A 144,179-nucleotide genomic window follows, 5' to 3' on the forward strand; every position below is an offset into this window, starting at 1 on the left:
AAAAGATATACCCTATCAAAAAAACCCAGCAGTTAACACCTGAATTTGTTGTATGATTATGTCCTGTATTCTTAAATAACATAGGAAAATGGTGATACCTATTTTTGTGGATACATGTGAACTTAATTTTGGATGCAACTTAATGCTAGTACTGACTTGTTTCTTGTTTAGAAACAAACCATACAGAGCGGTAGGAAATGTAGAAGTTGAAAATAAGCCTGTCTTATTTTTTTCTATATGTCTTTATTTATTTATTTGTTTGTTTATTTTTCCTAGGGAGACAAAGCATCTTGTAGCCAACTGCATGTTAGTTTTTATTTTTATTATGTGACTATTTTGCATAATTACTTGATTTTTTTTTTCCTTTAATGCAACCTCCTTCCATCTTACCATACTTGAAGAAGACACACAGTATTCACTGCTGGCAAAGTAATTAAAAGTCTCAATGAGACGTGAAAATCATAGAATCATTGAATGGGTTGGGTTGGAAGGGATCTTAAAGAATTCTTTTTTTTTTTTTACCTTACAGGACAGCTGAGAGAGAAGAAAGGAAACAAATGAGACAGTCTTTTTTAAGTTTATAAGGAGTTCATGTTTATTCGTTGTAATTCTGTAAGACTTCTCTTTGCATGTGAAAACACACTGGTTCAATGATCACATGACTTTAGGAAGATGATGTGTATTGATAAGGATCATGGCTGAAAACATTGTGGTGAAACTAGTTCAGTCAGGAGATGACACATTCAGAGCAGGGGAAACTGTGATCTACATATCAAAGAGGAGCTAATGAGCCACAGACCAGGCCAGCTGACTGACCAGAGATGGAAGATGTGCTGGAGGGCACATAGCCCCATCTCCTGATATGCCCAGCTCGGTAAACAAAGGGGAAAAGTGGAGACCCTTTAACATGGCCCCGGACTTGTCCAAACTTGTTGATCTTTTGCAATCACCACTTTCCCCCCCAGACTTTCCTCTACTCTGGGAACTATAAAAGCTCACCTAAATCAGCACCGGTTAGGGCCTACCAGTCTCACTGAAGGGAATACCAGCTCAGCCTCACCAAGGGAATCCAGCACCCTGAGGACCCTCACTCTGAACCAGACTTCGGAGGATGCTGCGCTCCTGACCCCAGCATCCTCGCCATGTGACATCATTGTACAAGTCCTGTCATGCACACTGTGGGGCCGTAAGAGACTGGATCCCTCACTCTTTTCTTTCTTCCTTTCTCTCTGCTCTTTCCTTCTCTCCTTTTTTCTATACTCCCATTTCTTTGTCTCTCCTTCTGTATATATATTACTCTCTTTCTCTCTCCCTTGTACCTTAGTTTCCCTTCCCTCTCTACCACTCTCTTTCTCTCTTTCCCTTTTGAACACATAAGGATAACAACATCTTTAAGCTCTGCTGTTGATTTCTGGTTAAATTTCATATTATAGCTACTGATGGTTGCCAATATATCGCTCGTAGTAGGATTTTCTCTGTTAATGTGTTGATAAGTTCTGTTATACTTTTGCCAAGTCACCATTCGCTGTAACCAATATTCCAACGAATAATTTTAGTAAAATTCACAATTGAATTGGACCCCAGAGGTGATTGTCTGTCATTCACTTCACATAACCGTGCAGAATTAACCCAGAGTTAACTCACACCTGGTCTCATCTGTTGAGTCAGGGTGCATGTCACGTCTAGAGTTAACTCATCCCTCATCCCATCTGTTGCAATGGGACAGAAGACCTTCTGCTTGACTTTATTGTCTTTGATCCTTGTTGCCTCTGATCTTTTATTGTCTCTGATCTTTAGTGCTCCAACTGCTGATTCTTGATAAATAACATCCCTCTTAAAAATGTGTGTGTGTGAAATAAAAAAGATTGTTTACTCCTGTTTATATATTTATTGTTTACTGACCATTAGCAGTTTGGAGACTATGCGATTTAGAAAGAACACTTCATGATATACCTCTCCTAATGGTAACAAAATAAAATATTTTTTTATAGATGTGTTATACTCACATATTTTGATTTTCTGCTTCTTTTTCAGAATGAATCAATCCTTCTGTGGAGTCTAAGATCCTTTGCAGAAGGAAATATAAATGTATATCAGTTTTTCTCTGAGATTTTCCAATTTTATCCCATTGTTCTCATGATCCACATTATTGCACCTATTCAGGTTTCCATTACATTAAGCTTCTAGAGTTTTTATAAGGTAAGTATAACAATATTTTTCAAATCATACTTGTTCTTGAAGAAACAAAGACTATTCAGTGGAAAGATTCCCACTCTTAAGGAACTAAACATGATTCAACTGTTCTAGCACACCATGAAGAAAACTCGCATTTGGAGAATCCTATGAACAATCAAGAACAACACAGTATGTCAGGATGTTTATATTTAAACAATTATTTATATCTATAATATATTACATATTTTTATACTTTATGAATGTTAAAAATGTAAACATACATAAATTACCAAGAGTTGTTACAAAGGTACTTATATATACTTGTTGATGCTTTAAACATAGAGGTTTCAAAATTGTTATCTCCTTTAAATAATCAAAATAAGCTGAAGCACATAAAGCAGACTTCATAAAATGACACTCAGGTTAGTGAAGGTCCGATTTCACTCCATCTTCTTTTATTGGATAATTTTTTACAACTGAATGATATATCACCCTTTTCCCATCACACTACCCTACTGTATGTGTCTGAACAAGTAATTGTTTTTATATCTTATTGGTCTAACAGCAGTGTAGAGGTAAGATCTAAATCTGACAGTAGTAAAAGATGCAGCTTTTAATGATTAATTGTGAGAAGACAGTGAGCATTATCTGTGTATCAGTTTCTGTGTAATATACTGAAGGTTACAAATGATTCCAGAAATGTTGCTTTGCACTGAATTTTCTATGTGATGCCTAAAGTATAGATAATACAGATATTAAATTGGTGAAGTAGCATAAGGAATATTAGATCTGGGATATTTTTTCATGCAATTGACAACAACTAGTGTCATCTTCAACAGTGACTGAATTACTTTACAGAGTTACATTACAAATGTACATTAAAGATGACTGTGAGAATTCCATGTAATTTCTAAAGGTTGTTCAGCTCAAAATCTCATTTCTACATGTTTTTATTGACAATACTCTAAGATGCTGAAAACACAAAGTCGGTTTGTTCTCTGTTATTCCTTCTGTTCTTACTGCTTATTCCCACCTGAAGTCAGAATCTCAGATTGTGGCATCAATCATAGAACAACAAAGAGTGATGTCACAAAGAAGTATTATTTCAGGTGAGAGAAAGCAGCTATAGCATATTAATTTTTTCAGAAACAAAGAAATTTCATACAAATGCTCTTTGTAATATAAAATAATGGAAATGAAAACCAGTCAATATGTATTGTGACTGGAAGTAGATTTTTTTCTTAAAGAGAGGCTTTTCAAAGCTTTACCCTAAAAAGACAGTGATCTTAAAAATGACTCAAACAGAAATAGACAAATGATGAGTGGAATTACATCTCAATGGCATGAAAAACAAAGAAGCTTGAAAGTTCTCTTTCTTTTTCTGTTTCCACTTTAATCCTTTTATTGTTTTCTTTCTTTATCTTTTTTTTTTCTTTTTAATGATACATGCCTTGTATCTATGAGCAACTGAAAAAGTAACTGAATGATGATGTTAACAATTGAGAAAAAAATGAAAACACACCAAGTTAAAAGGTTTTTTTACTATGCTGAAATTCTTTGTTAGTATTTGATTAATTTCATTGGCAGAATGAACAAAAGTATGCATCTGAGACTTAAAAGTATAGCAGTGAAATCAGAAAGGTTGAAAGATAGCATTATCCATTTGTAGTAGAAGCAAAAATAAATAGAAACACATGCTTATTAAAAACAAACACTTTTTCTTTTAAAATCAGACATATATTTCTCTTTTAGATTTGCTAATGTTTTAAATTTAATATCTCAGATGCTTTATAACATATTTAGAAAAATAAGTAGTCAGTTGTATGTTCATATATTTTTACAAACAATATAGTTACAGATTTTAATATCCTGAAATTAAAATATATCTTCCAAGAAAAACACTGGAATTTATTTTTCTCTGACAAAAATTCTACAGTTTTTGTTTTCATACTTAGAGATTTTGACTCCAAAAATCTTTAAAAAATGAAATCCTGTACCCACTAAAATTACTGACAAATCTTTCATTTATTTTTTCAGGCAGTTATTCTTTGATTGACAGTACCTTAAGTTTTGGTTGAATTGCTCAAAGAGGTATCTGCTCATGTTCCTTTTACAAGAAGGGTTGTTATAAAAGTAGTTAAGAAGTAATAACCATACACTGTGGGGAAAGAAAAAAAAAAAAAAAAAAAAAGCTGTCCTGGAAGAAAAAAATATTTTCAAACAAAACTTAAAAAAACTACTATTAAATATTTTAAAGGGCATATGATGAATTTCAGCTAAATTAATTAATTATAGACATATTTATTTTCCCTCCTTTACTGTAGACTGTTTGGGACCCAGCAATTGCATGCAATGTGGAGTAGGATCTGTGTTAAGGACCAGAAATCATTCTTAGTTAACAAAGAGGTTCTAGGTGAAGGAATAGAACACCAGACATAAAGCAGGAAAAGTCAGCTTTCAGACTTTTTTTGTTATATTTTGAAAGACTTACCTAGAAAGAATTAATTTATCCAAAAATAAAGTAATTTATTTTGAAAAAAAAGCCCTTACATGTGCAATATCAACCGTTGCTGAATGCAAAACCTCAGTATTTTGTTTATTTAGACAAAAATGTTCTGCGACTTAGCCTTCTATATGAAACTAGCAAAGGTGGTGATAGCAGTATCAATGAATAGAGCAAAAGAGATTTCAAGAAATGTGAGAGAAAAAAAAAATCCAGATTTCAGAATTTCTCTTAATTGTTATCAGAAACCCAGCATGGAGAGGAAAGAAGAAATCTTGAAACACCAGGAAGAGGAGCAGAGTGTGACCTTATCAAGAAAGGATGTACTTAATTAAAAATCAATAATGTTATTGTCTCTGGGTTTCACATTTTCCTTCTGCTCTCACAAATCTTCAAACTGGCATACAAGTGGATAATGAGAACATGTAAGCTAAGACACTTTTTCCACTCTTCTCGTATCTATTATCAAAATTTTAGTTAATGTATTATGCATCTGTTTAATCAGGTTGGTTTGTTCAGTCAAGCTACTTTGTTTATGAATCTGCATCTTCTATTTCCTGGGGTTTTTTTTGTTGTACCATGTCTATTTTCAAAGTGCATTTGCTTTGGATAATAAAAAGCCATGACCTCTGCTGGTCCACTTAATAGATGTTTGGTTGTTCTCTTTGAAAGAATGATATTTTGGGCCTCTCAAATACAGTAAATTAAATTAATAGAGGTGATGTATCGGTTAATGCTGATGAATATAGAAATAGATTTCAGCACCTAGCCCTAAAGAAGGCATAGCTAGCGGTGGACAGAACTCCCAGCCAGAAGCTGCCTGGCCAAGCTGTTTGGGTCTCTGTGAAAGGTACTGAACATAAAGGTAAAGCCCTGGAATTGTCTTCTGTCTCTACACAGAACCAGAAAAATGACTGCAATATTAGGAGCCTGTTTCAGTACAAGACAGGATGAAGTGGTGTAGCTTGGCCAATATACATTTATGTAAGCTGCACACTTAGCTTCCATTTTTAACTCTGAAAGTCTCCCCATGCGTATCTCAGTACAACATGAGCAGTCCATTGTGGGGGAGATTTAGCAGTGTTTCGTTTTTCTTGCAAAGGATGCCTTTAAATCTTCCACTAAGGAAAAATAAATGGGTGTCAAGGAGCAGCAAGAGGAGGATGGGTTCCTGGGGACCAGGGCATCAGGGGCAGCAGGAGCTCCCCATGGGTGTCTCAGTGCAGGTTCTGGCAGACTGGGTCCATTCCACCACTCCAGCCAGGAGCATAGCAGCTGAGGGGCACCAGTGACAGCCCAGATCCAAGCCACTGGGCAGCTCCCCAGGGACTGGGATGTGATAAGGCCAGGCTGGGATATGGCCCTGTGGATGAGCCCGTGATTGGGCAGGTCAAGGCTGCGGGGAGCTGGATACTGGCCCAGCTGGGACGTTGCTGGAGCAGGAGCTGACAAGCCCTGGGGAGCTGCAATGGGGTCCTGGGCTGTGGGCAGGGTGGGGTGAGCTCTGGGAGGTGGGCAGGGACAGGCAGGGCTGGCAGTGCCTCAGGGCCATGACAGTGGGTTGTTTATATGACATGGTAAAATAGTGAAAATAAACAATGTATTAACATTACTGAAATACCACCAAAAAAGGCAGTGTTAGAGAACAGGGTAGATGCAATTTGATAGTCTTTTGAGATGAGTCTTCATCAAACTCTTTGGTGGAAGGGACTCAACATTACTTCTGTTTTGCCTACAGCAGTCTCCCTCATCCATCCTTGATGTTTCATTTTTCACAGTCTTGCTCCCCAGGGTTCATTTTCAGATTTGAGCTAGAAAGAATGCAAGGTTTCAAAAAAAATCGTTATTAAAACCTACAAATCTTCTGGTACACAATTGTAGAAACTGACACTGGATAGATTTTCTGTCTGACGCCATAAGTATCTTTTGAGCCTTACCTCCTGGTTTCTCAGGGACTTCTTCCCCAAATCAGACAAATCACAAAAGATCCTCTTTACTGTCCAATTACTGTAGAACATTTCAAGGGAATTGTAGAGCCCCCAATGAACACAGTAATTCATATTAACTGAGTTGCAGTCCCAGAGAAAGGAGAATGCTTCAAAGTTTGATTGAAAAGAGCTGAGCCAGTGGGAAAGCCATTAATGATAAATACTATTTATATATATTGTACACATGTAAAACAATCACGGACAGTCTACCAAACACACAGTCAAGGATATTAGGAGCAAAAACCATTTTCATTTCTACTTCCATGCCTACAGCATTGCACAAGCATAGACAATGTAAAGAAAATGTCCAGGCACAATCATTGATGAAAGTGCTAGCATTTGCAGGCAGAATTACATGTCATGTAACAACTACTGTCACCTTATGTTCAGAAAACAAAAGTTGTCTGAACTTATTTGTAGGCACGCAATCTGAGATGAGCTTAGAGTTATTATCAATATATGGCATGTGGTGCATGGTTTTATTCTGTCATAATATGGCTTTTAAATTCCCAGAAGTAATTTCCACAAGTCTCAATAGAGTCTTAGATTTCAGCGTTGCCAGGAAACCATAACCAATATTTGACTGTTCTTCCTTCTTGATCTATTTACCGGAAAGAGTCACACATATTCTTTAAAAAGCCCAGTCTAACTTGGTCAATATTTCAGAAATTCAAGTGTTCAGAATCTTCAAACACTGTTCCCTGAAGATTTGTTTCTGTTTCAGATTAATGAAAATACACAGCTAAAAGATTAATTAGTATAGTAATCTTTGCTGCAATGCTGAAAATGTCACTAAATGAGATTGCATTTGTTATTTTGCATTTGAGATACAACATTAACATTTTAATTTGGGCTATTCATTTTTTGCTTAGGCTATCTCTGACCTTCACTTTGAAACAGGCTTGTTTATAAATGGTCCTGTGTTTTAATCAACAATATGATGAGTTCCTGCCTCTAGAAATGAACATTATATTAACCTTCCTAGTGTTGTGTTTGTTGTGTTTTGGTTGTGGGTTTTTTTGTTTTTTTTTTTTGGTTGGTTGGGGTTTTTTGTGGTTTTTGGTTGTTGTTTTGGTTTTGTCCTTGGTTGGTTTGCTGTTTTTTGTTAGTTTTGGCAGGAGTTTTGTTTGTTTTGTTTTTTGTTTTTCGTTTTTCCTCCAAATACCTGATATTCCATTTGTTATTTCAGTTCTGAGTTCAGCCATAATTTGTTTATGTGTATTGAATCTACTGGACAAAAAGGAACAGAAATTTGCTGCAGCTTGGCAAAGTGGTTGCTTCAGATTCAGTCTCCCTGAAAGACCTCATTTCAGGTTTTTTTTACGCTAGTAGACTTCTGACCTCACTTAACTTTTAATAATATTTTCACTTTACATGGTGGTTTTTATGTGTTGCACTAAGGGACTTTCTGAACTTTCCCTTCTACAAGCAAAATACTTCATGACTATATGGAGAGGTTGAACTGACAGAGAAACAAAAGAGTGACTTATTTGTTGAGAATTTCTTATTCAAGGTAAATGTATTTTGCTTCCTGTGTGGAAAGATAAACCAAGTCTGGAAGAAGTGGTGGCTCTAGCTGTGTAGAATATTTCAAGTGAAATTGTTCCGGGTAGAGAACAGCTCTTTTGTAGAACTGAAGCTTTCTAGCTGGAAAGTTGAAATTATAATTTCATGCTTGCTTTCTAGTAACTCATTTCCATATAAGACATATGTAGGCAAGGGATAGAGGTAAAGCCATATAATAGCCACTTGTATTCTTCAGTGCCTAGACGCACCCTGACCCAAAACCCTAAGGAATACAAGGAACTGAGGCATTCACCTCTTTCATTTACTACACAGTGCCAGGGTTGGTGGAAAAGTTGGTGGATGGCTGAACACTTCAGCATTTGTCTTCCTGATGCTTACTTATTTTTGCATAATACAGAAAAACTGAAAGAAACCTTCCAGATAAGCAAGTGACAGCTCAAAGAATTCCATTTCAGATTTCGAAGGGTTTCATATTTTTTCGCCATGCAAGATTTAATAATATTTCATACAGTATTTAGTGGGAAGAAATTTCCTTTATTCAGAAAGCTCTAGCTTGAACTTTACAAAAAGCAGACAAAATTAGAGAAGTAGCCTACCTTGAAATTAGAGTCACCCACAGTAGTTACTGGAACTACTCGTTCACTTACTGCTTGTTTGTCATGTTTTTACATCTCTACATGAGGACAGACTGAGATTTTTTTTATAATAGGCAATTATGAAGCTTTCTTCCTGCCCTATATACTTTCTTTTGATCTTGGAAATTCATTCTATTGATTTTTAATTAGAAAGATTTTTTATTTCCACAACTCATAAGACTCAGTTTTAAAATGTTTTCAGTTGCTGCAATTTCTGGATTAAACAGCTCTGCCTTCAGTTGTGCTCTCAACTATATCCTGTTTGCCACTAAAAATATAGTATTTCCATTCAAACAACAGTTTTGAATGAGGGAAATATAAACATTACTCGATGATACCTGAAACTAGCACTTTAATCTATAAATGTCTTTTCAAGCTTTTCCCATGCAACTGGTACACCACCAGCCATTATGTTTACCTTACTACTGATGCTTTCAGTACAGTTCTGCATCTTTTTTTCCCAACCATACAAGGAAGATCTTTTACCTGAAAAAAATTTTAAAAATCTCTTTCTCATTGTATTTTGTGTTTCTTTTCCCCATTCAGAACCTTTAGTAAGACATGAAAGCCAAAGTACCTATAAATTTAAAACCACGTCTTTTGTTTACTACAGTATAGTTACCTTTATTGGCAAACTAGTAAAGCTTACTCTACAGCATTTTTGCCTTAATGAAATTCAGTTTTCAGAAAGAAAAAGAAAAATGTCCTAAAAGCAAAAATGGACACTCATCTCTCTTATAACATTAGAATTACAAAGTAACCATAATACTACTTGGATAAAATTAAAATTCATTCAAGCATGGCAGTGCTTGACAATTGAAAATGTTGGGCTGAAGGCCACTTTGTGGTGCCTTAGAGGAAAGCATAAATACTGTAAATGTGGTACCTATAATTCTTTATAGACCCATAGAAGAATCTTGCAGTTCTCTATGAATGCAGTATGATCAGCTAGATGATTTTACTCTGCTATTGAGGAGTGATAGTCTTTTTTTTTCTTTTTTTTTTCAGATAGTCATCTTAATTTCAACAGTATTTCAGAAGTTCTTTTACAGGAATTAATATTCAGAAAAAAACAGAATGCATTAGAAAGAATAGAAAATTCTTTTTAAAGGTGTTGTACAATAACGTGTTATCTAATAGCTAGAGCTTCTTTTGAATGCTATAAAGAGCAGCATAACTAAGCCAGTGGTTTAATTCAGGGTTATAAACTCTTCTGAAGTAAGAATAACTATTCCGCACTCTGAGGTAATTTACTGTTTTAATTTTGTCATTTCAGTATATAGAGAAATGTCTCTAGCTCAGGAGAATTTATTTTTCTATCCATAGTATGTACAATCAAGGTGGAAATGAAGAATGGGAGAAGGGATTATTGATGATACAGAGAGATTGTAACCGCTCCAAACTCAATAATTGTCTATAATTTGAAAACATCTTGGCCCTTTTTCTTCAGATATCAGGTTCTTCACTTAGGAAATTTTCAGGTGGAATACATTTCATAAGAAGTCTAGGAAAATGTTGAATCATGACTTCAGCATAAAGTTAATAGCAACTGTCATGACACTCACTCTGAATGTAACTTTGAATTATGATTTTAAAACAGAAAAAATTTCATGTTACAGCTGAAACACTATTTTTTTACTCATTTCTAAAGTGGGCTGTCCTAAAGCACCAAGCTATTTAGCATGATGAAAATTAAATAGCCAAACTATGTGAACTTGTTGCCAGCTGTGGCATCACTTATGTTTCATACTAACATATTAAAATTTACTGCCACATTTGAAACATGGAATCAAGTTGTAGCCAGATGGAGAAGCTGTTTTAAAGTAGATGAAGTTGCAAACATAATTTCTTCATGTTTTTGAAATAACCATGTTAAATATTCTGGAAGATAGAAACCACAGTCCTCACTGTCATGTATCTATCAATTTGTCTGGTACAACAATAATTTTCAGCTACACTTCTAGGCCATCTTCTACAACTGGCAATAAAGGATGTGGTTTATATTTGCAACATGAACTAGTGTCGTAATGAAACACTATAGTTTGGGATTCTGTTGTAAAAGCTACATGAAATGAATTTTGCTGTGTTTGTTGAGTAGGTGTAGGAATACTCACAAATAACATATTTTTCTTCTTTAATAGTCTGAAGAGATTATATGAAAGTGCAAGATGAAAAACATGTAGACCATTCTACAAAGTGAGATGATGCAAAGGTTGAAAGATTTTCTGAAATCAGAAAAAAAAAAAAAAGAGTATATATATATATATATATATATGTAAACCATTATGTATAAGTAATCCTGTAATACACTATTACTGACAGTTCGTATCATATAAATTTGGAACTTTATTGCCTTTAAGTTTCACATGCATTGCTAATATACATACGATTAGACACCTGAATTTCTCTTGCCTGTTTTTGAAGTCTGTATTGACAATTATTTGCTGTCAGAATGAGTAAGCAATGGGATATAATAATGAAGATTCAAATACTGCTATGAAGACTCCATAGTAACAGTACACTCAGAGTACATATATTCTTAGTATAAACTTGTAACCAGACACTGTAAAGGAGAAGAACAGAAAGTATGTTTCTAGACTGTTAATTTTCATCTTCGGAAGCCATGGGCAAATGAAAATAAAGTTTTCTCCTGCTATATATGGAATTCTTATGAGATGGCAAGTTCTCTTTTACTATTCTTATCCATGCAGTTTCTGAGCACTTTTCAAGAGAACATTCAGAAAACACAACTGATGCTAGTCTACAAACAGCAAACAAGTCACGGTGAAACACAAAGAAAAATGTAGGTTCATTCACCAACAGAAAATGAGATTTACCAAAATAAATGTAGTCTCTAGCCTTCAGATCCTGGGATATTTTCTTTCTTTGCATCAAGACAAAATGGACTTGTCTTCAGCACAAAGGAGATTCATCTTTTTCATTATTTCCATCTCAAAACTAGGCTCAGGACACTAAACACTGAACACACTGAGATCTATCAACAGAGTATTATCCTTCACTGACTACCATTTTCCTTTCCTCTTTCAGTGCAGGTTAGTCATAAAAGACTCTGAGCTCTGTGGAATAAACAAACATAAACATTTAAAGCTGACAGTTTTGTGGATGTATCTGCCTATTCATAATAACAGAAGTCTGTATTAAGGATGTTTGTTTTCTTTTTTTTTTTTCCTATGACTTCAGTGTAGATATTTGCTAAAAAGAGGTAAAGGTATTATAATACAGATGGGTGTAATCTAAGCTTAATTAGACCCACCAGCTTATCAGCCACTGAGAAATAAGACTTGTGATGAAAAGAACTGAACTCTAGTGCCCTGATTATAGCCATGGTGTTAGAAATGCAATTTATTGTATGGTAGAGAAGTATACATAATTTACCGCTGGAGACAAGTTACTGAAGAACTTCCATTGCAGACATTAATACCTATGTGTGTGGAATAAAAGGCTACTACCTATTTCAGAATTTTATACACCATTTCCTGCTTTTATCCCTCCTGGACAGCAGGAAATGACTTCCAGATGCAATAGAGACTAGCAGCTTGAAAATGATTGTGTCAATCTAAACCAGGTTTAAAATAACCTCCCAACCAAAAAAACAACTGAATATCTATGCCCATACTGGTAAGAAAATTAAATTGGTGATTTAGGTTTGAATTCAAGTTCTTCGTTTGTAGTTAGTCACAATAAAAGCTGAGTTTAATAGTGCAGACTAATTTTTTTCTTCCTTTAGTGGAAGTTTGAATGTGGTGTTCAGAATTTAAATTTCACTCATTAATCACAGAAACTAAAAGTTACTGTTTCTAAGTAAATTATTTCTGCACATCACAACTAAACCTGTGTGAAATTTTGCTTTTGTGGGCAAACCACTAATACATAGTCTTGCTACTTATATGTTGTGTCCTTTTCAAACGGTGGGTCCCTGTTGAAAGAAAATATTTTCATAAAACACACACACAAACATAATCAAGAGGTTGAGTGAAATGTAGATTACCAACAAAAAGAATCTTCTACAAATATTCAACAAAAAGAACTAACCATTCAAAGGAAGTAAAAGAAAAGAAAGAACAAAAAAGCAGCTTGTTATACTGGGTGGCTCATAAGACAACTAAAGTTTTTGAATTTTCCAGCTCTTAACTAGTGTAATTTTAAACTTGAATCTGATTATTATTAATAAAAACATTATTATAATTTCATTACTTCCTCAAAGAGATTAAATGGGTTTACTTCCAGTAAAATTCACTGGGCTTCCAGTAAACACATAGTCTTCAGAATAAGTATTCTTCCTGGCAGGCTTAATAGATAGATTTATGAATGCATAAACCTAGGTTTCACTGTTAGTACCTCAATTAGTTCTTGAATCACAGTCAGGAATACTGGTGAAACAAAGTTAAAAAAACCCTTAAATTGGAGACATTTGTAGAACACAGTTTTCTTGGATTATCAGTCTGAAACATTTCATTATCAGATTCATCCAAACACCATAACACAAAATCATTAAAAAACTCAAACCTTCACTAAAACTTATGGTCTAGATAAAACTAAGGTATCATATTTCAACAAATAGAAACTGAAAAATGAAGGAAAATCAATCCCGTAGAGAGTTTGTGGCCCAAAGAAAAGGAAATATTCACGAAACTGTTTAACCCAACTTCACATTTGTATGTTCCTTACCACACTAAGAGAACTGTCTTGTAAGCTAGACTGAGATGCACATCAGGTACCCTTCTACAAAGGGGTCTGGATGTCTTTATCCCTGCCTTCAATGTTGTTTTTCAGTCTGGGTATCTTTATTTTCATCCCACAGAACAGAGGGCAGGTGAGGGAGAAGTTATTATAGGCCGACATAAGCGAGGCGTGTGCCAGGATATTAATGAGATCTAGATTTAGGATCTAGGAGGTATTTCTAAATCACAGCACTGTCTCTGGAAAAAGCCTCAGAAATACTTACGAATGAATTAAGAGAGCTGAGTTTATAAAATGAAGCAGAAAAAGTTCAGGCGTTCAGACTCATAATTCTGGAAAATCCATGACATGTAGCAGTAACAGTAGTTTTCATCAGTAGTACCACGCTACGACAGAAAAGCAGGCAGAAGGTCAGAAAATGTGCAAATTAAGATATCAGATGAAAATACTAATAGAGTTAGTCCACCAATAAATATGGCTCAATTTTAATAGTTATTAGGGGCTAAGAAGGTAATTTTAAGAATTTTAACTCAGACTAGGGTTCATTTGAATGCAGGAAGAACATCTCTAAAAAATATGTGTATGAGGTGTTCATATATAAGGATGTTAATCTCAAAGAAACAGTTGATATTCAAAGCAGGGAATGGACATTCATTAGTAAATCCTTATAAATTACAGTGATTACAGGGAAAACAAGGTAGAGCAGAGACAGACAACATTCTGCATGCTTTTACCTTTTTTTCACACCAAATTCAGAAAAAAAACCTAAGCACAAACATTTGTAACTCACTTTCTCAGGGTGGCTGTCTTTAAATCACAGTGAATAACCAAACAGACCTTACTGCTTTGGAACTCTGCACTGCTGGGTAGCAGGAGCTAAAAATCTTCCTCCTTTACCTGAGTTTCATGGTACCTGTAGCAGTGTACTTCTGAATTTGATCAGTTATTTCCTGGACTGTCCTTGTTTTAGTTAAACTGGAAAGTAATAATTGTTCCCAAAGCCTTTATTAATGGTAATGTAATTGCTCAAGATTATTTATTTATTGAGCTGTAGCTGATTCTGACCTTGAAATAGTGTTGTCTGAAGGAGATACCATGAAATACACACATATTCTTTTAACATAATATTCTCCTAATGCATGGATTTAAGCCCTGACAGCAGATTCTCTCAAGCCATTTCAAAGTTTTTGTGGTCTTGCCAGCTGTATCAATCCTATTCCAGTTATGTCATTGAAATACATGTCATTTTAAGCTCACATCTTCATTGTAAATTAGCTCAAGAATGTGATTAACAAATCACTTTCTGTACCAATATATTTGCCTGTTACAAAACAGAAAGCTCAAGTTAAATCTTCCCTTTATTACCACTGTAACGATATCATGTGTCCCCATTGGATTTATAGCTATCATACTGGTTTTCCAATACACTTGTTCTGGTTTAAGAAACATTGTTTCTTATTCTCTAGTCTTCTGAAGAACAGAACAAAACATTCTTTTGAAGAACTAGGTGAATTGTTTAAGACAGAATCTTAAAAGTTGGGAAACTAAGGCTTAGAAACTTCAGTAAAGCAATTTCCGTGTGCCTGTTACGTACATTGTAAAAGAAAGCAGCCACTTCAGAACATGTTAATAGAGTCTTTTATTTATTTCTTGTTAGGTTAGTTTTCATTACACTTGAGTTGTAAGTGAGCAATCCTAAATGTAATATAACATTGAGAGGCTTTTTTTTTTTTATTATAAGGGAGAGATTTGGTGAGAGGATGCATACAGTATGGAAGATCATTTTTCTGAATCTCTGTAATGCAAAACTAAATTTTGACTACATAGTAGAAAGACTACTGTAGAAATACTTGTCTGTTCTAGCCAAAGATTGATTTTGCAAACTCTGACTCTGAATCAGTCCTAGGATCAAGGTCTCCCTTTCCCATTTTTTAATGTTGTTATCTGAAATCCAGCATTTGAGACAGATTCATATTTCTTTGTGAGAAAGCATAATTGTGCTGCTCAGCTGTCTTTTTTTCGGCTTCAACATTATTAACTTGATCAGTTATATAATGAATTGACCCTCAGTTACTATAGCATGTATATATTAAAATCAGTCAACATATGCAACACTCTCTATGGAAACATTCAAAATACATTAGCTCAAATAAATTAAATAGAAACATCAAGACTAATACCCTGCACTTTTTAGTAACACTACTACTATTCTGCAGATTGGCAAAATGAAAAGCAGAAGCAATGATTTGGCCACAGTTACCTAGGAACTTATGGCAGAGATAGTAATAAAATACACTTTGGAATTCCCTAGACAGCTAATGCATGGAGAACTGCATAGGAGAAGAGGTAAAAATGAGATGATATTGTGATTATACCCATTTCAGTGAAGCAGCCTCATTAGTAATAGTTCATAGCTTTTTATCTGTGTCACTACTAAATACATGGAATCATTATTAGTTTTTCTTTTCCTCTTTCTTTTTTTATTTTTTTTAACCTGTTTTGATTTTCAATCTTCCCAGTAAAGTCAAATCACCAATATATAAAAATGTTTTCTAGAATAAATTCAAATTTTGGTATTTAAATTTATATTTGAATATTAATTTCTAGCAATAATTCCCAAGAAAGCTGTACAGGCAATACACAAAGCTTCATGCTTTTATTTATTTATCTGAAACAGGATTCAGAACGTATGAAAATTCCATTCCAATTCAGGAATAAAATAAAAAATGTAATTACAACAGAAATTTTCATTACCTTGAAATACAGTTCTTTTAAAGTGTGAATACAGTGACCACGCAGCAAGCAAAGTACTGACTTCTACTGAAATCAACAGTAATCTTCTGCATAAGTCAATGTGTGTATGACAAACTGAGCATCAAATTATTTTAGGCTTGTGCCCAATACTCACACTTTAAAGTGCCATCAAAACTAATGGTGAAGGTTCATTGAAGCAATAGCTGGAGAATACAGTACTGAATCTTTGATAAAAGATAGTGAACCATTCCAGCTATGTGAATTAATGATTTATCATCACTGTATTTATTACTGTAGACTTTACAAAGAAAAGCTGTTGATCATTTCTGGGTTTTTTTTGTCCATAAAACACTAAGAAACCAGAAGTCTAGATGTTCCTTCATGTTCTTTTTCCAACCATTTTTCCTATTTTTACTTCCTCTTAATTACCTACTAAGAAATGGAGAAAAAAAAAAAAAAAAAGGCATACCCTTTTGCATTCTTAGAATAACCTTTTCTGCTTGAAAGTCTCCTGAAAGACACAACCTCCTCTGCAGCAGGTGTAGTTTTAATGATGCTTTGATGCCATATGTCAAATTTCATCACTTGCTGTGAAGAGTGACATTTCTTTTGATAGCTCCTAGCAACAGCAATACCAGTTGTTGGTGGTCACCTCACACTAGACAAATAATTCCTGCAGCAAGAACACTTAATTTCAGTTTCATGCCAGGCTGCACAGAATCTTTGCTGTTGTCCTCTGTCTGTAATTCTTTTTAAAGTAAAATAAATCTATTTTGTTAAGTTGACGTACACTGTATTTGTTGTCACCCGCACACTCACAAAAGTACCACTACATTCTGCACAGGAGTGTTTCAATGCAGCCTTCAGAACTGGATTTCCTGTCAGTATAGACAGTGAATATGTAAGAATGGTCCAAGCTGCAGCTAGGGATGACTTTCAAGAACGTGTTTGCCAACAAGCGTCAAGCAGTGAGAGTGCATCATTTCTGTAGCATTAAACTTACCGGTACGTCAGCAGACATTCAGGTATGGGTGATCTGCAGGTTTTCTGAGAGGTCTTTACAGGCACAGGGTGTTGGGAATATGACATTCCCCTTTGCTGCTGTCATAATCATTCTCTCAAGAGTCATATAGATATTTGACACCCTTGATACCTAAAGATAAAGGAATCACTTGACAAGTCAGCTTGATTTTCAAGTGGTACTTCACGTTTCTTTTTCTTCTAGCATTGCTCTTATATCAGAAGCATATAATGAACTGTGCAAATCCAACACAACTGGTTATTGCTAACCAGTGATACCTTTAACATTTGTAAGTAAATAAATAAAGCAATAACTCCAAACCCTGTTATTAGAGGTAGACCAAAAAATGAAATGTCTCACTGGTGGGAAGAGGAGAAAGGGAAGTATAGAGTATCAACAAATTACTTTGGGAAGTGAAGCAATTTGATACCTTTTCCAATTCAGTCTTCATTTAAAAAGTCACTGACATCTTTAATAGAGCAATATGAACTCAGGTTACAACAGGGAGTGGAAACATTAGGCAACGTATTTACATGTTACTTCCCCTTTAAATTAGTGGCATCTGATAGAATAATAGAATAATTTTATTTGGAGGAGACCATCAAGATCATTGAGTGCAACTATTAACCTAACTCTGGCACTAAATCATGTCCCTAAGAACTTCATGTAGACATCTTTTAAACACCTCCAGGAACGATGGCAATCACTTCCCTGGGCAGCCTGTTCCAGTACTTGACAACCTTTTAGAGAAAGAAATTTTTTCCTAATATCCAATCTAAACCTACCTAGTGCAGCTTGAGGCCATTTGCTCTTGTCCTAACACTTGCTACTTGGGAGATGAACCCAACACTCACTGTGGTACAACCCCATTTCAGGTAGCTGTAGAGTCATAAGGTCTCCCCTCAGCCTCCTTTTCTCCAGGCTAAACAGCCCCAGTTCCCTCAGCTGCTCCTCCTGAAACTTTGTCTCTAGGCTGAATGCTCTAGGATTTATGCTAAGATACATTGTTAATGAAATCTCAAAACTGTCAGCAAGTATCTTTAGCTACTGAAGAATTCTGGAGGACTGGAAAAACACAAAGACAAATTGCTTTTAAAAATAAGAAAGACAGGGAGTCATAAAAATATAGGCCTTTCAGGTTAACTTTAGTCCTAGAGAAATAGTTGAATACAGAGTCTAAAATAACTTGCAAATTTATCTACCTGGTAGATAAAAGAAGAGTAACAGCCAACATGAATTTGTCAAGAAGAGATCATATCAAACCAAACTAATTTCCTTCTATGACAGGCTAATAGACTTTGTGAATAGAAAGGAAGTGCTAGATATCATGTATCTTCATTGCAGCAGGATTTGCCACTCTTACATGGGATTCTCATAAGAAAGCTAGGAAAACGGCACTGTTATCAAGTGAACACCTAAGTGACAAGACAGTTTTCCAGATAGTCGCACTCTCTTAAACTAGAATATATCAAAGACGCTTCTGTAAGTCTAGTACCACTGGATAACTGGAGTAGAAAAATAAGGACCCTAATGATTAAAATCATGACTGAAACTAAATTCTGATAAATTACAAAAATATGGGAAGGCAGAAGTGTATATCTAAATAATCTTCAAAAATCCGAGAAACTGTGTGGAAAAATAAGATGTAATCTACCAGGGAAAAATGCAAAGTATTACACAAAACTATATGTAAGTGACTGCACAGACACAGGCTGTGGAAAATGTGTTAAGGCAGCAGCATTTCCAAAGTTGCTAAAAGGGTGTCGAACGGAGTTACAATTACAGCACACATCAATCAACAATATCACACTAATGATGAAAACTCATTTAACTTAATAAGAACTGGACTATTACCTGCAAAAAACCCAAAGTCACAATTTTCTCTTCTAAGTGCCAGCAATGTCTCAGCTGGAATGCTATCTCCACTTTTAAGTATCTTAGTTTGATTCAAGTGATGATAGCCCATGAAATAGTAACAAGACAGAAAACACAACTGGAAACACAACTATATGTTAATGTTGAAGAAAATAGGTTTATTAAGTTTAGAAACATGATGACGGTCTTTGAGTATATAAAAGGTGTTGTGAAAGATAAGGAATAATTAGATTAAATGACAAAAAGGCAGAGTTTGACAAATTGTGGGGAAAAAAGTCTAAACTAACAGTAAAAAAGTTGAAATAGATCACTAGAATTGCTATCATTTGAAATCTTTTAAATTCTGGATGGCCTAGTAAATGTCAGAATTTTGGGAGTGACATAGATATAGTTGATCCAGTATCTGTATGTATTTGTTTATGAGACAATAACTATTATACCCTGTTGTTTAGCCCTGGAGACTGACCACAGGGAGATGTAACTTAGAAAAATTCATGTTGGAATTATCATGGATTCATGGGAAATCTTTTATCTGCTTAATTGTGTGAATTTCTCACATACCAAAGTTTAAGATTACAAATAAAATTAAAGCAGGGTCTCCATCAGTTAGACTGTCAGATTTTGCATGTCCCTGTGGAATTATGCACATAGTTGATTCCTAGGATGATCTAAGTTTGTGCAGATATCAGAATCCCTATTGTCTTCCCAAAGTGTGTTATAGGGGTTTTTTTCCTGTTTTATATGTGTATGATAGTTGCCTGTCACACAATGTGGAGAAATATTCACTGATTTGTGGAATACAAAAAATACTGACTTCCAGACTGTGTGTTACATGGCTGTTTGTCATCATTGACTGAATTTGGTGACCAAAATGACCCTTTGTATATCTGAATGTCTCAGCCTTTCCAACGTCTTTCAAACATTTTTACACACATCATCGAATTCATTGCACAATACTATTGTATTACTTATATTTTTGTAATTGTAAATTGGCCAATTAATATTTCTTCTATCTTTTCTTGAGAGAACTGGAAATATGGACAAGGCTCCATGAAACTCAGTGGCAAATTCAAGGTTTAAAAATTGCTTACTTCTTCTAGTATTCCTTTGTCTTGATTATTCTGTCTCTCAACCTCTTAGTGTTCTTGTAAAGCTGCTATGGTCAGTCCATCTTCATTCTCCAGGTTGATGCCTCCATTAGATGCATTGTTGTACAGCCTGAAGGCAACATGTACTGTGACTAAAGAAAGAACAATAAAAGCACATGTAAGAGAACAGTTGAGGCAAAAAAAAAAAAAATATACAGGGTGTTTCAAAAACATGGACCCAATTTCAAACTGAAGTGATTTCAAATTGGGTCCATCTTTTTGAAACACCTTGTAATTTGGAAAGATTCCTTCTGTGTAACAGATACTTTGTTTTCCATGTTAAAGCAAAAATGCCCCTGTAAGTGTATTATTGTACTTTAAAAAATAATATTCACTAGTCTAACATCTATGCCTTAGAAAATATTTGAAACACTATATTTTATTACTAAGACCAAGAGAATTCTTCAAGAAACTTCAATAGCTAAGTGGTGTGATATATCTAAATTTCAAAATTAGTTATGATTTCATTTGAATTTTTTAAGATATCCAGCATTAAAAAAAAAAAAAAAAGACCAAATAATAAAATAAAAAAGGATTCTTATAATTTAAGGTTCAGTAATTATTACATGTTATGAGGTATTCTGAGACCCAAGAACCCACAAGAACCCATGTAGTCTGAATAGACAAGAGAAGAAAGAAGATGGGAACCCGACACACAGAAAGAAGGACATCAAATTTTCAATTTGAAAAATGAGTCCAGCTTTTCAAAAGCTGCAAGTATGCAGAATGTGCTGCAACTTCTGTGTTCTAAAGTCTAGCTGAAAATCTCTTAGGAAGGTTGTATTAAAGCAAATGGAAATAAACCAAATCCAATCAGATGGAGCAACTTCCCTTTGATTTTGTAAAACTTAAAGACATTATTGATAAATATTCGGTAGTATATGTACCAGAGGTTTGTTAGTCCTCATTTTACGGCAATGACAATCAGGATTTACATATGAAACTTTGGATTTATATCTTAAAATAGTATATTTTATTTAAGAAATTAATATATATATATAAAAAAAAGTGTTGCTATTGTGATTGTTTGGGGTTTTTTTGTTTGTTTTGCTTGTTTGATTGTTTTTCTGCAAAGAAGGCCTTGTCTTACAACTATAACAAATTATAAAAGATCTCTTTTTGGTTGTTGTTTTTGTTGTTTTTTGGGGGAGTGCATCTTTTGTTATTTCCTTTAGTTGTTATGAGTACAACATCAATCTCTGTCCACCAAGTAAAGTACTTCAAATGACCAGCAATGTTCACTTTTTTTTTTAAAGTTACTATCTACTGCTCCATTATTCTTGAACACTTTAGAGCAAACAGAGCAAAAACATATCTGGGACTTCTGCAGAGACCTAGAAAAAGGAGCAGGAGTTGTGCCTCAGGCATTCCTTGGAGAAAATTGGGAGAGATAACGACAGCCACCTCTGGTGAACTCTTTTGAGCCAGTACACATCCATAATTTATACCTTCTTTCTTTTTTAGTAAAACCTTGAGTAGAACATGCTTATTTATTTATTTATTTATTTATTTATTTATTTATTTATTTATATGTCTATGGTATTTGGTGGAAAGGATGTGGGGAAATCTGTGAGCTCAAATAAGTCTTCTGACAAGTTAGGATGTTGTTGTTAAAAAAGAAAACAAAACCCAAAACACCAAGCCACCACAAAATCCTCCAGAAAATTGGTTTAATCTTCAAATTATCTTTATTCATAATACACTTTAAAATAATCTTTACAGAGACTGTAGAAACACAATTTTGACTGAAAGACCAACAGTAGCTCAAGGCTGTCTGCATTGGTCTCAATTTTGTTGTAATTTAAAACTCCAAAATTCAATTATGAAGGACTTAAAAATTAAAAATTTAGAAAGTACTCAGTGTTGTGCACTGTTTGATTAAAAAAATGATAAGTTAAATGGTTTCTCAAAATATTTGTATGAAATAATATTTTAGGTTTGTATGTTGGCTCTCATCCATATTTATCTTTCTCTCTGTTAAAAGGAGATTGTAAATAAATCTATTTTACTGACAGCCGGAGGGATTAAATAACAAACATAATGCACTTCTGAACTAAAAATATCATAGAGACCAGTAAGAGAAAAAAGGAGCATATACTATTATACCAAGAAGTATAAGTCATTATTAGTGCATGCCTCTGTAAAACAAGTAATTGCTTTAGAAAGTATTGAGGGTGCAAGTACAGTTACTTCAATTTATGATGCAGTATTGGTAAAGCTGACTTCTGGAGCAGGACAGATCAGCCTAAAGCATCAGTCCAAAGCATCACCCCTATTTCGTGGTCCAGTTTCAAGAGGTGGTGTATAGTTCAGGGAGGTGCTGGTTGCCCTTAACTCCCACCAATTTGAGTTCTTCAATACCTAATAGTTTTAATCTCTTTAATCCTAATGCCTACAATTAAACTGCACAATATTTTGCCCCTGAGCCACATTGTCTTATTCCATTTGGCATTCATTGATTTCCCAGCCAGCTACTATTTTCCCAATTTCTAACTGAATTAAAACACAGGGAAAATCGTGTTATTTTTATTTCCATGTTGGCGTTTTGTGCTAGCATCATTGAGAACATCAGTGCAGCTCTGGGAATAGTTAACAGGTTTTGCTAAAGACAGCAGTGAACACTGAGTAAAGAAAACAAATAATAAAGGTAGTATATTCAGGACTGTTCACAACTGTTCACAACAGTTTACTGATCCATTGCCAGTGAGCTACTTCAGTAAACTTCATGCAAACATACTTGGTTGAATGATATTGACAGTTACTAACTTGTAAATGCTCTTTCTGCCTACGCTTAAGGTGCCTATGTAAAGCTATAACCTTTACTTGGAAACAAAACACTGAACTTTACACAAGGTTATTTGGACCCAAAGCCCTTTTAGTGGAATCCATGGTATTATGGTGGCAAAATATACAGTTCCATCAATACATGACAGTTACAGGCATTTACACATTTTGCAAGAGGACAGACATGAAGATTAGTCCATTGAAGATGGACTCGAGAGCCCAATAGCCCTGGCCTAGAGAACCATGGCTGCGAGAACAATAAACTTCCAATCAATCCAGAACTTGTATGCGATTTGTTACTCCAGCTAGATCCCTATAAGTCAATGGGGCCTGATAGCATTCATCTGAGGGTATTTAAAGAGCTAGCTGATGTCATAGTGAGACCTCTCTCTGATTTTTCAACAGTCCTAGGAATTTGGAGAGGTCCTAGTTCACAGGAGGCTGTCAAACGTTGTCCCAGTGTACAAGAAGAGCAACAGGGATAACCCCAACAAGTACAAGCCTATCAGCCTCACTTCTGTGCCTGGTGAAATTATGAAGATTATTCTGGTAGTTATTGAAACACACCTGAATGACAATGCTGTCATTGGCCCCAGACAGCATGGGTTCACAAGGGGAAAGTCTTTCTTGACCAACTTAATTTATTTCTACAACAAGGTTACCCACTTAGCTGACCAAGGGAAGATTGTCAATGTGATCTTTTTGGATTTTGGTAAAGTCTTTGATACTCTCTCTCACAGTATTCTCCTTGAGAAGATGACCAGCATAGAGCTGGATAAAAATATAATGGAGTGGGTAAGCCATTGGCTGACAGGCCAGACTCAAAGGGTTCTAATAAATGGGGTTATGCTGGGCTGGTGCCCAGTCATTAGCGGGGTTCCACAAGGATCCATCTTGGGGCCAGCACTCTTCAATGGCTTTATAAATGACTTGGACAAAGTACTTGAGGGAATACTAAGTAAGTTTGATATTGATACAAAATTGAGAGTAGCTGTTGACACTCTCAAGGATAGAGAGGCCCTGCAGAGAGATCTGGACAAATTGGAGAACTGGGCAACCGCAAACCACATGAAATTGAACAAGGGCAAGTGCCGGATTTTGCACCTGGGACATGGCAACCCTGGCTGTACATGTAGACTGGGGGACAAGATGCTGGAAAGCAGCTTTGCGGAGTGGGGTCTGTGGCTTCTGTTTGACGGCAAGTTGAACATGAACCAGCATTGTGCCCTGGCAGCCAAGAGGGTCAGCTGTGTCCTGGGGTGCATCAAGAACAGCATGGCCAGCTGGGTGAGGGATCTGATTGTCCCTCTCTGTTCTCCACTGGTGTGGCCTCACCTGGAGCACTGTGTGCAGTTCTGGGCACCACACAGTAAAAAAGATATAAAACTAATAGAAGAGTGGTCAGAAGAGGGCTACAAAGTTGGTGAAGGGTTTGGAGGGGAAGTCATATGAGAAGTGGCTAAAGTCAAGAGGTCTGTTCAGCCTAGAGAAGAGGAAACTGAGGGGAGGCCTCATAATTGCTATAGTTTCCTCACAAGGGGAGGAGGAGGGGCAGGTGCTGATCTTTCTGGCAACCAATTATAGAACCCGAGAGAATGGCGGGAAGACGTGCTAGAGGAGGTTTAGGCTAGACACTAGGAAAAGGTTCTTCGCCCTGAGGGTAGTGGAGCACCGGAACAGGCTCCCCAGGGAGGTGTCACAGCCCCAAGCCTGACAGTGTTCAAGAAGAGACTGGATGCCCTCAGACACATGGTGAGAATTGTGAGGTTGTCATATACAGGGACAGGAGTTGGACTCGATGATCCTTGTGGATGTCTTCCAACTCAGGACATTCTATGAGATTAGCTAGTTAGTAGTTGCATATTGAACTCAAATAAACTAAGAAGGGAGAACTGCTTTGTCTAAACTTACATCACAGGTAGCTTTCAGCTTTTGCTAATACTGTCTGCTGAGCCCAAACACATTTGCACTGCTGTGTGCCAGTCTGTGTGGGTACCTTTGTGTCTCCTTACATGGTCTTCTTTCTTATTCTGCTGTCAGTACCCCTTTGTTCTGTTATTGGATTTTTTTTTTTTTTTTCTATAAGGGAGTGTGGGGAAAGTGTATGCACAGTATTTACACAGGAGTATTATTATCTCTTCTATATTCTGTTTTTCTCCCTGTTTTGGGTTTGAGGGGTTTCTTTCCTTTTCAGTTTGGTTATTGTAATCAGTCTCACATTCACAGTTCTCATTTCCTCTTTAAATTCTCCTTCAAACATTTAACTGAAAAGGTGCTCATTATTTTTTATTTCAAGGTCTAGTCAAGTGTCAGAAATAAAGGGGAGATATCTACCAGCTCTGCAGCAGCAGATGCCAATTTACTCCTAAGAATATGATTCTCAATCTCTATTTTCTCTTTTCAAGGTATTGAGACATCTATGCCACACAAATCCATCTTACTTCCACCAAGATTTTCTTATCAGGGCAAAGTTGCTGACTGCATGAATAAAATGAGGGACATATGTGGTCCGAAATACATGAAGTATCTTGATCAAAAACATATAAGTTTTTAAGACTTCAAAATTACCAAAGGAATCTGGCAGAGAATAAACTGGATAGGTAGGTACAAGCATAAGTTATTATATTATTTTTAAATTATTATGAAGTGATGCAAGTGTGTGATGGCTGTGCTCACCCCCATGCAACCAAACCAGCTGCAGTTTGGTATAGGCTCTAAAGGAGATAAAGGCCTGAGGTGCAGCTGGGCCAAGAACTCCTTTGAGGAAACTCACAAGCAAGCAGAAGGACATAGAACACAGATAAGTTGTGAGTGCAAGGAGTCTCATGTATACTTTTCCCACTGTATGCAGTTTGACTTTATTACACTCTATTCCATAAATATGATAGCCTGGGTGAGCCAACTTTGAGCTCTCTCTGCTAAACAAGTGTGGCTGTAAGGCAATGACTTTTACTACTCGCAGCTCACTGGATTAGCCCAATTTCAGTTTTACATCAATCCTTTAGTTTAAGTAAGTATATTTTAAATAGAATTAACCACTTCAAATTATAAAGTAATGTGATTTTTAATATATTGTCTGATTCACGTTGCTTAGTAAGCTAAATTTGCTTACTACATATTGTAAAGTTCTGCTTATATTTACAAAACTTGTATCTACTTAATGAAAACAAAGCAGCTACAAACCATCAACAACACCTGCAAGATAAGACATGTTTTGTACCTTATGCTTATTGAGAAAAACAGAATTTACTTGGGCAAAAAAATGCCTTCAAGGCCATGAAGCCACAGACCATTAGCAAGACCTGCAAGGTAAGGCCTGTTTTGTACAGGATCCATTCAGACAGAATAACACCTTCAAGGCCAGCATGAAGCAGATATAAACTGTCAACAATGTCTACAACTAAACAAGATAAGGGCTGGTTTGAAGACAGTGAAATAATCCAATGAAAAACAAGAAGACCCCAAACTCAGATATTACTGTTTGACTGAATCATTGCCTGAGGGGTGGGTAAACAGTCTGTAAGGGTATAATTACACAGGTTTTTCCATGCTCAGTTCAGCACCTCTGCGAAGGCACCCAGTTCGAGCTCATCCTGCTGCTGTACAACTGCATTAATTGATATGTTTCTACACACTCAGATGCCTGAGAGCTTGCTTTTAGAGATCTAGGATCCAGACTTGGGAACAACCTGACACTAGAATCATAGAGGGAAGGAAAGCAGGTTGAGATTAAGTGGGATGAAACTTTGAAATCCTAGAAAAACAATATAAATTATTGGGTACTCACATATAATGCTTTGGCCATAAATACACATAATCCCTTACCTGTTTTCCTTTATCCTTTATGTCTCTTAGACATAAATCATTGACCAAATCTGGGACTAAGTTTGGATCCAGCTGCACCTAGACTTGTCTCTTGACAACAGGGAAAATGACACATGAAGGAAACCTAATGAGGAACCAAAGACAGAGAAGCCAAGTACCTCTGGATAGACCATTTCCACTATTCCTTTCACTGGTTCAGGAAAAGATGGAATAGCACTGAAAAAGACTTATCAGCTTGTACTATGAAAGATCAGCAAAGGAAAAATACATTTTGAGATAATTCAGATATAAAAGACAAAGACTACTACTGTCATCAGTTTCCAAAATTCCACTTCAGATTCAATTCAGTTTTCTCAATTTAGTGTCTGAAGTCCTCAAATCACAATATTCTCCATTCAATTAATATTTTTAACTGATTCAGTACTTTGTTAAGCCATTGCCTTAGGAACACTGAAACTTTACAGATGTATACTGTCTCTTCATTACTTTGCTTTGGTTACCTAGCAATCTTCTTGATTTATTTATCTATTTCAGCCTCTACAACGTGAATATGAAATAAAACCCCAAATATAGTAATAATTTATTATAATAATAATTGATGATGATGACAATAAGAATAATAATTGTAGAATGAGGATTGTAACATGTTTAAACTTGTGTTGCTTTATATTTCTTTCTATTCAACCTGTCTACTACAGAAGTATTGTTTGGCTGTTTTCCCCAGTGAGCAGGTAAGTGGGCAGATGATCACTCAGAAATTTCTTTTAGGCAGCACAACAGAAGTCTTCTGAATGACTTCAAGATTCACTCCACCTCTGCCAGTATCCCATGGCTGGTGAGTGCTGATGCTGACAGTCATTTTGTTTCTGAAAGTAGCATCCCCACACAGAAGCTGCAGCTGAAGCTGCCACTAACTTAATTGAAATCCACTGTGGCCAGGTCCATTTTTTATGTTGAGTACAGTAAACTTTAAAAATCCTTTATATAGTCCCTGTAGTTTCTATTTTCATGTTAAATATCATTAGCACTGCCCTTTTTGCATTATCCATAAAAGCTCAAGAAGTCACAAATGTCTTTTACTTAGGTTTCTCAGTAACTTTGTATTAAGGATAGAAAAAGAGTAACCATGGTTAATACACCAGGATTAGCTTGTATGGTTGATAAATCCCCTTCGCAGCTTTGTTTCCTGACCTTTTGAAAAGATTCCTTTGGATTACTTATCTTTTTCCCTTTCTGCTTTCTGAATCTCCTTCTTTAAATCTAAAATTTCTGTCCTTGGGGTCTCTCATTGTTCCTAGAAACAGATCAGATACATTTCACATGAATTAGCCTAAACCTTCATTCAGTTGACTACCAGCCTTTTCTTAGGAAGTATCCCTAGCTTTTTTCCTTCTTTTTTTTTTTAATTTTTTTAAAGTCTGTTCTGATAAAACAGTATTTTAAAAAGACTTCACAGTGTTCTGTTAAGATAAAATGTACTTAGAACGGTCTTTAAAACATACAGATTGTTTTCAAGATGTAACTATATATAGTAATATATACTTGCATATAATTTGATAAAATTTTTGAAATATAGTTTCTACTTTCATTTTTATCCAAACTACACTTTTCAGAATGTAACCTGTCTATAGCATGGACCACATATTTAGCTTTTTCAGCTCTGAGGGCACTCAAGGTTTTACAAAATCCAGCCTACAAGGAAATATATGATGAAAGTAAATTACTATAAATAACACAAAATGTTGATTTTTTTTAATGCATGTACACATATATATTAAAAAGTGGTGAAATTAGTTTTATTCAGTCTAAAATACTACAAAATACTGTTCTTGCATTTTAAATATCTTCCCTACTAATTCCTCACATTACTCTGCAGTTTACTAAATTTTCAGACAAATTCTTCTACTTACATACACAGATGCATTCACACGTTACATCAACTCACACTATGTAAGAGAGGTCAGTAACATGGCATACATGAATATGAGCTTTATCTTTCCTGTTCCTTTGCAATAGTTATGAAACTTGCTTAATAAACTTGCTACATTTTCGTATTGAAAATGGATGTGCAATTCATATACTTGGCCATTTTACCTGTTACTTCATAAGTAAAAAGAATGAAGGTTCTTTTTGTATCTGCTTTTAGATTCAGTGGTTCATACAGAAAAGAACTGAAATTCTCTAAGTAGCTGCTAGCACTGTAACTTTTCCCTTTTTGTGGTTCAAATTTGCATCAGCGCTGCTGCCATACACAAATGTTCTGCTGCCTTTCAGCAGCAATTTTTTCTTGGTGTTCTGCCATCTAAACAGTGGAGCAGAAAAATGAGAGCCATTTCTACATTATGAATGAAAGTAGTAACTTCTGTTGCAAACAGTCTGTACTTTCAGTCAGCCTTTGACCACTTCCAGGGAGGAAATAAAGCACTGCAGAAAATACATGAAGATAATGTAAAAAAGTGTGTTGTTACAAATAGCATGTGTGATATTCCCTCAGATAGCATTTTCAGAGTGCTTAATTGGCTTGAGAGTTTGACCTTAAAAAATATTGTAGTTGATGTCTATTTTACCTTTTTATTTCTCTCTCTTTTTTTTTTTTTTTTTTTTTAATCTATACATATCCTGTCTAACTTTATCATAAGGAGAGCTGTAGAAATGCTAAGGTACTGGATCCAGCAATCTTTCAACTTTTGCTCTAATTTGAAGCAACCTAGCAGTTCTAGAGAAGACAACTTGGTCACTTATTCTATTTACCAACAATTTCATGTACTGAAAGAACTGTCTACATACAATTGCCCTTAAGGTCCTAAAACCTATTCATAGATCACCAGAGAGTGTGTTGGATTTTGGTTTTCTTCACATTTTCTAACTACACACACAGCATATATCTGGCAATGACCTTTATTCTTTAAACGTGAAAGTTGTATTAGTGCGAATAGCTGATTTTTACATGCATAACGTGAATAACTGAAATGCTGAGAAAGTTGGAACATACAGCAGTAAAATGGAGCTATCTTTTTCCTACATTCCATTCTTGTTCAGGTAATGTTCTATTACAGGAAATCTTTTAATTAATTGGTAATGCTTTTGAAGGAATGAGTGACACCCATATGTATTATTATCACTACAAATAGAAGCTTAAAGTCAGATGTACAAACATACACATATCAAAATAAATGTCAGTTTTATTATTCTTCATATGATGAATCTTCAAAGTCAACCCACTTGTGAATGCATGCGTTTCCCACCATATATATACTTGAAAAAAAAAAAAATCCAAAATTTGACTACTAGAAATAATGATGTCACCTTGAAAGCTTTACTCTTAAGAATGTTTTGCTCAGTTGTCATCTGACAACACATCTGATTGTCACCTCCTAACACTCTGCATATTCACCATGTTTCACACCCTGTTAATGACATGATTCAAATGAACAACTTGGTAGGCATCAGTGAGATACCTTTTCATTATGTGTTTAAAAATGAGTTATGTTTACTAGGCTTTAACCTAGAGTTTATTAACATTTTTTTCTTTTGCATGCTATGTATGACAAAAATAATGAAACAAGCCTTCAAAACCTTTGTGTGTATGATTTTCTTTTTCCTTTTTTTCTTAAATTATTTTTTTGAAACAAAAAACTAGCTTGTCTTCAGTGGGTTTCAAAATGTTGAATTTTATGCCAAGTCTTCATGCCTGAAGTATAGCTACTGAGTTCTTAAAAAGAGAAAGATCTTACTTGTCATAAGGCATTTGTCATTCTTTTGCTTATTTGCTGAAGTTGAAGTTCTGTTAGTGTTTTTCCTGATCTTTTTATTTTCTTCGGGGCTGAAAATGACAGGAATGCAACAAAGGGGAAAAAAAGTCATATCTGTAGCCAAGATGCTCAGATGAATGCCCAAGGATGGGTCAGCTGTGAGCAGTACAAATAAAAACCAGCCAACCAACCAAACAACCTATTTTTTTTTAAGGAAACAGTTATAACATACATAACATGGACCATTTCAGATTCTCCTGCAAAATTTCGGTTACTCTTGAATACCTGTTAGAGCTAAATAAAAGAATCCCATGGAGTAGAAGGCAGCAGTGATTTATTATTAAATCTTATAACTGAAAAAGGCATGAGGAAAATATACTTCTACTCCATATTTCTAATTCATGTTATTGCCACCATCTAACAGAAAGGAGAAGAATGACAGAAGCCATGCTTTCGGCAGCCTCCTCCTTGCTGCCCAGACTTGTAAATCATTTCAACTTCTCCTACACTTCCCTCTTATCTTCTAGGTGCCACGTGACATGAATCTAATTCACTTTTGTCTGTATCTGGCTAAGAAAAGTTGTCATTCCCAACAACCAGAAGACTAGTTCCTACCAGTATGAACAGTAATCTAGCCACCTACACTGAAACCTGTTGCATGCAAACTACATAAAAGAGCTGACACATACAGTAACAGAAAGTGCATAGTCTATCAGGAAAATTAACTTTGCTGAAATCTTTATCTCTGCTGAAAACAGTTTGGCAGCATAAGGGATCTCATTTTGAACAGGAAGTTTGCAAAGATATACAAAGGGGAGTTCTAGAGATTTTTGGACATAAGATTTTGTGCTTATGAAAAGCATAACCTCAAGAGTACGGTTAATTGGCCTTTTAAATAATCATCAAGCATCATAAGACACTTTAATTGGATTGTAAGAAGCAATTCACAGTAGAAAACTGTTGCCTTTTTTTTTTTTTATAATTAATGATTTTTAAAACAGACTGCAGCTTCTCTCTATTTATTTGTTATTCAGCAATCTACTTTGTCAATACTTCTTGGTCCTGCTTTTTCCATGCCTCAAGCTTGTGCAAATATTTAGTGCTTTAAACTCTAGATGTTTTGTGTGAACATACACAACAGAATTATATATTCTGAATGAATGAATCTGACTCATACAAACAGGTTTTCAGTACAAATACTGTTGAATTTAAATTAAAAAATATTTTCCCTGAGTATTGTACACCATTTCTCTTGTAATTGTCATTCACAGTAGTGGTCTTCATTGGGTGACCTAATATTTAGACAGATATTTTCTGTTTTGCTTTCAAGCCAGTGTCCCAGAAATAGTGAGTTTCCTTCTCCTGGCTCAGGGTCCACAACTTCCAGCTAGTACAGAGAAAAATAAACAGGCAGCATTGGATTTTTGCCTTCTATAAGATTTAAAAATATGCCCCTTCTTTCATTTAGTCTAAATCTATCTTCTTCAGACTTAGCAAGTCATGTACCATAATGATAATTAGCTCTACAGAGTTTCTCTATTTACTTATCCCTCCTAGTGTTTGGAGCAGTCCCTACTTAGTGTGAAAGGATTATTTTCTTAGATACATGCATGTGTCAATTTTTGGATGACAAAAAGACAAAATTAAGATATTTCTTTTTTAATACTGCAGATATAGTGGGTTGCATGAAGATAGGTGAGCAGAGCAGTTTGCACAAGAAAACATACTGCTGTATTTGATCCCCTTCACACACCCACAGAAAGATAGCAATTGTGTGTGTAAAGAAAAATCTACAAATATGTCTTATGAAGACATCAGAGGTGAAAGCAGAGGAGGAGAAATAGTTAATTGTCTGATGAAGAATTGAAAATATCAAGACAGTATGGGGCAGAAAGAGAAAGTGTAGAGGCGTAAAGAAGACAATAGAGAAAGCCAAGATTCAGCTACTTAGGAACAGAAAAATCACCACAGAATTTCAACAGAGGAAATACAAAAGTAACCTAGGAAATAAGAATTCATTTACTACAGAATACCTAATTCTGTATCGGTATGTAATCCAAAAAAGCACTACTAAACATATTGATGGGATATATGTGGAGCCAGCAATACCTTGCTTCATTACGTTCATATGGCACCTGTCAGTAGAACTGTACGTGTGTGACTGCTGACAAAATAAGAACACATTTTGGCCATATGGCTTGCATTTCATCACAGCATTGCTTTTGATCAACCTACATGGGATAAATTTGTGATTGTATCCTCTTGTTCATCCGCTTGACAACACTAGTCGCCTGTCATTCAAATCTTCTTGTCCCTGGCCCAAACTCCCAGCTGCTGCTGCCACACTACTCACATTACTTATGATGCTGCTCTTCCTGGTGATGGCTGATCCCTGCTGGCCTGCCTTAGACTTTGTGCTGCTTCACCAGCAGCTCCAGTTGCCTCTTCTTGTCCTCCTGTGACTTGTTCCCTTTAGCTATATTCTGTTCATGCTGTTTGCCCCTCTATGGACTGTTACACTGGTGAGCACAGGATTCATGCGAAACTGATTTAGTCTTCTGTAGGTTGGCTCCCAAAATGTTTAAATGTTTATTTACATCTGCTTAAGATATAATGCACCTCCTCCAGTTCAATCATTTCGTAACCCCAGCAATTCCAAGATTCAGACACAGGCACAGGGAAAGATGAGGGCAGTGGGCTTTTAAATTACATTGTTCAGGACTGCTTAGCAGAGAAGCAGTTTAACTGTATTTTGTGAAACTGCCAGCCATTTTCCAAGCTGTCTTTAATTAAAGGAAGAGTTTCGACTAAAGCAAGTCTGGCAGTTAGTATTTTTCTTTTTTCTTTTTTTTTTTAACTCTTCCAAGCAGAATTTTATTTTGATGTTGTGGATGTATCATTCAAAACCTACATCACATGGATTATGTACAAATATGAAACAAGAACCAATTTTAAACATCAACAAAACATGGCATTTCGCACATTGTGACCTGACAGACCACAAGCACCTCCTAGCTCACATCAAAGATAACTTTAAATATTGCTCAGATGATAAGGCCAATCTTTTTGCTACATTCCCTAGGACTAAACAAACCTACTTCCATCAGGATTAATCAGTATTAAAAATGCTGTTTGGTTTAATCTATCTTGTGTGCTCCTGGCAAAGATAACCATATCCACAATCAGCCTAAAGGTCAAACCATGGAACAGGCAGCATTCATTTACCTTTAGGGCACTGACAACATCACTTATCTCATTTTCTCTACCTTCAGTAGTGGGTTTGTCTTTTCAGTCACTAAACGAGAGCTATTAGTAGCATTAGAGCACTATGCTTCATTTACAGAAAACAAAAGATGCTTGTATAATGTCAGATGGTGGTATAATATATGTTAAGTTGAAATGCATTTGCTAACTAAATTTCAATAATTTATTTACTTCACAGAGTTGCCAGAAAATCTGAGAACGCAACTCACTACAGAACTAAAGCATGTCATACAGCAACACAGAACAGTCTCTCAAAATATGTTGACTCACACTCTCCTCAAAAGATCTAATTTTCCTTTGAAACAGTATTTCTGAATTTTTGAGCCAATAAATATCAATGGAATATCCTGACTGAGGAATACACGTGTCCTCTGTTTTGAATCTGATAGTACAGTAGCCTTATATAGATATACAGGATGTCTATAGACAAAAATAGATCTAGAAATATTTGAACAGATCCAAATCATTAACAGATCTAAATAACTATGCGGAGAAATGACTGGAAAATTATTTATAAATGCACATAGTTAATTGCTACAAATGACATAAGTCTCTGGTGAGTCCTTTCATTGTCTACCATTTGGATTTAATTTAATATTTAAGAGGAGACAGAGAATACTGACTGTAATAACACAATGGTATCATCAGTCTTTTGTGACCCTGATTTTTCTAAGGTAATTGAGTTAGATTTAGTTAGATCATTTGTTTTTCTAATGTGAAAACTTAGTTGGTCAGGTAAGCCACATCTTTTTACCACTTAGATACATCAAGTTCTGTAAACATTTCTGAGTAAAATTTCACATAAAGAAATAGCATATTTTGAAAAATGTGGATTACTCATTACTTAGTGCAAACATGTCTTTACCTTCAAATAATTATTGATAGAAGAAAGAATTAATACTTTATAGCTGACAGTTCAGGGTTTATTGTCTTCTTTCACTGAAGTCCTAGAGTGCAAATTTTCAAGTATTTTTCCTGCATTTATGAACAAAAGACACCACAGTTTTTGTAAGCGAAGACATGTTTTCTTTTGATCCTGCATCTCCAGAAACAGCACTCATGCTACACCATCAAAACTGATGATACATGGTTCATGCTGGACTTGTGAACATAAATCATTTAGCCTAAATTTTCAGTGAAACTGAGGTTAAAAAAATGAGTTTAAATGGCATATAACTGAGCAAGTAGATTTCTTATTTCTGAAAGGAAGTAGTAAGAGTAGTGGAAGAGATAGCCGAAGCACTTTTAAATTTTCTTCAAAGTCTGGAGCTATGGAGGTACTTGAATTTATAAAGTCCTGTATATTTTGGCGGATCCATAGCCACTAGACATCTGTATTATATTTCAGTGGGAGTACAAAATAATACAATAAATTGCTATATCATCTTTCCTCTTAAACACTGAATTTACTCTGATTTCCAGCAGTCATTTGTCCAAACCAGGGGGAACACAGCCTGTTAAAGTATGTCTGTTTGCTATGAAGATGCCATAATTTTTAGTACTTGGAAGGTCTTAACATTTTATGTCGTAGGGCAAAGGAAACAGCAGAATCCAAATGAGACAGAAAAGTAGCAAATTATACAGCTTATCAAAACAGATGTGGAAGGGACTGGCCAGAGTGATGAGGTTTCTGGTCATGCTGTTATCAGGGGTCCGGAATTCAGGGACTGAGGGCAGGTGACACAAGGGAGGAGCCACCTCCCTCCACCTAGTGCCACCACTAGCCTTATTTTCATAGCCTTATTTTTCATAGCCTTATTTTCGCCCTCAGAACTAGCTATGCAAGTGTCTGATCCCACTTTTCTGGGATCTGATGTAGGTCCCCCAGGCATGCCTGCTTAATTCCTATTGGATGTGTTTTCATGTGACTGGCAAAGAGCTGACCTGAGCAAGCAGTTACCCATCAGATGTTACCACTCTGGGTGAGAAGGGTGAGAAAATTACAGCAGTATGTGAGAAACACTTACAGTTTTACTCCAGTGGGTACAGAAAAAACTCTGCCCCTGTTGTGTTCTACTACAGACTAAGCAGTAGTATCTCTGTGTATCATTCCACAATGAGTGAATCTCATACTTTAAAGTGAGCTTCATATCCTGTAACAGGGGTTTAGAACTGACTTAAGGTACTGACTTCAGAGGTCAGACCCTGATCCAGTGCCCAGCTCTACCAGCATATGACCTATAGCAGTGCATCACCAGTTGAAGATGCACCTTTTAGCTCCTGACAGAGAAAGGCAGCCTTGGGTTTATTCATGACTGTTTAATAAAGTCTCAGAAGGCTGGTTCTGCAAAGTGTAATTTCACTGCTGTTTAATATTCATTAATGCTTAAAGCAGTGACAAGAACTATGTACATATTATAAATATATAGATTAAGATAGAGAATCTTTTATGTCCATTAATTTTCTTCCCCAAGGGCATACAACTCAATTCTGTAATGCCTAATGTTCCTGAATATGTGGAAACCACATTAATGATTTTCAGAAGGGCTTCGATGTTAAACAAGTTTAAAGAATTTTTAGTTTTCCTGTATTGCCATAAGTCCTTGTTAACAAAAACATAAAACCAGAAGAGTAAGCTCATTTCAATTTGTTTTCCCAATGAACATTTATTTTCTTATGTAAGAATGTATTTGTTCTTCTTTTATCATGCTGATTAGAAGGCCACAATAATAATCATACGGTAATTTTTTTTTTTCAGTAAATGCATTTTTATATTATTAGAATTTCACTATCTATATATACACACATATAAGCTCCAATATTTACCAGAATATAGTGGACAACAGTGACAGGTACATGTGAAAACACTAAGCTGTTCTACACTAATTGTATTAAAGGTAATTCTGCTTCACCCTTGCACTACATGTTTTAAGAATAAGGAGAACAACTTGGCAAACTAATTAACTTGTCTGCTTATGTATTACTACATATTGTTATATAGGTCTTCCTGATCAAACCTGAATCTTTGCTAAAATACTCCCAGTGAATAAACAGACTGTCCTAGAAAAACTTGAAGCTTTATTTGCTTGAGTTTTTGTTGAATGAGATGGCTCAAGAATGCTACCTGGAAATCAAAAGCAAACTTCTGTTAGATAAAGAAGGCTATGTATATCAGCACCACCACATGAGGAGGTCCCAAAGAAGGGTTACCTGTATAATATTGAAGTATTATATAACTTTCCCTTTCTCAACGCAAGAGTTGAGGAATCTAACAGTCTTTCCTGTCTAGCACAACTCATGATATACACTAGATCATAAAATATTCATTTGGAAAGACTGGACAGCCACACTATGTTGTGTGGTTACAGGAAATAAGTAGGATAAGAAGCCTGACAAAGGAATTGTAAACTACTGCCCATAATTTTTATGGCTGTTACTTGCCAAAACAAGTGCTGAAATAATAGTGTTATGCCATTATAGGGTCCATTTCAAGACCAGGACAATTTAATAAACTATGTAACAGTGGTCATAACTTGGTAGAGATGTTACTTGGTTAATTAACCAACAATTAACTGAATTTTATTCAATATTGTGAGCAACCATTGACAATATTTTGAGTTCTCATGTGCTGCATCAAGAATAACCATTGTGTCTAATCCCTGTACAGCTGTCTAATAATTTCAAATAAATGTTCCTCAGATGCTTCTCTAAATGAAGATACTATTGATTACAGAGTACAGCTAGCTAAACTGAACAGTGAAAACATGTCAAAGCAAGAGAAAGAAACAAAGAAGGCTGCTTATCATGCAGCGCTCAATTTGTGCTGAGGTTATCTATCCTCTTTTCAATTGTTCAAATAATATAATAGAGAGCAAACACTACACCTCTGACCACAGACATTTAAGAGAGGTCAGCAGCACCTTCTATCTCTAGCTAACAGGATTATCTCACCTTTCCTGATCACGAACATGGTCATATAGCTCAGTTTTGTCATGTCTAGGCTGGTTAGGCAAACTACTCTTTATCCTTATCTGCAGTAGTTCCATGGCATTCCAACTGACTACATAACCTCTGGTATGGTAGGAGCATTTGAAGAGAAGCAGAGCATTGCTGGAAAGTGCATGTTGGTACCTGCAGTCCTCAGTTCATTGGTATCCTGTCAGACCTGACCCACTGAGCTGATAGTGTAGAATGTATTATAATGGTTGGCTGGTTGATTGATCTATTTCTTTACTGCATGGTGTCCATTGTCACATAAAATGTTAACTAGTATAACTCAAGTACAAACTTGGTAGAGGTAGAAAACCAGATGCGAAACCTGAGCTCACACCCTAAAGATATGGGATGGTCTTCAAGGATATCATTGGTCCCAAGGAGAAAATTCCTCTTCTTAGATCAGTAGTGAAATAATAGGTGTATTACTTCTTCAGAGTTTATCAACAACAGTGTATATAATGATTTTTCATGACATGTTTGAAAGCTTGCATCTGGACCTTGGCTATCATTAGAAAAGCTGTCTTATGGTTCTATTTTCATTCTATGTTTGCAAGAATCACCATTGTCACACAGAATAAAGTTCACAGGTTTTGAGGTGGACATTTACAAATAGAATTCTTTCACAAAAACCAAAACAAAATAAAACAAACAAAAACAAACAAACAAACAAAAAACAGAAAACCAAACCAAACCCAGATGGTTTCATGTCTAAATAAATCAGCATTCTAATGCAATAAAGATTTTAACAAAATACTTTAACATTTCTGTGTGACCTACAGCATCACAAGCATCTTCTGAGTTACTGACAACTGAACAAGACCACGAACACAGTGTTTTGCTAATGTATATTTTCTTTCCTTTACCTGGATATGTATTGATTGTACTCTAAAAGAAAGCTAGATAACTGCAAAAACTGGATGTATCCATCTGCAGTAGATGTGTGTGCTTTACATGCTACTGTACCTGAGATGAAGAAAGAAAATTCAAATATTCCAATAAATGTTTCCCAGAATAGTGGTGCTGTGTTGAAGTGTAGTTTTTATGCATTATAATGTTGTTAGAATCCTGGAAAATGAGAGGAAAACAAAGCATGTTTTGATTCAGAAGATATTTTGGCATACTCTGGAAAAAAAAAGTAGTAGTATGCTATAGCAAACCCAAGCATTTTCTGCAATAAAAGTGTCTACTGAAAGTGTGTCGATTTACCATTGTTTGTAAATAATAGCAGAAACTCCAGTGTAAGGCGTTTGCTGTATAGGATATAGAATTACTTCAATATATCAAGTACTTTGTGTTAACTGTTGGAGCTAACAACCATTATTTTGTTACTAATTATAATCTAGGACTAGTTCTAGAATTAACTTTGTAGTGAACCTAGTTTTGGGGCTGCCACAATCAAGAAGAGGTCATGTCTGAAATGCTTTGTGTGAACTACACTGTTCTACATCTGCTGTCATTTATCACAATTATACATTTTATTAAATCTTAACAACATCTTAACAGCACTGAGTCTTTTCAAACAATAAACAAAGTCTCTCAGAAATTACTTGTAGATATAGAAAGATGAAATGGCATTTTAGCTTCTCCTTTCTTTCAAAGAAAGATCATGTTTCAATAATCTTATCTCAAGATAAAGGTATTAAACCCAGAATATTCGATCTATATGCCTTCCAATACAAAGTAAAAATTCCAAATTGTTGTTGTGAAATAGGAATCTGTCCTTTTAATTAAAAAAAGAATAAAAGAATTACTGCTAAAAAAAAGACAAACATAACAATAGATAAGATTGAACAGGGAACAGTTAAGCCCTTTCCAGCAACAAAAGAGTTGCAATAACAAAATTGGAAAAAATTCTTGCAAAAGTTTAAATTAATCTTTTTTAAAAATTTATTTTAGTGAATAAATAGATGAAAATCAAACTGGGTTCCCCTTTACCTGAGGCATGGAATTTTACAGATTTCTTCTCTAAATAACAACCTGCCAATATAACTGCTAGATTGAAAATCAGTTTTTACCCACATCCTTGTAAAGTGATATTTTTAATTAAAGAATAAATCAGAGGCATTTGGGACATAAAAATATCAATAAACTCTGTTGGAAGTAAAAATGCTTTCTATAAATAATCTTGTAAGTTCTCTGAAGTGACAAAAGCATTTAAGTGCTATATATTGTCATTAACTTCAGTTATCTTTGTCCTTTATTACAGTATTAGAAGATCGAACAATAAAACTCCTTTTTTATATGAAGATCACTTACCCTCTAGGATGGCTGGGAGCTATTGTTTTAAATGTGTCAAATAAAAGAATTTCTGCAAATCCCTTGGGAACTGCTCCCAGCTTGGGAATCCTTATTTCTATTGCCTAGCATATTTTTTCCTTCATAATTGATCCACACTATCATCAATACAGTGAAAGAAAAGTGTTTCTCTATATGGCTAACAATCAAGTAATTAATACATTTTTTTAATGACAACATGGATGTTCAGGCATATACTGCTTCCTGGCATTGTAATATAACCTGTTCAATTGATACTAAGAATAAAATTTTTAAACGATAAAAAGGTCAAGAAAAGTTGCATGAAAAAGTCACCTCTTGATAGCCAGACATCAAAAGTAAAAATCACACTAGAATTCTAAGTTTGCCCTATGGGGATCATCTGATCCTTAATGATGTTAAACACTTTTAATCAGATAGCCCTGTCTATCTCAAACTTGAATCTCTTCAAACTTCCCAAGATCCATAAATTGCCTACTTATAGATCTCAGGTATCCACTCAGGTGAGCTTGAATGAGTTTTACAATATTTCAAGGTTTATCCATGAGAAAATAAAAGACTGAAAGCAAAATCACCAAGAGTTCAACTCCGTTCTCTTTTCTTTCCATTCACAGCCTCCCTATGTTCATATTCTTCCTCCAGATTCATGGTACCCTCCTAAGCCCCTTGTATACAGCATAGTAAAGGTTACCTCTGGAAAAAATCTGATGGTGCAGAAAGATGAGGAAGAAGCCAGAAGGGTGCTGGAGGGTGAAGACTACTTCCCCTTCAACTGTGTGAAGGTACTTACCTTCTCTGGCTGGTCTCCAATGGCTGTAAGAACAGCCTCTTTATGATAACAAGACTATTTTCAGTGCTCTTTAGCAAAAGTTCAGCCTTTTGTTGACCACTTGAAGTTAATCACTTGGACTTCATTTTATGCACCTGCTTTCTTATTACAAATGCATTATTTCCTCAAATAGTGTAACAGTCATGCTACAGAAATTTTACTCTCATTTTTTCCAAGTCGCTTGGCTTCCTGTTGAGGTAATCCCTGATTTCTGTGAATACCACTTTTCCATTCAGTGAAAAACAAATTGTTTTGCTAAAACAAGCACATTCTTCATAGATTAGTACAATAGTTGGCACAAGCAATAGAGAAAAGTAAACTAAAATATGAATAACTAAGACTTAGTTTGTTACAAAGTAATTCCTCAGTTGGAAAGGTACAGTACAATACAGATCATAAATACTGTCAGGACAGCTATGAACACATCAGGTACACTTTGGTTGCATTTTTTTTCACAAGAGAGCTCATTGTCTGTGTATGTAACCCAAAGGAGAAATATTCTTCAAAAAATAAAATGTTTCTCTTCCTTGTTATCAGGAAAGGAGAGCAAGTAGAAAGGTCCTTTGGCATTTTCTACCTACCAGTGGGAGATGTTTTATATAAAATATAAAAGACAATACAAAAGTCCTCAGTAACTTTACAGAGTCTCTTGCTCTTTTCTCCAAGACCACCAAGAGACAGAGACAAGAAAAAAATTTAAAAGTCCATAAAGTCCATAATTCTGGAATTTTCATTGCATTTTGCATAAAACTCACTAAATCATATTTCAAAATCTTCATTTTTCAAGTTTTTAGAACTATACTCTTGGGATACTATTATTTGCAACAAGAAACATTATTTTCACCTGCTGTAACCATTAACTGGTGTTCTCTCTGTAATCTATTCCCTCTCTATCTACCTGTCATAATACATGATTCTAACCCTGTTCCATTGTCAAGGCTGTCAAGTTTTCCTTTTTTCTAGTACAATTCTAATCCATGCGTTTACAGTAGATTTCCGCAGTTGCTCTAGCTTTGTTTTTCTGATTGTGAATTTTATTTCTGTATCTGATGTATTCTATGGAGTTTTTGTTTTATTTCAAGATTTATAAAAGGTTATTTAAATTAGTGGTTACTTAACTCTAGAGGAACAATACTGTCATATACAGACAGCTAGAAAATGTCATTGTTCAGCAATGATCAGATGACTCATAGCTATTTTTATATTATTCCATGCTATGCAGTAGGGGAAAGAAAAAAAAAAAAAAAAGTAAAATTAAAAAAAAAGGTATTTCTGTTATCTTAGCCTGAAAAAAGACGTCTGTTATTTACAGAAAACACATGTTCCGATCTCATACTAAACTGTAAACAACATCACCAGAAGATAGCACCTCTTTATTGCAACACTAGCGCCATGAATGAGAAAGAAAGCTACTCAAAAATCCACAGAAATTCAAGTTAACAAGCAAATTACATACAGTATGATAGATCCAGTCTACACATATTCAGTAATCAGTGAATATATATATATAAATGTCACACTAGTTTTAGTCTTAAAAGAGGCATGAACGCATCTGATAGGGCTGTTAAGTCTACCTATAGCATATGTAGTTTTAAATGGTCATGACAATAACACATCTAGAGATATGAAATTACTGAGTGAAATTTTGTGACCCACATTATGCAGGAAATCAGACTAGATGATCATAATTCTTGCTCTGAGACCAAAATTTACAAATCTAAGAAAAAAAAAATGGTTTGACCATCAAAGGGGAATCAACAAATAAAAATCTAGAACAGCTAAACGAATTTCAAAAGCAATAGGGTCCTAAATCTTTTAAACTCATTTGGAAATCTCAACTAATGCTCCATGTCAAATCAAATCACCATCATTGATTTTATTATCTTGCCATAGAGAAAACAGCTACTATTAAAGACAGGTTCAGAGAGGTTTTTGGGGAACTATTTGTAACCTTCCACCTCTAAATATGTTCACTGCATGAGGATAAAAAAGGAAAATATATGAGAACAAAAACATGTGAACAAAAATTTGCAGTCTTTGGCTGATACTGAAATATAAACACACTGTCTTCCAACATTTTACTGCTAGAGGTGAATAACACACATTCTCTTGAAAATAAGCCTTTTCTGTTAGTTGTTTTTGATGTTTAATATTCTTACATTGGTTTAGAAGTGTACCCTGAAACACAGATAAGTTTTCTTCAGTTGTTAATGATTCCTTACTTGGAAGCTAGGGGTTGCCTGAAATACAAAGAAAAACAAATTAAATAGATTAATGGTTGTTCAAAGCTGTTCAGAGCTTTGCAATACTGAAATCAGATCTAATTTTTATGATTTGAAGTATGTTTCAGTGTAACTACATTCAGAACCAAAGCTATAAAACTTGGCTTATTTTCCACACTCTTTTCCAAAACATACCTTCCTGCCCTGTAGTTACATATCACGCTTAGCACAAGTTTCTGTTATGTAGCCACCTATGTGCCAACAGCTTCAGAGCTCTAATTTCTGTTTATAAATTTGTGTTACAGCTAAGTAATCATTAAAGTTTTTTAAATACAAGGCAAAGGGGCCCAACTGCAGATGTTGAGATACTGTCAAAAGAAGTAGCCAAATGTGACAGTTCCGATTTTAAAAAACAACAACTGTTTTATTAATTCATTTACGCTGAAGTATTATCCGGGAGTGATACGGAATTCCTAGAAATACATTAGCGTGTTAAGCAACCAAATGAGTTCTGATTGCCAAATATTGGGAAAAATTAGAGCTCTTTATCTCAAAAGATGCTATTCATATAAGTCTGTGACATATCAGAGAGAAAAAGATGGCACATTCTTAAATAAAAACATTTACACAAGTCTTTAATAAAATTCATTTTTAAAGAGCTGAGTGAATTTGCTTTTACTGTAGGAAGGCTCTGGATATTGTCTCGGTGTTTCAATTTGTTAGCTACAGCTCTCTGCCTTCTGCAACCCAAAGAGATTTGGTTCCTTGATATCAAGTGTACACATACTTTAAATCCAAAAACTTTCATATCTTTTTTACTGTTCACTCCATTTTCTCCATGGAAACAGGCATGCCCACACAAACAACAACAACAACAACAACAACAACAACAACAACAAACCACAACAACAATGAAAAAAAAAAAACAAAAACAAAAAACAAACAAACAAACAATCCCACAAACACCTGAGGAATAATGTTCAAAATACATGGGTATTCCATGCCTACATCATACACCATATAAAACTGGGACATCAAGAGGGTCTCTCATTCTTCATCCGTAACTACCACCTGAAGTGGACCCTGCCAGTTATTGTCTGCCATCCTAGACCTGGCTCCTGGCCATGCATCCCTGAATCAATCCAGTTCTGGTTTACTGCTGAGTTCAGCCCAGGACTTCCAGGTGCCTGTCCTGCAGGCACTGGAGCAACGCCAGCTCTGTTGCAGGCAGCTACTGTGCTACGCCAGGAAATTCAACATCGGTTTTCTATACTTTGTATTATTTTTCTCTTATTTTTAGTATTATTAGTAAAGTATTTTTAACTTTCCAACTTGGCTCTCTCCTTTTTCTTTCCATTTATTTTCCTTAGTGGGGAGGGCAAGGGGTTAACACGAAAGCATCTGCCAGGGTTTATTGTTACCCTGCTATAAACGGTGACACTATTTTTTTCTTATCCTTTAGCATTCTACATTTTAGGACCTATGGATCCCATCAAAGGAGTTTACATAGATTTCTAAAGCTGGTAGAGTATGCACCTATTAGAAAAGTGGTAATACTCCTAATGCCCAGTTATGGCATACAAGTATAAATCAGAGGTACTGAGAATAAAGAAGCAGAAACATACAGTGCTTTTGGCAGATTTCTTAGCACAAAACTTATATTAGAGTAAAACAAGTTAATAAATGTTCCACAGTATGTAAGGAATTCATATATCTGAGTGAGTTTGCCCAACCACTTAATGATCATATACAAATAATGAAGCAACATAGAAATGTCATATGCAGATTAAGAAAGGTTTTGCAAATTGAATATACTTTAAGAATTTTTACGGGACCTCTGTATATTAAACCTTTCCTTTTTGCCTGGACTGCACAGTATGCTGACAAAGCTGCAAACACAAACCAGACTATGGTCTGAAAGCAGTCATCTCAAAGGTGAAAGGGCTTTTCCTCCAGAGTTGCACTAAATCAGAAATGAGAGATGTAACTTCAGCAAAAAATGTCAGTAGAATATTAATATGTCTTTTCTGGAGACTAATATTTTTATTCTCTGTAGACTTGAACCTTTAATAAAATGGAGAAAATAATTGCAACCATGACTCTCAGCTGTTTTACCAAAAAATGCTTCATTCATGCATTCATTCAAAGAATGCTCACTTGCCCTATTTTAGCAACTGACCTGCTGGAAATAAAACCCCCACCCACCACTTCATGTTTTAGAAAATGTAATTGATCATGCTTAACGTATTTAGAAATTTATTAATTGTCATGAATTAATTAATTCTTTTTCTTTCCTAAAAATGCAAGATTACTAAGTATCGCTATAGAAACTGTAAAAACTTATTTGAAAACCTCTCAAAGGTATCTTAAGTAGTTCAGAAAATTAAGCAACATGGCCTATATTTTATTTGAGTGAAAGACTTTTCAATGCAAATGAAGCTTGTATTGGGAAATAACTTTGGGGACAAAAAATATTTTATTCCAAAAAGTTTATTTGAATTCCTTTGGAAAATTCTTTTCTTGCATAACATGAGCTCATTTTAAAATAATTTATTTTTAATATGGATAGTTTGACATACATATGTTTTTAATAGACATATTGATAAAATTACTTCAGTTTTCACTCTGCAGTGAAATAAAAAAAATATTTTTAAATGCAAGGTGCATACTATAATTACATTCTGTTTGGAAGAACACCTCTCATAATTCTCCCTGTTTTTCTTCCTACTCAAGATTAGTTTATTTAATTTGTAAATTTGCTGTAAATTTATCACTAATTCTGTAACCGTTATAGCTGTACTAGAAAATATTCTGTGAGATATGTGTTCTTTGAAAGAAATTGGAAAAGGAAAGACTTATGTGTGTGCAAATCCCTATGAAGTGTGAGGAATAAGAGTTGAGGTGAATTAACACAAGTTTGATGCAGCCATACTGATCCCTTGTATTCAGCTTGGATTCCTTTTTTGTTTAGTTCTCATTAAATTTCATTTCTGTCAGTGTTTTAAGATGTGCCATATCAAGCTGCCATCAGAAGAACAGGAAGCATAACAAAACAAAAAAGATAGAAGGGTGAAAGGATCTCTAGTAACAGCAGAAATGCACTGTTTACATTCTGATGGAGAAGTGAAATGTTGAGACTCCATTTATTGCTGATTCAGCTGCATAAAAAAATGTGAAGTAAATCATCTGTCCTGAGGAAGAATTCTCTATTATCTCTGAAGTCAGATGCACAAGAAATGTAATAACTTTAACTCCTTCAGGAGAGAAGTTATAATTTCATTGACTCATAATAAGATTACACAGAGGTAATTCTTCAATTGAAACTCAGCTGTCATGTAAAATGTGTGTTAAATGGGCTGTAATTAGTACAAGCAGTATACTCCATAAGGAATAGGCTTGTCTAGAATTTTTGGCCAGAAACATTTCAGCTGCCTCTTCCTCCTTTGAGAACTCCAAACTGGGCAATGAGGGCAAGGAATAGTATTAGCTAGGATGTAAAGACACCAAACTTATCCACGGATTGTTCACAGACTAAGTACGACAAAAACGGAAAACAAACATGTTGTTTGCACCCAGGCTATGTTACATAAAAAAATTGCCATGCAAGGAAACAGTTCTTCTATACTGTCAAAATGTTCAAAGAATGACCATGCTGAATTGTAGTTCAAGACTTGCAAAAAAATGTGTCAGACTCAGCTTGCTGTCCTGTGTTAACAAAGATGAATTTTTTTGGACCCTGATTCTCTTTGTCCTGACCCTCCTGCTCAGGTTTTGAAGACTACCACTTCCCAAAATACTCAGGTCTTTTGGGGGAACTAAAGATAAATCATGTAGGATTCACAGATGTGCTTCTATTGTCACTACTCAATAGGAATCAACATTATCTCACAATTACCTTGTTATTAGGCCTTAATGCTATTTTAATTCATACTGAATAGTATGAAGATTATTTTCAAGTTTGTTTTGTTTGTTTGTTTCTTTAATTTTCCTTTTGTATTTTATCACCACTATGGAAATTTTTAATGGTAAAACAGACTTTCACTGTGTTTTAAAAATTCAGAACAAGATTCTCAGCCAAGACTTTTAACTGCTGAGTTCTTTGAGATTTACAATCAGTTTTTCTTGGTTTTGGTTTTTGATCAACTTCATTTATTCTCTTCCTGGCAGTGATTTAAAAGTATGCAAGTTTTAATAAGAAGTTGATATTTGCCTCTGTCACTTGATGTTTAGGATTCATTTCAAAGTAATGTTCCTGTTAGTTGAATATGCTTTGCAACTTTTCACAATAGGTCAATATCCACTGCTTATCATCTAAAAAAAATTTCTGCAGAGGTTTCTTCTTATGAGGTAAAGGGAAACCATAGAGTCTCATTCTCCATTTTCTTGTATTTTTTTCTGTCATTACAATAGATGAGAAAGTAGACTTAATTTGTTATCAAAATATTTAAAGATGTAAAACTGATCACACAAGATGTAAATCTGTAGATCTGAGACCAAGGAACTCACTTTTTTTTAAATCCAGCTTGAAAATATCCTATGTAATCATGAGAAAAGTGACCATATTAGTACTTCAGAAAAATACTTATCTTGCCAAAAATTCTCAATAACTGAAGAGCAGTAGAGAAATAGATGAAATAAGATCTGAAATCATCTTTTTGAGAGTAAAGATGGAATGGAATAATGTACCTTAATTGTTAATGTTTGAGTATGTCCTAAAATCTGCAATAATATTTTAAGACTTAACATTTGAGAAGGCATTACTAATCTCCATTAATTTTTTAGGAAAAAAAAAAAAAAATTGTATGTAGAAACACCTGCATACCTGTGATTCTTCTTCATTTTGATATACTTTATTCATCTGATAGTGATGTTAAAACATTTGCAATAAGCATAAACAGTGCAACAGTTCCCTGTCTGGATGGTCTCAAAATCCCTTGGGATTTGATTGACCTTCTTCAGCTTTAGCAATGGTACTTGAAACAGATGTTGATTCTTCCAGAGAGTTACACAGGTTGCTAGACAGCCTCAGGGCCCTACCATCTGACATGCATATTTTGGTCTGAATAAATTTTTGTATCCCACTTATAGGGCACCCACTTTTTTCAGCATGAAAATAAATGGTAAACTTTGCCTTAGGAAATATTGCTTGATTATTTTCAGCTTTACAAACTAAATCATTAAAACAGTTTCAAGGATTTTACTCTTTTTTGGTCACTATTATTGCAGCAGGCTATGCTCATAATTTCTTGAGAATGAAGCTTTGTGCATCCACACCAAGATTAGCGAATGTCAATAAATAGAGGGCAAAGCTGAAACACACAATTCCTAATAGTTTAGCACCTTGATTATTAAAGGGATGTGAAAATGTTAATTATGCAGTGTAAGTTTCCATGAAAAACAGCTGCAAATGACAAATTCTGCTTTAGGTCAGAAAGCAATTAAGTATCTTAGGCAATGACATGCACAGCACAAGAGAAACTATCTTCTGCTACGCACTAAATAAAAGAGAGAGATGGAAAAACAACTATGGTTTGAATACCTTGTTCTCCTTTGTCAAAATAGGTATTGTAAGAATTCTTCATTTAATATCTAATGAGGTTGATCGAAGAGTGAAAAAAAAAAAAGTAACCAGAGCTGATGTCAGCAGCTGGGGGATGAAAAAAGAGACAAATACGTAAATGATCTGTTCCCCAAGTTCACTAAAGGTGTCCAGTTTTGTTTTGTTGATATTGTGGAATAAAAGCCTTATTTTCAATATAATTGTTTGTGCCTGGACTTATGTTTGACTCATTTTTATCAAAAGAGTTCATAAAGAAGCAAACAAAAAGCATCCATAGAAATGAAGCATAGAACAAAATTAATGCTTCAGAACTTTTACACTGTTGATTAAGAAGTGAACTCTTTCAACCTTCAGACAGATAGGCGGGCAAGTATTACAAATATCCCTTTTTTTTTCTTTTTTTTTTTTTTTTAATGAGAACATCTGAAAATTTTGTTTAAATCTTTTTTCAAAGCTATTTGATCTACTTCACTTCAAGCATGGGGAAATGTTGAATCAATAGCCACAATGTTCCTAAAGCAGCCAATCATCTTGAAAATTCGTGGGTCTAGATAAAAATTAATGGTCAGTTTTTAGGGAAACAGAGAGGCTTACTTACATAGTGAAGTCTAATTCTCTAAAACTTCTGGCACATTTTTAGGGAAGTTTCTTGCTTCTTTCAGCTTCATTTTTCATTCGTGTGGATTTTTACAGCAGGAACACCATCATCAGTTGTGTTTATAAGAGAAGCCAGAATATTTTGAGAGCTGCTAACAACATTTCATAATACATATGCCTAGGTACTTAGAGGTGACACAGCCAGTTCCTTCTCTTGCAAAATGAAAGTATCCACCTTTACACTAAAACAGCATCATTTACAAGTGTCTGTGAAAAGAGTTCTACATTTTGTGCTGTAGAGTTTTGCTGGCTTACTTTAGTATTCATGGTATATTTTAGTATATTTAGGTAATGGTACTATTCTCTTAACTGAGAGGATCTTCTCAATAGAACTGTTCAGTTTCCCATCTACTCTTCTATATCTTTTATATGCAATGTAGAATCAACATTCCATCAGTTTGTCTGAGAAACTGACAGGGTTTTCAGATTCATATAGTAAATCATTGTTTTCTGTACACATTCCTACAAGAAAGGAATCAGGGAATATACAGAAATCTTGAAAAGAAATTGAGCAGAGGAATTAATGTAAAACTGGTAATACTATAGCTGAGGGAGATGTAATTAAAAGAAAGTATAAAAGATGAAGAAAAGGAAGAGTGGTACAATCAGTGGTACTGTAAAGGTATTCAATCAGTTTAGCTACTCTAACATCCTTTGACTTCCACTTCATAAAATGCTGTTGTCAAAATACATCTCCTTTTATCTCAATAATACTCAATCACTCAATCAAAACCAAGATGCGTTATGCTTGAATGCTCTGCAAAGAACACCTTGGGGCTTTTGTTGTTGATGTGGCTTAGGGTTTTTTCATGGGGTTTGTTTGTTTGTTTGTTTGTTTGTTTAAAATGAGATATTACAAAATATGGAAATTCATATTCTATTACAATTAACATGCAAAGTTATGCTTTGGATAACAGTTTATGAAAGCACTGACAATAAAAGGTGAAATAAGCACTATAAATCCCAAAACAACAAAGCAGGAAACTACCTGCTTGGATAAGCTCATATTCAGCTTCAGAAGCACTGAAAAGTGAAGCAGTTGCTGTGTGCAGTCTGTCGTCTAAAAGAAAATTCCCAACAAATTTTCTGTCAAGAGCATATAACCAATTTACTTTATCCAATCTTTGGTTTTATACCATGTTAATGGAAATTAAAACTAGTCTCATAAGTACACCTTACTAAGTGCTAAATTCATTATCATGGACAAAGGTCTGTTGTCTGCAGAGGCCTTTGCTGACATTTGAAGTGCCCTACAATGTGCAACCCATCTTTCTGTAGTTGACAAGTGAGACAGACACTCTACAGGAGACACAGTCTGAGTTGGTGACTGGAGACTAAATATGATTTCCTACAATGTGAGAAATAATACCAGATGTCCTTGTGTTGCCTGGCAATCAAGCCTGGTACTGAAAACAAAATATCTCCTTGTAGAAGTTTTGTTCTCTTTCCTCAAAACAATATTTCAAGTCCAATCTACAGTTCAAGCTACCACTTTCTGGTGTTTTGTACACATAAATGTCATTAACCATCCTTTGCTACCCTCACAATTACAAGGGTACCAAATATCTAGATGCAACAAGAAATACGCCGCAAATTTTTCTTGATATTTTGGAGTAACTAGTTGCTTTTTAACAAACAACTGAAAGCGACATGCGGATTTGTTCTTCAGTGCTGGTCTTAACTTCAAATTGTTCTAACTTAAAAAATAGATAATAATTTTGTAGCATATCAGCTCTTCCTGTTCGTAGCAAGATGCCCTCTTCACCACAGGCTGCAGAAAAATGATGAAAGAATAACTTTTCTTGCTGGGGGACTTCAGAGGTTGACATATAGCTGCAGAGTTCACCTGAAGACAAATGTTTGTCTTACTCAAATGTCATTCATTATTTCGTTAGCCTGAAGGAGAACAACATCCTTTCTTGCACTGGAAGTTTGAGAAGCATACATAAAATAAGTAAACGCTCAAGTTGTCAGATTTCGTGGGATGAAGAATTAATGACATACCTGAAAATAAGCAGAATATTGATAATAAGCAATGCAAAAAGATACATTTTATTTTTACAATGAAAGACTGAGATACAGGACTCAGTGAAAAAGACATCCCTGTGTTTTTGTTGGTTTGGGTTTTCTGTTGTTTGTTTGGTTTTTGTTGGTTGGTTGGGAGGCTTTTCATTGTAGTTAAAATTCTTAAGTTTCTAAAGAACACTGAATAGTAGAATATATTAATTGCAATGAAATCTACGTGTGAGGAAAATGCTTAGTAACAAATTACTCATGACGGAACTCAGCTGCACAGCTGCTCATTTTGCCAACAGATGTTCATTTTTCCAGTACTGCTAATCTTGCAAGTCATTTTCCCAAAAGTTCAGAGACAAAATCTGTAAGATTCACAGTTAATTCCCAAAGGCATATAAGGGTTGAAGACTGGCAAGTGTTTGGTTAAAAAGAAAGAGTAACAAACAGGAAATCTACTGTTATCCAATGAGACATTTCTTATCACATACTTTGATTTGGAAAATCCCTCTAAGAGAGTTACCTGTGTTTATATTTTCTTAAAAACTGGCTAACAGTGAAAAAAAGTCAAAACCAAAACATGCATCTCTTGCAGACTTAAAAAGAAAAAAGGTGCATTCAACAATAATTTGTTCTAAAATGTTTGTAAATTGTTTTTAAAATGTCAGATTTACTTTTATTTTATGTACTAAATGAAGATGGGAGGTATTCAATTCTACTACCTTCAAAAATTTAATTAATAAAAAGGAAATCACATGTTTACAGAAACAGATTTACAGCAGAAGGCTTTTGATTGTATCTGTAGTTAGCAAATATATCAAAGTCCCTGTGTATATCCAGATGATGTCTTAGTCACAAAGGACTGATATAGCACTTTGGCATGGGTGATTGTTCAAATTATGCAAACCAAAGATATTGCCAGCAGAGGTACTGCTGTATAAAAAAACTACATTGTACTGAACCTTAATAAAAGCTTAAAGACGACTTATACTTTGATTTTAAAATTAATTATAATGACAATGATAACTACAATTATAATAAGTACATTGGTTTTGGTTTTTGGTTGGTTAGATTATTTGTTTTGTTTTATTTTGCTTTGCTTTGTTTTGATTCATTTTGCTTTGTTTCGTTTTGTTTTTTCCCTATGTTGCTTTGTTTTCTTCTGCTTTTATTTTCCCCAACAAAACTTTTTAGAGCTGTACAGTTATTTTCTTTGTTTGGGAAATGTGCTGACTCTTTCTGTTCTAAATTTGCAATTATGCAGCTTCTATGAATTTATCAAATCCCCAAGCTGAGATGCAATTTTTTAATTCATTCCAACTTCTAAAATCTTTGCTTTCCATATGGTGTGTAGTCCTGAAATTAATGGTGTCAGATAAATGACAATCCACACTCAAGTGGCAGTTGGGTTTTTAAATATTTAGGTAGAGTCCAAATCAGCACAAAGGAACTGCATCAGCTATAAGAGCATGACTTGATTATAGATCACATCCTTCTTTTATATTAGCAGCCCTTTTCCCACACACACACACACAAAAAAAAAAAAAAAAAAGGCTCCTTCCACTTCCCAGAAATCTACCAGAAATCTAAGAGATATGCCATATGGATGGTCTCTGGCTTCTATATGTAGACAGTTTAGCCATTGTCTGTATTAATATAAACTGGTTTAATATGGGGTACTTTAAGATACCATAGCAACTAACATCACCAAGCGTGAGCACTAGGACTTTTGAACAGATTCAGTCCAAACTGGTTTCAGTCTGGGAGCAGTCTGGTGAGTTCATACAGTGGCAGTCTATTTCAATTTATTTTACTTCCAGATCTATGGGGTCTGTTGTGTAACTTTTACTGCTTTCGGAAGAAATGCTTCAGGGCTTTGTTTCTCATTGCGTGATACTAACCAACATCAACTGGCACAAATCAGGAATTTTTCAATCAGATTTTTTTTGTCAAAACAGATGTATTAATTGGAACTTTTCTATAGAAATATTCAAATGTAAACAAAGCTTTAATTTATATGGAATGATTCTAGATATAATTCCTCATAAATAAGAATGGACCTCTCCAAAACGACTAAGTCAACACTTTATGTGCCTGCTTAATTAAGCTGATGGCTTGGGGGAAAAAAATAAATTGGTCAGGGACTTAGATTCATGGTGTGGTCCTATCACTAGTTTCTTTACAGTTTTGTATATGAATTGATTTCTTTCTTTTATTTCAATCAAGAGGGTAATGTCAGTCTTTTCTGTTTAACCCTGAAATGTTATGAATTTAGAAAAATCCTTTTCCATTCAGTTATGGTCAGGAAATTACTGAGTTTATTTAGAGAAGGATGACATCTCTTTTATTGTCTGGCCACGGTCTGAGAAAATATTTTTAGAGAAGCGCATATTTATATAACAACATGTATCTTTAACTTTAAAGTGTTTTACAACATTTCCTATATAAAAATATCTATTTCATATTCTAAAAACTATAAACTATTAGTAAGGATTTGTAGAAGTAAGATTATATGTTTAGACTCATTTAGGAAAGATACACACATCTAGATGTTACCTTTGCTTTTCAATTGCAGCATACTTTTACTAACAATTCTCTGTTTGAACATAAACTGATTTTTCTTTTTCAAATCATTGGCTGCAGCTAAAATGGGGGAAAAAGACCTAATTGCTTGAAATTGCTCATTCTGCTGTGTCCAAACAACTTATTGTGACAACTGTGAGATCTGGAATAGTGTGTACAAATCCCAAACACAACCAGATTCTTAGGTGAAAAGTACTGCACATACATAAAAAATCCTGTGGTGAAAATCTTAAAATCCAAGTCATTATTCTATGTCTTAAAATCCAATAATAATGAAAAAGAAATCTAACTCCAAAGGACTTGTGACATATCTATGCACATCATTTTCCAGTATGTCAAATCACCAAAAATACTTTGTTCAGAGACACAGTCAAAACTACTTTGTTCAGAGATGCAGTCATCCCTCATGGTCTTTGCTCATTTGATTCAAGTAGGAATGATTCCTTTGAACAGTGGGGAAGAACTGACAAGAAAAAGAAACACAGTTCCTATCCAAATACAATTATTCGGTTTTCTTGGTTTACTGTATTTACTGTCTTTTATTCAAAGTAACTGGCAATGTAGTAAAAAAAAATGTCTGGTTTGAATCTGTCAGATATAGAGTTGTTGGGAAAGGGGACAGGAAATTGATAATATTTTCTACATCATAGAAATGTAATTATATTTCCATATATTGTTAATGCAGCCAAGATTATCCTCTGGTGTTTAGTTAGAGGGGTCATGCTTTCCAAAAACAGACGAACAAATAAACAAACCTCAAACAATTAAAACCAACGTATGCTGATTGTTAGTTTTAACCTCTCTTTCAATTAATATTCGCGTATCATTGAAACAAATTCCTTTTTCTCACGCAGCTGTCCAAGTCGCAAATTGCTATATCATCAAGATTTATCTGAATTACTGTTTTTTTTTTTTTCCTCCAAGTATTTCTTCTATTCAACTCCTCCATTTTTCTTCTTCTCATTTATTCTCACCACTGATAACAATGTAGCTGTGATCATTGACACAATGATAGTTTCGTGCAGGGATTTTTTTTTTGTCACATTCAAACTCTCAGGTTTTTTTCCTGTGAAACCACAGTAACTATATGGTGAACATTTATTCTGGTTTCAGCTGAGACAGAGTAAATTTTCTTTCTGGTGGCTGATATGGTGGTCTGTTTTGTATTTAGAATGAGAATAATGTTTTAGTTGTTGCTAAGCAGTCAAGGACTTTTCAGCTTCTCACACTGTGCCAGGTGCACAAGAAGCTGGGAGGGAGCACAGCTGGAAGAGCTGACCCCGACTGGTCAAAGGGGTATTCCATACCATATGATGTCATGCTCAGTATATATTTTGGGGAAGAAGAAGGAAGAGGCCGTGAACTTTTGGAGTGATGTTTGTCTTTGCTCCATCACTGTTACATGTGATGGAGCACCGCTTTCCTGAAGATGGCTGAACACCTGCCTGCTGATGAGAAGGAGTGAATGAATCCCCTGTTTGTTTTGCTTGTGTGTGCAGCTTTTGCTTTACTTATTAAACTGTCTTTATCTCAACCCATGAGTTTTCACACTTTCATTCTTTTGATTGTCTCCCCTATCCCACTGTGGCGGAGTGAGCAAGTGGCCGTGTGGTACTTAGTAGCTGGCTGGGGTTAGACCAGGAAGTCTAGTAATTCTGCCTTTAATGAAAGACAAGTATATTGGCCCCTCGGTGTAGAGCTTTTAAGTCAGTGCTTAACATTGCAATATCCATTTATCACACATAAGAGCTGGCAACTGTATTATGTGTTTCAAAGGTAGTAAGTGTAAATATTTGCTAAAAGATCTTCAGAAAAAGTTATCAAAAGGTTTAAGAATAAAAATTCTAGCTCTCAGCTCTGATGCAGCCAGGATCATGTGAAAATATGATGAAAATATATTATTGCAATTGAACCCAGCTGACAAATGTAGGGTAAAAATAACTGAAGAACTTTGACATGAGATTTTTAATATAGCATTAAAAGACATTGGATGTACACAAAAGCTGCCCAGTAGAGCTTATTGGATCCATTTGTGAGTTTAAAGTCTTATAACAGACATAAAGTAGAAGCACCATTATGCAGAATTTCATGTTTGCAACTCTTAAGCACAAGCTCTGCAGTAGTTCCATGAATTAGGTGAACAATATAAATGGAAAAAAGGCCACTGACAGCACTGCAAATAAATGAGAATTAAGAGGAATATAAATAGCATAGTTGTAGAACAGTTCCACAAAGAAACCTCCTGTTCTGTGGACTAGTTTATTTTATACAATTAAATAAAGCCCGTGCCTTTCTATAAGTGTTTGGAGCCACATTTTCAATCACATCAGTGTTACGTTTGCACACAAAAAAGCTAGCAATATAATTTAGTTATACAAAAGGTTTACCAAGGTGAGTACTGAATCTACTTACGTATCCCCAGAAAGTTAATGAGAGCTGAATGAGATGAGAAACATGGGAGTGACATGCTAAAAATTCTTGTGTTAGATCTCTATTTAATAATCCTGGAATAGCATAAATAGACAACTGAAATTAATTTCATGTACGTACAATAAACATCTAAATTGTATCTCTAGCAAGGCTTTTATAAATTACAAGATTTGCTTTGAAACTCACTGTAAAATGAAGCATAATCATGGCACAATGATCACACTAGTATGACTAGATAAATTGAAAACTTAAAGTAACAGTTTTTAGTTTATACTTCCTTTGTATATATTGGAATTACTGTTCTTAAAAATAATTCACAATATAAAAGGTGGTAAAACCTCATGGAAAGTCATGCAACTATTCTGGCAGGTACTGACTGAGAGAGGGAGTAGTAGTACGATATTAATAGAATAGCAAGGGAATGGGAAACACTTCAGCATCACCTTGCAAATGTTATCAACTAATAATAGGTAAGACTTCCACCTACTTTTCATTTGGACAGTGTTTTCCTCTGATTCCTTTCAGGACCCTTTAAAGCTGTCTGTATTAAATGTTTCTCTTCTGCCATGTGCTTTTTGTAATGGCTCTCATCTCTCTCATTTATACCCAAACAACTTACGTCCAATCCAATACATCCCAAAGTCTGCAGGACACAAACTCTTCACATTTGGAGTCAGAGTCTTTTTTTAGTTTTTGAACTAATATTTTTCCACCATGTTCAAACACATATCACAGTTTTCAGTTAAAAAACAGCTATATCTCTGAATGGGTTGTTTGGAAGAGAATTGTTTTCACTATTAACTTAAATATCTTTCAGACTTTACATTATAATAATGTTCACAAACACACATTTGATCCCCACCCCCAATCAAACAAATCAAAGAAAAAAACCAACCAACCAAAACAAAACAAAATGCAAACAAACAACAATAACAACAATGAAACCAAAACAGGGAAAAAAAAAAAAAATAGAAAATTCTGCTTCTCAATGGCAACATGTGGATATTCGATACTATCACTGAAAATCAGACTCCCTGTTGACTGCTGATTGTGAAACTTTATGATTAAAACTGGAAAAATTATTTCCCCCCTCTAGCTTCCCTTACAAAGACAAAACACATTTCTTACTTTAAATTAACTTTCTAAAGTAATAATTAATGCATTATAAATATAAAGTAATGTCAAAAAAGTTGAATTTGTGTTTTCAGTAAATGGAGATTAGTGGAGATTCAGTGTTGATGAGATCTGCTACATTTATAGAGCAGAAAGATTAGCTGTTACTTGTATATTTTGTAAATTGCATTATCCTACTGCATCATCTGGGAAAAACTTAGAATATATCTATTTTTTTTCTGCTCTCTGAATCCCCAAAGTTATTTTATTCCAGTTGATGAAGGAGAATTTGCACAACTGAGATATTAAAAAAAAAAAAAAAAAAAGTGCAGATGTGAAAAGCATAATTATGAGAGAATTCTGCTTTCAGTAGTGGATTGCCAACAGAAGATAAAAGGAATTAACACAATCAGCTTAAGTGTTAAGTGTTAAAACCTTCTGAACTCCTCTCCAGGCCTATGTGACTGGTTACAATACTATTACTGGATTTGCAAAGTGTTGGCTGCCTCCTGTGCAGCAGCCTTAAATGGGGAATAGAATTTCTTTTGGAATACTCCTCTCTCACTAAAAAAGACATTTTTCTCGTCTAAATGTGCACATTTACTTTTACAAAATAAGACTACACTGTTATGGCTAGATAAATTAACTTAACCATATGTGTACTTCATTTTATTCTGCTTAAATACTACATGTTTCCCAGTCCTTAAGAAGCCGAATAATCTCATCAAGGGATCTAAATGGTTCCATTTGGAGAAAAGTATTCTACTTTCATAGATTTTTTTTTCAAAAAAGCTTAATTACAAGGAAAATAAGTTGTGTAGAAGTTGTCTTCTCTAAAGAACTCTTTACAGACAGAATATTACTTGTAACTTGTGTAGTTTTACCAAGCTGTTAGATGAACTTTCAACTCAAGATCTCAGTAATCCTCATAAATACTATCTACCTGCTATAAATCTGCACACCTTTAATATTACTGCTTCTTGGAAATAAATACAGATAAACCATATCCTAAGATATCCATTTAAACATTGGTTGCAAGGAAAAAAAAAAAAAAAAAAAAGAAGAAAAAGCATTACAGTGTGTAATTTTGAAAGAGAGTTGAAAGCCAGCAAGGCTTTTAAAAAGTAGTGGAGACTCTGTTCACAGAAACATCTTTTGTATCTGTGAGTGGCTATAAACAAAATATTTTATTTAAAAAATTCTATACACAAAGACTTAGGAGCATGGAAACTATATCTCAGGTGGCTGCATGATTCAGTGGATGGCAAGAATTGCAAATGGATTCCTTTTTCCTAATTAAACTTTTCTCCATTTAAAAATACACCTAGTTTCCTTCATGAAGTCCTAATTCTTCTGTGGCCACTTGGTAGCTCAGGAGCTCTGGCTGGCTCTCAGGCAGGCTCTCTCACACTAACTGCAGCTCTGTGCTGGGATATCAGCTCCCTGATCATCTAAAGACCTGACTGGCTAGGAACCCCATCCTGAATATTCATGATTCCCTCTCTCACTGCGCCACATTCCTTGCCCATCACCACCTATGTCAGTGCTGCCCCAAATACTGTAACTTGTCTGTTCAGAGGCAGCATATGACCCCTTTTATTGTGGCCAAGTAAGGTACTTTGATGTGCCTTCTGCTGCAGCCTTTTCCTGTGACAGAACACTTCAAACAGGAAATTCTACCCCTCTTTTGCTTTGCTGCCCTTTCTCTGAACAGGAGGACAATGGGTTCATTTTTCACAGGGATTATAGGAAAAAGAAAAAAAAAAGAGAGAGTGATATGTGTCGTGTAGCATAGAACTTTCTCTAGAAGCGATTTCTACAATCCATGCATTCCAAACATCCTGAAATATTCCAGTGGACTCTTCGTGTCTCAGTATGAAGCAGACATTGATAAATAATCCTTATTAAGGTGTTTTTTTCCACCAAATAAAGCAGCTTGAATAATCACACTTTTTATAGATCTTTATGAAAACAGTAAATTCCACAGTAAGGTGGAAGCAAAATATTTTTTTCTGTCTTAGTTTATGAAGACATGCTGGAGATAGAAACCGAGAAAACATGGTTTCATGTTTTGCAATTTGACCTCAATTTCTATTGCTGCAATTTTTGTCTTTGCATATCATCTTTCAAAGTCTGAAAGAAAGAACGCATTTCTCTAAGAGTGCTGCAGGTAGAAAGCATTTTTGTGAGATTGGATACTGCAGCTCATTTTAGCCATCATCAGTGAGAACTTAATAGACATATGGTATTTCCATATATAGCTATCTCTATACACTATAACTTTCTGTCCCTTTCTCTGACCTTATCCTATTATTTTTATATCTTCTCTTTCTAATTTAGATTCACCCAGCCAGTCAACTTGCATACCTGTCTAGACTGCTTTAACCACACACATTAAAAGCTTATACTTGGAGGAGGCAGAACTTAAGAAGAGAACAAGAATGGAATACTTTTTCTCCCTGTGTAATTGCACTATGGGCTTCTGGCCAGGTTGAACACAACTAATAGAGGAGATAGCATTTTGCAGTGTCAGCCCACCAATAAATCAGAACAATGAAAGATTCTATTAATCCATTTCTGAAAGTATGCAGAGTTTCTGAGGCCTGGAACAGTCACATCCTCTAAACACAATAGCACAACTTTGCAATCACCATTGCCCTCCAAACTTTCTTTCTGAAGAACAGTAATTTGTCTTCAGTTTTCTAGGACACACATTATATGGTCACTTTTTTATTTTAATTGAAGCACAGACTTGAAGAACGGGGTCTTATCTACTGGTTGTTCATGAATAAATGAATGATTAAATGTAAGCGTGTAGTTCATACAGAGTAAATGTCAGATCAAGTGCATAAAGCAGAATCTCATCCTGCTCTTGATGAAGCTAAATGTCCTCATTTTTATCTTGGTTAAACAATTACCATGAGTATAACTCCCTGAAAATGTTCATGCATCCACTGTTCCTAGGTGTATATACACAATGTACGATACTGATGGAAAGAGCAGACAAGAATGACTACACTAATAGAAACTACATTTCAAATGTTGGATTTTACAGCTAGGATGGAGTAGCATGGGGCAGAGTATAAAATGGGAGAGGGGTGGCTGGAAAACAGTCCTGCAGAAAGGGGTCTGGGGATGCTGGTCAACGTCAGCTCAATATGAGTCAGCAGTGTTGCTCTGGCAGCCAGGATAGCAAATTGCATCCTGAGGTGCAACAAGTACAGCATAGCCAGATGGTCAAAAGAGGTGATGATCCCCCTGTATTCAACATTGGTGTGACCTCACCTTGAGTACTGTGTGTAGTTCTAGAAACCAAAATACAAGAAGGATATGAAGGTCCTTGTATGTGTCCAGAGGATGGCAACAAAGCTGGTGAAAAGGGCTGGAATGTTCCTGCGAGGAACAGCTAGGGACTTCGGGCTTGTTACTTTAGAGTTAGTGAGGCTGAGGGCTGACCTCATTGCTCTCTACAGCTTTGTGAGGGGGGGAAGTGAAGAGGGAGATGCTGATCTTTTCTGTCTGGTATCCAGTGATAGGACACATGGCAATGATTCAAAGCTGTGCCAGGAGACATATAAATTGGACATTAGGAAACATTTATTTTCTGAGAGGTTGTTCAAACAATGAAAGAGGCTTCCTAGAGAGGTAGTCAATGTCCAAGGCTTGTCAGTGCTTAAAAGCCATTTGGGCAATGCCCTTAACAATATGCTTGAACTGTTGGCCAGCTATGAAGTGGTCAGGCAGTTGGACTAGATGATCATTGTAGGTCCTCAATCAAAATATTGTCTATTCTATTCTATTCTATTCTATTCTATTCTATTCTATTCTATTCTATTCTATTCTATTCTATTCTATTCTATTCTATTCTATTCTATTCTAGTAAAAGGGCCAAATAATAAGTTCAGATAACACTTATAGGACTAGTTTTATATTAATCTGATAGGCAGCAATGTACTTTTTCCTTGGTTTAGTTTTCAAAGAGAAGATACAAGACTGGATGATGGATAAGTTACTTTTAAGATACCAGGGGATGATCTGTTCCCATCCTGCTAGAAAGAAACAGGCAATAGATTCTAGATTTGCTTGTGTCCCAGCCCTCTGCTGACAGTGCCCAGCAGACCTGTGTTTGCCATGGCTACCATCGGCCAGCTTCATCCAGTGTGCTTCGTTCATGCTTGGCTACACCTAGAATAGTTCCAGTTCGTACACTGTATTCATATTTTCTTTAATCTGCTGTCACAATAACTTCCTACAGGTAGATACTTGAGTTAGTTACCTCGGACTAACTGTCATGCTGTTCTGTGCAAAGCCAATTCCATTTTAAATGTGATGCTTCTGCTGATCTATGCTAACAGAAGCACAACCATACCAATGTTAAGTTTCTTTTCCTGACAGTATCTTGTCATCAGTGAGAGACAAGTATGCTCATTTGTTCTTAAGACTTAGGTTTGAGACAGAGTCTTCCTGATAGAGAAGTTTCCAAATCTGTCAGAAGAAGGGTGGCAAATCACATACAACTAGCCAGACCATACTTAACTTCTTCCAAGACTATATCTACAGAACATCCTATAGTACCCATCTGTAACAGCTTATCCTTTATGACTGGTATCTTATCAAGCTCAAGTACAATCAACATTCAACAATATGATGACAGATTTACTATGTGCTACCATTAACGCCCTGGATCAGTTCTGTTTGCAAAAATAGATCTGCCTAAATGTAACCAGAAGCACTAATGCACAGGTGTTAATTGTGGTTGTTGTAATTAGCTTATCTGAGCTGTGCTTCCAAATTCAGAAATGAAGGAGAAATAGAATAAAGGGTCTGAGAGCAAAAGAGAGAAAACTGACTGATTTGAAACATAATCAGATTTGATATATTGCTTGAGTGTACCAGAGATGTTTCATTCCAATCACAAATATGGTTCCAGCTGCCATTTTTGTTATCGAAGTAATAATTTTTTAATTGGCACCATGTGAATAACTTCATCCAATAATAACAAACACAGATTTTAGTCATCAATATCAACTTCTGTAGTCGACACATACAGTATATTTTCTGACCCAGCCTCAAAAAACATAATTAAACTAATAAGTTAGAATCAATACATTAATATTTTTATTCATAAAACATCATATTTATGTTGAATCATAGAATCATAGAATGTCCTGAGTTGGAAAGCACCCACAAGGATAATTGAGGCCAGCTCCTGTCCCTGCATGTGACAACCCCACAGTTCATACCATGTGTCTAAGGGAGTTGTTCAGTCAAATCTTGAATACTGCCAGGCTTGGGGTAATAACTACCACCCTGGTGAGCCTGTCCCAGTGCTCCACCACCCCCTGGGTGAAGAAAATTTTCCTAATGTCCAGCCTCCCCTGGCACATTTTCTTGTCATTACCTCTGGTTCTGTCATTAGTTGTGAGAGGGAAGAGATTGACACCTGTCCCTCCTCTTCCCCTTTTGAGGAAACTGTAGAATGTGGTGAGGTCTCCCCTCAGTCTCCTCTCTTCCAGGCTGGAAAAACAAAGAGACTTTAGCCACTTCTCATACAGCTTCCATCATAAACTCTTCACCAAATTCATGGCCCTCTTCTGGACACTCTTAAGCTTTATATCCTTTTTTACTGTGGCACCCAGAACTGCACACAGTGCTCCAGGTGAGGCAGAGTAGAGCAGGAAAATCACCTCCCTCACCTGTCTGGCAATGCTGTGCTTGATGCACCCCAGAACACAGGGTGCCAGGTCACACTGTTGGTTCATGTTCAACTTGTCATCAACCAGAACTCCCAGATCCTTCACCACAGAGCTGCTTTCCAGCATCTCATTCCCCAGTCTGTATGTACGGCCAGGGCTGCTGTGTCCCAGGTGCAAAATCCAGCATTTGTTAAACTTCATGCATTTGGGGTAGATTAGAATCCTCTGAATGCCCTTGGCTAGTGAGGAAACTAGTGATTCGGCATGTGAATGGACCAAAGCTGTTGTGGCAGATGCACTTCACTTCCTCTCTCAACCCCATCCTTGACCTAAAAGCACCAGAAACTCCGAGGCCAATCGACCACTATGGTCATTCACATGCCTCATGCACAGGGCCCTTGACCAATGAGATGCCTTGGTAGGGAGAAGTTTCTGCACAACTACCATAAATGACCAAAGCTCAGATTCAAACAGGGCATAAATGGAGCCCACTGGAGACCCCATTTTCAGTTGGTCTTCCTCAGAGCAGTAGATCTGCAGTAGAAGGCTCCCTCCTCCTTAAGGTCATTGTAGGACTGGAATCTAGGTCTGTGAAATCTGTAAGAAAATCTATTAGACCTTTAACGGAAGTGACTTCAATATTCTAGTGGCAGTTTTTTGTGTTTGACTTTTTTGAATGTGTTTTGATAATTGTAACACTTTGGTTTTTGAAATTTGTTACACACTAACAAGCATTGAAATAGATGTGGGTGGGACTTTTTCATTAGTCTAAATTAAATATACTTAGTGAAACTAATTTTTGACCCATTCAGAAAGCAAGCAAAAAACCTCAAATCCCAGACTGACAAGACTACATGCTATTAGTGTATGTTGAGTAATGACTATACTGCCACTTCTAAAATATAGGAATGTAATAATAACCAGATGTAAACATATTTTCTTTATCCTTATCATTATAATATTAATAACAAAGATCTTTCTTTGAATACTATGATAGTTTTACAAACTTAAGTTGAGCAATTAAATAGACGTTACCCTTTTTATTTTTTTTCACAAATATATACACTGTGTAAAATACATTTATCTGGGTATATGGCATTGTAGTGGGTTGACCTTTGCTGACTTCCAGGTGCCCACCTTTCCGCTCTCTCAGTCCCCTCCTGAACAGGACAAGGTGAGAAAATAAGTTGAAGAATTTTGTGGGTTGGTATAAACTTAGGGAGATCACTTACAAAGCACCGTCACAGGCAAAACAGACTCATCTTGGGGAAAATTAACCTAACTTATTCCTAAGTAAACTAATTTGTATGGTGAGAAACAAAGAAAAAAATAAAACACTTCTCCCCCAGTCCTTCCTTCTTTCCCGGCCTAACTTCACTCCTTCATTCCTGATCCTTTTACGTCCTCCCTGCTCCAAGAGGTGCAGGAGGATGGGGAATGAACATCCTGCTCAGTCCGCAACAGCTTGTCTCTGTCGCTCCTTCCTCCTCATGTTGTTCCCTTTCTCCAGTGTGGAGTCCTTCTCAAAGGATACAGTCCTTCATGATCTGATACTGCTCAGTTCCTTCCCATGGGCTGCAGCTCTTCAAGAACTGGTCCAGCATGGGTTCTCTTCATGAGGTACAGTCAATCAGGCACAGACTGCTCCAGTATGTGTCTCTCATGGGCCACAGCTCCTGCAGGAAAACTTACTGTTGTGGTTGAACCCAAGCTAGCAATACAACCATGATAGCTGCTCACTCACCCCCTCTCCTACTTTGATCTCCATGTATTGAGCACACCTTCTACAACTCCACTAACATTACGTTATCATTTTATACTATATACTCAGAAATCACAAGCAAGCAACTGTGAATGTCTAATGTGTCTGTATAAAAATATTATTCTAACTTATTCCTGAAAAAGTAAGAAATTAAGTAGAAAATATTTTTAAACAACTTGTTTAGTTCCAAATTTTAAGAAGTGTCTGATCAAATGCTAAGATTGCAACACAAACGCAAATCATGTAATATCTTTGGAGGAAAAATGTAGTATATGAAGGGTGAAATAAGAGCAACTAAATGATGCATCCCAAGTGCTTTAACTGCTTTGATGAAACACAAGGCAGCTTGAGAGCTGAAATAAAAATTAATCTCTTAAATATAAGTATACTGTACTTTAAATTCATATTACAGATAGCTATTTCCCATTTTAATGTAAAACAATGTTATCAACTGCTGCTAAGCCTGAGGTAATCAAACAAAACACAGTTCCATCAAGTTGCCAAAACTGCAAGTTTCAGTTAATTCCCTGTAAAGAGAGAATCACTGAAGTTTTGACCATGACAAATAATTTTTATTTCCCTGCATTAACAGGTCTTGAGTAATGAAGCAGGTTCAGTTGTAGTCCTAAATGTCAGAAAAGTAATCCTGTATTAGCAATGCAGGAAACATATTTTTAATTAGCTTTAGGAAATTTTGAATTCGAAGAAATAAAAATTATGACATTTGTAACTATCAGTTGTGTTGTTCAGCTAATTTCTAGTCAGCTAAACAGATAACAAATCCAACCTAAAGGGTTTTCAGCCTTCAAATCCAATATATTATTGTTTGTTTCTCTGTTTAACTTCCCCCTCCAAATAACACTCAACAGAAATCAAAGTACATAGACAATCATGATTCTGTTGACATAGTAAAGAAAAGTGTGCAAAAAAATTTCTCTCGTTAAATTCTTTTAAAGAAACTGCTATGCGATGAGAAAAGGTATATTCACATAGGTTGAGAATTTATGAAGAAAGCATACAGAGAGTGAAAAAAAAATTGCCAGCTTGCAGACAGCATGGATATGATCAGAGGAAACTCACAGGGACTGTAGTGGAACGAGCTGGATGTAATATACTGAAAAATGATTGGGGTGACAGAGAATAAAATCATGATGTTCCCATTTGATACCACATTTCTCAGGATAGTAAATACAAGGGCTAGCTGTGAAGTACTGCAGAAGACAATCACAGTACCGAGTGACTAAAGAGTGAATTAAATTCATTATGAAAAGATGCATATCTTCCAAGAAAGGAATTGGAATTTTTAAAATTATTAGAAAGAATAAAAATAAGGGAACAACACAGGAAACATCATTTTGCCACTTAATAAATCTAAGGTGCAGTGACATTTTGAATACTACCAAGAGATTTGTCCCAGATCTATCCCATCTCAAAAGAGCATGTTGTAAAATTGGAAAAGGACAATTGCACTTGTAGAAAAGCTTCACATGAAGACTGATTAAACAGAGTAGATTCTTCAGTCTAAAGAGGAAATGACTGAACAGGTCATGATAGATATCTATAAAATAAATGGGACATACGGAAACAGAATGGCAAATGGTTATTCACTCTCTAATACAGTATGTAAAGCTAGGAGGTGTCAGGTTCAAAATAAAAGAAGTTTGTGTCTTCACTGAGTGTTATGAAACTATGAAATTTCTTGCTTTAGGTTCGTAGGCTTATAGGACTGTTCAGGCTGGAAGGGAGGTCAGGAGGTCTGTAGTCTAAACCCCTAGCCAAAACAGGTTGAACTCCAAAGTCTGGTTCACCAGATGAGGTGACATTTTTAAAAGGACATTATATCATGAAGTACTACACCCACCCACAACCCTCCTTCTTCTCCTCCTCCCCCATCCCCAAACCCTCTGTTACTCTGGAGACTTCCCACCACTCTGGGAGCTGGGATGGGTACAATAGTCTTCTAGAGATGGATCACTGTGTGCTTGATTTTATAATATTTCCTAACTATGTGGTTTTGATGGAGAAAAAAGACCTGCTGTATGGATCTTTTTCTGATTCAGTATAGCCTCTTCCATATTCTCATGGATTTATTAGTGAAAATATGATTCGATAGAGGATTTGTTAAATAAATGAAAAATATATTTTCCAAATGAAAAACTAAAAAGCTGTAATGAAGCACCAATGGGAAAGAGGTGTTTTATAAAGATTAAAGAATCTGTATGAGAACCAGGATGCCTTTGCCAGCTTTGACACTAAGCCCATGAGAGCTGTGTCTTAATTGCCGCTGAGACAGCATGCTGAAATAATTGGCTGTAACTGCAGATTCACTTTTTAGCCATTTGAACTGCAATTTTCATTCTTGCACACTGCTTAGATCTGGTTCTCTTCGATATCATATAAGGGCTGTAAGCAATTGAAAGAAGTCGCTCTACTGCCAGAGTTTAAATAGGTATTAGCTTTTATAGTGATTTTAGCCCAGTGTGGCTGTGGATGGAGAAATGATGACTATCTAACTGCCATTTTGCAAGTAGATAAAGACTGCTGTGGACCCAATCCTGTACCTGCTGAGTTTAAATTTTAATTTGTTTTGGTGCTCAATATTTCTCAAAAAGGGATCAGTGGGTCAGCATACATGTGTGTAACAATTATGCCCACCTATGTCTTCAAAATCAGAACATGAGTGAGCGAGATAATACCTATCTGCTGGGGGTCACCTCATTACAAGCAATAGCCTGAAGGCATTCAGCAGTGTGAGCAGCCCAAGGAGCAAATGTATATTGTCAGATACACTGTAATTTTAATGTTGGGCATGTACAGCAGATAGGGTTCAAATTCTGCAACATTTAAACTCTACATATGTAACATTCACAAAATTGTGCTAATAATGCTACAGTGTAAAAACAAACACTCAAACCCTGGAAATTACCAGAAATAATATTGATTTTGTCCTAATTTAGCCTCTTTGTACATATACATTGTGTAATTATGTTGTGTAATACTTTCATACAGTTTCTGAGTATCCTTGCCTCATTCAGGGTACTTTTCATTCTCTGTACTGTTCCTATACAACACCTTTATCTTCATTATTCAGTGTGTGGCCATATGCTTTGTTTGCTGAATATTATTCAAGCTCTGCCTTGAAGGCAGAACTAATTTGTTTGTAGATTTTCTACAGTATTTATCACTGATATTACAGTGTGGCACAAACAAGTCACTTGATTTTTACAGTACCTTTGAAAAATAAAATGATGTTTTTCTTTATACATGCAAAGAGAAAGCAGAGAAGGTCAATACACCTATTAACTTGGAGCTCCTATGGTGGCATGAATTTTTATACCATGTGACATTATATGGCATTTTATCTATTCAATAAAAAGCTCTGATTATGTTTTTTCCTTACTGCCCAGACTTTTCACAAATCAAATCCTAAGACTCTCAGAAAGTGAAGAAAGGATAGTTCGGTGACCCAGACCTTCTCAGGACCATAGGATTCAGTGGCATAAAGGACATTCTATTTGCACATAGCACCATTTAAATGGCTATGTATGAGAATGTTCTTTCTCTCTTCCATCTCTATCTTTCCTCATTCTGTCTACAGCTTTCTGAAAAAAACAAAATAAAATTCCCACAAAGAGGAGTTTCATTATATAGGTTTTGTTCATATCTAGAGTACATCTATTTTTTTCATTGAATATGATCCCATGATTCTATATGTGATAATGTGATTAAAGATTACAAACATAAACGAGAAGATGAATTGTTGCAGAAATGTCCTTAATCCCACTGTTCCTGAGTTCGGAAATCTTTGCTGTGATAGCTGGTGCAAAGCAGGGTACAAAGATGGATTGAGGAATCACAGAGTAACATAATCATTGAATCCAGAAGAAACGTCTTGAGATTATCTAGTGCAACTCCTTTGAGGTTGCTCAGGACCGTATCCAGTGGGGTTTCAAGTATGTCCACAGATGGATCATCTGCAAACTCTCTCTCTCTCAAAAAACAAAACAAAACAAAACAACAACAACAACAACAACAACAACAACAAAGTTCTAGAAGTTCTTTCTTCATTTAAAACAGAATTTCATGTGATTTAATTTCTGTCCCTTACCTTTCGTCCTGTCAATGAGCACTACTGAGTAAAGTCCGGTTGCCCCATTCTTCATTCCTTCTCATATGTTGATAAAGTCTTTCTGAACCTTTTATTTTCTATGCTAAACAGTCTCAACTGTCCCAGCCTTTCCTCATGTTAAATATGTTTTAGTCCATTTAGTCCTCTTTGTGGCCCTGTGCTAAACTCATTCCAGTAAATCCATATATCTCTTGTACTGGGCAGTGCAGAACTGGACACAGGGACACAGCTCTCCAGTTTTGGTATTAACAATCCTGAGTAGACTGAAGGGTCATTCCCTTGTCTTGATGGCAATTTACTTCCGAATGCACCACACTGCAGCAGCATGCAGCATCCTAACGTAGGATGCTGTTAGCTACTTTGCCCTGAGGATGCTTTGCCATCTCATGGTCAGCTTGTCGCCCACCAGAACCAAAAGGTCCATTTCTGCAAAGCTGTTCGTTGCTCTCCAGCATGTACCAGTGCCTGGGGTGATTTCTTCCCAGCTGCAGGAATTTGCACTTCCTTTTGTTGAATTTTACAAGATTTGTCTTAGACCAATTCTCCAGAATTTTGAGGTCCCTCTGGATTTCAGCACAACCCTCTGGTGGACCAACCACTTGTTCCCAATTTGTACGATCTGCAAACTTGCTGAGGATGCAGTTTCTCCCAGTATACAGGTCATTAATGGAGAGGTTAAACAGTATTGGTGACAGTATCACCCCTAGGGTACACCACTGGTGACTGGCCTATAACTAGGCTTTATACCATTGATTACAATCTTCTAGGGCCTGTTGTTTAGCCAGTTTTCAACTGACCTCACTGTCCACTTACCTAAACTTAAAGTTGGCAGCTTTTCTGCAAGGATGTTGCGAGAGACAGTGTCAAAAATCTTACTAAAGTAGAGGTAAACTATGTTCACTGTTTTTCCCGTTTTCACTGTAATTTTTTGTAAATAGTTCTTCTCATATTTTGCCAGCCCAAACATGCTTTCTCATCTACCCTTCTTTTGCCTGGATAATTCAAAATGTTCTTTCAAATTCCTTGCACTATGCAGGCACAAGTTAATCAGATCCCACTTAATTTTCAAAGTCTGTAGCTTAAGGTTCTTTATTTCAATATTCATGGCCCATATTAGTCAGAAACAAACATTCCCAGTTCCAGCAGTCCTTAAATTTAACTCGGATAGCTTTCTCTTTCAGTACTGTTTAGTATCAAAGAGAGAAACATTTCTTCTGGTAGCTGGATTCAGCTTAGGTTGAAAAATGGAGCATATGAAGTGTGGACATGGTCTTAAGGGACTAAGAAACTGCTGCTGGAATATGCAGACTGGAATTGTTCAAAAGGAAGAACCTGGCACCATATGGTCAGATGTTTCCAATAGATGTCAACAAACCAAATCTGTCACAAAGGATATTTTCATACCCCAAAGGATATAGATGTTAGCACTACCCAGTGGAAGTTTCTTAAAGTTTATAAAATTGACAAAAGGCATCTTTTCTCAGCTTTTCTTTCACGTATGGTTGAAGTCTATTGATAAAGAGCCAATACTGTGTATGATAAAAAGATTTCTACAAGACTACCATCTAACACATAATTTAAATGTAAATGAAGATTGACAAAGGTCTAAGCAACTGAACACATTTTTCTTATATAGAGTGATACACACCTTTGACACTGTTGTTAGATACATTTAATATAGTTATCATATGACTAGCTCCAACTGGGTTTTTACTTCTGTTAAAATGGCAAAACAACTCAAGTGTAACGTCACAGTTAAAAATTATTTCATATTGTTGAAATGTAAGAGAAGTCAAATATGTCAAGATAGATTTTGTGTTCTATCAGAAGTTCTACAACACATGATTTTTATAGACTTCAGTCACTGTTACTGATGTGGGAAATACAAATTTCTTCCCTTATGGATATAACTAGACAGCAGGATTAAATGTTTAAAACTGATACAGAACATCTGTTTAGATCTTTTGAAATTTACAGTGGTGTCAGTTACCACAATTATACCACTTACTTTATTCAGTAAGAATAGCCCATAACGCTTAAAAAGAGTTATACCACTCTTTTTAGCTTCTTTCTGATTTGATTACATTGTCAATCTGTTTCCTGAAATTCACTTTTACTCCCTACTTAATCCATACATAATAAGTAGATGACTAAATATTGTTTTGCTTCCAAGCAGAAGGATTTTATCTTTAGTTACTTACATGGAACTTCAGTTTAGCAGTAGATATGTTAAATAAAATAGGATGACTGATAGCATTGTTGAAGTAAAGGGAGTATTCTTTGCTATTAAGTATTGGTTCAAGGTATTCACTGATAATGGAGTAGCCAAAGACATTTTCTATCTTGTCCTAACCATAGGTCAGAACATCCTTAATCGATGCAAGTACCAGCTGTCCATCTCACATGGAAAAAGATACCAGCCTTGAATCTAATGGTATTCATTTTCAGTCAAGCAAAAAGAACTTTCTGAGAACCAGCAATGGAGCCAATATCTTAAATGATTGCAGATTGCCTTGCTATATGCCATATTGCTAGCGCTTTTGCTAAGGACCTGGAGGTATGGGAGAGCATGACTCATTGACAAAATTCTAACAACATCTGCCTTGCTTTACACATTGTGTATGAAAATTAGTGCTATTTTGACAGATTGAAATTGATCAACTGAGAAAGTAAAGTCTGCACAACTAGGCCATTTGTGCCACAATATAATGATTTGCAATACTTTTATGAATTATAAATATTTTAATGATTAGTACAGAAGCTATTAACAATAGTAAAATACAAGACATTACTGGAAAAATGGATGAACTTTACTGGTGTATTCATGCACAGTGAAGCATTTCAGGAACAGTCTATCTACCACTTTAATATTAAATCAAAACCAAGTTTCGATATTAAATCAAGATTGATGAAGGCTTTATTTCTTCCTCTGATGAGCTTAGTATTCATTTGATTGAAAAAAAAGTTACTTTCCTGCATTGACTTAGTGAAATTATCTCTTTTGGGGTGCACATTGTTGCAATCATTTTCAGTTCTACACATTTTACTAACTTCCTTTCTTTAACTTTCTGATGATAAGTAGTATCAATACATAAGGCAACTTCCTAGCTGGAGAAAGAGTAATATCTTAACTAAGTTTCCCAAGGTACTTCAGATTGTTAACTACATTTATCATTGTCATGAACCATTAATCACAGTTTTCTATAACTGTGGAGTTCTGAAGAAGTATGAAAGGGGAGGAGTGAAAAAAAAAATATTGTAACCTAATGTTGTCCTTTTGGAAGGGGTAAATAATATTTGTGAACTGTTAGAGGATATCAGTCTGACACAAATCCTTAGCTGAGAACTGAAGGAAGATGTAGTTGATGCCATTTAACCAAATCTATGCTTGTCAGATTAATTTAATTTGAAATTAGGGGGAAAAAACACACTAGTAAAAAGCAGTAATAGCAGTTTTCCATTTTCCCACACAATGCTTCGCAGGCACTGTCTTGGTACTACATGATTAACCATACAATGAGTGAATTAAAGAAAACTAATGATTATCACATCTTTAAACTGATTAACTGACCTCATTATGATCCTTTTAGCACATACATTTCACAGAATTATCACAGTATTTTACTTTTATTAGCAGGTTGATTACATCAAAATTAATAATAAAGATTTAAGACTACAACATTGTGATTTAGATAACAAATAAAAGAGTATGTTAGAATCACTTTGCATATATTATACAGGCAAACACAGGCTAAAAGCACACAATGTTGAAGTAAAAAATACATGGGAATTATCATAAAGGTTAGAATTCATATGACAAACTTATTAGAATTTGCTTAGGAGTTATAAAGGTATTACGCCATGCTGACATTTTTAAAATCAAGACTGGTCATTTTTGAAGATCTGTTTGACTGAAATTATTGAAGCTTTTGCAAGCGTTTAGAAGAATTTAATAGTATGTGTATAACAGATCAGGGAGATCACAGTAGTACTGTCTGACATTACATTATAGAAATTTCTTCGAGGAAATATTAGGAACATCTCCCGTCTAGAAATATTATCACCAGGTAATAGTGGTATTAGTGGCCTTCTACAATGGATTTTACTGCATCAGTAGACAAGGCAAGAGCTACAGCTGTCATTTACCTGGACTTCTCTAAGGTCTTTGTTACAGTCCTCCGTAACATTCTTGCCACTAAATTGGAGAGATATGGGCTTGATGTTGTCCTGGTTTTGTTAAAAACAAGTTTTTCTTTCAGTGAATTTGCCTGTCAGCTAAAGCCTTCATATTAACTGCATTTTCCTGGAGCACCAGACACATGTTTTGGTAAACCTATCAATGGAATGCAAACTTAATGATAAGCACAGACGGACATCTCGCGAGAGGGGCGACGAGAAGAAAGAGACCAAGAAACTGACCAACTGGGTATAACATTCCATTCACGTGAATACTTCATATATAAGTGGGAGATCACGAGGATCTCGTGCTGCTTTTCCCTTTTCCCTGCTGCTTATGGCCGACCTTAGGAGAGGACCTTGCTAGTCATCCCTGCGAACTGAGGCCTAGTGAGAGACTGAATCCAGCTCCGGTTGGCTGCAGAGTCTAATCCAGGACTTTGGGTGCCAGCTCTGCAGTTGCTGAGACTTTCAAGATTGGTTTTGTATATTTTGTATTATTTTCTCTATTCTTATTAGTAGCATTAGTAAAACATCTTTAATTTTTTCCAACTCTCTTCACTCTGTGCTTCTTTTCCTTCCAATCGCCTCTCCTTAGTGAAAAGGGGGAGAGGGAGGGGGAAGTGTGGGGGGTAGAGGGGGCTAACAATACATCTGCCAGGGTTTTATTGTCACCCCGCAATCTTAACCCTCGACAGATAATTGGCGCCCAACGTGGGGCAAGAGAAAGGGGTAAATTTGAAGATTTTTTGGCTTTTCCAGTGCTCTGACGTACCTTTCAGTTTTCTTGGCACGGTGCCAACTCATAGAGTTGTGATACTCGCGCGTCCGTTTGCTTTGGATATTATTTAGTTGTATTAAGGCAAAGTGAATTACACTGATTTAAAGATGTTATGGCATAAGTTGTATCAGTTATTTTCTACACTGTGCTCACTGATTCCATATCTGTGTTGGGCTTTCTTTTTAAATCGAAGTATTCATTATATAACAACAAGGAACTGGACAATGGTCATGATGATACTGTGTGGTTTGTCACTGGTTTATTTCATTATACTGCAGCCGCTAATGAATTTCTACTCGCTTCTGCTTTACCTTGAAAAGCCTCCAGGAGAGATTAAAGAGCAGTACGGCTCTGTGTTTGCTAATTGGTCGAGCGAATCTTTAGAAAGGCTGACTAACAATACTTTCGTTTTTTCGCTAGGACAGTTTGCAAATGTTTTAGAGAATTTTGAATATCCTTGGAGTTTTGATAGAACTGTGATGGTGTTATCTGGTTTGCTGAATGTGTGTCAGTTTGTGCTTCTGTTAAGAGAAATGGCGTTCAACAGGAGGTTTGCGTCTCTTTTTAGTCCTGAGATTTGCGGTGCGTCTTCGGAAGCTTTAGCAAAAAGCACTCCGAGCCGCTCGAGAAAGAGCAAAACAGCAAAAGCTGCCGCTGCAGCCACTGCCCCCACAACGGCGGCTTCGCAGGCTGAAGCTACAGCTCCTCCGCAGAGTTCCTCTGCCAAGGTCGCTGCAGATAACATTACTTCTCCAGCCTCAAAGGCTAACAAGGCAGCCCCCCCTTCTTCACACACTGGGCACTGTTGCTGCTGTAACCACTGTGACAGTCATTCAGACTCTGGAAATAAATCAAATGATGGTAAACCCATATCAGCATCAGTTGCTGGTTGTAAGAAAGTCACTAGAAAGACTACCCGTGCAGCAGATGATGGCACAGGGCCAACATCAACCCAAGGTGCACCATCAGGACAGGGAGGAGATGAAGTGACCACCACTCGGTCCTTTTCTCCAGGTGAGCTGAGAGATATGAGAAAAGACTTTAGTCGCCGTGAAGGCGAGAATATTTTAACCTGGCTGCTCCGATGCTGGGACAATGGGGCAGAAACAATTGAATTGGAAGGTGGTGAAGCCAGGCAGCTGGGATCTCTGTCAAGAGATTCCACCATTGATAGGGCAATTTCAAGAGAGTCTAATGCCACTAGTCTCTGGACCCGACTCCTGGCAGCTATGAAAGTAAGATTTCCCTACAAGGAAGATTGTATATCCAAGTTAGGGAAATGGAATACTATGGAGAGAGGTATTCAGTTCCTGAGAGAATTAGCTGTGCGAGAGATCATCTATTTTGGATCAGACAACCAAGAGGGGACAGACCCAGATAAAATCAATTGTACACGATCTCTGTGGCGCAGATTTGTACAAAGTGCACCCCCTGCATATGCTAGGTCATTGGCAGGAATGGTCTGGTCAGCTGGAGGTCAACAAGAGATTAATGAAATGATTGAGCAGCTTCGGAACTTTGAGGACAGCCTTGCTGGTTCTCTACGGGCTTGTGTCTCTGCTGTAGAGAAACTGTGTGAAAAATCTGGTGACCGATTTGAAAAGATATTGCAAGAAATCAAAGAACTCAGAGAAGACACATACCATTCACGACCTGCACAAACCTATGTTTCAGCTATTAGGAAAAGGCGTTTCCAATCTCGAGAGAGAGGACAGAGGCAGCCCACAAAAAGAGGTTCACTGTGGTTCTTCCTACATGAGCAGGGAGAAAACATGAATAAGTGGCATGGAAGACCTACCTCAGAACTTCAGGAACGAGTACGTGAGCTAAAAGGAAAAACTCCTAGGAAGGTGGCTGCTCCAGTTTACAAAAGGAGCAGAAGAGATTCTGATGCTCTTGAAGGAACCTCTAATTCAGACCCAGAGACTGTGCAAAACAGAAATTAGAGGTGCCCTGCCTCCAACCAGGTGGAGGAAAGGGATAACAGAGTTTATTGGACTGTCCAAATACGATGGCCTGGTACAACACACCCCCAGGAGTACAAAGCTTTAGTGGACACTGGTGCACAGTGCACGATAATTCCTTCTAATTATAAAGGAACGCAATCTATCAACATTGTTGGAGTGACTGGGGGATCCCAGGAACTGACTGTTGTAGAGGCTGAAATGAGCCTAACTGGAAAAAACTGGCAAAAGCATCCCATTGTGACTGGTCCAGATGCTCCGTGCATCCTTGGCATAGACTACCTCAAGAGAGGGTATTTTAAGGACCCAAAAGGGTATAGGTGGGCATTTGGTATAGCAGCTGTGGACACTGAGAAAATTGAACAGCTGTCTGATTTGCCTGGTCTCTCAGATGATCCTTCTGTTGTAGGACTGCTGATGGTTGACGATCAGCAGGTGCCAATTGCTACCACGACAGTGCATCGCCGGCAATATCGCACCAACCGAGACTCTTTGATTCCTATCCAGAAGTTGATCCGTCAATTGGAAAGCCAGGGTGTGATCAGTAAGACTCGTTCACCTTTTAACAGCCCAATCTGGCCAGTGCGTAAGTCTAGTGACGAGTGGAGACTAACTGTAGACTATCGTGGCCTGAATGAAGTTACGCCACCACTGAGTGCTGCTGTGCCTGACATGCTAGAACTGCAATTTGAACTGGAGTCAAAGGCAGCTAAGTGGTATGCTACAATTGACATTGCTAATGCATTTTTCTCTATTCCTGTAGCAGCAGAGTGCAGGCCGCAGTTTGCTTTCACCTGGAGAGGCATCCAGTACACGTGGAATCGCTTGCCCCAGGGGTGGAAACACAGTCCTACCATCTGCCATGGACTGATCCAGACCACGCTGGAGCAAGGTAAAGCTCCAGAACACTTGCAATATATTGATGACATCATCGTATGGGGCGACACAGCGAAAGAAGTCTTCGAGAAAGGTGAGAGAATAATTCAGATTCTTTTGGATGCTGGTTTTGCCATAAAACGAAGCAAGGTCAAGGGACCTGCACGAGAGATACAGTTTTTAGGAATAAAATGGCAAGATGGCCGTCGTCAGATCCCAATGGATGTGATCAACAAAATTGCAGCAATGTCTCCACCTACTAATAAAAAGGAGACACAGACTTTCTTGGGCATTGTAGGTTTTTGGAGAATGCATATTCCTGACTACAGCCAGATTGTGAGCCCTCTCTATCGAGTGACTCGTAAAAAGAACCAATTTGAGTGGGGCCCTGAACAACGACAAGCCTTTGAACAAATTAAGCGTGAGATAACTCATGCGGTGGCCCTTGGACCAGTTCGGACTGGACTAGATGTTAAAAATGTGCTCTATACTGCAGCCGGAGATAATGGACTTACCTGGAGCCTCTGGCAGAAAGCACCAGGAGAAACCCGAGGTCGACCCTTAGGTTTTTGGAGTCGAGGATACAAAGGATCTGAGGCCAACTATACTCCAACTGAAAAAGAGATACTAGCAGCATACGAAGGAGTTCGAGCTGCTTCAGAAGTGATCGGTACTGAAGCACAGCTCCTCCTGGCACCTCGACTGCCAGTGCTGAGTTGGATGTTCAAAGGGACGGTTCCCTCTCCACATCATGCAACCGAAGTTACGTGGAGTAAATGGATTGCATTGATCACGCAACGAGCTCGAATTGGAAATCCCAATCGCCCAGGGATCTTAGAAGTGATTACAGACTGGCCAGAAAGCAAAGACTTTGGGATGTCTCCAGATGAGGAGGAAGTAAAACGTGCTGAAGAAGCACCACCATATAATACTCTTTCAGAGACTGATAAGCAGTATGCACTGTTCACAGATGGATCCTGTCGTCTTGTAGGAAAACATCGAAGGTGGAAAGCTGCTGTGTGGAGTCCCACACGACAAGTTACAGAAGCCACTGAAGGACAAGGTGAATCTAGTCAATTTGCAGAAGTGAAAGCCATCCAGCTGGCTTTGGACATTGCTGAACGAGAGAAGTGGCCAATACTTTATCTCTATACTGACTCATGGATGGTAGCAAATGCCTTGTGGGGATGGCTACAGCAATGGAAGAAAAGCAATTGGCAGCGCAGAGGTAAACCCATTTGGGCTGCCACACTGTGGCAAGACATTGCTGCTCGGCTAGAGAGCCTGCCTGTGAAAGTTCGGCATGTAGATGCTCATGTCCCTAAAAGTCGAGCCACCGAGGAACATCTAAACAACCAACAAGCGGACCAAGCTGCTAAGATTAAAGTAGCTGAGGTGGACTTGGACTGGCAACATAAAGGTGAACTTTTCCTAGCTCGGTGGGCCCATGATGCTTCAGGGCATCAAGGTAGAGATGCAACATATAAATGGGCTCGCGATCGAGGGGTGGATTTAACTATGGACACTATTTCACAGGTTATTCATGAATGTGAGACTTGCGCCGAAATCAAACAAGCGAAACGGTTAAAGCCTGTATGGTATGGGGGGCGATGGTTAAAGTATAAGTATGGAGAAGCTTGGCAGATTGATTATATTACACTTCCACAAACACGTCAAGGTAAGCGTTATGTACTTACAATGGTGGAAGCAACCACTGGATGGTTGGAAACATATGCCGTACCTCATGCTACAGCCCGAAATACTATCTTGGGCCTTGAAAAGCAAGTCCTTTGGCGACACGGTACGCCAGAAAGAATTGAATCAGACAATGGTACTCATTTCAAAAACAGTAGTATAGACAATTGGGCCAAAGAACACGGTATTGAGTGGGTATATCATATTCCATATCATGCACCAGCCTCTGGGAAAATTGAAAGGTACAATGGTTTGCTAAAAACTAAACTAAAGGCACTTGGTGGTGGAACCTTTAAAAATTGGGATTCACATTTAGCAAAAGCCACTTGGTTGGTCAACACCAGGGGATCAACCAATCGAGCCGGGCCTGCCCAATCAGAAATTCTATGGACTGTAGAAGGAGATAAAGTCCCTGTAGTACACATGAAAAACATGTTAGGAAAGGCAGTCTGGGTTACTCCTGCCTCAGGCAAAGGCAAGCCCATTCGTGGGATTGTTTTTGCCCAGGGACCTGGCAGCACCTGGTGGGTGATGCTTAAGGATGGAGAAGTTAGGTGTGTACCTCAAGGGGATTTGAGTTTAGGTGAAAATATGCAATACTGAACTGCATAATGTGAATTGCCATGCTAACAGTGTTTAATAAGTGTTTTTCAGATCAAAACAGTGATGATGAAACCAGAGCTAGCTTCTTCGAGTGGCGCCTGACAACTTCTTCGAAGTTGATGTCTTTAACCCACAAACAGTGGTCATGAGATGCACTTGTACCATTTTTCCTGCCCTGGGAGACTGTCGTGACAAAATGAACTTAATGAACTTTTCAAAGGATGGTCCACTGATTAATTACTCCTGTGTATATATGTGCATATGTGTATATATATAGTAGTAGTGATTAATTAGATTATATTGATAGATTGTATTGATAAGGTTTAAGCATTCAGTGAATGGCATATTATAAGGGGTGGAATGTCCTGGTTTTGTTAAAAACAAGTTTTTCTTTCAGTGAATTTGCCTGTCAGCTAAAGCCTTCATATTAACTGCATTTTCCTGGAGCACCAGACACATGTTTTGGTAAACCTATCAATGGAATGCAAACTTAATGATAAGCACAGACGGACATCTCGCGAGAGGGGCGACGAGAAGAAAGAGACCAAGAAACTGACCAACTGGGTATAACATTCCATTCACGTGAATACTTCATATATAAGTGGGAGATCACGAGGATCTCGTGCTGCTTTTCCTTTTTCCCTGCTGCTTATGGCCGACCTTAGGAGAGGACCTTGCTAGTCATCCCTGCGAACTGAGGCCTAGTGAGAGACTGAATCCAGCTCCGGTTGGCTGCAGAGTCTAATCCAGGACTTTGGGTGCCAGCTCTGCAGTTGCTGAGACTTTCAAGATTGGTTTTGTATATTTTGTATTATTTTCTCTATTCTTATTAGTAGCATTAGTAAAACATCTTTAATTTTTTCCAACTCTCTTCACTCTGTGCTTCTTTTCCTTCCAATCGCCTCTCCTTAGTGAAAAGGGGGAGAGGGAGGGGGAAGTGTGGGGGGTAGAGGGGGCTAACAATACATCTGCCAGGGTTTTATTGTCACCCCGCAATCTTAACCCTCGACAGATGTATGGACTGTTAGATAGATAACGAATTGTCTATATGGTCATCTCCAAAGTGTTACAGTCAATGGCTCAATGTCCAAGTGCAAACCAGAAATAAGTGATGTTCCTCAAGGCCCTAATACAGGTACCAATACTACCTAATGTCTTCATCAGTGACACACATAGTGGCGTCAAGTGCACAATCCACAATGTTGGCCCCAAGCTGAGTGGGGCAGCAGATAATGCTAGAGAGAAAGGATGCCATTCAGAGGGACCTTGACGGGCTTGAGGAGGCTTGGACCCACCTGAACATCATGAATTTCAACAAGGCTAAGTACAAGGTCCTACAGCTAGGTCAAGTCAGTCACCAGTATCAATACAGATTGCGGGGGAGTGAATTCACAGCAGCTCAGCAGAGAAAGACTTGGACATCCTGGTGGATGAAAAACTGGACATGTACACACAGAAAGCCGATCATATCATGGGATGCTTAAGAAGTGTGGCCACCAGGTCAAGGGAAGTGATTCTGGCCCTCTGCTCTGCTCTCATGAGACACTGCCTGGAGTACTGTATCCACCTCTTGGGGTGGAACTCTTAAAGCAGAAAAGGGCCACAAAAATGGTCAGACAGCTGGAACACCTCTGCTATGAAGAAAGGCTGAGAGAGCTGTTTTTTTCCAGCCTGGAGAAGTGAAAGCTTTTGGAAGACCTCATTGCAACCTCTCACTACTTAAAGGAAACTTAGGAGAAAGTTTGAGAAAGACTTAACCAGTATCTGTAGTGACAAGACAAGAAGCAGCGAAAGAAAATAGATTTAGATTGCACATAAGGAAGACATTTTTTATGATGTCTGAGGTCACCCTCAGACATTTTTATGGTGACTGAGGTCACCCCTCAGTCTCCTCTTCTCCAAACATGACGATTTCAACAACTTCTTAGATCAGCCATGGGATATGCAACTCAAAAAAAAAAAAAAAAAAAAGGAAAAGAAAATACTAACAAGTTGGTAACTAAATGAGTACTAGCCTCATGACTAGGATCATCATAGAATCATAGGCAGTTTGAGTTGGAAGGTATGTTTAGTGATCAATTAATCCAATTCCTCTGTCATGGTCAGGGACATCTTTCACTAGATTAATTTGCTCAAAGGCCCACCCAACCTGACTGAACATCTCCAATAATGGGGCACCCACAAGTTCTCTGGGCAACAAGTTCCAGTGTCTCACCACCTGTGATGTGAAAATATTGTGATGCGAAAACATTGTGATGATACTGTGATGTGAAAATATTAGCTCCCAAAAAATTATTTCTGATCTTCCTGATGATGTAATTATCTAAATATTCTTGTGCCTTTCTTCTCTTTGTATAAATATGCCACATCCATCTGACTAGAACATTACAGTATCACAGTATGTTTGGGATTGGAAGGGACCTCAAAAGATCATCTAGTCCAATCCCCCTGCTGGAGCAGGAACGCCTAAGTGAGGTTGCACAGGAACATGTCCAGGCAGGTTTCGAATGTCTCCAGAGAAGGAGACTCCACAACCTCCCTGGGCAGCCTGTTCCAGTGCTCTGTCACCCTCACTGAGAAGAAGTTTCTTCTCAAATTTAAGTGGAACCTCTTGTGTTCCAGCTTGATCCCATTACCCCTTGTCCTCAGTTCCTCGGATCAGCTGACTGAAGCCAGCTCGGCCGGAGCCGGGAGCGAAATCTCGAAGCTACAGAGGTAAGAGAGGGTAAAGAGAGGGGTTTCCGGTCGCGTTTTCGATTCCGCTACCCGGGAGTCCCCGGCAGCCCTTGCGGAACCGGCTGACGTGGCGCGGCCGTTGCCACGGTGACGGGAGTCACACCCCTCCCCCTTGCTTTGAAAAAGCCTCCGGGAGGGCAGCGGCGCGTCCCTCCCACCAGGCGCTGGGAGGTGAACGTGCTTGTGAGGCAGGTGAGCACTACCCACACGGTGCTGCAGCAGCGACTGGGGCTGCTCGTGCAGTAGGGCTCAGAGGTTCTGTCACTCCTCGCTGTTAGACCTCTCACTTGTTGCTGGTGGCACAGACTGGGGTGTGGCAGGGCAAGTAGACTGGACACAACTAGCTCTTGTAGGTGAGTTTGTCCAGGGTTTCGTTTTGTTTTCTTGTCCCCAATTTAACTAAGGGTAGTAATGGTTTCTAGAAAAAGGAAAGCTGTTGCTGCCATTAATACAAAGAGTGTGTCTACACAGACACTACCTGCCAAGAAGGATGCAGCCACCCAGGCTTCTGGCTGCGCAGAGTGTCTGTGCCTGGCATTAGTATCAGAGAATAGTATGGGAGACACCTGTGTATGATGTGACCAGGTGAATGACTTACTGTGCCTAGTGGCAGAGCTTAAGGAAGAGGTGGAGAGACTAAGAAGCATTAGGGAGAGTGAAGAAGAAATAGACTGGTGGGGTCAGGCTCTTTTGACTCCTAAGGGTGTGCAACAGGAGATGGCAAAGCCTTGTCCTTTCTGCCATAAGGCAGATAGAGCAGATCTAATTGATGGGGGGGAATGGAAACAGGTCCCTGATCAGAGAGGTAAAAGAACCCTCTCTCGAACCCCATCACTACTCTTGGTGCCCTTAACAAATAGATATGAGGCCCTGGACCCTGAAAATCAGGCAGAGGACAGCCAAGAAGATCCACTTGGAGAGCCCTCTGGATGGACCTCATCAACAAAAAGAATTACAACTGCAGCTGTAAGAAGAAAAAAAAAAAAGAAGAGTGGTAGTAGTCGGCGACTCCCTTCTGAGAGGAACAGAGGGCCCTATATGTCGCCCAGACCCATCCCACAGGGAGGTCTGCTGCCTTCCTGAGGCCAGGGTGAGGGACATTAATAGAAGACTTCCGGAGCTGATTCAGCCCTCAGACTACTATCCCCTGTTAATAGTCCAAGCTGGCAGCGAGGACATCAACAGAAGAAGTACCAAGATAATTAAAAAAGACTTTAAAGCACTGGGTCAGTCAGTTCATGGGACGGGAGCACAAGTGATATTTGCCTCAGTTCCTGTGCTAGCTGGGATGGAAGAGGAGCTAAATAAAGAGAGGAGCAGAAAAGCCCATCTCATCAACAGGTGGCTTAAGGATTGGTGTCACCGTCAAAATTTTGGGTTTTTTGACCATGGGGCAAGCTCCGTGGTACCTAGTCTCCTCAAATCAGATGGGCTTCATCCTTCTAGGGAGAGCAAGAGGACTATAGCCCATAAGTTGGCAGGGCTGATCAGGAGGGCTTTAAACTAGATTTGAAGGGGGAAGGGATTGAAAATGGGCTCTCCAAAGATCAGCCTAAGGATGGAAAGCCCGAATTAAGAGGGAAATCAGCAGCCCACTTGAAGTGCATGTACACTAATGCACGCAGTATGGGCAACAAACAAGAGGAGCTGGAAGCCATCATGCAGCAGGAAAGCTATGACATAGTTGCCATCACAGAAACATGGTGGGATGACTCATATGACTGGAGTGCTGCTATGTGTGGCTACAAGCTCTTCAGAAAAGATAGGCAGGGTAGGAGAGGTGGAGGGGTGGCTTTATATGTTAGAGAGTCACTCGACTCTGTTAAACTTGAGGTCAGCAGTGACAAGGTTGAGTGCCTGTGGACCAGAATCAGGGGGAAGTCCAACAAGGCTGACATCCTCGTGGGTGTCTGTTATAGACCGCCCAACCAGGACGATGAAAGAGATGAATTATTCTACAAGCAGCTGGCAGATGTCTCAAAATCGATGGCCCTTGTTCTTGTGGGTGACTTTAACCTGCCGGATATCTGCTGGGAACTCAATAATGCACAGAAGAGGCAGTCTAGGAAGTTTCTAGAGTGTATAGAGGACAATTTCCTTCATCAGCTAGTAAATGAGCCCACCAGGGGCAAGACCCCGCTAGACCTACTGTTTACAAACAGAGAAGGGCTGGTGGGAGAGGTAGTGGTTGGAGGCCGCCTGGGGCACAGCGACCATGAAATAATAGAATTTTCAATACTCAGAGATGCAGGGAGAACCATTAACAAAACCTCTACACTGGACTTCCGGAGGGCAGATTTTTGGCTATTCAGAAGTCTAGTTCAGAGCATACCCTGGGAAGCAATGCTTAAATACAAGAAGGCCCAGGAGGGTTGGACATGCTTCAAGCAGGTGGTTTTGAGTGCACAGGAACAGGCTATACCAGTGTGCCGAAAGGCTAGCCGGCGGGGAAGACAACCGGCTTGGCTAAACAGGGAGATTCTGAATGAAATCAGAAATAAAAAGAGACTTCACAGACTGTGGAAAAAAGGGCTGGCTACTTATGAAGAATTTATGGAAATAGCTAGATCATGCAGAAAAAAAAAAAAAATCAGGGAAACAAAAGTGCAATTTGGAGTTAATTTGGCCAATTCTGTCAGGGATAATAAAAAGTCCTTCTTCAAATATGTTAATAACAAAAGGAGGGGCAAGGAAAACTTCCATTCTCTGTTGGACTCTGAGGGAAATATAGTTAACAAAGATGAGGAGAAAGCTGAGGTACTTAATACCTACTTTGCCTCAGTTTTTACCAGTAAGACAGGTGGCCCTCAGGACAACTTATCTCTGGAGGTGGTTGACAGAGATAGGAAGCCAAATAGGCCCCTTGTATTCCAGGAGGAAATAGTTGGTGATTTACTGAGCCATCTGGATCCTCACAAGTCTATGGGACCAGATGAGATCCATCCTAGGGTGATGAGGGAGCTAGCAGAAGAACTTGCCAAGCCGCTCTCCATCATCTTCCAACAGTCCTGGCTCACTGGGTAGTTCCCATATGACTGGAAATTGGCCAATGTTACCCCAGTCCACAAAAAGGGCTGCTAAACTTACAGCTAAACTGAGGGAGTATGGTCTGGACGACTGGGTAGTGAGGTGGGCTGTGAACTGACTGAAGGAAAGAAGCCAGAGAATTGTGGTCAATGGGGCAGAATCTAGTTGGAGGCCTGTATCTATTAAAGTGCCTCAAGGATCAATACTGGGGCTAATATTATATATTCATCAATGATTTGGACGAGGAAATAGTGTACTATCAGCAAGTTTGCTGATGACACCAAGCTAGGAGGAGTGGCTGACACACCAGAAGGCTGTGCTGCCATCCAGCGAGACCTGGACAGGCTGGAGAGTTGGGCAGGGAAAAATTTAATGAAATATAACAAGGGGAAGTGTAGAGTCTTGCATCTGTGTAGGAACAACCCCAGGTTCCAGTATAAGTTGGGGAATAACCTATTAGAGAGCAGTGTAGGGGAAAGGGACCTGGGGGGTCCTGGTGGACAACAGGATGACCGTGAGCCTGCACTGTGACCTTGTGGCCAGGAAGACCAATGGTATCCTGGGGTGTATTAGAAGGGGGGTGGTTAGTAGGTCAAGAGAGGTTCTCCTTCCCCTCTACTCTGCCCTGGGGAGACCGCATCTCGAATATTGTGTCCAGTTCTGGGCCCCTCAGTTCAAGAAGGACAGAGAACTGCTTGAGAGAGTCCAGTGCAGGGCAACAAAGATGATTAAGGGAGTGGAGCATCTCCCTTAAGAGGAAAGGCTGAGGGCGCTGAGTCTCTTTAGCTTGGAGAAGAGGAGACTGAGGAGTGACCTCATTAATGTTTATAGATATATAAAGGGTGAGTGTCACGAGGAGGGAGCCAGGCTCTTCTCGGTGACAACCAATGGTAGGACAAGGGGTAATGGGATCAAGCTGGAACACAAGAGGTTCCACTTAAATTTGAGAAGAAACTTCTCAGTGAGGGTGACAGAGCACTGGAACAGGCTGCCCAGGGAGGTTGTGGAGTCTCCTTCGCTGGAGACATTCAAAACCTGCCTGGACATGTTCCTTTGCGACCTCACCTAGGCGTTCCTGCTCCAGCAGGGGGATTGGACTAGATGATCTTTTGAGGTCCCTTCCAATCCCTAACATTCTGTGATTCTGTGATCTCCTTTCTGCATCTGGAATATGAAGGAGAGGAGAAACTAGTCCTGCCCCTAGGACTAGTGTAGCATTTACAGTCAACTCAGACCTCTTTCTTTTCAGATGATTTGCAAAAATGAAAGTGCAGAAAGCAAAAAGAATACCCTGTTCCAAGTAGTTCTAACAGTATATACTTTCAGTCTTCTACCATGGTGGGGTATATCATATTCTCTTTCAACAGAAAAAGGAAGGCATTAGGACTAGAAAAGATGTAAAAAATATTAATTAGGTTCTGAAAAGGCATGTAACACAAGAACAGTAGGGAGCGCATACATGGCATTTACCAGTAGGGAGCACATATGTGGCATTTACAGGTTAAGAGAAATATACACTTATAGCTGAGTTTAAATGCTGAAAAAGTATGACTAACATGGAGGGACTTCTTGCAGAATTTGTCAGTTAATTCAGCTCCCTATGTCTTTCAGCTTTCTGAAGCAAATTGCTGGAAGAAGAAATAACCTGGAGAAAAACTATGGAACTAGAAGGAAAATAAAACTGTCTGCTGGTGTACTTACTTTGTTGTTGTTGTTTTAGTATCCTTACCCATGATGTTATACTTTTTAGTCCATTTTTTCTAAGTAACAAGCAAGTCTTATGTTTCATTTCCTTGGTTTATGCCTTTCCCCATATACTCTAGTATAACATTCATAGAGCTGAGCCCACTATCCTCCAAAATCAGTTTTCCTGTGGGTCACAGATCAATTTATGGAATTCTTTAATCAGCTGAAAATGGGTTGGGGCAGAAGGAACATTAAGTTTAGCATGTGATCATAATGCAAAAATACAAAACCTACTGCCTGACTAATGCACATTTCTTATGAAAAAGGGAATGTTGTCTCTAGTAAGTAGTGGAAGCTTTTGGAGCTAGAAAATATATGAAAGCATGTTAACTTTGATAGAGTTATTTATTGTCTATAAAAAGGTTATTATAAAATCAGATCTGAGAAATTAGGATCCCTTTGAATTTTCAGTAAACTGAGCTAGTTTTTAATTAATACTTTAGTTCATCCCTGCAAAGGATTAAATAAAAATTATATAAATCAAAAGAAAAAACTAAGTCAACTATCCTTACTGTTAAAATTCAAAGTAAGGATGAACAATAGAGTAGATAAGTTCTGTCATGTTTGTGTTTCCTGTATGATAAACATGACAGATGTTGGGCATTAACATGCCAGTTAAAATAATTGTTGAAAAACAAATCTAAAGAGCAATATTTTACTGAATCAGAATAACTCCATTTGTATTTACATCATAGTGTCAGAATGGATTTAGGGGTAACATAGCCTTACAAATAAACATGAGGTATTTTAAATTCAAAATGTCTTATCCTTATAAAGTATCTTATCAAAAGCAGGCGTCAAAGTAACTTTAACAACCTGACTTAAGTTATCAGTTTCTCACATTGCAAAGTTTAATACCTCATAAACAACCCAGTCACTTCCTAAATCATCCACAGATCTTTCTATCTATATAAATTGCCAAAGCTGCTAACTCAGCACAACGCACTAAGTCTTACAAAATTCTAATTCTTCTTTTATTAATTTAATGAAAATAACAAAAATATCAATTTGTAGGGTCATCCCCGAGGTCTGGGAAGCAGGAATATTGTTTTCTATATAATCTATTTTTTTCTTTTTTTTCTTCCTAGGTCTCCTTCAAGAATATCGCTGCTGAAGAGCAAGTGAGCTTCTCTGTCACTTTTTAAAATGTTCTGTAGCCCGATTTGTTCTGATGCTTTAACTTCAGGTCTTCAGCCCACATCAGCCAAAAAGGCAATGCCAGTCCAGCTAGAGTTCTCATGAGCACAAGGTTTCTTGCAACATGCAGTAACTGAGGTGCTGGTAACAGGTGGCTATTATTACACTCCCCTTTAATTAGCTGTGTCTTATGAAGTCTTAATCTGATTAATTTTTTGGGAAAGATGCCAAGAGGAGAAGACAGAAGGCTGCTTTTTGCTTTGCACTCATTCTCTTAATTCGTATTAGGTTTCAGTGAATCCTTGGAATAAACTAGAGTCAGTGAGAAATATATAGCTGCCTGGACTCATGCAAGATGCAGATATTTCTCCTACAAGTTCAGTTACAGGATTTCATGCTGTGTTTAGACATTCAAGTTAGTTGCTTTAAAAATAGTAAGTTGGAAGAATCATTGTTACCCACTATGCTTTTTACTCTGGTTTCCCCCTGCCTTTAATTCCCCAATTTTCATTGCTAAACCTTTATTCTAAGAATGAGAAATTATTTACTTTTCTGCAGAATTATCCATGGTCTAATCAGCAATGTTTCTAGTTGTGTCTTTAATTCATTGCCCTCATTTCGTCAGGACAAAAATTAATTTATTTTCTTGTGTGACAAGTACTTTGTTTTTCTTAATTAACCTTGACGGGACATACGTTTAAATCCAAAAAATTTTACAATGGCTCAGGACTATTTTGTTCTATTAACTTCTAATATTAGACCAGTAAATTGTCCAAGCATATATCAATTTAAAATGAAATTAGAAAACTAACATTTGTTATATAGAATTTTGTTATTACAGCATTTATTGGTGGAATAAACATAATCTTGTTTAATTTCAAAGAATGAATACATATATATGGTGTATACTTTCCTACATATACATGAGACCAATAATTCCCTTCTTAATGCTACTTTAAAGTAGATTTAAAGTATTACTTTAAAGCAAGAGATTTCTCCATCAGTAAAACATTCCTCAAAAAAACCCCTCAGATTGTGTAAGTCTTATATTTAACAATTCACTATATTCAAATTCAGAAAATAATTATTTCTCTGTGGATCCAGAGGTGCTGTTTTAAAATAATTAAGAGTCACTAATAGAGGAGTGAAAGACCATGTTTTTAAAGCATTGCCTATTTAGTATTATGTTTATACTCAACTAAGAGAAATGCAGGATATTATCAAAAAGGTTGGTATTGCATATATACCATAATTTGCCTGCATAGTCTATGAAAACTTTAGCTTGTAATGAATCTTAAATTACAGGTTGCTAGCTGCTAGCTAGGGGGGAAGAAATAAAAAATTAAAAAAGAAAAAAAAAAAAAAGAGAAATTTCCTAAAAGTCACAAGACATTTTTAATATACACAGCCATAAATGAGTAGCTATCAGATGGTTGGAAAAAAATAAAAAAAAATATAAAGATACAATCAAAAGCACTATTTTATTTTTTTTTTATGCTTACCTAGCTAACACCCTTCTCTTCTCTTTTTCATTCTTAGCCACCTACATTAAAAGTCCTGGGCCAAGGTACACTTCAGTCATTCAAAGTTGGGAAATCTCTCCAGATATTGTATGACAGAATATATTGAACTATCAACAAATCTTTAGCATACTAGCCTAATTCCTTCTCTAACATTCCATCAGATCTTCTCTTCAGGCATAATGAATGTGGTCAAACTTAGTTTTCTTCTCTTTATCTTTTTAAGGAGGAGTAAGGAAGAGAACTTACCATAGATGCTAGAAGTAATTTACTACTCACATATATATAATGTAGACATTCAAGACAAACTCCAGCAACAATAAAACAAACTATTTTTATTGGAGTTGAATTATTCAATGTTGTCCATTAGCAAAGTGGTAGCATCATAGTTTTGCATTTAAACTTCCTTGTAGAGTGCAGCAGCAGCTTATTTCCAGTGCACTTTTAAGCAGAAAAAACATGCTTGTGCTTTCTCAGAAATAATGGTAGTTAGTGGCCAGCTGAAATGGATAATTTCCTGTGTTTGTGTTTGGTTTTTTTGTGTGGTTGTTTTTTAAACCATGGACTTTACAAAGCCTTCTCAAAAATACTTTGATATAAAAGTGCGTGTGTTCCTCTGATTGTTAGATTCTAGATTTTTATTGTTCAGTTTGCAGTTGATAAATGGTGCCTTAATTATAATCAACAAATATACATCATTTTTCTTATAACATAATCTATGTGTTGTAGAATTAAGGCCCATTTGTCTTGATTAGTCACAGTGTTTTAAAGAGGCAATATATTTTTCTAATTGTGTCTGCACAGTAATTCTTAAACTGTCAAGCAAATCTTTTTCCGCTTTGTTAAGGTTTTTGTCCTCTCAGATGGTTTTATTGCAGAAGTACCAAATTGGATCTTGTACATCTGAAATCATTTCAAGCAGAGGAGAAATCTATCCCTTTCCATAACTTCCTTTGAAATATTTGCTATAACTGTCTTCATCTTCATGAGAAAGAGGGAATGTTTCTTAATGCAAAGAAATATGAAATACATGTCTTACATGTTTTCTTTGAGCTTATTTTGTCATTATGTGAGAACAGATATGGAACTGATCAATTTAATTTCTAGTCAATTATTGCAAAAAATAACTGAAACTCGAAAATGAGAGAAGGAACAAATTCTCTGTAGCATTTTTGTTTGTGTGTTTCTGAAAGGATAGCAGAAATGGTTATTTTTCTGTTGTTTCTCTCTTGAATAAAGGAATAACTAGGAGTGTTGGTGTATTTTACAGAAACTATTATTTAACAATCCATCTTTGCAGAATTCCCACTATAAATACTTTTTTTGGCTTCAAAGTCCTCTCATCAGGCCTTTACTACAATTGTTTAATTTAATGCCATCCCTGTCATTACCAGTTTTACGGGGTTTTTTGTTTGTGTTTGTTTTGGGTTTTTTTTGACCATTTGATCTCCAAGTGAATTGGTCACATAGTAACTTTAAAGGAAAGAGTTTTCTTTTATAATTTTTTCCTTCTTGCATTTGCTTCTAAGTTTACCTTCAAGACATCTTGGAAATTGAATTCAAGGTGAGAAGTCAGAAAAAACTCAGACATCATGATGTGTAAAAACTGCAAATGGCATTTCTACATTATTTTGCTTTTAAAGTTTGTTTAAAAAAAAGTGTTCAAAGCACCTCTCAGCTGCTTTGCAGTACACTTACCTGAAATCACAATTGATGGGAATAAAGGGAAAAACAAAGATGATTCAACTCACTCCGATTTCTTGTAAAGTAACTACATGTTAAAATAAGAAAATATTTCCTCTTCAACTGACTTCTGAAAAACAATGTAACTCTGTAGAGAGGCGCATTACCAGGTTACTTTTGTGGAAGCTCATCTACTGGGTGCAACATAAAGCAGATAATTACATGATAACATTTAACTGTGATGCAATGTTCTTGCAGTTAAAGCATGCAAACTTATATGGTTAAAAAGCGGTAGCAGACAGAATTCATGGATACTACTTGATATGACAGTAGACACCACGGCCCTGGTCAAACTTGCAGGGAGCTTTGCCAGAATTTAAGGAGTTTCAGGGCATAACGTCCTGGACATGTACACAGGATCATAGAATCATAAAATGGTTTGGGTTGAAAGTGACCTTCAAAGATCATCTAGCTCAAAACCTCTGCCATCTTTCACTAAATCAGGTTTCTCAATGCAACTTGACCTTGAATACTTTGAATGGTAGGGCATCCCCAGCTTCTCTGGAGAACCCATTCTACTACCCTTACTGTAAAAAATTTCTTGGTGCTACAGAATGGTCTTGTGCACATCCACTTGGACGCTATGGGCAGCACACTGATTCTTACAGCACAAACACAAACTGAGAATAAACCATGTTAGTTTAACAGACATAAAAACACAAAAAGATACAATATTCCACTGCAACCTTAGATTTTTAGCAAAATGTTCAAGGTAACAATGGTGTTCTCAGTAGAAATGAAACACACCATTAAAATATACAAATGTTTATGAAAATACTTTCTCGTAACAATACCTGTTTGATATCATGCATGTAACATATTATAGGACTTTTTCATAAGAAGAAAATAATTTTGAAAAAATGTTTCTAAGAATGAAAATAAACTATTTATAAGGAATATACAATATTCTAGAATTTTTCTAACTGTATGATAGTATTTACAGGCAGATGTTTTATGCACTTGCACTAGATCATCAAATTTATGGTAAATCATATTCTGTAAAGACTGCATCTAAATTGTATTAAAATCAATATTCAATCAGTTCCTGACCTCTTGACATCAAAAGGAAGGTTTTATGTAGGTAGTGAATGAGTACTATTGATCTGATTTTAATTCCAATATAAATGTACTTATCTGAAATTTATATAGAGGTTATTTACATTAGTATTTTTCAAATTTTCAATACCAGTTCCATTTCTGTATTAGATTTTATGAGGCAGTGTAAACTTGAAGCTATTAGCTTTGTGGCAACCATAATGGCTTTAACTAAAATCAAGTATCCCATTGTGTTAGATGTTGTATGAATATATGCTAAGAAGCAATTCCTGCACTGAATATGGATGTTAAACTCTTTAATGATGAGTGAAGACAATGCAAGTAAGCCTATGTCATCATTTAGTTTTTACCCTCCAAGGCTGTTGAGATCAGGAAAATGAAAACTCACAGAAAATGTAAAAATGCAGCTTATCAAAATGTCAAAAATTGTTCAACCTCATAAATGTTACCCGGTAGCTCTAGTTTTTCATAGATATCACTGAACACAAAAATGAGACATGTAACTGCAATCTGTGAGTGCTTAAGGAGAGATCATGGAGTAGATGGAGCCAAGGTCTTCACAAGATACATACAAGGTGCAAAGTCAGAAGACAAGGGACAATTAGCGTAAGTTGAGCCAGGGCAGGTTTCATGTGGATATAAAGATAAACTTTTTCCCCACAAGGATCCATTCCACAATAATGGATTGACCAGAAGGCCTGTGCAGTCCATATTCTTGGAGGTTTTCAAGATCTGCTAGGGTAAACCTTAAACACTAAGGTCTGATCCCACAGTTGATCCTGGTTTGGGCAAGAGGTTGGACTAGAGACCTCCTGAGTTCCCTTCCTACCAGTTATCCCATGATCACAAACTTTCATGCCACAACACCTGGTTCAATTAGTGACAACACACTGTGAAGGTCATTATGTTTTCTTCTAGTAAGTTTCCATATTGCACTAAGGGATATAAGTGTCTTAATTTTATGTGTTTTATTTTCAATAATTCAGCATTCCATCACCATCTGAGTCCAGCATCTCAAAACACAAGGAAAAAGCCCATGTTTGTGAGAAAGTAAAGATGAAATCATGGTTTAGCAAGAAGATTCTACTTAGGCTTCCGTAGAGTGAGAGAGACAGAACATCATAGCTTACAGAGCTTTTAAATATGTCAGCAGGTCAGATACTCCTTCCTCCGTAGCTGTCCCTCATGCAATTATGTGTAAATTTTCTAGCCTTTGTTGACTGAGGTGTTTGATATTCCTTCCAAAGGTAAACAAGCTTGATTTACTTAGATTTCATGCAGTTGTGAAACAACAGAGCCTGTTAGAACATGGAATTCCTAATCCGCACACAACTTAACAGGTTTAATCAACTCTGAAAACTGGTGATTCTTGATTAGGGCAAGGAAGTAATGAGTGAATCTGTATTCCAAACCCCACCAAATTCAGATCACTACATCACCACCCCAGAAACTTCCCAGTCTTAATGGCATTGTTCTGCCACAATGTACCAGAAAAAAAGAAGTTGTGCAGAGTTATATCGCAGAGCTGTTTACTTGCCCTATCAGTTGTCTTTAATACCACAGTTTGGGATTAGACATAAAACTACTCATTAAATTATTTATTGCAGTGAAGTTCCAACATCTTCAATACCAAGAAAATTCCCACTCATTTATTTTACAGCTACAAATATTTTTTTTTTCTTTTAAAAGAGTAAGGGAAAGAGAAAAATCAGTTTATTACTAGGTGCTATGACTCAATAAAGCTTATTGCTTTTGATACTGCCACTCTTTCTGACCTTTCTGCTTTTTATTTTTTTCTTAATTTATCATTTTTTACAAATTTCTGTGGTGTCATCTGCACATTGTCATATGCTTCTACAGTATGAAATTAAAAAAAACACATTATTTTTCCAAAGTGACAATTTCTGACAAATTATCCTGTGCAGAACTAGAGACTATATTCAGCTTATATTCAGCTTTTGTAAATGTTGTCTTGTTGTCTTTTTTCTTTTTTTTTTTTTTTTTTTAACTATAAATCCTTCAGAATATAAACTTTTTTGTTGTGATGGTGGTGGTGGTTTGCTTGTTTGTTTCCTAGTCCATTACCGTAAATCTACAAATAACACTGTAGAGCCAGGCTCCAGATTCCCACATGGATCTCCAGGTCTCCCAGTATCTGGCATAAGAGGACATGGACAAAAATATCTCTGACAGGGAAGAATCTTTTTTTTTTTTAAATAAAATATATTAAAAATAATAATAATTAAAAAAAGTCTTACTATCTGAAGACCGTTTCAGAACAGAATTTGAATGAGTAGCAAGGCTCTTTTTAAAGTTCAGTATGTAAGCTTTTCTTGTTTATTAGTTTTATTACTTGTGTGACCTTTCATTTTGAAAAAGGAACAGTTAGCAAATCCATGCAGCTTACTTCAGCTGAATATCTCTAAGCCTTTCACTGAATATCTGGATGATACTTTTCTGCTCTGCAGGACATTACAAAGTATAATTTGTCAAAGAAAAACTTAAATGTTTTATTGGTCACCTGCTGGTTAGTAATTAACTTCATATCCTCCGCTCTGTTTAATGCAATATGAGAATATTAATTTGATTATGAAGGAATGCTGACAATTTGCCTGACTTCTCACCTATTGTTATGAAAGACATACTTCAGAAAGAACAAAAAGTCTCTTCTTCCTGGTGTGCAAATATTAGCCAGAGTGATAAGCAGCCTGAGCATTAAGATAGTGTCTGGCATTCTACTTTTACTAATACTTCAACTTTTTCTTCTAATTTAAATGTTGTCTATCCCTCTCTTCTATCTTTCAATCAAGATATGAAATCCTGAACTTTCAGCTTCTGGACAAGATGAGAAGGTCTTAAGCAGCACAAAAAACTTTGGAGAAACAGAGCTTTTGCCAATTTTCTCATCTGCCTTGCACTTAATGTGTGAACTCTTAGAATGTAAACTGATGAGGAGCTATTGATGTCTTCCAGTACTGCTTCATAGACAGACCTCTTGTATTTTCCTCTTAGATTTACTAGACAGAAACGAGCATTTATGACCATAAACTTAGAAACTGGTCTGTGCCAAAGTATGTGCAATATGACTAGTGTATCTGGAAGTATTAACTTTGAATATCTCTTACATTGCAGGCCTGTACATGCATAGTAGACTGTACATCCTAAGAGGAGGCCTAGACAGAACACATGTCAAGGCAGATATATGGATATAAGGTAGCTTTGTTCATGCAGAGCTAGCTGAGGAACTTTTCTATTTTTCTCTTCAGGATCACCTTGTTTGGTGAAACATTAGTGATGCCATGGTCATGCACAGACCCATTCCAAGTTTTCTGGCTGTGGGGATCAGCATTTGAGAGTCAACATTTGCAAGCTGTCCTATGAATGCAGCAGATCTTTTATCATCCTTCAATAAATGCAAATAAACTTCAATTATTAGCAAATATCACTGCAGAATTACATTCATCCTTCAGATTAAATCTTGATTTTATCTGAGGTGTTAGTGCTGAAAAGCTAAAACAAAAACTTGCAGCATACTGTAGAGATGAGGAGAAGATGTAATATCTCCTGAATCTTCTTGCAAAAACTCTTCTTTCCACAGGAGAATTACCTTTCTCTTATCTTAAACAATTGTGAGATGACTGTTTCATTGGGAAGAGAGGATGAAAAAGTATTCCTTACTGAGGAAAGAAATGTATGAATCTCTCTTGGTCCACTAGTAAGTACTAGAGAACATAAGACATCTGAAAGGCACCTTTCTACAGTATTTTCTATATTCAGTCAGGACATCCTTTCTCTTCAGGCAATTCTTACACTTAATCTAGTCCATTACGTGTTATATATGATATCTTCCAGTGTTCCCATAAAAACAAACAAACAAACCCAAACACAGTCTCTCATAATTAATTGGAAAATAATGTTACTATGCTATTAGATAGATCATTCATAACCAGTGCTCTTAATTTTTTTTTAATTAAGGAACAATTGTAAGAGCTAAGATGCAGGGAGAATATAGCATACTTTTTTTTTTTTTTTTTCTTTTTCACTTGTAAGGATTGACTCACAAAGAAGATGAACTACATTTTAAATGCCATCTTGAAACAGTTAAAGTAAAACTGTCCATGGATAATTGGAAGATGAGTAGGCGCTTCCATGTTTTAACTAACAAATAAAATTATCTAAATCAGAAAATATCTGGACTGATGGTTTAGGTTTCTAGGAAGTGTGTTAAAATACCTTTGCTTGAAGACAAAGCTGACAGCTCATGTGATCAAATTAGAAAGCAGTTTAGGTAGTTTAGGTATATAGTTTCTATACATGTTCATAAATATGACAAGATACTATAAAAAGTATTTAACACAAATAAGTCTCTTCAGTAGGGGAAAAAAAAAAAAAAAAAGAAGATAGGAAAAAAATGCTTCAGAAGATACGAATTTACCGTAGAAACCCTGAGACCATAATCTTCACGGTAGCTGGGAAAGGGCTGTTTTTGTTGTGTTTATGTTTTTCTTGCCTTTTTTGTGTGTGTGGTAAAAGCTCACACTTCAAGACATAATTCCTTTACAATACTTTGCCTCATCTATAGCAACAATTTTCTGTCTGCTGAAATTAAAGCTACCGGGATCTGCTTCTCTCTGTGGTGAATTTAATATAGAAGATTAATCTCAGCAAAGCAGAAAAAAAACTGGCACACATTATCAACTTATAGAGTTGTTCATTGTTTGTCTTTTTAAGGTTATTTTTTTCCTTCCACAGCTGTGTGGACTGTGACCATCAATAGAACAGATTCAAATTCAGTTTTTCAAAACTGCTTACCGGCAATTGATATTGCATCATTACTTGTTTATACTGCCCTATGTTTTTTTCTGCCAACTTTACATATTCAGTTGTAACTAAGAGTGATCTAGTTTAGTTTGAATAGTTTCAAAGTAAGGGCCTTCTAAATAGAATAATCAATGTTCGTCTTCTTAAAATGTCTTGCATATTTTCTTAGTCTAGGTTTCATAGCCTTATCAAGCAGTGCCGTAGCTAATCATCTGAGTTACTTAGTACTAACACTTGAATTATGCTTGATAAAAGAAATTCAAATATTTCTAGACATGATTACAAAGTTATTTATGCAGTAGTCTAGGCCAGATACTATAAATAAACTGCTAAAAAGAAAATACTGTGATCATAGACAGACGATACCTAGTTGAAATGTTTACATCTTGTTTCAAGGAAAAAGAAACAAAGGAACCATGACAAAACAACAGCCAAACTCATAACAAAGCTAGAGAAACCATTAAGAGTATGGCAGTTATGGCAGTTGGTCAAAAGAAGACTTTAAATCATCTCTGCCTTTTGATATGCAGCCCTGTAGTTGGCCATGTGTCATTCATTCCTTGCCTACTGGATTACAGATTACCTCTATGGATTCTGGAATTTGAGCTTGTTTATACATCCACATAAGGAACATAGGGAATATGAATGCGTAGGCGCATAGATGTACATTTTAAGAATTGTTTGAACTATTTTATCCAATGTGTTATGTTAAACAAAGAAAATCAGTAAAGAAAAAGTACAGAGCTAGTTTGCATATAGCAAAAATCCATTTCATCCTTTTTTTAGCAGGTGAAGACATGAGATATCAGCCATTATATGCTCCTCAGGGAAAGTTTCCAGGAGTGAGAAAAATGCACTGCTTAGTATATCTTTTAAAAACTAAACAAATGTACATTGAAATCTTTGGTTAGCCCTTAGCTGAACAGTACAGATTTAGAGCATCATTTCACACCCTATGGCTCAATTAAATTATTCAAAGGGCTCCTCAACTTAACCTCAAATAACTCCCTGAGAGTAATTAAAGTGAAAACAGGCCCTGGAATTATTTAACAAAAACATTATGTTGTCCAGGTAAAATATTCAGGCATTTAACATAGGTTTTAGTGATAGCACTCCTATAAAGATAAGACAAAAAATTTAGATAAGAACAAAAATAACTTAAAAATCTGTTAAACTTGAGGTGCCATTTCTTCGTTACTTTTGAGTCCTTCACTATTAGAACTACCATTTCTAGTTCTCTGAGGCTTACAGTCATGAGGGAAATTTTAATAGCATCTGGGAAACCAAAACTTGAACAAAATTAATATGTTTGAAGTACCCCAAATCCCATACATTCCATTAAAGCAGAAAGTATTTTCAGAAAGGAAGTTCACCAACATTCAGTTTCAGGTAATCTCTTTTCACTAGAGCCTCAGAAAGAAACACTACGCAATCAATGAGATCAACAGAAGTGATTTACTGTGTTTAGAGAACCCTTAAAAATTCTGAAACATTCACAGAATGAATGGAAAGAAAGGATACAGTCTTAAAACTTCCCGTTAATCTCAAATTAGAGATCAGAGACGGAGCAATGCAGATTTCTTGCCTGGTAATCATGAAGGGCTTAAGATCACCTAAACTTAGACTTTTGGCTAAATTCGGGGGAAAATGCATCCTGTGAGATCAAGAAAATGCATTATAGCGGCAACAAGAGATTAATTATTTTTCATGAGATACATTTTCTTTTCTTCAAACATCATTATGACTTTTTTTTTAATTGTTTCTATTTTCCTAAAAATCTCTTCCAGCAAACTGCCCGAATGTGCAGGTGTTTCCAGCCAATGTAGCCTGAGCTTTGCTGTGCATGTTGCTGTCATTTTCTGCTTAACAAATGGACTTCCTTTACTTTCAGGATGACTTAGATGGACATCACCAAAAGCAAACAAGCTACCTTTCAAATATTTTTCATCTTCCCTTGTAGCTTCTCTCCCTGATTTGTGCTCTCTTCAGTTGCTGTATTAAGGTTTCAGATCATTCTTGAACCTCATTCTGTCACCTATGTGTAGCACGCTAGTTTGATATGCTCAAAAAGAGGATACAAGATACTTGTTTTCTAGAGCAAAGCCACCACTAGACAAAATTGGGATCATACAATTTCTTCACTGAAAGGGTGTTCAGTTACTGGAACAGGTTCCCCAGAGGATAGTCACAGCACCAAGTGTGTCAGAGTTCAAGGAGCATCTGAACAACATTCTTAGTCATATAATTATAACTCAGTTTTAGTTAGTCCTGCGAGGAGCAGGGAGTTGGACTCAATGAACCTTATCCATCCCTTCCAACTTGAGATATTCTATGATTCTATGAAGTTAAACATTCATGGGCCATTCAAGTCTCCTGGGAAGTACAGTCACTGTAGACCAGTAATTTACTTTATTTTTTTTTAAGTTCATTCTGTCCCTTTCTTAGATGTTCTGCTGTCTACTTCACATTTATCTGGATCTTCTGAGAAATGATGTCTCAAAAAATCATTGGGTTAAAATTTTACTTGGGATTAGGGCATATATGTTTCTTCAATGTTGAAACACTTGTTGCTCAAGCAAGGAACAAAAATCAAACCTCAATTCAAACAGTTATTTCTTCTACACGAACATTCACAGTTTTTCCATTTTGGTGTCCTCATACCTTTGTCTTTCTTCCTCCTACTTCATGAGGTTCAATGTCCACATTCATTCTCATGTTCTTGATACTGCTCTGCTTTACAAGAATCACAACAGAAAGTAAAAGTAGGCAAGACTATTCATAGGCTAAATGGGTTAATAGAGCTGCATGACACTGAAGCAGAGATTTTTTAAGTGGATCAGATGAACTCTCTCAGTTTTTTATGCTAGAATACTTTGTAGTAGAAAACCCATCTGCAAAGACAGAAAGCTATGTCCAGTTTCCTCCACCAGCTGAAGATATTTAAATTAGTGTCTCCATTTCCCTAGAAAATGACCAAGCACCAAGCTGCAGAGTATTCCAGAATGATGTTATTTACATTTTTATTATTATTAAGTCAAAATTTATTTTTTTCCAAGCATACCAGTGACAGACACACAGAAAAAAGGCTAGGAACAAATAAGAGCTGTTTTTCATTCATTCATTCATTCATTCATTCATTCCAGAATAGTTTAACATCATTTATTGAAAAGTTTGTATGAATAGTGGTGATCAGGAGATGTTGATTTTTGTCTACTTTACCTCTAAACCAATTGTGATTAAAAAACCCCAGAAGTTTTTACAGTTCTCTCTGTTTCAAGACAAAAGATTCAAACAGAATAAAATGTAAAATTGATTTAGAATATATTTCTGAAACATATTCGCTAAGAATTATGAGGTGTTTGCAAAAAGCTCTTTAGAAAATATTAAGCCCTACTTAGTGCAATGGGTCATTGTAGTCTTAAAATATATTGTCATAGAAACTAGGACAAAAATATAAAGAAAAAAAAAGAAAAAGATCTGTGGTCTGACAGAAGAAGTAATAAGTTGATTATCAAAATGATTCACTGCTTTCCTTTTTATATATGTAATCTTTTTCAAGGCTTGCATGTTTTTTCTTCCAGTATCAATAAGAAATCTTCCATTGTTGGCTTTAAGATAATGAAACAAGTGGATACTACATGCTAATAGGCATAAAACTCTAACATAAATCCTTGTCTAGACATGGCAACAAAATGTCAATTTGAAGACAAATAGGTAAGCTCTAGAGTTTTATATATAGCAGCAGTGTAAAAATATTATTCAGATTGTTAGAATTTGAGAACTTCATGGATTATTTTCCAGCAGAAAACATGTCAAAAACGTGTGGAGACATGTCTAAATAACTGATGTATGATAAAAAAAATATATGTATACATATATACATACACATACATATACATACATATATACATGCACAAAAAAAGAGAGAATGATGCCCTAATTTGATAACACTTCTTGATTTGCATTTAGATTTACATTTAGATTTGCCAGAAATTAATCATTGTTATTATTATTTCCTGCCACTTAAGATAAACATATTCTGCACTTGACAATAATAATAATAAAGATAATAATATTTCCTACCAGAGAATAAGAGTAATATGTCTCTGATAGCAGAAGTAATATATTGTAGTTGTGTAGACTACTGCAAAGTGATAAGCATCCTCTTGCTCTTAGGACATGTATTACTGAGTGTTGCACTGCTGTACTTTGGAAAGTGAGTCAGCGACAATGGCAACACGGAGTTCCGTATTGATGCTTTGCTCATAGCCTGCCATAACACATCTGTTTTCATGATGTTAGCCCTGAGGTTTTTGACCTAAGAGCTGACAAACAGGCCATGCTCTTATCCAATAAACTTGCAACCGGAGATTACTGGACAGTTACGTGCTGGTGATACATTAGACTGAAAGTTATATGGAATACTTTTGCATAGTTGCTAGCAATATTAACAAAAGTAAGAATTATTAAAACTCTAAAATTAGAGAGAAGCACTATTCTTAATACATATGAAAATACTTAATGGAAGACTTAACAAAAATACTTGTTTCCCATGGTTTTGAGATCTATCCTGCTTTGCTTGAATGCTTTCGAGAACTGAATTCAATTCAAATTGTAGAATGCAGGCTATGGAGTACTGCAAGTAAGAGCATGAAAAAATTGAAGACAATGAATAAATTCTTGTATTGATTGAAGGGGCAAGGGACATCATTGTTGTTAGGAATGACTAGTTGTGTGAGTAGTACTGAAAGTGTTGCAAATATAAAAAACAAACAAACAAACAAAACCAAAACTAATGGAGGCTAGAATGGACTAGTATTTAATTCTCAAAATATAACATTGATTCTCATATTATGTGTCAGGAAACATTTAAATGTTTTTATTTTTTCATTAAATAGCCTCACTGAGAATCAAGTAGCTTCACAAATAATGAGAACAGTTTCAAACCACGATTTAAGCACTACTATTTCCTTCCTCGTTAAAAAAAAAAAAAAAAAACAACAAAAAAGAAAAAAAAAAAAAAAAAACAACCAAAAAAAACCCACTGTCTTGAGGGATCAGAGCATGCAAGGTAAACAACTATGTGGGATGGACTCTTTTCCACATGAAACAAAGGGAGGAAAAAGGGAGATTGTTCAATAGGGTCAAGAATACAGGCAAGGGTCAGCCAGAATAATTTCAGTATCACTTATAGCATATGTCTTTCAAGATAGATATCTGAAATGTGTGATGAAGCCAACATTGACAACAGGGAGTTTCTATAAAGAAAATTATAAAGTTTCCTTGCAGTTGGTTAAATAAACATTTTCCCCTCTCATTGATTTATATCTCTCTTCCACATATATAAGCAAAGAAAGAAAATACAGAATATTACTTCTGTAATATTGTCTGTCTTTTATCTTTCTCTTTTTCTCAAAACCCATAATCTTTACTGTGCATCTTATGCATCTTGGATTATAAAACTTTTTTGAATAATACTATTTTTGTGCCACAATTATTTCAAGGATCTTTTGTGTTTTAGCTTACTCATGCTGTTTTGTTCTGCATTCTACTTCTGATTAATTCACATGTCAATGTCAAAATATATATTAAAAAATGTTTTAATGCAATCTATTCTAATCAAATTGGGGCTTGGAAACAAAGAGTACAGGCCACATCTACTACAGAGAATATTTTGTCTTGGAAGGCAATGAGTCAGAAAATCATTTTCAACATAAACTCACAGAGCAATCCTGTGGCTTGTGAGGCTGATAGGATCCCTGGATATACAAAACAGAATTGGTGAACAAAAACAGTGATGTGACCTTGCTTCTATGCACAGCACTGACTATGCTGATACTAAAATATTTTATCAGAGTCTTCTGTTCAAGCTTCAGAAAGTTTGTATGAATAAAACAAATAATAAAAATTATAAATGATAAAAATAATAATAAAAAAATAAAAATTATTCAGTTGGAAATATAACCCTGCCATCTGAGATTAATACAGTCAGTCTATTCAACCAAGGGAAAATCAAGATACAACGTGGTGACTGATAGACATTGCAAATATAATTGAGACTGGGAAGTTTTTTAGCCATGAGAGAAAATGATCATAATGGTCTTTTCTATCAGTCTGTGTCTCCATTGCTTTTAAAATTATTTGTTAAGCTCCTGGCTCTCTCCAGTTGATCAAATAATATCTTCACTCTTCCATGTAGATACTGTCTTCTGCTGTCCTGAATTCTTGAAAATTTATTCATTATTTTTTAATTAGAGGAGCCAGTGTCCTATTTCCAGTAAAGTTCCATAAGAATATTGTTATTTATTTTCCTATTAAGTTAGAATAAAGAATGTATACACATAACAGTCATAAATGAGTAAACCAGTTATCTATTCTTCCATTAAATACAAATTTGAATTTTAGAAAGGTTCTCTAGAAGTTGCATTTCCTTCTTGACAGATTTCTGTTTGATGCAGTTTCTTAAATTCAGCTTCAGTCAAACAAGTTAGTCTTTCTTCATTATTAGTATTTTTGGTGGAGCACCAAATTATTCTGCACATATAACCTTAATTATGTAAGAGGTTATAATACTTGTTTGGTGATAATTTTTACACAGTAAATGTAAAGAATAATGCATATGGACTGTCATAAAGTCAAATTCAAAATTCACTTAGGAGACATTTAAATCAAGTATTTCCTTTATTATTCTTCAGTTTTCTGAAAATGCTAGGAAAACAAATTCTATTGTAATATTGTTATCATAAATTTTATTCAATTTCTGCAAGTTCTTTCACCTTCAGAAAGAAAAGGAGAAGATAAAAGTAGGTCTTACACTATGTGGATATAGAACAAATGAGATATCTATCCCATCTCACAAAAAGTCAGTGCTACCAGGTAATAGGATTGGGATACTATAATCCCTACATTCCTTTATTTTTGAATGATGGTAAGACATTGTTATCCAACTTAAAGTACTGTTTCCCATACCCAAAATACTATTTGTTCTTTGGAAAAGAAAGTGAAAATTCAATTTTCCTTATTCTTGAAATATACTTAAAATAAACTCTTTTATAAAACCTTCTTGGAGAGCTCTTGCCCAGCAAAGAATATTCTAACAACACAATATTTTTCTAGAACAAGAAAGACCAAAAAAGAAATTTGAACAGTAAAACAATTAGACATTTTCAACCATGACTGTGACATCAGAAGTGAACCTGCCAAAAAGTCAATATGCTCTTCTGCAGCTTGCAAGTTACCTTTTAAACTTACATAATCAAAAGGAAAAATACTTCTGGACCTGAGAGTAGTGAACAGTTTGTGCACAACTTCTTTATTTGTTTCAGTCATTTCTCCATGACAGGGATTCCAAGAATTACTTTTATAGTCTCATTTAATATCTGAGCATCAATTGCCCTGATATACCACCATATATATCTTTGTCTTTATTTCAGAAGACACATTTGTTTTATTCAATAATTTGTATATAGACCATTCAAATATTTATGGTAAGCTAAGTCAATCAGGAGATAATCAAGTAGAAAAATAATAAGAACACCACTAAACAATGTTATCTTTTTTTATAAGAATGCTTAAACAAAAATAATTACATTTATTTTTCAAAATTAGTTTAAAAAATTATTTGAAAAAAGACTGTTTTTAGAGATGCAGTTTATAGGAAGGTTGAATATAAGGCTCAGGGAAATGATAAATATTAGAAAGGTTGTGAATATCATGTTTCACTGTGTTTTTATTGAGTGCTGGCAATATTTGGATCATTTGGACTATAAATATTTGTATCTTTATAACTGAAATAATGTGATTCTTTTATCAGATTACTAATACTTTAATTGGACTGAGTGACGGTAAAGTCTTAGATATGTATATTAGTTGTCATTTTTTCACTCACATGGATTTCACAATTTCTTTAGTCGTTTTTGCAACTGAGCCTGAGGAAGGTCAGTGATCACTTGTACATGACAAGTCAAATGGCAAGGTCAGCAAAGTTTAGCACTGCTTTTGGGGATGGCTTCAAATTTCACTAGAGTTCCCTCATACAGAGCCAGAATTGCTAAATTCAGTAATGTGCATTCTCATGAGCCTTTCTTTGGAGAGACACTAAGGAATAGTAGTATTAGTTCCAGAGGGGCTGAACTGTCTCACTGATAATGGAGTCCAAAATTCTCACTCTAGGAAGGTTTTTCAGATATGCTATTTGGTGTATCCATAGATATTTGTAGATGGCACAGAAGTAAAGGGTATTGAATATAATCAAATAAAAGTCAAACCTATCAAGGGAGTTTTCCTCTATATTTCATTAAGTGCAAATAGAGTTAACAAATTTTCCTCTGTGATCCAGGGTTTCTCTAGAACATTTCAGAATTAAATGTATGTGCTGTTTAGGGTAATAAGAAAAATGTATATTCAAGTTTCTTAGGAAAAAATAACTTACATGTAGCATGCAAACTAAAAAAGCTCTGCTATTAAGTTTTCAGTTCCCTATCAGGAATTATTTTTTGGAGGGCATAGTCAGTTTAAAGTGGTTCTTGCAGGGACAATCAAAATGACTCACATCAGTAAAGGAAGTTTAAAAAAGAAATGTCCTTTGTGAAGAGCAAAAGAAAACCAACCAGAATCCCCAAAGCTAGAATCAAGGAACCTGCTTGCATATTGAGGGAGTAACACAACATTCTTCTAGTGTGCTTGCCTTCCCATCTCTATAGGATACTAGGCAATTATGGAAAGCTTCTGATGTAGCAGATTTTATGCCTCCTTTTTGTGTTGGCTTCTCCCCCCATTTGTTCTTTTTGTTTTGTTTTGTTTTCTTTTTTTTCTTTAAGTAATTGAGAATGCAAATCCCATACAGTCAGTATGTTCAAGACAATTCATATGAACTTCTTAAAGGAAAGATAAAAGTGCTACATGTTTTTATCAGGGCTACAATGTTCTTCTATTCTAATAGGTATTTGAATACCTTTTGTAGAGCATAAGAGCTACTTCAGCCCCAAGCAAACTATTTGATTGTAAGAACAGATGTTAATTTAATGATACAGGATATTTCACAATGAACTCTTCCAGGAATAAATACAAGAACATGAAGTAGGCAAATTTCCCAACTGAACAGGGATGGTACAAATAATGTGAGAGAATTCTTGCCTAAAACATAGTCTTAGACTTTTAAAAACAGTGTCATGGTAAAAATTATGTGGTATAAGACGTTATTTGTCACCAAGAAAAACATCACGTTGAATACTGTCCAAAAATGTATCTCCCATTAAAAAAAAAAAAAAAAAAAGGCACAACAGACCCAAAAAAATCTCACCAATAACCTCCAAATGGCAAAAAAAAATTAAATCAATGACTCTCATTAGTGTTGGCAGACTCTTAAACACAATCAGCTGATCATGTCTTCCAGAAAGGACAGTAAGCTTCTGCTTTCATTTGTGGGCTTTTTGTTGTTGTTGTTGTTGTTTTGTTGTTATTGTTTTGTTTGTTTTTTTTTTTTCCTGCCCTAACAGGAAAGTCAACACTTCTTGTAAATATCTTCTCTCACTTTTGTCATTCTCTTTTATTAACAAGTCATGAAATACTGAATGTCAATGCTCACTCTTCTGCATACCTGCTTAGTAGCTAGCCTCTCTGATCAGATAGACACTTGTTTCATGAAACTAATAAGCAGCATAGGATTTACATTCATAGATTTAAAATCAAATATAGAAAACTGTCTAATATCAAGTGAAGAAAAAGATATGTTATAATTCTATGTAAGTTATGCTGTGAAAAAAAAGAAAATGGAAATTGATATGATTATTTGCTTTATACCATTAACTATGTCTACAGTATCAGTTATTGAAAGAAGGCATAGGTAAAGAAACTGCTTAGTAAGAAAATAATTTTCCCATTTGTCTTATAATTGTCCTCATAATATAGTCATTAGTTAGCACAAAATGTGATGAAGCATTATGTCCTTTCAATAGTGCAGAATCTCTTCTCAGCATATGAATAATTGTGCTTTCAGTTTTATGTTGGCCCATTACTTCTCCTTCCACCCTTGTATTTTTCTTTTGTTTTCTTTTTAGAAAATACATTAACCTCTGGCATCTTAAGTAAAGACAGAACATATACATACACTAAATAGTAGAAGAATAGATGTCTAGAGGACTCAAGGAAGGTTTATTCTTATCTCCACATCAACAATGATGTTTTTGGCACCACGTAGGCACTTAAGAACAACTTATTCATACAAAATTTCTGACGTGTTCATAAAAGTGGAAAATTGTATTGTCAATGTTTGCAGCTTGGCCACAGGAGAACTGAACAAGTAATCTTGTCATTTACTGATGATCTGCATTTCTCTTTGTAGCAAAAGATATATCTTGCCAACCTAGAAAGTAATTCTTCCTATGCTCTTTTCAGTTTTGTCTCATCACCTTTGGGCACTGGTCACAAATATACATCACTGTCCATACTAAATGTACTAAAATGTAAATGTACTAAAAATGAACACCAAAAACATAAAGACCAAGTCAAACCAAACCAATCAGCAACCAAACAAAACGAAAAAACCCTGAACCCCCCAAAAAACACAGATGGAAACGTAACATGTCCCATCTGGGAATACTGGCTGTGAAGGAATACCGGTTCGTCTGGAACCTCTCTTTCATGACTTTCACATGATGCTTTCACAAATTGTATGTGTCTGCACTGCCAAAGAGTTCAATAGGAAGAAGCATTCTAAAATGGATTGTCAGCACTGACAGTTTTGTAGCCTTATATAAGGTAAGCTCTTATCCTTTTGGAAATTATTCTTATGAGGAATAGAATCATATTGTCATAGTCAGAGAAACTTTCTTGTTTAACAGGGCTTAGGAACTGTGAACAGTGGATATTTTTAGTGGTCAATTAAGAAATGCTAAACTGAGAAGAATACATAGCATAGTTATTGACTTCAATGTATTGCTATATAGCTATGACGTCATAGTTATTTTTCAGTTACATATATATGTTTGTTTTCAAGTTACATATACTGTACACCAAAAGGGAGTGTTGACTATATGAAAGGAAAAGAAAGGTCACAAAATTGCTGCTGTTTGACTGTTCTCCAATCTAGGGTAACAGGGTTCAGAAGAAAAGACTGCTGAAGCCATTTATATCATCTCTCCTACATTAACTTTCTTTACATCTTCTTAGGTGAAAGGGAAGGGGAGGAAATTATGTTTTGACACTCACAGAGTCATGTGTTCTCACAAAAATCTTTGGCCATCATTTAATACTGAGTGTTTTCATCACCTTTCAGTTTCATGTATTATCTTTCCCTTTCAGGTTCCTGCCCCAGTCTTATAAAGCTTCTGCTGTGTATTTTGATCTTTCTCTTTCCAAATGAAGTCCTTCTTCCCAGGGGGTTAAAGGTAGCAACACTACTGCATTTACTCAGGCTTTGCAGCACAGATTTAATCATGAAACTGCTGCCAGATCCTCCCAAGTCCATTTTAGCAGCTCAGACTTTTCTCTAAACTTCTAGATAACCTTTCTTACTGTCTAATTTATATGACACTGTGTTTTAGATGTGTCTACAATGATCAAAATCAGAACAGAATGAAGTTTCTACAGACACCACCTATGGACTATTTTGCATAACAAGATCCCTGAGGCAGTTTTTTAAGATATCCTTCTTTTTTGTATCCTTGAACTGCAGGTACTATTTTGTCCTCTCAATTACCAGCTGTGAAATTGGATGTGTCCATCCTTAATATGCGAATGCAATTGGGCTCTTAAAGGTCTAGAGTAAATTATATTAGTTGCAGTCAAAAACACTCTAGGGTGCAAAACTAAACATAATATTTTCATACACATACAGAAAGAAACCACCCTGGGATGGGTCTCAAATAAAGAACTGTAATTGCAGAACTGAAGGAATTTGAAGCTAGCAAGCTAGCAGTGAAAGCTAACTAAATGAATTAAAAGACAGCATGTAAGCATCCCAAGACATTAAACATTGATATTAAAGCAAAGATGAGATTTAGGAAACTGGATATAAAGAAGTTTTTATTGTGAATTCACTATAAAGAAATCTAGAATTTTTTATTTAATATATCCAGAGCTGTTTGAAAGCTAGACGTGTATCCCCTAGGGACAGAAATAATTTGGAAAAGCAGAGGAGAGTCAGGAGTCTCTAGCCTTCTTAAGAGCCTGATTGCACCAAAAGACAGGACTTTAAAATGGAAATAAAACCTGATTGCTCTGTGCCATTATAAAGAAAAGCTGCTAGAAAAGGCTGATGGGATAATAAGTCTTCTTATATACAAAATAGAATGCAAAATACAAATTATACATGTCTGAAAAGATTGTTGTTCTCTTATTGTTTAAGGATTGTGAGTTCAGAAGAAAACATTATGATCATTTTTTTCTGCATCAAACTCTGGTGTTCATTTCTGACTAAGCTGAATGACATAAAAGTGGTATTTTAATTTTTTTACATTTTAGAAAAATACTGAAAATATCAGTTTCAAGAATTAAGGGGCTAGTTGGTGATTTTCACCTTAGTAAATGGGATAGGAAAATAAAAAAAGTGGAGTAAAGGACTGAGTAATTTTTGTTTTTCAAATAAGTTATCTTCAATATAATCAATAAAGTCAACTATTGTGCCTATAAATTCTACATATACATATTTTTTCTACAATGTGTCAGTACAAAATCCAATAAATGAGAAACATACAGACTTTTTTTTAATTATATGAAAACATGTCCACTGATGTTAGTGTTATCCTAAATATACAAAGCTCTCAAATAGGCAAACATAAACACAGACAGAAGAAACAATCTGCATAGTTTACTCATAAGGTAATTTGAAAGAGTGCTTTACAAATGAAATTATTTACAGCTAGTGCATCAAGGTATTAATTTGTTTTTTTCTTTAAAACAAATCATAGCAACAAAACAATGATTTGGCTTTTATCATGATTTCAACAAAGAGAGTACAAAGAAGTAGTTACAACATACTTGGTAGCTTACTCTGAGTTTGGGAGGAAAACGCTCCATGAGACAAAGGTTTTTATAATCCTGTGGATACACAGGAGGAGGACGTAAAATAGTAGAGTGTATAAAAAAGATGCCCAGAAACGAGGTCAATATCACCTATGAACAAGAACAGAAACAGCAACACAAGAACTGGCTATTGGAGGGAATATCAGGTAAGAAGAATCCGTATTTATTTTTCAAACTTTATTCAGGAAGAAATACTTCTTAAATATAGTAGGACATACAAACTGATTGTCTCCAAGTGTGCATTGCAGTAGATTTACAGGGCGGGGGGGAAGTAAAAATAATAAAAATAATTACAATTTCTAGGATGAAAGAGTTTTATAGAAAGTTAAAGTTCTGTTTAACAGGGGAAAAAAAACCCACCACCACCACCAACAACAACAAAAAACACAGCTTTAGAGCATCTGAAGGCAAATAACGTCTATATTTTTGTCAACTTTCTATCTGCATCATAACATAAATTAATTTAAAGCTGGACTGTTACTAAGAAAAATCCCTAGAGAAAATGATTCCTACTCTTAGAAGGTAATACCTTTTCCTATAATTTGTTTTATGCTTTGAAATTCTATTCTATTTATGAGGTACTGAACTGGAAGTTCAGTTAAAAATCCCCCAACAGCAATTTAATTGCCCCACACCCAAAAACCCCCTGTGTTTAAAGCTGCAAAAAAACCTGGATGTATAAGGAAATATTTACAAGTGAATATGTAAACAATGAGGAGTTCCTTTGGGAATACACCAGATGTTTGCACATCACTAATGCACATTTATAGTTTCATCCCTAGTTGCTGACGGACTGTCTCAGTCACAAGCAATATCTATTTTACTTTCCTCCAATATGGTATCCACGTAGTGGCATCTCACCCACTTCATTTATGTACAGTTTCTCCTCAAACAACAGGTTGTACCAAAAAGAACAACAAAAGTTGTACCCTTTATTGGTGTCAAATACCAAACACCTCAGAAAATCTGTTTGCTTATAAACTAGCACAAAATTGTCCATTCTGTTTTATTTAATTCAGTGAACATGTGTTTTCAATGGTTTAAATGCACAGGAAGAGAAACTTCCACTTACGCAAGACAACTAAAGAAAAGAAAAAACACAGATGAGAAAAGTGTCTGCATCTAAGCCACATTTTGGAGCACTACTGCTTTCATCAACATTTACCTTAGGTAATCCTGGGTGCACATCAGGCTGGTGAGATGGGAGATCATCATTCCCCTCAGTGTGGAGTCAACTGAGAAGGAGAGGAAGCCTCTGACACTCACATGAGTACCCGAATCTGGGCCACTGGGGACCAGCATCTCCTTGCACCAACTAACACTCTTGTACTTCCAGCCTAGGCTGGACATCTGACTTAAATTCTGCATGTGGGAGACCATTCTTTACCATAATAAAACATATTATGCTACCAGCTCAGTTACGCTTTTTGAAAGCATCAAGTTATTTCTAAGAAGTACAAATTTCACTGTTTTTATATCAATCTGTTAGTAATGCTGAGTACTTTGAATTATTCGTGTGAATCAGATGCTGGTATAATTCGTGCTTTCTTCATGTTTTTTACCTACTGTGTGCTTTTCCCTTATTTCTTTAAGGCCTTACAAAAAATATTTAACCACCTTAAAAAAAGTATCTTCTTACTAGACTGATAAAAATAATTTTCTTCCTGGTGGATTTTGTGGAAAATTTTAATAAGCGGTATTCACACACAAATACAGTACTACCATTCCTATTGTGTAAACATTACATTTTATTGATTTTTCATTAAAATAAAGTTGAACATCTTGTTTGGTGAGTTTTGCTTTTAGTATTGTTGTAGTTTAATGCCAGGCGACAACTAAGAACCACACAGTCACTTGCTTACTCCCCTTGCCACTGTGGTGAGGAAGTGGAAGAGTAAAAATGGGCAAACTCATGGGTTAAGACCAAGACAGTTGAATAGATAAAGCAAAAGATGCACATGCAAGCAAAGCAAAACAAGGAATTAATTTGCTACTTCCTGTTGGTAGGCAGGTGTTCAGCGATCTCCAGGAAAGCAGGGGTCCATCACAGGTAGCATTTACCTGGGAAGAGAAATGCCTTCACGCTGAACATCCTCCCTTTCTTTCTTTACCCTCAGCTTCATATCCTGAGCGTGACATCAGATGGTATGGAATACCCCTTTGGTCCACTGGAGTCAACTGTCCCAGCTGTGTCCCCTCCCAACTTCTTGTGCACTCCCAGCCTACTCACTGGTGGGGTTGTATGAGAGACAGAAAAGACCTTGATGCCGTGCAAGCACTGCTTAGCATACTGTCACTAAAACATCCCTGTATTATCAATACTGTCTTCAGCACAAATCCAAAACAAAGCCCCATACTAGCTACTGTGAAGAAAATTAACTCTACTCCAGCCAAAACCAGCACAAATCTATGTTTCTGAATTGCTTTTTCCCAAAACAGAGAAAAGGCATTTCAAAGTTAGTTATATTTTTTGTATTTCTTTGAGATGCAGAAATTAGCTATCAAAATGCTTACTAATAAATATTCTATACAGTTATGCATACTGCAAAGGATATTAAAGTGTACAAATAGTAATTAATTACTCATTCACATAGGGAAAATATTACTTCACAATAATATTCTGTTAATTTAACAAAAGATGAAATTGAAATGTAAAAAATTAATCTTAACTTTAAGAAGTTCAGATTGATGAAAGCAATTTAGGAAAAAATCGCAAATCCTTACTGTATACTTTACAGGGTAGTTGATACCTAAGACTGGAATGTAGGCAGTTCCTGACTGTTTTCCTATTGCCGCAAAACATCTTACTCAAGTCAAGTCCATTTCTTCTGAGTAGAACAAAATACCTCCATTCCTTTTTTTATTTTGTTACTAAGAAATTCTGAGCAATGAAATACAAGATTTTACCCTTCATTCTATCAATTAGGAAGCAGGAATCTTAATAATTTTGTGTCAGAAACTATTCAGTAATGACCCTGCCTGAGAACGCTAGCTCACCAGGTAATGGTCATCAAAGAGCATGACAGCAGAATGTCCTTTGGGAAGAAAACTCAGATAGATGTGGTATGGAGTTAATGAAAACAGAAATGAGGTGGAATGTGTATACTGGGAAGATGAATAAATATGTCATGTTCTCCCAAAAGAACTATTTTTCCATATTATTCATTTATACTTCTGATTAGTAACCAATTAACCTCCTTCTCACAGTTTCTTACTCTCGTTGCACAATAACTAGCTCTTGCACAAAGAAAAGTTTCTGTGGTGAATGCATGCCCCCTGTTTTATTATTTTCTCATTGATCATTCCAAACTAAGGTAAAAATAAAACAAACAAACAAAAACAAAAACAAAAACAAAAAACACTTTCATAAGGAAGACTATAAAACAAAATTACAGCCTTTAATAGGCAGACCAATCCAGACTGCTGCCTGCCTGGGAAACACAAATCTTTGAAGATCTGAATGCTTATACATTCCTTAGGTCTTTTATGCTGTTGCTGATTCAATTGACCACTGTATCTGTAAAGCCTTTTTTTGTTGTTGCTTTTTAAATTGATGAAAAAATATATTTCATTTTAAGCTCAGTTGCATGGTTTTTTTACTAGTTACTGCTCTTGGCAAGTTTACGTATGTCTACAATTAGATTTGTTTTTGAGATACTGATTTGAAACTCATTAGTTACACCTATAGGGCACAATCTGAGTAAAGCTACAAGAAAAAATATTATTATAATGGGGAGTTTTCATCTATTATAAAATATAAAGATTAAAAATGAATCTGTTCAGTGCTTGAGTGACAAATTATATTTCCTTCTCTAGCTTTTGGGAAAGGACATGAATAACTTATCTATTCTTTTGTAAAAAAAGATAATCAGATAACACCTCTTCACTCTCCCTTATTATTGATGAAATATGAATTTGAGAGCAAGAGATGTTTTGCCCTCCCCCTCTAGACCCTTTCATACTAATAAACATCTAGAACTACAAATGATTTAAACTTCTCCTACCAGACCAACTTCACTAATGTTAATTACAACTCCTGTATTTGCAATTGTCAAATACATCTGCATTCAAAAAGTAACATATGGAGTGCGATGTTCTTCAGACAATATTCAAGTTATTCTGTATGTATTTGCATTTCTTGTACTGTGAATTGCAAATGAGTTAGTTCCAGTGCTTATCTTACTAATGTGGACCCTCTTTTTAAGTAAAGCTACTTTATGAAGGATCATATAAGAAAGGTGAGGACAAACTTTCCAGCAAGGCAATAGGACAAGAGGTACTGATTTTAAACTCAAGGAGGGGAGATTCAGGCTAGAAATGAGGAAGAAATTTTTAATAATGAAGGTTGTAAAATACTGGCACAGGTTGCCCAGAGAGGTGGTAGATGCCCCATCCCTGGAGACATTCAAGGCCAGGCTGGACAGGGCTCTGAGTATACAGAAGGAGCAGTAATTACTTCAAGGTTAAAATTTACCTAATGCATTTTCCAGTTCTTTACTTAAAGTGATCTTCTATGTGGCTGAAAACTGGGTAAGGGAAAAATCCTGAAGTCAAAATTGTTTTCCTTTTAATGTATGAATCTGTTGAGATCCCACTGAATACCAGCCTGTCTATCTCCACTTACATTTGTGCTGCAGAGAACTTCAGTAAAGTTGTTGCTAAGAATTATAATACTGCAGCAGGTATGCAGTCTCTGAAATACTGATTCTAGAAGCAATCAGGGTAGTTTAGGAATGGGCTGTGATTTTAACAGCTGGTTACACTGAATTAAATTAAATCATCACAAGGACAACCCTTTGTTAGGCCATGTTTTCATAGTGTTTGATAAGTCAGTGGGAGAGTTTCTGTCAGCACTGATTTAAAAACTGAGTGGTAACCTGACTAGCCTTTTTTGCTAGGGAAAAATGGCCTGAAAAAAATGTGTTAGACTATAATAAGAGATATTCATGTCTTAAAAATAAGTTTTACATTCTGTAGCAGATTTATGTAAAAAATTTCCTTTCACATAACACGGATATAGATGTAGCATAATTCTTCTAGAATAGATGGACATTATTTTTAGAAGTTAAATGATTAAAAATGTCATGTAGATAACTTGCTGAGCTATGGTCTTCCAATCATTCACCAGTCATTTACTGTAGTCTTCAGATTATGGAAAACCATCACTGGTTGTCATATGAAGTTGTCTACAGAGTATGGAAATGAACTCAACAGTTTACTGGCAATTTTAGGATGTTAGGATTAGTTCCTGGCAAATGTTTCAAACTTGAGAACAAGGCAATGGTTAAATGAATACTTAAATACACAATACACAAAGAGAAAGACTCTAACAGTTTTGAGGGATGTTTGAGTTTGCTTGTTTTACCCCAAATTAGATCAATTACATTAGATCAACAAAGGTAAAATTTTTTCAAATACTTGACAGTACTTCAAATATTGTGAAGCTTGACTCTAAACACTAGCAAGAACAATATTATAATTAAAAAAATAATATATGTGTTTGGCTATAAATCAAGTTGCAAAAATAAAACAAAAGAAGAATTCTCACAATTGAAGTCGTCACTTCCAATTTTTAACTTGTAATCCCATATTCACAAGAACTTCGGCTTGACAGAACAAGAAGACAGTGGATATCATTCTGAGGAAAGCAATAGACAACAATTCCTTGTACTACTTTGAGTGTTCCATGCCATCTAATTTAAACATTCACACTTTGCGTAAAGGACACAGTCTCCTTCTAGCTTTATTCACTTGACAATTTTTGTGTCAAAAAGGATGGTGAGCAGTTGATCCCTATTCACTTTTTCCATAGTTTTAACAACTTTGTCACGTCATTTCTGTCATGTCCTTCCTCAATTGTCTTTTTTCTAGACTGAAAGAAACCATAGCTATTAAAGGACATCTCTGAGGTCCTCAATAAATCAGGAGGCTGACTTGGAAGTCTAGGAAGATGACTGAAGAGTGTTGGGCTTTTTATGTGTGTCTTATGTTTTCTGATGCTTTTGGGACTCTTGGAGATTACATTGATAAATTTTCCACAGTCAACGTGAAAGTTACAAGCTTTTCATCTTTTATAAAAATATGTAAACATATTCATTGGAGCAGGGAGGGAAAATAATATCTCTCTCTCAGAACACCCTTATCACTTCATGACAGAGGTACACTCTAATTCCCTCTCCCTCTTTGCTGCCTCCATGAATTGGGATGATCCAAGAAAAACTGGAGTCATGCAACAGGACAAATCACCTGTCCTGTGCATCCTTCTGATCTGCAGGCACAAGCAGCCAAAAAGCAGGTAGAAGTCACTGGTTTCAGGTACCACTTAAAAGAAGCAGGCAAAATCCTTCCCCACACAGGTTTTGTTCACAGCCTGATACCAGACAGATTTTGCCACAGATTGGCAAATCTGTCTGTGTGCCCTGCTGCTGGCACCAACAGATGAGGTGAGGCAATGAGAGTGTAGACAGCCCTGTGCACCCTAATTGCTCAGGTGATACTTTAGAGGACTGTAGGCCCGACTTCCTTCCTTTCCCATGAAGACTTGTGATAAGAACAGAGGTTACCTTTCTAGTTAAGAACTCTTGCATCAGCACACCACCCATAAGAATATACTCCCTCTAACTCTCTTCAGACCATACATAAGGAAGGATTACCATCTTCCTGCTTCTGTAATCAATTAATGTATTCTGATGGTTTTATCCATCTGTTGAATGAATCAAGGAGCAACTTGCCTTCACAGCTAAGAATAACCTTAAGAAAAGTTTCCTAAGAGCTTGAACTGGGAGAGTACGAATATTGCAGCTCTGTTTAAATGTCCATTAAGAGCTTCTCCACTCTATGGAGGGTATTTCTGGAATAGTCTAGTCTTTTCCTTGTGCAGTATGTCCAACTTTTTGTTAGTCTTAAGGTATAAAATGAATATCTAATAAGCAGGGCTCTTTTCCTTTGGACTGTTACGAAATTTATCCTTTGCAGTTTGCTATTTATCTGCCTAGTTACAGTTTTTCTATGGAGATATACTTATCCTCATAAACTCCCCTAAATGTTATCCCTTTAATGCTTTCAGTGCAGTTATTACTGTTTATAGCAACATATTACTGTATACACCAGAGTCCAACTGAAAGCAAATATGCTACTTTTGCTTTGGACTAACAGACCATTTGTCTTGTACTACAACATTGCCTATTTTTCCTGGGAGAAACTACTATGAGAATACATGAAGAGCCAAACACTACTAAGTAGTTTTTATCTGTACTATGTAGGTGTTGAGCTGATCTACTGCATTTCTTGCATCTTTCCCTTTCACGTTATCTTTGTTTGCTATAGCCATTCCAATATATTTATTCCCTGCCTTACTTTTTCCAAATTTTCAATTTTAATTTCATTAATCTGTTTGGAAGTGGTTGCTTTTTGCTGTTATTTAGATTTTGCTTTTCCAGTCATGTCGATAGAGTCATCCATCCTTGCTAAGCTTCACCTGGGACTCTATTTTTATTTCTTTTGAATTTCAGTCAAAAAAATCATCTTTTATCAAAGACATGGTTATCCACCTGGAATAGCAAAACTGATTTTTCAGTCATGGATCAGAAAACAACTACAATTTTGAATTTTATTTATCCTGTTAATTCAACAAACCTCAGAGGCTTTGGATTTTACACAAAGCACAGGTCTCATCAATATTTAATATACACTCTCGTAACTAGACTTCCTTATCCCAAAACTTTTAACTACCACTATAGACCCAACCTACTTGAAAGAGAACCTTTCTATGTAATTAGCTGTAATTAACTGTCCCTGCATGACCAAGGAGCTTGCTGCTGCTGCAGAACTGCTGCCTACAAAGTTAAGCCATTTAAAGACACATTTTATTTCTGATAAGGTAGCTGTAGTGTTAAAAAGATTTTGTACATCAAAGGTCATCTTTATCTAGGGCTAGAAAACTGGGTGGAAAAGTGGACTTAGCTCAAGATCAAGCCAGAGATGACCATGAGTTTCAATATTCATCATTTTCAAACTCTTCACTGCTCATCACCTAGAATTTACCTCACATCTTCCTCACGTTTTAGCTGAGGTCCTGTGTTACCATGTTTTCTTTTTCTTTTACCTTATTCTTTTGATTTCTTTTTTAGCGTCTTATGTGCTAGGTACTCCATATCCTAGCTCCTGTTCTTCATCATCTCTCCTCTCTGTTTTAGGTTTCAACCAAGATGTTTGTTGACACAATGAAAATAAAGGGCAACCCTGAGCCACACAAAAGACTTAACCAGCTAATTTTGCTTTTTGTGGCTTGTTTTTTGCTTCTGTGATCAAAACTTTTAATCTCTTCTACTACTGGTAAAGGAAATGAGTATTTTTCTATTATATAGGAATATGACCCCACTAAAGCCAATCCTTATTAACTACTAATAAAAAAGTGTTTTCTCATTGACACAGGGAATTCTCACTGCAATACTAGTATGGTCTGGAAAATATCTGGTCTTAAATAATAACCTCATGTGTAAAGAAACAGTAATCTGTTAACAAAGAAATAGGATATGTCTATTTCCTGCTTGCTAGCTAGAGATAAGACAACTTTATTGTTTTATTTTTTTTTAAATAACATTCCAACTTCCAAAAATCTTTTATAAGACAGACATGTCTGATAATATACAGATAACAAGGATCTCTGTAGTAAAAAAAACAACTAACCAACCAAAAACCAACCAACCAACAAATACTGCTTATCTACATTAGATTAAATATCAGATAGCAATGTGTAAACCTGTGAAATTCTGTTGTTTCTGTCTTCCCTCAGTTCATTATATATGAGTTTTTAATCTCTTGGACTGTTACTGATATTAATAAAAATGCAAGAAACTGTCATTTTTATACAATTTATACACTACTGAACTACTTTTAAAATAAATTTAGTTATGAGAATTTGTGAATTTGGTTTGTTAAAGCTCATATAATGGCTATTAAGGGCACATTAGAGACCTGTATTGTACAGCCTGCAAAATTTCCTAAATGCCATAACCTGCCACTGCAAGAAGGCTTAGGCCAGATTTTAATAGCCCAGTGGTGACAGTGCATATGCGTCTAAGGACAATGCACGTGTAGAAGAAACTAATTAACATCAAAAACTAATTAGTCCCTCAGTATTTAGCAGTGAAGTATCAGCAGCTGTCTTAGATGCCATATGCTAATTAACATTAATAAACTTCAGAAATAATTGTCTCCATTGTTCCGTGTCATAATATTCTCTTTAATTATACTTTGGAGAGCATTGTCTATAAATGGTAGCAAGCGTTACATTGCAGTGCTCTAAGTTTATTGAGCAATTTATGGCAAATTGTGGCAGTAAAAAAAAATAAAGAATCCATATCAGAAAAAAGAAATATCAATTTTATAAGTCTATAATTAACATGTTGGCTGACACTGTATTCAGAAATTTTGTGAGATGGGGAGAAGATACTATTTTTTGTTCTGTATGCAGCGAAATAATAAAAAGGTGATGTTTTAGCATAATAGCACTGATTCACTGTCTCTGCATGCAAATGCTCCAAAAGAACAGTTTTATATCTCACACAAAATGGTGTAAGCTATCATACTGGAGTGTTTATGCTCAGCTTTTGGATTTTATGATAGTTCAGAATTCCATTTGTCTAATGGTGAGGAAAAAAGAGAAGTATTATTTTTTGTTTATTCTGATCAATATGCATCATCCACTACAGGTATTCTTCCACTTTTTTTTTTGTTTTTTGTTTTTTTTAACATCAAGGAATCACAGAGTCACAGAATGATTTGGGGCATTGAAAAGGACCTCTGGAGATCAGTTAGTCCAACCCACCCGCTAGAGCAGGCTCACCTAGAGCACCTAGTCTTCTGAACTGTATGATTGTTGGCGCTTTTTGTTGTGTGGTAGTTTATTTGTTTACTTGTTCTTTTTTGTTTGTTTTTTGTGTGTGTGTGTTTTGTTTCTTGGATTTTGGTATGTTTTTTGCTTGTTTGTTTGGTTTGTTGTTCTGTTTGTTTGCTTGTTTGTTTGTGTATTTGTTTGTTTAATCAGAACCCCGACAAAGTCCATAGGAAGCAGAAGTTTAATATTAGATCTATGGCATACAACTTCAGGCAACCTGAGATCTTAGAGGTCCACTTAGACTTGCCTGAAAACTTGTTATAACCATTGCTAAAGACATGCAGCATTGCATGACAGGCAGTGCAAGCTTCCATAAAATGATCCCTCTACATGCACACTGTTCAGTGTCTATATTCCCTGGTTTAAAGCATGCCAATAAAGCTAAGCAGTTCAATTATAGCAAGCATATGTAATATTTGAGCATACCTTCCATCAGGGTGAAAATAAAAGAGAAGAAAAGGTCACACAACAGAGAAAGACTAGTAAAGACAAAGAAGAACCAAGCTGAGCAGTTGAACCAAAAAAGGGACCCTGTATTCTACAGAGAAATACCAGACAAATCTCACACTAGAAGACTTAATTAGCAAGATGGGGCAAGAGACAGCACAGGATGGGTAAGACAGATGTTCTGACTATTTTATCAAAAGCACTAAAAATGTCCCAGGGGTTGTGCTTAAGTTTCAGCTACCTGCATTTGTGTAACTATTTTGACTTGAAAATAAAAATTAAAGACTCTAACATGAAGCTTCCATAGTCTTTTTTTTTTTCTTCTTCTTTCTTTTTCTTTCTGTATTTACACGTCTCCCACCAGTTCAACTGTAAGAATGCAAACTACTTAAGTAAATAAACAAACTGACAAATATGTACATGCAGAAAGAGAAAAATGTTTTCCTGAAAAATCCCTGTAAATTCAACAGTAGAGTAGGGCTGGTATCTTGTCCCAGATATACAACATTAAGTAAGAGAGCAGTAGAATTACATGGAAATACTTTAAATTCCTCTTTAATTCATGGTGGATATTATTATCTCTGAAAAGTCTAAATTTTGAGGTTTTAGAATCATATCCTTGGCACAAATGAGAAGTGGGATTATTAGTTTTCCTTTTTCGGAAAATCTTTACCAAATTCAGAGGGAAAAATAACACAAAACAAAAATAAATGAGGCAAACTAACACCCCACTGTCAAAGAAACTGAACACTACTCCATTATTCCATAATTAAGCTGTCGCTAATCCAGCTTAGCTTGACTGGAGACAGAACCATCCTGAAGGGCTACATTGCAAACAGAAAATATTGTTTTTCTACTGTTTACTGATATAATTTTGAAAATTACCCACTTCCTCCAACAGCTTTTTAGGAATACCCAGGATGAAAGGAAAGAAAAGGGGTTTTAGAAGCAATTAAAAAAAAAAAAAAAAAAAGGAAAAAAAAAAGGAAAAAAAAGAAACGGTGTAGCAATTGGTAAATCCATTAGTGTTTAACAGCCTGATCTGAAGTTGCAATCGTTCAAGACCACGACAGATCTTTGTAAAAGATTATTTCCCCCAAGGAAAGGGATCATTAGTTCACAGAAATTACTAATGTTAAGACGGGTTATTAGCCTATTATTTCTATCAGTGCAGAACCTAAGTATGACGATTTCACTGATTGCATTAAAGCCTATAAAACAAGTGAATTGAAGATGAAAGAATGTGTACGCTTAGGATAAGTGCATATTCATATGAAACAATGTCATTTAACTTTTGCAACTGGCATGGGTTTGAGGCACAAAATTCAGTCACAGGTTGCGTTTGGACTTGCAATTTATGATTGTCATGGTTTAACCCCAGTTGGCCACTAGGGCCACACAGCCACTTGTTCACTTCCTGTCCCCCACAAGTGGGATGGAGAGGAAACTGGAAAGGGGAAGAATACTCAGGGGTTGAGATTAGAACATTTTAATGACAGCAAAGGAAGATATAACAATAATAATAATAATAATAATAACAACAATAATAATAATAGGAAGAAGAAGAAGAAAAAGAAGAAGAAGAAGAAGAAGAAGAAGAAGAAGAAGAAGAAGAAGTGATGCACAACGCAATTGCTCACCACCATTGACACCAGTAGCCCATCCATCAATCCAAGCAGTGGTATTTATGTTCTGGGAAACTCCAGCTGATATACTGAGCATGACACCATATGGTAAGGAATACCCCTTTGGCCAGTTTGAGGCAGCTGTCCTGGCTTTGCTCCCTCCCAGCCTCTCGTGCACCTGGCAAAGCATGGGAAGCTGAAAAGCCCTTGACTGCTTGGCAAAAAACAAAACATCAGTGTATTATCAACCTTCTCTTCATACCAAATCCAAAACACATCACTGTATCAGCTACTAGAAAGAAAATTAACTCAATCCAAACTGAAAACAGGGCAATGGTTAAGAGCATCCACAACTCTATTGTAGAACACATATGCCCTACCCACTGAAAGTAAGGTTGTCAATAATGCAGGAAGAGGACCGGACTCTGCAACTGACCCTGTAAGCCAGCTTATCAATCATAATTTGAAGATATCTGTATTCCACTTTATAATTATACTTTATTTTATATTTTCTTCTATTTTAAAACCATTTATTTGCCTCATATTACAGTGAGAAAAGAAACCTATACAATTCAGAGAAAACTAAGCTCATAATTATTTCACAAGCAAACATTGTTACAGTTTTTAAATGTATTACCAGTATAACTATAAAAAATAAGTAGATTGTGTATCTTTATTTGTGTTCATCTGCAGGAACATAAAGCTGAAAAGATATCCCAATAAACACTTTTGTACATCTAAATTAAGAGTGTCTTTCTTCATATATTAAGAGATTTCCTTTAGAAATAACTGCTTTACTGTAGCTTTGAAATGTCAAAAATAAAAACTATTTTTCAGAAAATGTATTATTTATTCAGACCTGAAGGGGTTTCATGCAGTAGTTAAAACTTCAGCTTGAACTAACAAGGAGATTTATGCATTTATACCGTATTTTATACTTTGACAGAAGTTTAATGCAATTGGTTTGGGGTTTAGGTTCCACAACAAGCCCAAGGGCTTGTGATAAAACTTTTAACTGGGAACATTTCTACCTTTACAGTTTATCAAGGTTTTATAGTAAAAGTTAATATATTATGTAGGTAGTGGATTTAGCTACAGCATAATTTTTCTTACTTTATATTAAAAAGATTTTCTTCTCCTGACAAGTTGATGTTTCCTTTTACAGTACCATGTATCACAATGTAACATTTTTCTTTATATTAAAATATAAAGGGATAATTCAGTGCTTCAATTTCCCCATCACTAACATATACAAAATCTTGACATTACCAGGTTTTTACATGTCAGTACATGGATTTCTAAGCTGCTAATTTCTCCTGTGTGTTAGAAACCTAGACTATCTCATACACTGTGCGCAAGGTGGTGGCATGTAACTACTCCCAACAGAAAGGATGGTGTGGACCCACAGGGGCTTCAAGGGAAGGATCAGAAGATACCCTAAGTTTTTGAGATGTTTGGTGAGGGAAAAGTATGAAAATTAAAAAAAAAATCTTGAAATGCTTTGTAGGTCCCTGTTCAATGATGCTGTTATTGAGGAACTTGCCTTGTGTTATATAAAATACCCCTGCTGGAGCCTTTTAATTGTTCCTCTTTTTAGAACTGTTTATGTACCAAGGTGGGTGACTGCATAATCCCAGATGCACTCTGGCTGTCTGAAAACCTAAACAACCGTGTCATCTTCCCACTCAACACCCAAAGGAAAGATGAGCTCTAGACCCACATCTTTTTCACCCCAGATGTTTGTGAAACTATCTAATAAGAGCTGCTGGCCTTGTATTAATGGAAGTTAGGGCTTTGTATCCATTAGCAAACAATGAGACCCACTGAGAACATGTTTGTAGAGTAAAATAGTGGATATTTCTTCTACTGTAACTGTATCCCCACTGAGAGCATTACAGGAGGCTTGATGTGAGACAGGATGTAGAGTGGTTCAGTCAGCTGAATGCCTAATAGTGGCATCTGGGATTGTGGCTCTGCACCATGTCTTCTAGTCTGGTTTCATCCAGAAAAAAAAACAAAAACAAAAAAACAGTTTGTGCAATCCAAATAGTTCTACAGTGTAAACCAAAGCAAAGAGTCAATTGAGAGTTTTGGTTCAAAAAGTCAACTATTGATCAAAATGAGAAATGTAATCTAAACACACTGTAAGAGTCTGCAATTGTGACCTTTCTTTCTTGCTCTCTACTGAGTAACCATGTTTCTACCTAGAAGTCAGAGCAGGTTGCATGTATGAAAGTTACGAAATAGTCGTTCTTCTGTTAATTTCAGATAATCTTTATAACATCTCTTCAGTGGTGCCCAATGATAGGATAAGGAGCAACAGACACAGACTGAAACATAGGAGGTTTGTCAGAATATGGGGAGAAACAACTTTGAAAGTAACAGACCACTGAAACATGCTGCCCAGAGAGGTTGTGGAGTCTCCTTCTCTGGAAACATTCAAAACACACCTAGACCCATTCGTGTGTGATTCACTGTAGGTGAACCTGCTTTAGCAGGTCGTTTGGACTAGATGATCTCCAGAGATCACTTCCAACCCCAGCCACTCTGTGATTCTGTGATTTATTCCTCACTATTTGGAACTTAAGACAGAGATATTTCATCTTCAGAAGACTTTCTGGATTTCACTTGTATGATAAAGTCAGTTCTGTATTGCAGCAACTTCATCTGTAAGGATGAACAGCCTCAGATAATCACAGAATCACAGAATGTTAGGGAATGGAAGGGACCTCAAAGGATCATCAAGTCCAATCCACCTGCCAGAGCAGGAACACCTTGATGAGATTACACAGGAGTGTGTCCAGATGGGTTTTAAATATCTCCAGAGAGGGACACTCCACAATCTCCCTGGGCAGCCTGTTTCATCACTGTGAGGAAGTTTTCTTCTCATATTCAAGTGGAACCTCCTGTGTTCCAGTTTGCACCCATTTCCCCTTGTCTGAGCATTGGTTGTCACCGAGAAGAGCCTGGCTCCATCCTCATGACACTCACTCTTTACATATTTATAAACATTAATGAGGTCACCCCTCAGTCTCCTCTTTTTCAAGCTAAAGAGACCCAGCTCCCTCAGCCTTTCCACATAAAGGAAATGTTCCACTTCCTTAATCATGTTTGTGGCTCTGTGCTGGACTCTTTCAAGCAGTTCCCTGTCCTTCTTGAACTGAGGGACCCAGAACTGGACACAATATTCCAGATGCAGTCTCACCAGGGCAGAGTAGAAGGGGAGGAGAACCTCTCTCAACCTGCTAACCACCCTCCTTCTGATACACCCCAGGATGCCATTGGCCTTCTTGGCCACAAGGGCACAGTGCTGGCTCATGGTCATCCTGCTCTTCACCAAGACCCCCAGGTCCCTTTCCCCTACGCTGCTCTCTAACAGATCATTCCCCATCTTACACTCATATTTGGGGTTGTTCTTGCCCAGATGGAAGACTCTACACTTTCCCTTGTTAAATTTCATTGATTTTTAACCTACCCAACTCTTCAGCTTGTCCAGGTCTCACTGGCTGGCAGCACGGCCTTCTGGTGTGTCAGCCACTCCTCCCAGTTTTGTGTCATCAGCGAACTTGCTGACAGAGCACTCTATTCCCTATCTAAGTCATCGATGAATATATTGAATAGTACTGGTCCCAGTACTGACCCTTGAGGCACTCCACTAGATACAGGCCTCCGAGACTCTATCCCATTGACTACAACTCTCTGGCTTCTTTCCTTCAGCCAGTTCCCAGTCCACCTCACTACCTGATCATCCAGACCACACTTCCTCTGTTTAGCTGTGAAATTCTGAGCACACCCACTGTAACATAGGTAGCTTCATTATCTTTCCTTCATAGACTATTTCAGCAGCTGCAGCCATCCTTCTAACTTGTTTCTCCATAGTTAACAGATTACCATAAGAAAAACTCTTGAGCTTGGACTGTTAGCTCACCAGCACAAGATGCTTCAACCATCTGTGACATAAAAAACAAACAGAAACAAAGTCAGGTAATGTCAGAGCAGAAACAGACACCGTCACTGACAGGGACAGCATAACAGATCCTTGAAACAGGGCCATATCTAACCTGAGGTCAGGTGAATAACAATTCGAGGGAGAAATTTCTTACATTCAGTAGTGATTACTGATTTAAAATTGAACAGTGAGGACAACAAGCTTCATTTTGTTTCAGTTATTGTCACAGTATTTTTATTTTTTTTTAATAATCACATGCTTTTTATTTGTACTTTAGCCAAAAGAAACACATTTAAAAGACATGTAGTCAAATTACAATTACTGAATCAGATTCCTTTAATCTGTGCTTAGTTTATTTTATCTATAAAATCAAATTCAAACACTTCAATTCACTAACAGAAATAGCAGATGATTTTCACATATGGAAAAGGTGATGCATTTAGCATGTTTGTTTTTATTAATTGCAGTGAATGTTTTCAGAAGCCAAGTATCTGTCTTACCAGGCACTGTATAAATGTAACAGGCTTGAACTAATGATGATTTAATCATATTTATTTAAGAAAATTGTAACTTTATTTGCATTGATTCATGGTCATTGATCTGCTTAGATTTTAAATACAGAGAAATTATATTGGAGTACCAAACCCCAACATCTACTTCTGCTGCTGTTCAACTACCTATCTACAAATTAATTTTCAGATTCAGAAAGCACTCCTTTTACAGCCTTATGGCAACTAATGTTGAATAGGTTTCTGCATCAGCCTCCTACACTGAGGTAAAATTCACTGGTGATTTCTTGTTCATATCATACCCAGTCTAGCTTAAGGCCAAATCACTACCTCACCGTTGCATCAGTTTTGCTGTGCTTCACATTCAGAAGAATTCAATGGCTGAAATACCTTAACTATCCACATTTACATGTTACCTGTCTTTTGCTTTTAGTCTTCCTTCTCAAGCTCTGCTTTTGCAGACACCAAGAGATTCAGATTTCTGAACCTCCAAGGTTTCAAGGGTCCCACCTCCCCACTTTTCTGTTTTCCTTGGGCTTTTAGGTATCCCTGTAGCATTTTGATGATAGGATTCTTCCAGAGCCCTGGAGCTAATCGCTCTTATAAAATTCCTAGATTCAGAACCATGAAGGAACCCTGGACTACTTGTCTACCTTTCCCTAGTCTTATGCACCTGTTTTCCAAGAATTTACCAGATCATAAAAGACTATCTATGATCTTTAACTCAGTCTTTTCTCTCGCTGTCTGGTCTTATAGTTCAGTATAGTCTTCAAATTATATCAGTCCATGGTCCACGTGTGTCAGAGAACTGATAATCTGTTCTCATTTTCAGAGGACCTGCTGTTATTCAGAGAACCTGGTGCTGTGCACCTTTCCTTTTTCTCTCTGTCTGAAAGGGAGGACCATGCCTGACATGGATGCTCCAGCTTCTTGATAGATCAGGTTCCTTGCAACACAGGAAAACAACTGTTTGGGGAAGATAAATAAATAAGTAAAAAAACAAAACAAAACAAAACAAAACAAAACAAAATAAAATAATCTATTTTGAAAGAAAAAGTCTTGTTAAAATCATAGAATGCTGATGACAGCTATTTAGCTGCACATCTTGAATAAAGCATGTTATTGACAAACAAAACATGTCTTTTCAAAGTCCCTTTAGTCTCTTCCTGTTACATAGACTATCAGAGACAAACTGTCACATTCTGTTTTCTTGATAAAAGGCCATAGTTGAAAATAAGAATGGCCTGAAGAACATCTCAGAGTAATTTAGATAGATAGCTAACTATTTATTAGCTGAAAAGTGCTACAGGTTCACAACAGATATTCTTAAAGATTCTCAGCAAGTACCATGTCCCAAAGATTTAGTGCCAGGATACCTACACTTCTGTACTTGTACAGGGAAAAAGGGGAAAAGACCTATCATTACTTCATTACAGAAGTAAAAAACTAGTGTATGCAGATGCTTTTCATTTATGTGAATTATTTCCTGAGGTAAATTTTTGTTTTATATTTTAGCCCTGCTGAGCCAACCCTGGATATCACCCCTAAAATATATTAAGTACTGAAGCTAGCTCTGCAGTGTATTTCAATGTTGTGTATATGTATTACATGCCAGCAACATCTATCTTTTGGGGTTTATTTTTCTGTATAAAGTGAAGAAGAAGGAAGTTTTGGTAGAAGTAGAAAGGATGTCATATTTCTCATGCTAAGTGAAAAACGCAGTAGTAAATAGGTACTCCTCATACATGGAGATACTAAAGGAAGCTATAAAGTAAGAATATGAGTAACAATAGTTTATTCTTAGAGCTGATTCACTAAATAAGTGAACCTGCAATGAATATCTGACCTCTCTGGCAGGGTGTCCTTACAGAAAGACGTTACCTGTACTGATATGATACACCTTTGTGTCCACCTGCCTGACTGCCAATGTGACAGCCACCAGAAGCAGAAACAGTCACACTTCACACATTCCTGGTGTGTGAAGTTTTGTGGTTTTTGTTTGTTTGTTTGTTTTAATATGTGTGTGTATATATGTATGTATATATATATATAAAAGAAAACTTTTTGCTTCATTAATTAAGACCTGATGACATGGGATATTTTGCAGCTTACCTAGCATAAGAGATGTTTCTTTCATTCTGTGGACTATGATAAAGCAATTCTCAAAGGCAGTAAGCACTTTGACCCTTAATAAATGTTGTGGGAGATGCTATTTTTGCAGGACAGCCATAAAACCAAGGACTGAGTGATTTGTAGGTTTTTAGGTTACTTCTGTAATTTAACAATTGAAAAGAAAACACAAAAGTTTAAAATTAATGCCAGATGAGGACAAACTAACCCTTTGTAAGACTTCTGAGTTTATAAGAAACAATGAAAGAAATTGGGAAATTATTTCCTCTAACTAGAGTTCAGAGAGTGCTAACATCAGTACAGTAAACCAAAATAATGTGAAGGGAAATAAAGGCCCACTTTGGGCTAAAATATAAAAGCCAAGCTATCGCTTTAGATGTAGGTATGTCAGTCATCTGACTGACTTTCTGGGATGCCCTGCAAGATATTTAAATTGAAAGCAAAATTAAATATAAAAGGAACATCACAGTAGCTGTCTACACTTGAAACACAACACCTCCAGCTTTACATTAATAAAGTCTAAACTGCTTGTGTCTAAAAATAATGATCAGATTGTTCAACTAGTATTAATTATTGATAAAACATAATTTTCCATATATCCACACTTGAAAGTATTGACTTTGAAGTCAGTACTTCAAAGTTTTCAAACTACTTCAAGCCCAAGTGCCTGAAGATGGACAGAATTAAACTGGTAATAAATTGTGCACAAATTAAGTTCAAAGAGTTAAGAGAGTCTGCTTACTTCATTCACTTTCATTTTACCTTTTGTGTTCCAAGTTATCTTACTGATTTAATTTAGTGTTTTTCACTTTGTAAAGCTCTATTCTATTTCAACAAGGATGGAAAAATCAGAAAGTGTGTTTTTTTAAGGCTAACTTCATACTAAGACTGTAAGAAACACAATGAAGAAAGACAAAACATGGAACACAAGAATATATCCTTATTGAAAACGATCAGCTCTCTATCTAGTGCAATGTCATATTTTACTGAATTACATTCTCTCTTTTAATAGATTTTTCTTACAGTACTGAAAAACAAAATTCAGAAAAACCTTGGTTTTATTTCAGGTTCATGCATAACTTTTTTTCTTGTTGTTATCGCTTTTTTCCCCCCTTTGATTAACCTATTTATTTACAGTCAAAGCCAGTGACCTTTTCACCCTTTATACCCTTAGTTTCTACATTAGTTTATTTTTCACTGTTGTGACCCATATTCCCAAATACATTTATCATTATACTTATCATCTCAGTCCCAGGCATCAACTTTTGTTACTCTTCTATCCAGTTCTCTACATATTCCATCCCCTGCTGTTAATTTCTGTGATTGTTGAAGTTTCATGTTTCTTCTGTCAAACAAGCCAAATGGACCAGTTTATATAATCCTGAATTTTTTTAAAAGGTTTTTTTCAGCCAGGTGCCTCGCATTTTTATATCATATGAGGTCTTCTATTTACCTTATTATCTTAAAAAATTATGAAACAACTGTTTCCTGAGGAAAAACTGAAAGGTCTACATCAACCCAAGTAGGATTGTCACATGATGAGGCTAAATGACTAAGTAATTGGTGATTTTTTCCTCTGGGTGATCACTGAAAGTCCAGGTTCACCTTAGAACAGAAAAAAATATCATCTCCAAAATACATTGTATACATTTTTGTACATTTCATTTCTAGAGGGAATCAACAACAAATGTTACTTATTCATATATAGGAATGATATGTGCCAGACATGATTAAATATAAGTTGTATAAATGGCACTGAGAGTTTTGAAAATACTTGCTACCCAATTTACTACGGTATTCAAGGAATTTAAGGGGTTAGCTGTATGTTAGATTCCCAAATACCTTAAAAATCTGACTTCTTTTTTACGTCTTCCTTAAAAGAATCTTGTGTTTATGAAAATAAAGAGGACTACTGTGATCTTAAGACTTTTTTATTATGTCAGCAATGTTGTAAATAGAAAGTTTCCCATGCAAGTTATAGCAGAAGGCCTGACTAAGACCTATCTACAAGTATTACCTGTAGTAAGAGAATCATCAGAAAATATTTCAGTGGTTCCCAAGCAACATGTTGCAAGGACTACAGTCTGCATTATACTGAAAAGGCAATGTAAAGATCAAGAAAGTTGAGCTATAGTTGTTTGAAATGACAGAATAAAAAGCCATTGAACTGACTAGAATAGTATTACATTCTCACTGTCAGCTGTGTTAATTAATACATTTGGAAACATCTTGAAAATATGAGACACATTGAAAGCTATTGCTTTAGTCACTGCTAAAACTTCTGATGCAAAATATTCTATCCTTCTACCAAAACGAATGCATCTCATTTTACCTGCAAAGTATAAAATCAGTCACGACTGACCATTTAATGTCTTCATAATGCATACTGATGTCACTGCCACCTGGAAACCCTGACTTCTGTAACTGCAGCAAATGAGTAGAAGCTGGCAATGCTGCAATAAGACAGGTCTTTGCTAAAGGGATGCTTATCAGAGAGGAACAAACTCTTGACTTTTGATGAATTTTCACAGAAACAGACGTTCTTGAATTGTGTTGAGGAAGGGGCTGTACATAAAATGCCTGCTTGGAGTGTGTGAAAAACCAACAGGAACAAAAGGCCTTTGTAGTGTTTTTGATGTTCCTGTTTGAGCTTGAAGGGATCAATGAAGACATGAGCCAACTTCATGATGGGTATCAGAGTGCATATGGACCTGCCTGGATAGCTTGGTCAGTCCACAGTCATACTAGTGAAAAGAAAAAACAAAGTTTATATCCACTTTATTAATAGCGTACAAGCCAGTATTGGATAAAACAAAATGAAAAGTTTCTATGCTGTCTGGACATTTACACTGGAGGAAAAAAGGCAACCTTGTTCAGCAGGAGTGAAAAAGATTGCTAATGTGAGAGTCAGACAGCCTCAAACTTAGAAACAGCATATGTAGGAAAAAGAGGCTAGCTGACTGTTAGAGTGAGCTAGAAAATTTCCTCTGACTCACATGCCCTAAGGCAGCCAGCTTAACTCAGTATGGGCTGCTCCAGACAGGAAGGTCCATGGGACCGTCTGAGAGAAACAGTAGTAGGATCCAGTTCAGGTAATTAGTACAACTTTCTGGTATTACCTTTCCATACCTTGCCTATGAACTTCAAAACTGACGTCTAGGAAGTTTTACACCCTGTTTCTATATTTAATATTTTGTCAAAATAGACCTTAATCCTGTTGCTATTAACACCTTTATAATGAAGATGGATTATAAATGGGGACTGTGAAGATAAGCCTGATAAGCCTAAAAAGAGATTTGCAACTGCTTCAGTAGAATGTACAGTGGATTAAAGCTTTAAAACTAGGTCTCTATTCCAATATATAGTTTACTATAACTGAAAACATTAATGAGATATCACTGCATTGCCAAAAGGTGTCTAATATTAACAATAGTGTTTCAGTCTATGTTTTTATTGTTTAGTTCACAAAGGTGCATATTAGTTCCCATGGATATTGTCTCATTTTCACCAATCTAGGAGAACACAATACTGATATTGCTGTCATTGGCAGATATGTCCAATTCTCTTTTGAATCTCATTTGCCTTGCTGAGTTTGTTCTGATTCTTCAAACACAACTTCAGTCATTGCACTATAAACATCACATGCATTCATCCTTTTCTTGGGATCATCTAAGAAGTCATACATTTATCTTTTCAATTATATCAACTCACTTTTCTAGAATATAAGAACTTTCAATGTAAAAAGTAAAATTCAATACCCGAGTTTCTTCTATACAATGCTTTCCAGGTGAGATATTATTTTTTCAGATTTTTTTTTAAGTATATCACCCTAGGCATCAGTGCAACTCACGATTTGATACTGAGATGAAATATTTGTCTAGAGCAAACTTTCAGAAGTAAAAATAACATATGACTTCTTTCCATTTTTGAAAGATTGCTATCATCAAATTTGACTACAGTGCTGCATCACATTAAAATATTTACCTAATATGCCTGATTTTCACAACAGTAAAAGTTTATTTTATTTTATTTTGCTTGTGTTAAGAATAAATTTTAATTTGCTTTCTGAGAATTACTACAGTAAGCCAGACTCAATTTACAAAATGAAACCCTGGGGCCTGTTGGACATTGACAGTAATACAATAAACAGTTCTGCTCTGTTACAGTATTTTACCTGAAGCCAGAAAACAGCTTCAAGTTCAGAAATATCAGACTAAAAACTAACAAGAAAACACAGAATGTTAAAGAGTTTACTAATGATTTATTTTTCCTTTTCTTCAGAGCCATTGCAAATAAAGGGGACACTAAAAGTATTACCTATAAAATGGCAGACAATTTATGATGCTTTATAATTAAGTGTCTGAAAGCTTTTTATGAAGTGTTTTTTTTTTTGTGGGTTTTTTTTGTTTGGTTTGATTTGGTTTCATTTTTTATTATTATTGTGGGCTGTGACATGACAGATTGTACATTAATTAATACAATCTACTCCACAGCCCATTGCATAGCATGGATTCCACAGCCATGGTTTTTACATGATCTACACTTGACTTACCTGTCTTCATGACTGCAGAGGGATGTTAGACTGCAATTCACTTTTTCACTATTATGACAGCTATTCAAGCTATTAGGCAGTACAAACTCTTAAATATTATTGAAGTTTTGGCCTTTATATTAAGTTGGAGCAAAACAGAGCAGACATCTTCTCCATGCTACATTTTAAGTATGGTATTAGGACATTTTTATTTGGTTGACTGAAGATAATCTGGTGTAAAAAGTGCAGCCATCTCTATATGTTTTCCTAGAATCATAGAATCATTGCTATTGGACGAAACCCTCAAGATCATCAAGTCCAACCATTAATCTAACTCTGGAACTAAACCATGTCCTTAAGAACCTCATCTACATGTCGTTTAAACATCCTCAGGGATGGTAACTCCACCACTTCCCTGAGCAGCCTGTTCCAGTGCTTCACAACCCTTTCTGTGAAGAAATTTTTCCTAATATCCAATCTGAACCTTCCCTGGCACAACTTGAGGCCATTTCTTCTCACCCTATCACTTGCTACCTGGAAGAAGAGACCAATGCCCTCCATGGTACAACTTCCTTTCAGATAGTTGTAGAGAGAGACAAGGTATCCCCTCAGCCTCCTTTTCTCCAGGCTGAACAGCCCCACTTCCTTCAGCCACTCCTCAAACTTGTTCTCTAGACCCCCCACCAGCTTTGTTGCCCTTCTCTGAACTCTCTCCAGGACTTCAATGTCTTTCTTGTAGTGACAGGCCCAAAATTGAAGACAGAATTTGAGGTATGGCTTCACCAGCACCGAGAACATGAGGACAATCGCTTCCCTAGTCCTGCTGACCACATTATTTCTGATGCAAGCCAGGATGCTGTTGGCCTTTTTGGCCACATGGGCACAGTGCTGGCTCATGTTCAACCAGCTCTCAACCAACATCCCCAGGTCCTTTTCCTCTGGGCAGCTTTCCAGCAACTCTTTCCTGAGCCTATAGCATTGTATGGGGTTGTTGTGACCTAAGTGCAGGACCCGGCACTTGGTCTTAAAACTTATACAGCTGGGCTCAGCCCAACAATATAGCTGGTCCAGATCTCTCTATATGGCCTTCCTACCCTCAAGCAGATCAACACTCCCACCCAACGTGGTGGTGTTGTCTGCAAATTCAAGGGTGCACTTGATACCTTCATCCAGATAATTGATAAATATATTAAACAGAAAGGGGCCAAATACCAAGCCCCGGGGAACACCACTTGTAACCAGCCACCAGTTGGATTTGACTCCATTCACAACTCTTTGGGCATGATCACCCAGACAGTTCTTTACCCTGTGACGAATATGCCCATCCCAGCCATGAGTTGCCAGCTTCTCCAGGAGAATGCTGTGGGAAACTGTCAAAGGCTTTACTGAAGTCTTAGTACACAACATCCACAACCTTTTCTCCATCTACTAAACAGGTCACCTTGCCATAGAAGGAGATCAGGTTGGTCAAGCAGACCTTTCATAAACCTATGGTGTCTGGGCCTGATCACTTGGTTGTCTTGTATGTGCATGGGAAGGCACTCAGGATGATCTATTCCATTACTTTCCCCAGCACCGAGATCAGACTGACAGGCATGTAATTCCCTGGATGTTCCTTCTGGCCCTTCTTGTAAATGGGTGTCACATTTGCCACCTTCCAGCCAACTGGGACCTGCCTGGTTAGCCAGGACTGCTGGTAAAGAATTGAAAGTGTCTTGGTGACGACCTCTGCCAACTCTCTCAGTACCCTTGGATATATCCCATCTGTCCCCATAGACTTGTGTGTGTCTAAGTGCTGTAGCATGTCAATAATCATTTCCCCTTGGATTATTTGGGCTTCATTTTGCTGCCCTCCCTGTCTTCCAGCTCAGGGGACTGTGTTCCTTGACCACAACTGGTCTTATTTTTAAAGACTGAGGCAAAGAAGGCATTTGGTACCTAAGCCTTTCCCTCATCCTCTGTTCCTATGTTTCCCCCCCACATAGAGCAGAAGATGAAGATTCTCCTTAGTCCTCCTTTTGCTGCTGATGTATTTATAGAAGTGTGTTTTGTTCTTTTTTTACAGCAGTAACAAGTCTCAGCTATAGTGGGGCTTTGGCCCTTCTAATTTTTTTTCACTGCATAGCTTCACAACATCCTTATAGTCCTCTTGAGTAGCCTACCCCTCCTTCCAAAGTTTGTAAATTCTGCTTTTATTCCTAAATTCCAGCCAAAGCTTTTTATTCAGCCACACCAGTCTTCTTTTCTGCCAGCTCATCTTTTGGTACACAGGGACAGCGTGCTCTGTGCCTCTAAAATTTCCTTCTTGAAGAGCAACCAGCCTTCCTGGGCTCCTCTGCCCTTCAGAACTGCCTCCCAAGAGACTATGCCAACCAGCCTCCTAAATAGGTCAAAGTCTGCCCTTTGGAAGTCCAAGGCAGCAGTTCTTCTGATCACCCTCCTTACTTTTGCAAGAACAGAAAACTTCGTCATTTCATGATTGCTGTGTCCAAGACCACCTCCAACCAACACATCACCCACAAGTCCTATGTTTGCAAACAACAGTTCCAGTAGGGTGCCTTTCCTAGTTGGCTCACTGACCAGCTGTGTAAAATTTAGATGACAAATAAATTAAAGCTCTATAAAACTCTTTGTTTTGTTTTGTTTTTTCACCAGCCACAAGAAACATATGAAGACCTGTTTGGAAGGGCTAGGAATAAAGTTTTTTGAGAAATCAGATTGATTCTGAGTGAGTGTTAAAGCAAGAGATCTTCAGCAAGGGGTCACAGTATCACAGTAGGTTTGGGATTGGAAGGGACCTCAAAAGATCATCTGGTCCAATCCCCCTGCTGGAGCAGGAACGCCTAGGTGAGGTCACACAGGAACAGGTGGGTTCTCCAGCGAAGGAGACTCCACAACCTCCCTGGGCAGCTTGTTCCAGTGCTCTGTCACCCTCACTGAGAAGAAGTGTTTTCTCAAATTTAAGTGGAACCTCTTGTGTTCCAGCTTGATCCCATTACCCCTTGTCCTATCATTGTTTGCCACCGAGAAGAGCCTGGCTCAATCCTCATGGCACTCACCCTGGATGTGGGGTTCTCTTTGTTATTCTTTTCTCTCTTCCTTTTTTCTTTGTCTGATTCTGCTAATTCTTTGAAAATTAGTAAGGTCTTTCCATAGTTCTACAAGGGTTAGAAAAATTAAATTTGATGACATCTCTAATGAATAGATATACTATAATTGTAAACACACTGAAAAAGTTTAAACAAAATAAAAGTTCCCTAGAAGCAATGCAGCATCGAGATACCAAAAGGTGAATAAAGGAAGACTAGAATACAAATTCTAACACTATATTCTGGCGATTGCTACATTATCACTACCTTTCTCTTTCCATTTAAAAATAACAGATTGTAAGAGGATGATTTCTTTTAAATAAACAATCTTTCTGAAACTTCTCTATAGAGAGATATTTCTCTGCTTATCTTCATGCCTCTCCTGGCATATGTGGCTGTCTGATCTATTCACCCAAAATTTTCTATAGGTTTCCACTTGTCAGCTTTGAATTAATGAACAGTTGTTGAAACATAGAGCATCAACTTACTAATAAGTCATTTGTTAATGATGACCCACTGTGCTAGTTCTTTCTATAGAAGAAAGTGCTTCCTGCTGTGGAAGCAAATCTGTCCTACATGTACTTATTATGCTTAAGCATCATATATTTGTAATTACAGTGTGTATGTGTGTGTACCACCCACATTTTGTGACAGCCATGAAGCCTTGAATAAGGGAGACATCAGCATAACAGGGTAGTATGATTTGAAATTTTATTATTTATATTCATTATTCATACTCATTGACACTGGGAACTACTGACCCATCAACCTCAACTCTGTGCCTGGTAAGATCTTGGAACAGATCCTCCCAGAAGATGTGTTAAAACATATGGAAGGCAGGGAGGTGATTACAGATAGCCAATGTGACTTCACCAGGGGCAAATCATGCCTGACTAATCTAGTGGCCTTCTACAACAGAATGACTCCATCAGTAGACAAGGGAAGATCTACAGATATGCTGATGTCATCTACTGGGACCTCTGTAAGGATTTCAATACAGTCACCTACAACATTCTTGCCACTAAATTGAAGAAAGTTGTGTTTGATGGACAGACTGCTAGATGGAAAGAAATTGGTTAGATGGCTATGTCCAAAGACAGTTCAATGTTTAAGTGGAAACCAGAAATAATTGGTGTCTCTCAAAGGTTCGTACTAGGACCAGTATTGTTTAATATCTTCATCAGTGACATAGCCAGTGGAACTGAATGTATGCTCAGCAAGTTCACAGGTGGCATCAAGCTGAGCAGTGCAGTTGATTATGATGGAAAGAAGGGGTACGATCCAGAGGTACCTTGACAGGCTTGAGGAACACGCCCATGTAAACCTCATGAAGTTCAACAAGGCCAAGTATAAGGTCCTGCACCTGGGTCAGGGTAGTCCCCAGTGTCAATTCAGACTGTGGGGTGAATGGATGGACAGCAGCCCTGTGGAGAAGGACTTGGACATTCTGGTGAACAGAAAAACTGGATACACACCAGCAACATGTGCTTGCAGCCCAGAAAACCAATTGTATCTTGGGCTGACACCTAGTTTTCTGTAAAACTCACTTAAGAAACTTTTTATTTGTGTTGACTTCCAGCATTAATCAGCACTTGTCAGTTTTTGACACCAAAGTGATCTGTTTGTGTGGCTGTAAACTAAAGGCATAAATGGGTGACATACAAAAATAAGACTCCCCAGGTTCTTTTAGAAGAAAAACTAAAGGGTAGACCCTGTGGTGTTTTAAATAGGTGGTTAAATATAACAAAAGTGTATTGCATCTAAGAGCAAAAACCTCAAGTCCTTCCATTCTTCATTTGTACTGCCGGCATATCATGGGCAGCTGTGCAAATGCATCTGCATACGCTAATATATACATGTCATTGGACTGCAGTGGGAGCAAATAATTGTGTAACCATTATGAAAAATAAATGCAGGAAGAAGAGCAGCAGGAAAGTACCTTCTATGTTAGTTTGTCAGTTGACCAGCAGGAGGTACCTGTACCTTCAGCAGCTGTCACTTCCCCTGCTCCTCTACTTATATTTCTCATCATCAGTCATCCTATGCAGATGAACCAAGGTCAGGCCACATAACTGTATCACCTTCACAGTATCAGCATGGCTGAGCTTTTCCAGCCAAGTGAATGGGTGAGAGAAAGACAGATGAGGTCGTTTTCAAATCAAGCTTCCCATTCCACAATACTCTGAACATCTGCTAGGCCACCTGGCCTACCTCAGAATTATACCTTATTTAATTCTGATCCACCAGAACTCAAATATTTTATAGCATTTCTATTTATGACTGCAGGAAAAAGCATCTTTTTTTTTCACATTGTTTGGATAAAACCTGTTTTCAGTAAACGATGTTGGTCCACTGAAAACAGTTACAAGATGTGAATAAACTCCACTAACCAGCTAGCTGCTATTAAGAAGAGCATTCAATGTACAAGTACATGACAAACTTTGAAGAGAAGTTGGAGACTAAGGGGATTCATTTGTGATGAGTTCAGGACACAGACCCCTTGGTATTGAATAGTCTGTACTGTTAATTCAGTCATTGTCAGAGAGACAGCAGACTGAGGAAACTGAAGAGAAAGTGAAGAGAAAGTACTTGTAAAGTATCATGCAAACAATGAAAGGATTTTTGATGTTAGTCAAAAAAAAAAAAAAGAGAGAGAGAGGAAAAAAATAAAAAAGAGAGAGGAAGAAAAAAAAGGAATGTTTAGGCTTACAACCATCTGAAAGAGATGGTTCAGTAAGCAGAGTTGCCTCCTAATGATGTTTTTTTTTTTCCATCTCTAGGCAAGTTTAAGGAAAAATGAGTTTTGTAAAATTAACCAAGATTTTAACAAACACCTGGAAGACTTGGAGATAGAACTTGCAGATTTTCAACTAATGAATCTTTTTGTGAGTGCATCAGTAGTGGTAAGGTTGTGAGAGGTTCAATAATAAAAAATAAACGTTCAAGGTCAGTAGAGCAGCACCCAGCAACACTGAACATATTCTTTGCACCAGCTCCCACCAAGGGTGACTTTCAAGAGGTTTTGGCAACCAAAGGCTGCTTTATGGAAGGCTTATCAAAGGGCCTGTCCCATCCAGATTTGTCACAAAAAAAGATGACAAAACCAAGAATGACATGGTATTCAGAAGTGTGATGATGTTGTCAAACTGTTAACTGTAGCAAACAGGTATTTGTTTTGTTTTGTTTTTCAAGTACCAGAACATAATTATTAGATTATGAGTCTGATACCTGTTTATACAAAGGGGTTTTGGGGAAGATCCACAGAACTGATGACCTGAAAGCCTCATCTCCATACTAGCATTCTATAGAAACTGGGCTGAAAATAAAATTGCTGGACATGTGAATGAATATGCCTTACTGAGGAAGAGTCAACATATTTTTTCTTAAGACAATTATTTGTCAGAAAACTAATGAACTTAAAAAAAAAAAAAAAAAAAAAAAAAGGAGTCTCAAGAGAATAGGAACACAGTAGAATCTAATTAGGTTTCCAAAAAAGTCCTTGAAGAAACTAAAATGCAATGAAGATAGAAACTCATTGGTAATTGGTTAAAAGATAGAAAACAGACAGTGAAGGTGAATGGTCAGACCTAATTCCAACAATTGGAATTTGATAAAAAGACATGATACACAGGGGAAAAATTGTCTTATACTGTATAAACAGTAATGATCTTTGAACTGTCCTTGACCACTGAAGAATAGGTGGGTCCATGAAAACAACAGAGTAGAGCTCAATGTTGGCTGAAAAAAAAATAAGTGTGAGGAAAGAAAGAGGAGAAAATAAAAATTAAACCATAAGATGACCTAACATTTTGAATGTTATGTACAGATACTTTATCACAAAATGATACAGTGTAACTTGGAAAAACCAGAGAAGGGTAACAAAGATGACAAAACAGGTTGCACCATACACATAAGGAATGCACAGATAGTGTAAACTTCTATATAACAACTAAATGGACTAAAACATTTGAAGCCGTAGAAGAGACATCAGAAAATAGCATATAAAACCCCCCATGACTAACAGGGAAAGGGTAAATAGAAAATGAATGTCAGTAAATTTTCTATTACCAGAACTAGGGGATATAAAAAGCACTATCAAGGCTCAGTTCAAAACAAACCCAAATATGAAGTACTTCTTCTGGTGTGTAGCTAAACCACAGAACTTCATGGAAGCATTTGGTTTGGATATTAAACAGGTATCTATGCTGATCATGAGTTTTCTAGGAAGTACCATTAAATCTTGCTATTTTCTTATGCTCTTCTCCAGGGATATGCTGGTACTCACAAGCAGAATTAAAGCTGAGTTTGATCAATCTCTGGTATGGACAACTCGGATATTCATGACTGTTGACAATTTCTTTTACTACAGAAGAAGGAACACAAATTCAATTAACCTTTCAAGGCAAATATAACTATCACAAATAAATGGGGTAGGGGGAGGTGTGTGTGTGAATCGAATTTTGTGTCTGGATTGAGAGATTAATGCTTACGTTGTTAGTAAATTCAATCTATTAGTGTCTTGTTCACAAAATCATTGCTGTTATTACTGAGCTTTCAAGAATAATATACAAAGAAAGACTAGGGAGTCTGCTAAATTCAGGTAACTTGTATTAGGTAGAATCAAGAAGATACCTATATTTTTACATATTTTGATATATTTAAAAACCAATTATCTGGTGATATTACAATGACTATCTGTCAATCAGACAGAAGACAACATATTACCCCTGGTCAGGTCCGGCTTTTTTTCCTGATGTTTTCAGTAACAAACTCTAACCTCATTGAAGCAAGGATGTAGGTATGTTTAATTTAGGAATAATATTTATAGTGTATTTCTCTTTGAACAGTGCTCTAAAAATATGTATGTTAGCAACAGAAAAACTAATTGCCAGAATATGGAATATATTTTACTTGGAAAGATTTCAAGATTCAGACTTTTTTTGGTAGAACTACACAGATCATTTGTGGAGACTCTGTTGTTAACAGGACTGCTCAAATAATTTTCACATGAGATGGCAGAAAACACAGTAAAATAAGCAGTTATTATACCTCCTTCCTTATCCTACTTTGAGCTGATCCAATGGACAAGTTATGATAAAATTATATAATTTCTGCTCTCTACTTATCATGTTATTATGAACAAATTAAACAGTTATGACTATTACTATCCAGTTATTATGGAAGGATATACAGACTTGTTTTGCTATCTGCTGCTCACCAAATGAAGAGCATAAGGTTTGAAAAAAGGGTGGAGAAAGCAAGACAAATAGATTAGGTGATTGATGATAAACAGTGTTGGAAGAAAAATTCATACAAGCTCCACAATTAGTTTTCTTAATATGGTTTCTCTGGATTTGGAGCTGACAAACTAAGACAAACAAATTAAAAAAAAAAAAGCAGGGAAAGTATGGAAAGACATTAGAATGAAGGGACAGGGAGAGAGAAGGTGGAAGATCTGAGGGAGCAGGTGGTGTCTGTCACCTGTCGCTAGAAAATAAATTCAAACAGAAAAAGCTGGTTAAAAATCATAGATGTCTTATCTGGTTATTTCTTGTATCAGGCTGGGTTTTCTTTTTCTTTTTTTTTTCTTTTTCTTTTTCTTTTTCTTTTTCTTTTTCTTTTTCTTTTTCTTTTTCTTTTTCTTTTTCTTTTTCTTTTTCTTTTTCTTTTTCTTTTTCTTTTTCGAGGTCAAGCGGTAAAATTCTAAGCAGCTCTGGGTCGAATGACATGGTGAGGTGAAAGACAGTTTTCTGCTCATGTCTGTCCTAGCTGTTCTTACTGAGCTTTCTGAAGCATTGGTCTGGCTTAACCCTCTTGGTTAACTCTGTCTGCATAGGTTACATCGTTTGTGTGCATCAAGTAAAAGTTTTCATTATAAAGTGTTCTGTAGCTTCCATTATTAACCTCTTTCCACCTACTTTTTTTTTGTATGTTTCTGTCTCTCATTTTAGACATATAGTTATGATAGTGAATTCTAATGACAAAAAAATTACTTCAGGAATCATGCTTTTCATTACAGATACTAAATTATAATCTCATCACTGCACAAAAATGTGTCATGCATATCCAAGAATACTGGATATTCGGGTTGAAGGCAAATCTAAAAGTAAATGAGAAAAGGGCTAGAACATTATCCTGTTTAACAAAACACATTAGCAAACAACTAGTGGGAAACAGTATAATTAAATAGTACAACTGATTGTTATTGGGGTTCTTTCTTGGAAATGTGCATTATTACTGCTTGCAGCTTGAACACTTACTAATTTCTACTTAATAAGAAGAAAAATCATCACTCGAAGTCTAATACACAGAGGAAATTACATCTTGAAAGTGAACGGGGCCATAACAATATTCCAAAAGACTACAAAAGTTATATAATAATACATAGTATATAAATTATTGCTGGCTAAATTTGTGTAGATAATGACAAATAGGAGGAAGATAGATTAGTTCTCTAGCTCTTACATCTCAGAAAAGAGATTTAATTTCCTTTGATTTGATTTGATTTCCTTCAATTTGATCAACTGTTGACTATTTCCATTCCTCTTTTAACTGAATCTATTAATTATTTTGGCTTTTATCCTAAGCCAGGTCCTAGTGAATCAAGAGAGATTTCATACTGTAGTATTTCTCAAGAAAATGTGCCAGAAATATGAAGAATGATCCTTTTCAGTTGTTGTATTTACTCTGCAGAAACCTAATAGACAACTTAATCAGTGGAGTTCCTGAAAACACAATTTTAGCAAAAGATTGAATATTCACTTTGAAGCAGATAATGTAATTTATCGTGTGCTTGTAAAAGGCCTAACAAAGTATTCTCTACTATCATACTATCATACTAGATTTTGCTATTTTTAACGTTTATTTTAAGGAAGATCAATTATGGTATTGTAATTCCGTATGTTTATGGGCTTAAATTAATACGTTCACTGAATTAAGGAAAAAGGAAATATGACTAACATTTTGTTTTTCAGACCTAGAATTTTTCAGTCAACTGCTTCTAATTTAAACAGCTATTGGGTATTAGTCATCTAAAATTTTATAAAAAATGTCATTAATTATGCTTAAAGAAATATGATTTGTATAAATCAGAGCTACAGTATTATGTATAAATCTTTGATAACGAGACACAGATATTAATAACCTACAATTCTGTGTCCACCACATTCAGTTGAAAAACTTGAGAAGGACCGATTTCAGCCTAGCTGAAATTACTTGTTCAGAATACTGTTTATTAAGCATGCTTCTAATTATTATTCAGAGGCTGAAAATATTGCTGTGGATTGACCATGGTGAGCTGCATCTAGCTGCTCTCAGAACAAAGAGAGAAAATAAGATGGAAAAGCTCATGGGTCGATATAAAGACAGGAAGATCAGTTGCCAGCTACCACCATGGGTAAAATGGACTTGACTTAGGGAAAATCAGATTAATTTATGGCCAACTAAAAATAGAGTAGGATGTTAAGAAGCAAATTCTGAAAAGACCTTCCATCTACCATCCCTTATTGCTATCTGAACTCCTTCATTCCCAACTCTCCTACTTCCTACCCCCAAACAGAGTAGATTGATGGGAAATTGAGGTGTTTCAGATAAGTCCACAGCAGCTCTTTTCTGCCACTTCTCACTCCTCCCATATTTCACCTACTCTAGCATGCATCCTCCATGGGCTACAGTCCTTCAGGAAACATCCACCCATACGACCATGGGGTCCTCTCTATGGGTTGCAGTGTGGATATCTGCTACAACATGGTCTTCCCTACAGCCTGCAGGAGAGTCTCTGTTCTGGGACCTGGGGCACCTCCTTCCCCTTCTTTTTCTATTACTTTGGTGTCTGCAGGGTTGTTTCTCTCTCGTGTTTTCCTCAGTCCCTTCTCTCAACTGCTATACAGAAGGGGTTTTACCCTTTCCTAAATACATTTTCCCAGAGATGCCATCAACTTA

Source organism: Columba livia, chromosome 2 (assembly GCF_036013475.1).
Source record: "Columba livia isolate bColLiv1 breed racing homer chromosome 2, bColLiv1.pat.W.v2, whole genome shotgun sequence".
NCBI classification, from domain to species: Eukaryota; Metazoa; Chordata; class Aves; order Columbiformes; family Columbidae; genus Columba; species Columba livia.